The sequence below is a fragment of the Aethina tumida genome, chromosome 1, assembly GCF_024364675.1.
Source record: "Aethina tumida isolate Nest 87 chromosome 1, icAetTumi1.1, whole genome shotgun sequence".
Classification (NCBI taxonomy): Eukaryota; Metazoa; Arthropoda; class Insecta; order Coleoptera; family Nitidulidae; genus Aethina; species Aethina tumida.
The window spans coordinates 59,156,970-59,301,148 of record NC_065435.1 but is presented as its reverse complement, the minus strand read 5'-3'; the positions used below and the strand labels follow the sequence as shown (position 1 = coordinate 59,301,148).

At 28.1% G+C, this 144,179-nt stretch overlaps 4 protein-coding genes across 8 annotated transcripts; 1 reads left to right on the top strand and 3 right to left on the bottom strand.

The window, feature by feature from the left end:
• The first annotated feature begins 25,949 nt into the window (after positions 1 to 25,949).
• LOC109608467 (A disintegrin and metalloproteinase with thrombospondin motifs 16) lies at positions 25,950 to 110,497 on the top strand. 4 transcript variants are annotated; one of them, XM_049970724.1, is made up of 16 exons: positions 25,950 to 26,439; positions 44,637 to 44,705; positions 62,804 to 62,867; positions 69,669 to 69,952; positions 92,369 to 92,455; positions 103,209 to 103,449; positions 103,502 to 103,770; positions 104,969 to 105,111; positions 106,042 to 106,097; positions 107,100 to 107,226; positions 107,279 to 107,443; positions 107,498 to 107,624; positions 107,711 to 107,815; positions 107,889 to 107,992; positions 108,856 to 109,440; positions 110,113 to 110,497. In XM_049970724.1, the coding sequence occupies exons 2-15, from the start codon at positions 44,643 to 44,645 to the stop codon at positions 109,424 to 109,426; spliced, it is 2,406 nt and encodes an 801-aa protein (XP_049826681.1). In that variant the 5' UTR covers positions 25,950 to 26,439; positions 44,637 to 44,642; the 3' UTR covers positions 109,427 to 109,440; positions 110,113 to 110,497. The 4 variants fall into 4 exon arrangements, with proteins under 4 accessions (XP_049826681.1, XP_049826682.1, XP_049826684.1 ...); XM_049970725.1 differs by lacking the exon at positions 106,042 to 106,097 and adding an exon at positions 105,545 to 105,597; XM_049970727.1 differs by lacking the exon at positions 108,856 to 109,440.
• LOC109608517 (uncharacterized) lies at positions 104,263 to 106,180 on the bottom strand. 2 transcript variants are annotated; one of them, XM_020024955.2, is made up of 3 exons: positions 105,758 to 106,180; positions 104,803 to 104,931; positions 104,263 to 104,752 (listed from the first exon to the last, which is right to left on the bottom strand). In XM_020024955.2, exons 2-3 carry the CDS (start codon positions 104,921 to 104,923, stop codon positions 104,451 to 104,453), a joined length of 423 nt encoding a protein of 140 aa, XP_019880514.1. In that variant the 5' UTR covers positions 104,924 to 104,931; positions 105,758 to 106,180; the 3' UTR covers positions 104,263 to 104,450. The 2 variants fall into 2 exon arrangements, with proteins under 2 accessions (XP_019880514.1, XP_049826691.1); XM_049970734.1 differs by lacking the exon at positions 105,758 to 106,180 and adding an exon at positions 105,409 to 105,494.
• Positions 110,498 to 112,626: 2,129 nt separating the features above from the next.
• On the bottom strand, positions 112,627 to 113,439 carry LOC109608493 (transmembrane protein 14C). The gene is made up of 2 exons (XM_020024935.2): positions 113,181 to 113,439; positions 112,627 to 113,102 (listed from the first exon to the last, which is right to left on the bottom strand). The coding sequence occupies exons 1-2, from the start codon at positions 113,254 to 113,256 to the stop codon at positions 112,843 to 112,845; spliced, it is 336 nt and encodes a 111-aa protein (XP_019880494.1). The 5' UTR covers positions 113,257 to 113,439; the 3' UTR covers positions 112,627 to 112,842.
• Positions 113,440 to 114,477: 1,038 nt separating this feature from the next.
• On the bottom strand, positions 114,478 to 117,329 carry LOC109608483 (glutamate--cysteine ligase regulatory subunit). Its single transcript, XM_020024924.2, has 4 exons — positions 117,024 to 117,329; positions 115,279 to 115,486; positions 114,903 to 115,220; positions 114,478 to 114,847 (listed from the first exon to the last, which is right to left on the bottom strand). Exons 1-4 carry the CDS (start codon positions 117,126 to 117,128, stop codon positions 114,708 to 114,710), a joined length of 771 nt encoding a protein of 256 aa, XP_019880483.2. The 5' UTR covers positions 117,129 to 117,329; the 3' UTR covers positions 114,478 to 114,707.
• Positions 117,330 to 144,179: the final 26,850 nt, after the last annotated feature.

The following is a 144,179-nucleotide window of genomic DNA, read 5'->3' as shown; positions in this document are numbered from 1 at the left end:
ATAAAAGATCCTTCTCGAAAGTTATTTCTCTGTTCTAACTATTCCAGAGAAAAGAATTAAGAGTTAGGTCTAAGTGCTATCTGATGCTACAGAACGATATTAAATGATTGGATTTTTAATTCCGTTATCACCTGAGAAACTGCCATTCAGATTATCTGACCTATGAAATGAGTCATTAATATTATTCGTCGTAAAAATCATGTTACTCTCTAAAACATGGGAAAAAATAAACTGAATCATAAATAATAAAAGGACTGATATAATCAGCGATTCCTATTAAATCCATCATTAAATATGAACAAGAGCTTGTATCGTTTAAGTTTTTGTATTAAGTTCGTGTTTGTTGTATTTTCGCAAAATGCCCTCCCCCACTGTGTAAAATATTGTTTCGCTGTTAAACTAGTACCGTCATCAATTTTGACATGATCAAAAAATATTTTGTTTACATTTTTATGGAAATACACAGTAAAACCATCATAATTAAAGGATTTTCCCACTTTAAAAATAATCTGGTCTACCAGTTATTTTGTTTTTAAGTCAATTCGCATAATGATCACGGCTCTTGTTTACAAGGTGTTGCAGAAAAATCTTTTTTTGTGGACACCAAAATCCTTTACTGCGTGATTCATGTCAAAAGAGTCATAAAAAGTAATTTGATCTCGTAGTAAAAGTTTTTTCCCATATATTGTTATCGTTCATTTAAAAAAAATGGCGATTATCATAAACATTTATAACGATTGGAAATATTAGAATATTACCATTAATTAACAGGAGAGCATTTTGTGTGAGATCGCAGTGATAAGGCAAGGATCAAGGTAGCCACAGGTGTACACGAGTCTGAGCTTAAAAGTGACATAAATCACGGCAACCCGGTCAAACCTCGTCCACCCAGGTGATTTGATGATATTTTCTTGTAATTCGTTTTATGGGTCCACATTTCAGGCGACAACATCGATTTATAGTATTACCAGATAGACCACAGGAATTAAAATTTATTAAAAAAAAATTACGAAGTGGCCAGCAGAAGGTCATGGTCAATTTAGATTGTGCTACGCCGATTCTAGCCAACTGGGCACCGGGACACATGCGACACCTGTGCGAAAATAAACTGTCACCTGTACGATTTATTCGTTTTTTATTTTTCAAAATTCTTCCGTGTTTAATTGATTGAAATACATTAGCCATTTACGTAATTTGTGGTTTTGAACCTTTTTTTTACTTAACGTATACATATATTTTTTAAATTTATGAACGTCTCCAGCATGAAGGATAGTACATATTTTTTTAAATGGGAATAAAACAAAAATATATAATCTAAATAATTAATCTAAGGCACCTCTCAAGCCTTACGACTATAATCAATTATAAAGAAACTAACACCTTAAGAATGGACGATCCAAGGACTCATTGAATTTTGAGACCTTTAATTTTGAAATGTCATCTGTTACACTTAGTCAGTTCTTAACTAAACACATTTAACCATATCAAATTTAAAAGTTGGTCTACAACTGGTCAAATCGACTAAGGCGCCCGAGGTTACAATTCGGTGAATATGTATCATAACAATAAAAATATGTAAAATGAGAAAATTCAAGTAGTTTTAAGAAAGAAATAAAAAACTATTATCTAACTTTAAAAGTCAAAGTGCTTATGTGAATTTTGCAAACTGAAGGACTTGATGAAAATTGTTCTAGAGAATGAAATAAAGCAATTTAAGTTAAGTACCAGATGATCAAATAATAGAGGTTTGGGTCTTTTCTCAGGAAGTAGCTTTAGAAAAATAATATTATCACTAAAAGTGGCCCTGACAAATATATTTTTAAGTTTTTAAGGTGACCGCTAAGAGGCATACGACCACTGGCAGAAAAATATTTTTTTCAAAATGAGGAATTAAAGGTAATGTTAATGTTGTTTTATAAAGTATTATAAAAAGTATTACTATATATTTCTTATAAAATGTTACAAATATTTTTTTGAATTGAGCTGGATATAAATATATCAATCTTAATTTTGAATGAAATTTTTAATGACTAAATCTGTTATTTAATTTAAAATTAACATTTTGTATATATTTTTCTCGTAAGGCTGCGGTCAAACAAACCCCCATCCACTACTCACAGTCCTTGAACTAATTTCAGCGAGTCTCTTTTCCTCTAGATTAGCTTTCATTTCAGTAGATGATAATTGGATTGTTTTTTGAAATTCAAACTATTCAGTCATCGATTTTCTTACAAGTTTTTCGAATTCAAACAAATTTTTTCGTAGATACTTGGGCTGTTTCGTATTTTTTTCCAATAATAATAATAATAACTATTGACTTATTTAGTCCTAACTTCTTAGCCGCCTTCTCTCGGTCTTGGTAAAGCTGAATTGTAATTTTTCTGATTGTTTCAATAAAACAAATGTAGAATCTAAACATAATATAATCCCTCATACATATACACACAACCACACTTCACCTTGTTGACTATAGATAAAATCATTAAAATAAATTTTATTTACAGCAAATAACAAAAATGTGAATTTCTCAGAAAATGTACTTTACGATGAATTAGATTTTAAGAAAAATAAAAATTCACACATTTTTTCGTGTATACTTGGGCTGTTTCTCATTTTTTTTATAATAATAATTATTGACTTATTTAGTCCGAACTTCTTAGCCACCACTTCTTGTTTCTCTCGCTCTTGGTAACGTTGAATTGTAATTTTTCTGATTGCTCCATTTCGACAAATGATTAAATAATTATTAAGCAAAATACTGCTACACAGCTACAGATTGTGCAGTTTTCCTCTACGACATGCCTTGTTGTGATAGATCAATCATTCTTCTTTACTTTTGGACTTCCGATAACATCGCATAAGACATTTTAAATGAAATAAGTAAACTTCATAACTACAATACATGAATAGAATTGACACTGCAGGAACAAATTTTACCACATTTACATTTTTTATCAAAAAAATATTCGCTTTTTATTTGGTTGTGTGTATAATCACACAGTAAATCCTAAGAAATTCTAAGAAAACTAAAAATAAACTTAAGAATATAATGGAAAATCCAAGCCGATTGAATTTAGAGACCTTTGACTTCAAAATGTCAGGTCTCTAACACTCGGTCAGTTTTTAACTAAACAAATTTAATAATTCCATGAATATATACTATAACAATAAAAATATATTAAATGATAAAATTCAAGTAGTTTTATGAAATCAAAATAAATTAATAATAACATAAATAAAATATTTGTAAATGTTAAATCTTAATTACATGCTGAAATTTCCATCAATGAGGCACATTCGTGCAATACCGTGAATATTAACTTGGTGATTAATCACGTTTTTTTTCTATAGCAATTTTGGCATAACAGTAATTGCAAATTCGCATCCATTAGAAAGTGAATCCAATTATTACGGGAATTATGACAATTCGATTAACATTTTAGGTCCACATTTTCTTATGTAACGTATCACCACAAAATTAAATATCCTCCTCAAAATAACGCGCATAAATAAATAAATGCATATCTCCAAGAGACGGTTGTGCAAAGGTCTCGTTAGTTTTCTTCACAATCTCATGCAGTAATTACACCATTTCATTAACAATTTTAATTCAATTACGACAAATGTCAATAAACACTGCATAAGGCAAGAGAAAGTATATCAGATCCATCTTCTCATGATCTCCAAATTACGCAACCGTACACTTTTTCTCTCGGATCATCCGCTAATTCGCACTTTGTGACATATCAACACAATATTGAAATCCAGGAACATAAAATCCCACGTGAGTAAACAATAAATCTTTTGTATATTTATGAGAACATTAAGCATTGCAAAATAGTGATTTATTTGTTTGTTTGAATAGATAAATAAATAATATGGGACGCATCTTGAACATATTTTACTGCGACATTTGATTTCTGCAACAAACAGGTATCTTTTTTTTGTTAAATTTGTGTTTTAGATTAGGATTAAGACATTTTCCTTTAGTGCTGGTGTATAATTTATGTAATTCCTACACTTCAAAATTTATATTCCGTGCTTCCAGAATTTGGATCTTCAAATTTACATGTTTCTGTAATTAATTTGGGCGTTATCTTTAATTTATTTATTGTGCATCGCAGATTATTCTAATTTAATGTAAGTTTGCCAAATTTATTCCTTTATAATGACCAATAATGTATTTTTTTATTCTGATAAAATATTCGTCCGTAGGTTAATACCACCAAATCTAAAATTATTTTTTTAAATACCGAATATTTTCAAAAAAACAAACACAACTAATTCAAACAAACTTATTCAACTATTAATTTTAATACATGCAGTGTATCGTTGGTATTTATGAAATTTGAGGGACGAATATAGAAAATCAATTTGTTAATAGCCTATAAAAATAATTTATTACCTTAAATTTACATAGACTAGACAAATTACTTACATGCAGAGGTGCTAAATAACACCTTAGAAGTAAAAAAACAATTTAAATTAGACTTCTAACGTTTTAATTTATTTTATACATTGAAACACATGTTAACACACATTTATCAGATGAAAGCCTCTAAACAAACAAATTTATCCGGTTTTTTGTCTATTGATAGATTTAACTCCTTGACTCTGTGGTCCAACGCCTACTCTCTATAAATAATAAAACTATTAAGCATCAATCAGAAGTGAGTTCGACAAATAAATTTTGTCATTGCCAAACGTCTGGTTTCAAATAACAGAGGTGGGTAGAGTCCAACTTACCGTTTTTAATTTACATACTATTGATTGTTATAAATTGACATTAATATTGTTTGTTCGGTATTTCTAGATCATTTATGAAAAATAAACTACGAAAACTCAGATATGTAAATGGCAGAATATTGTTGTAAATCACGTTTAAACGAGTTTGTTCGACAAGTACCATCTGGTGGAAGTTCGGGACGTTCCTCTTGTTTTTGTAATTGACAACGACATGCTGTCTTCTGTTCGGCGATTATTCATACGATTTTAAACAAGTCGGGTTTAATTAATACAAGTTTATCGCATACATTTACATATTAATATTTTTGGAAAAGCACTTTGTTAATATTCCCCATTAATATCATTTGTCTGCCTCGTCTTGATCTTGGTTTTTTATTTTTGATATAGGTTTAAATGATGATGTTTTTCGAAGAACCATTTCAATTTGAAATGTCTTATAATAAATGTTAATTAAATGGTTGATTTTGATGATATGTTAATCGCATTTTCTAGATCGGATCTGGTGTGATTTATTATGGAAAAACACAGCTTCTTGATACAGTAACAACATTAAAATTTTATGCATATGTTTAACCAAATCGAACCTTTGAAGAAATTTTTCTACTTGGTTAAACATCGTAAAATAATAATAATCTGTGGATTCCTAAGCAGTAGTATTAGTCGATTTGAGTAGGTAAGTTTGAATTTAAATTTCTTGACTCACGATTATAAAAAACTGTGACCGAAATATTGTATTGATAAAAATACTATGGTATCAATTTTATTAATTTAATATTATTATTCTTATAGTAACAAATTGTTTGGAATTTTTGGGGGTCAACGCGAGAGATTTAGTTTTTGGGATCAGCCAGAAATTTAGATTAGTTTTATTCTTGACATATTTTCTAACAGACACGAACTAGCGATGATTTTCCATATTAGTAAGATAATATGTAATTTGCTGTTGTAAAGTCTTCCAGGTATGTTTTTCCACTCCATTTATATCAAATGTATCTTCTACATTCTTGCATCAATGTTTCATTTATTCTAGCCTCCGATGGTCAGAACAAAAGTGAGCTCATTTTGGCCTCAGGGATTTTGCCTTAGCACCAATATAATAAATATAAATAAATTAAACTTGTTACTTGTACAAAATAGGAAACTAAATGAACTTTCATTTTAATATTATATTTTGAAATTTAAATCTAGTATACTAATAATTATCATAACTAAAAGGAAATCAGAAAAAAATACACATATTTCATTGAAATTTGAAACAAATTCATTTTTTTATTTTTGTTACATCTCTAATGTTCAAAATACCTCTTCTCCATAACTGTGTTAAACTTTTTCATATTAAAATAGATTCAATGTTTTATAATTGTGATCCCTTCAAATACAATAGAGTATAATAATTTTTAATTCACATATAATTTTATATTTTTGATTCAATCACACAATAATAGTGATATTTTAAATATAAAAATATATTCAAATATTCTGAAACAATTTAAATTAATTATTATTATTAACTACTGTGTTTATTAATTGTTGTCTTTATATTCTTTAAATTTTGTTCAATTGTTGACATTTTGTTGAAAAATTTAAAATATTCTTGATGTTGTCTGGTACATTCTTTATTATAACACTTATATTGTTGGGGAAATCCAGCGGTCTTCTTAAATCTGCATTTATTTTACGACATGGCTTTTCTTATACATGTTGCATCTTGTGTGCCTCCTTCCTAGAAGCAGGTAGGAATATATACATTATTAATCTTGTTATTATGATAATTCCCCATCTACGTAAATACATGGACAAATTCCACTAATTAATATTTTAAACATTTTTAGCTTTTATTCATTTTTGTGCCAATTGTGTCGCCACTCCTCAAACATTTTCCTTCGATTCATAATCTCTTTGAAGATCTCTCCCCCGCTCACTGCCCTCTATTCTCCCATGACTAGGGGTCCACATCAAAGTAATATTTTTATTTCTAATAAAAAAATGTCTACATAGCAGAAAACCAGAATATCATAAAATTCAAACCAAAGCTCCATTTTGCTTGAGCTGACTGATAGATGCCAACACTGCTATCAGGTTTTAGTACTTTTGAGCCATTGGCTAAGAAGTGAAATAGTGAATTATATGAAAACTCTTGTCTATATATAACATTTGATTGCTCATTATGTTGCAGACTTGTAACTAATGTTGGTCATATCATGTTAAGAATGGTCACTGTTTCCACTGTTGTTATTCCTGTTAGACACACAAAGCAACGTTAACGTAAGGTTTTGGTCTAATATTCCATTTTTAAACAAAATAAAATGATTTGAATGATCTGGTTGGGATTTTATTCCAACATCTATATTAGGGTAGCTCAAAAGAATCAACCATTTTTATTTAACTTCCGACATCTTTAAAAAATTCTCTCCAATGAGCTCTTAATTTTAATAGGAAGGTCCCCTCATCTCAGTTTTCCATTTTTTTTTTTCACTCCCATATGCCATATCTCGTCACTACTACTTATATTTTTTATAGAAAATTGAACGGTCTACAAAAAACGTATGTTACAATTTTTTCATAATTCTTACATTATACTTCCTATTTTATAACTCATAGAATACTAAATATTATAAAATGCCATTTTTTCTGTGTCGGAAGGTAAAAAAATAGTGGATTTTTTTGACCATCCTAATCTATATAGAGTGGAAAATAGCATACACAATATTTAAAACTAAAAAGATGTATCGCAAAAAAATTTAATTCAAATTTTGTCCAGTCAAGATTAAAAATATATTTTGTTATTCTATACCTTTTTTACCTTAAGATATCGTAATGGAATGTTTAGAAGGTGGTCAATATTTCTGTAAGGTTTCCAATATTACTTCCATTTATATTTTTGACGTTGAAATAAAAGTGAATAAATTTAGAAGAAATGAGGTTTTTTTAAACATCGTAGCCTTCAGTGTGTCTGGATGGGTAAAAACAAATATTTATCTGAAGACTTAAAAAAAACGAATTGCAAATTTTCCTAACGAAGGACCGAATCAATATCAAATTTCTCAAAATTTAGGAATTAGTAAAGGTACTGTTTCAAAAAAATTGAGTATAAATGTAGGGCAATGTGAAAATACATATAAAGATGAGGTATCATCGTAAAGGAAATCCAAATGTTGATAAACGCATGAGACTGATATCGGTAAACATTCTAACAAAATCATCAAGGCAAATTAATTTGAAACTATCCCAAGATTTCGGTGCAAACATCATCGTATGGAGATGTTTTTCGGCATTTGGTACTGGTATCTTAGTATGAATTAAAAACAAAATGGATCATTTGCGGAAAATAATTTGCCTGCAGTTTGGAAATTCCAACAAAATAACAATCCAAATATCCAGGCTAGCAAAACATTGAATGGTGAATGTTCTCTCTAACAGAGCGTGCAGCATCTGGAATTAAAAATCGGAAAAAAATATCACCAAATTTGCGGCAAGTTATACAAGAAGAATGGGCAAATATTTCTATGGAAATGTGTCGCAATCTTGTCGGCTCAATGAACAGGCGGTTATACTACCAAATATTAAATAACGAATTCAAAATTTATTTCGCATCTGTGATATTATCCATACTCACGTCCATGACCATTTTTTTTTATTTAAATGTATTTAAAAAAAATTAAGGAAATTAATTAAAATTAATTTCATACTTTTCCATACACGACTGTATAAAAATAATATTATAATTATATATTATAATACTTCAATTTTTTATTATTTTATTAATATTAATTAAGTGCATATAAAAATTACCTTCTCATTAAAAATATTTCAAAACTTGGATTTAAAAATTAAACTATTGTCTGTATGAGACTATTCTTACATAATTGCTACAATTAACGCAAAATTGTTTATTAATTATGAGAACATTTATCAGTAATTAATTAACCAAGGGATTAAAAATTATAATTATTATATACCATAAACATTCGCAAAGAAAATCAACACTTGAGTGGCACGTAATAATAATCGTTACGTGTTGTTATTCCTGTATGTACAGACCCACTTTTGCCTTTAATTAGATTTCCGATCATGTTCACCAATTTTATACTTACTAAATTAAACACGACTAGACAATATACCGTTAGACAGATAAAATATTTCATCATTTCGTAACGAGAATTGCGTAATTGAACATCTTCTACTATAAAGAAGTGGATAGATACATCTTCATATGGTTTTATTCTGACTCGCCCTTGAACCTTCGCAAACTGTTGCAAGTGATCCGGAGGCATATTCGTTTAATTTAAATAATACATGACAGCCTTTTGATGCGGGAATCCCGTTTTAAAATTTATTATTTAAATCCTTATGTTAATGTCTTGTTGTAATATGTCACCGGTTCTTGTATTTTTGATGTTACCGATACAAGAGAATCATCAGCGATTATTCTTCCAGAACGGAATAAAAATTAGGAATCGGTAGATAAGGTTTAGTTTGAGTCTGAAATGTTGAAGAAAAAATAAGTTTGAGTGTTTAAAAGAAAACAATAAGGCGTTGGGTGTTCATTAATTACAATATTCACATATATCAAGCTAAAACCAGTTAATTATTAAACATGGAAACTCCAGAAAAAAAAAACTGTAGGCTTTAGTAAAATCCAAAGTTGGAAGTACTATTAATTAAGTTTTTTGCCGTGGAATATTCAGATATGTGTGCGGTTTTGTATAAATAACAAAACAAACCGATTTTAACGTTCGAATGATCATATATTATAGGTGATTTTTTGTAGGACTCGCAGCAGGTGTTTAATAACTTCGGTGTGATACACGGGACTTTTAATTGGAGATGACAATATAATTTTTTGGTTTGGGTCAATAAAAATGGTTCGAACATCTTGAGAGCACGCCGATCACATTAATTCACGGGGGTACTGAGGTTAAATCGTAAAACATAGATTGATGTTATCTGCAACACGTCAGATATTTTGTCTGGTCATAATTCACAGTAACGATGGGCTAGTCGACGTTTATATGTCGCCAAAAAACAAAAAGCAAAACATCGATTTAATCCTCATTTAGACATGTAAATCCTTTAATTCACATGCAAAGCTTGTAACACAAATAATTATATAACATGTTATCACAAAAAATCGTTGGTTAATGTTAACTCCATCTCAGCAACTAAAGACACAAACGTTGTGCAACCAAATATTTACTAATTTCTTCCTATACATACTCACGCGAAAGGTTAACTAAGCTTAATGTTTTTAATGTGCTTTCTGACGGAGATGCATAAATACAAATAAAATTTTAATTATCCGAGGTTTGAAGTATCTGCTAACTTGAAAATACCACCACTTTTTTATGCTTCGATGTAAATGGACGATTATGTAAACAGACCATTACGACTTTTGTTCCCGTGGAAACACAAACAATTGAATCGATTAAATAATAATTAATTATGTAAAATTCGGAAATATAACCTTTCATGTTGAAATGTTATGAACTTAATTTCTTTTTTGGATAATCAGATGAATTAGAAATTCATGTTAAAAAGTTACGTATATTGGAAAAAGTATAAAAAAAACGAGTTGTTTCTGACTTTTGTTATTTTATTCCTTGAAATGTTTTAATTATAAGTAACTTTTATTTTGTCTATGTTCGAAAAACTCGAAAAAGAAAACCGACAACTTAATAATTGGAAGATCAAAAGACAAAGTAATCTTATCGTCAACTGAAATTAAAGCCGCCCTGGAGAATATGGGACTGGCTGAAATTAATTCAAGGACTGTGAGAAGATGGTTAGTGGGTTAGTAAGATCCCAGACCCTGGTTTCTACTAAAAATCAATGAAATGACTTGCCAATGGTCATATTCACTGCACCAAAGAACAGTGGGGACGAGTAGGTTTTAGTGACGAGTTTAAATTTAATTTTTAAAAAATTATGGTTCTGCTTATGCTGAACATTCTACAAGGTTAAAACTGCAGAAAAAATTTGTTATATCCACAGTGAAAAACGGTGGCGGGTCACTTATGCTATGGGGATGCTTCAATTCTTCTGGAGTAGATCTTAAACAACAATTTGCTTCTATAAATTGAATGATGCTCTTAATAAATGTGTTTCAACATGAAAACGATCAAAAACGCAAATCCAAAATTATGATGGATTTGTTAGAAGATCAAAACATCGATGTCGATTCAATGTCCAAATATCAACCCTATAAAAAACATGGGGGATCATGTTTAAAACCAAATTCGGCATAAAAATTTTATAAATTTAAAGAATTTCTCACAACAATTCAAGAAGCTTGAACAATGTCCGTATGTTCGGAAAATGATAAAGTCTATGCTATGGAGATGGGCCAATGTTATGTGTAGTCTCCACAAAGTGTTAATGTTAAATTATATAACACAGACTTAATTCTTAAAAAGCCCTTTCAAAATTTGTTGTCTTCTTTACGTCACACGTAGACCTTCTGGTCATTGAATTACTCTTCAGCACCTCTTCGTACAAGAACTCAAGACCCTTCTATTTTGTGATCACTGAGGATAGTAGCGGCCAACAAGCTCCTTTAGTGGTAGTTTTGAACTAGAACTCGCTTTGCTATATTTAAGTCCAGTTTAATTTAGTAATAAAATCTATGTAACATTTTGGAGAATAAGAATATAGATTTTTTATAAAAAATTTCATAAAAATTAATAAAATTAATCACATATATACAATCAAGTTCAATTAAATTGAACCTATTTTAATTTATATAAGTTTAATAGTCTTAACTTTTGAACATAAGTTAATTTTTAAAGCTTTCACCAATTATTGTAACAAAAATATTGATTAGAATAAATTGGAAAAATACTAATAACTTAAAAACACAAGTGAAAATTTATAGGGTTTTCCGCAACATATAATTTCTTTTTTCGAAGATATGTTTATATAGTTTAATAACCTTAACTTTTGAACATAAGTTAATTTTAAAGGCTTTCACCAATTATTGTAATAAAAATATTGATTGGAATAAATTGGAAAAATATTAATAACTGAAAAAAGGCACTAGTGGAAATTTATAGGGTTTTCCGCAACATATAATTTCTTTTTTCGAAGATATGTTTATATTTTTAACATTTTGTGATTCTAAATAGATAGATTTAACAATCTATTAAATAAAAAAAATAAACATTACAAGAATAGTTGGGTTATTTATAATTTATTTTTTTAAATATTCATATGACACCAGCTTGGTTATTGAGAAATGTGTATTATAAAAACTAGACAACAACACAAAATCTTCTATAAAAATAAAACGAAGCAGGTCTATTAAACTTTATGACTTTATTATAGTTATTAAATTTATGGTGAAATAATTTAGAAGTATAAAAATTGTGTTTTTAGCAACTGCTGATTTATGTTCTATTAAACGCGCCCGCAAGAAATTAATTTACATTTTTACGCTGGTAGGATTTTCGATGAAATTTACGATTTTTTAAATGACACACTCAGCCCATAAAGATCCATTTCATGCTTAGAATAAAACCATTTTACGTGGTTCAGATGTAACTGATGGCCATGGAGTTACAGCCTGATAATTCCAAACCATTTCCATATGTCACCGACTAAAATCAACATCATTATTTTATGAAACAAATTAAATTATAAATCGCCGAGAATTTGGCCTTCGAATTTCATTTTGGTAAATTCACACGCATTCCTCCCTAACAAGTCATTTTAAAACTTGGGAAAAAAAAATAGGTATTTAAATCCATTTTTCTACTAATTTGATTTCGCATTATGGTAAATTGATTATTATTGTTTTCGCTCTTTATAGCCCGGCAGTTAGAGACGTGGGAAAAATAAACGTCTAGACACAATCAAAACTTTATGTATATTTTTCTGCTAATATGATTTCATATGATGGTAAATTAATCATGCTAATGCTAGGATCGTATTTCATTGATCAACGAACAGTTTATTTCATTATTTATTGATTTAATTATTGTCAGAAGAAAATAATTGTTACGTTGAACTTTACAAATTACAGATGATTGATGATTGGAAAATACATAATTTATAGATCGACATTTATTTTAAGAGCACGTTAAATTTTGGAAGACCACTACGAGTGTGTGTTAAATCCGTTGACATGTAGTAATTATAAGTTTCATTAACGTTTTTTGACCAGATAAAAAAGTTTTAATTAAAATCGTGTGTTTTTATAGGCAATAATTTATAGGATGATATTCAAAATTTAGTCTTTAAGTTACTGTTACTTCCTTATTATTTTTGCACGTCTCATAACTTTTTGACGTTATTTAGTGATTTTTTTGCATACAAAATTAGAATTTTTAATTTATAATTTATATTAATATATAAACTACGTGTATAAAAAATATAATACAAATAATAAACAAAATATGAAGGAGATTTAAAAGAAAATAATACCTGACTGTAAAAAGAGTTCCGTTAAACTTAATGAGTTAAAAGATAATACAAAAAATTTAAATACTAAGTAAATGAACCTAGTTATTATTTAGACCACGTTTGAATAAATTAATTTTATAATATTCTAAGGATTACTAATGTCGTTAAATACGTTTAAAAGTTAGGAACATTAAAATTTTACAAATTAAAATGTCCTCTTTAATTGTACTTGATTGATTATTTTATTTATATTATTAATTTTTATGAAATTCGACACAAAAAGATAAAGAAGACATGTTTAATGAAGCCAATACAATGTGCATTTAGTTGACTCAAACAGTGGTTGCAAAGGAATTTGTCCAAATTGGTTCGGATAATTATGCTTAGATGTAAAATTAACTTTAAATGAGAGAGGTAGAGGAAATGGAATGTTTAAATCTGAATTCAATAAAATCGAAACAGAAACAGTAGAGGATTCTACAGTTAGGAATTGCTACATATTGCTCCAGTTACGATACAGAGAAGCTTGGCAAATGCCTGTTTTCGTCCATGGTTGCAAACATTTTATAGATGAAAATAGAATTGGGATGTATAGTGATGAGTGTCGCATCTGGTCCAGACGAAGTGTTCCACGAAATCGTTGAATTCGTCCAAAATTTTTCCCATTTTAAGAAGGTTCCATTATGGTATGGAGCACAAGCACTTCACTTTTGTTGATGACACATCACTCAAGAATTGTGATGACACTGTCTGAATCGCTACGTCTTAAGAACTTCTCCCGAGGTCACCATCATGCATGGTACACAACGTACAAACTCTCATAAAATAAAAACAAAAACTAATATCAACATAACATTTTTATAGAATGAAAATTCCAGTTTTTTTCCCATCCTGCAAAAATGTTCAACAATGTTTTCCTCTACTTTTAACACAGCATTGATTACAATTTCTCAGTCTGGTGCAAATAGCGATCAAACTAATTTGTATCTACTTGTTGAAACATGCCTGTAAATCAAGTTTATGATTTTGATAGAGTAAGGATAATCACCCTACATCAACACTTACAAATCACTAATTTCAACGACACGGATCATACTTAGATCATCCGTGATCAGAATAGTGCAATTATTCCGAGAGAGTGCATAGAGGACCAGCTGCCGGACGTCCAAGAGTAACAAATCGTAATGTTACTGTCCCTACTTAGAAGAACCTACGGTAGATTAATTTCTGCACTTACAATCCAAAGTCGACTTGCTAATGCTAATTTAAGATCCAAACAACCATTAAAAGTGCCTAGACTTACTAGACAACATACAGCCATTCGCCTAGAATGACCTCAAAAGCACATAAATTGGCTTTTATCGCAGTCCTTTTTTCAGACGAGTCCAGGTATGGTTTGACCAATGACTGCCGACATCTGAAGGTTTGGAGGGTACAAGGACTGGCTTTTCCCAGAGAAGTACTCCCATTGGAATGTTTTGGGGTGGTATTATGCATGGCCGACAGACACGACTAATTCATATATCACAAAATAACATAACAGGGAATATCTACCTCCAAAATGTTATCAGACCAATTATTCAGCAATAAGGCAATAACCGGGAAAAAATTCCCATTTTTATGGACGATAATACTCGAAAAATCCAAAATGCGTTAATTGACTTAACCAACGAACCCACCAGATATAAATCCGATCACCCACAATTGTAATTGTAGCTAAAGAAGAAATACGGAGTATTAGGTTATCTACGTGTTTCTTTAAAGTACCTTATTACATTTAATTTACAAATTTCAATAAACCACTTTTTTGAGTCTAGTTTCTTTCTACCAGTTTTACATGAAACCAAACAAATAAATATGCTAAAAACCTTTGTAATAAAGCAGCAAATTATGTACAATTAAATTTTATATTTTATTCTTTTTTATTCTCAAAAATATTAAGGTGTCCAAAAGTTTTGACGGTGTATGTACTATAACTTTACTTTCGAACCACCTTCCGAGCTTCGAGTTTTGACTTCGCCAAAATGAGCCAATGTACCCCAAGAAGAAATGAATAACATCAGAGAAGGTGTGCATAGGATGTGTCAAATAGTCAGCCACACCTACAGAGGACATACAATGTACTAAATTTTATGTATGTATAAATTTGATAAAAAGGATTACTAATTTTTGACAAAGTTTAATTTAAATTTTACTAAAAAAAAAAAAGTTAAATAACGAAAATTTAATGACAATCCGGTTTTTATATACATACTTCTTTTAACATCCATAATTTTTGAACATGACTTCAGTTAAATTCAAAAATGTTTCTTAAGAACACTATTAGTCGAGACATTATTGGGGTTTTCTTAATAAGCGTGTTGGGACGACAGAAATCAGCTCTGAATTACGGAAACAACGGATAAACCGAGGAATTTGCTCTCGGAATCTCCTTGGATATTTACCTATGCAGCTATGTATAATCTAATGAATCGGAGGTTGGCTTTAATTTCAGTTAGCATGACATTTGAATTATCTAGTTATCAATTTTTTTAAGTTTTCCAAACTCAGACAAAATTTTTTACTTGACCGGATTCTCTAAATTTTTTAATAATAGGAGTCGTAAACTTTGGTTTCTTGTTTTTTTGGTCTTGGTGAGTCTGGATTATAATTTTCCTTGGCAGACACAATCATATCAGAAAAAATAATTAACATTATAGGTATTGACATTCAATTCAAGTAGTACATCTCATATTTTTAATATATTTTAATAAGTTGGTATAATTAGGGCCACCGTATGCCACTATTGCATGCACCAATTACACTGAAGATACTACCTAAAGACAAAGATGTTGTCCGGGAGAATACAGTGAGAATAGTAAGTTAGTTCCAGAAGCACAAGAAACATTACAGAATAACTAGAAAACTGGAAATACACTTCCGTTTCAAAGTAGAATTTCTTGTTTTTAAAACCATTTTGTGAGAAGAATGGGGAACCACATTGTTATTGGAATATTTACATTTCATTTGAAGAAATATGCATAATAAAATAGTAGAAGCATCATCATGAAATATAAATTAAATTTTTTAGTCTTCAATGCCAAAAAAGAATTACATCACGTCAAACGTCTTCTAATAAAGATCCTCTGATTAGCGAAAATTATGTCAACCTGCTAATATGCAACAAAACCATTGTCCAAATTTGGGTTAATTTCATTTACGAATGCAATTAAATCAACGTATTTCACAAAAACCACGCATCCCATATTAGGCAAATGCAATTTCCTTGTGACAAAACCGACCATCTATTTGGCTATAATGACAGGATACTTTGTAGAGCATGACCATAACTACTGATTTATGATGGAGTGTCATCTTGGTGATTGCCCAAATCATTCATTTTGTGTGTGAGTTTAGGTCAGAGAACTTTTGGCAATACGCAGAATAATAACATTAATATGTATTATAATGTTTCAGATTACAATCTGGTTAGATGTTATAAATGAATTAATATCGTGGACTATTTAATCAAATTTTATTTAGTCATGTTTAGACATGAATAAGGATTTGAAATAGGTAAATTAATAAGTTTCTCCTCTTAATATTTATGTGGTCTACAGACCCTGACACATAAATTAAAAAACGTTTAGCACCATGACTGCCATTATCCACTTATTAACAAACAATCTGTTTAACGAGATAATTATATTGTTTCAAAAGTAATTGTTCTTTGTAAAAAATGTAATTTTAAAAACTGTATTAGTTGCCCTTGCTCTGCAACGGTTTATGCTTTACATTATATGCAGGAAATTATTTTTTTAAGTATCATTTTTCGTAACTTTTTTGTGAAAAATGGGTAATTAAAAAGCACAGTTAAGAAAGGTTTTTTATACTTGACATAATCGCAGTGTCGCGATAATATCTCCATTTTTATGATTGACTGAGTATCAAATAATCCGACGACCTTCGAATAAGAAAAAGCTCATTGTCACAGGTATTATAAATATAAATTATATAAAAAACCGCAATTGTCCTGTTGAATTACCGAAATCCTTGACTTTAGATTCCCAATCTGTGAAGACTGTAAGCGCCACACCCGAAATATCATTTCACCTCACGCAGATCTGCATCTGTAAAACAATAGTTTTATTGTGAACCCACAGAAAAAAACCTTGTGCGGTCCGTAATAAATTATCGATAATTAAAATTGAAATTTTATGTTCGACCACAGATAAAATTTATTTTTGCATGGCGTCTCATGTTTAGATAGTAATTCACATTCGGCTGACGGTCATAAATTTCAAATTCAGCGAAATTGGGTTTCTGTAGATTGCGGTTTCGGACGACACTGACCTAAAGTCCATTTAGAACATAAATGTCATAGGCCAAAAATGATTATACCTATATTTTCGATGAGGACATTTTTTCAGTTTGTCAATAAAATTCATGAATGAAATTTTCACTGAAATATAATGAAATCCACATTTCGACAACACAAGTGCATTTGTTTTAACTTCCTAACAATTGACTTTTTTTTTTGTTAAAATCCGTGTGACAATGAAATTTTCTAGATTTAGTGAGTTTACAGTACTGGTCACTACTATAGTAACTATAAATATTTTAGCCATAATTCTTTTATTTAATGTAAATTGTTAAAATATTATTAATATACTATTATTGTTTTATACAGTTTGTGAATTGAGGATAGAATAGCAACTTTAATTTTGAAAGAGATTTTTGACATTGACATTTTATATATATCCTTTTCACTTTATAATTTTCGTTCCTTTTCGTGGTCTATCAACCGATTTCCGAATATCTTTTTATTAAAAATATATGCAAATAGAATGTTGTCTAGACACTATATTTTTGTCAAATAGTGTACTTTATAACTTAATATCACACTTAAATATAATCCGTTTTTATAAAGTTTTTATGAATTTATTTATTTATTGAACAGTCAAAAATAAAGCAACACCGTTATAAATCATTTAATTTTAGTTTGTCTTTAGTAATTTATGCATACGATGGTTAGTTAATACAAAGTAAATAAAGTTAGGTCAAAACGCTTGTAGGACGAGTCTTTGTTGAAAGATCTTAAAAATTTTATAGTATCCAAGTACAGATCAGGACTTAATTGCGTCGCAATTAAATTTAAATCGAAGTATTGTGTCAAGAACATTTCGAGATTATAAACCAGAGGAACTGCAGCAGCACTTCCTAATCCTGGACGACCGAGGAAAACAAAGGATTGTAAGAGCATCCAAAAGTGACTCTAATAAAACTGCCGAAGATTAAATATTCACATTTAGGGGTGTTTTTCAGTACCTAGGCTAAGGCAAAATAATTTACTTGGAAGAAGACCCGCTAAAAACCCTTAATTTCTAGAAAAAATATAACCCATATCTAATATGGAAACAATGGTCATGAAAGCCTTAATATAAGAAATAGAGGTGCCAAAATTCAGTTTGCACAGGAGCATTTATACTGGTCTGAAAAAAAACAAAGAAAAACCCTATTGTTTTTTGATTAAACCAATTTAATTTATTTTCATCAGATAGAATTCGATGGATTAGATGTCCAGTCAACAAAATATTTGCCCCTAAGTACACCTGGGGAACAACTAAGCATCGGAGTGAAGGAATAACGGTGTGGGGCTCATTTTCTGGATTTAGAATGAAATTATTAGTAAAAATAATGGGACATGATAAACCTTAAAATAGAAAAGCTCACTCAAGCTATTAATATTATTTGGAATTCTGTTTCTTCCATGAAAAGAAAATTAATGGATATGCTACTAAATATTAATAAAAAATATTAAAAACTTAGATATTTTATTTTATTGCTTTACTTTTTACTCCTTATTTTATTTTAGAATATTACAGTTCTCACTCATTTCATTTTAAATCAATTATATATAGCTGATAAAAGGTAAGTGTAAATATTGTTTTTAATTTCATGTACTAATTTAAATTTAAAAATAAATTTGTTGTTGGTATTGTATATTCCTTCTTGAATTGCTGTGATGAGTCTATTTAAAGTAAATTTTTATTTCGAATTTTGTTACAAATGTGATCCCCCATGCTTTCTATAGGATTGATGGTAAAATATTAGGACAATCTGGACAAATAATCGATGCTTTGGTGAATCCGACTTAATTTTGGATTTGTGTTTGGGGTCGTTTCATATTGAAACATGAATAGCATCATTTCTTCAATATATGAAAGCAAATTGTTCAGTCTAATCAATCTAAGGGGCCTTCGCCAGAAGAACTGAAGCATCTCCATGACATAAATGAACGACCATCTTCCACTGTAGATATAATAAACTTTTTGTAAAGTAGGATACTTAACATAAGCTTACTTAAGACATAAGACATACATTAACATAAGATAACTTATTTTTTTATAAATTAAATTTAGACTTGTTCTGTGGTCCAGTAACTGTGATTCTAAGTAAGTAAAAATTGGACTTTTACAATTTTAGTAGAAACCAGGATTCTTGTAGGTCAAACGAACCCCCATCCACCAACCCTCTTCGTATAGTCCTTGAAATAAATTCAGCAAGTTCCATTTCCTTCGAGTTGGTTTTAATGTCAGTTGACAATAAGATTGTCATTCGAATTATCTATCCAGTTATAGAATTCAGACATTTTTTTCATTTCTACCATTTGGGCACTTTCTCTAAATTTTTTAATAATACAGAAAACAATTGACTTATTTAGCCATCTCTTCTTGTCTTTGACCAATGATTAAATAATTATAATAAGCATAATAGTCGGTAAATAATCGATTAGAATGCACAGAGAGCATTTATCATAAAGTAAAAAGTTGCTTTGTCAGTCAGAAAAATATAAAAGTACGCATTTTTGAAAGAATTAAATTGACCAGTTGCATAGTAGACATAACAATAACAGAAAAAACAATAAACATTACTAGCATACAATTCAATTAGTGCAATTCATATTTTTAATATATTTTAATAAGTTGCTCCCCAGGATGGACCCATGGATGGCAATGGGGAGCTAATGGATCTAACACCGCAAGTTCAATCCATCTCCAGGAAGATCTCTGATCTTCCTCATATTGGTCTTGCTCTTCCGAATCCAGTTGACCCATATATGCAAATATACGTCCTGTTTCACCATATATGAGACATTACAGTTATGATCTTCGGATCGGTGACCGGAGAGGGGTTTTTAGACTTTCCCTTCTTCTAAGTTGCTATCCTCAGGATGGATCCACCTTGGCCTGGTCCTAGGGCTTCTTACCACTCCTCAAACCAGGAGCAGTAGGAAGCTAACGGATCCAACCGCAATTCCAATCCATTCCCAGGAAGATCTCCGTTCTTCCTCGATTGGTCTTATTCTTTCCGAACCCAGTTCCTTCCTTGCGTCTTCTGGTTCAGTTAACCCATGTATGCCTCGCATATATGTCTGTCATCCCTACATGAATTTTCATATATGTCCGATATTTGGTCATAATCTTCGGATCGGTTCCCGGAGAGGGGTTTTTGGACGGTGGGAATCCGACACTGCCTCCGAATTCCATCAGGAGTGCGTCTTTTATAAGATTTTCCCATCTTTATTAAAAAAAAGTTGCTATAATTATAATAGTGGTCATGATTATAATTATAATAATCATGACCACCACTTTTGTAAAAAAAAATCATAAAAAGATTTAATTCAAAATTTGTAAAGTAAGACATATTTTGTTTGAGTTTATGGTACCTTTTTACAGTTATTCTTCTTCTTAGACTTTTTTAAATGCAATATTCTGTATCTGCTATCTTTTTATTTTGTATCTCAATCTTTTTTCCAACTATTAATAATGAGGCAGATATTTACGGTGTTTTTGTTTTAAAACCGTTTATTTATACGATAAACTAAATCTGCCCTAAAATTGAACTTTGGGGAACCGAAATTTAGCTGCCCAATTGAAATATTTTCATTAGTAGAGACATATTGACATCCTATTGTCAAAGAATAATTGTAATAGTAGATTGGAAAATTGGTCCTGTAAAATCATAAAAACCCAAATTTTTTAAAAATTCATCAGGCAGGACGACGATGACTTTGATAGCAAGGAGATGTAATATGACTATGTCGTATTGAAACAATTATTTAAAAAATGACTCAATGATTCGACGAGAAAAAGTACGTGATTAACAAAAACAAATGTTAATAACCATGATTTTGAATAAAATATAAAGTGTCGTGATTAATATGTTGTACAATGTGTGAAACAGCACCTATTAATTACAAAAAATCAACAAGACAATATGAGTCCTCTCTCAAGGAATAACCGTCAATAACCTAAATTTAACAGGTCCTCTAGACTTTGATTAATAGTGATTAATGAACAACGTCGATGACTAATTTAAATCAACAATAGCCGAACATTAGAACTTAATTGATAATTCTGAATGAGCTCCTTGACGAGTTAATCATTATTAAAAAACAAAAGAGCTGTTTATATTTCTGTTTGCCAGTTATGATTTCAGATACATCAATAAACTTTTGTTCATCTGATTTGTGCACTTGACCACATTAGAAACAACGGTGAGGTCAAAGTTGCAATTGAGCCTTGACTTGAATTTCGCACCATGGGTCTAATTAATCAAATCATGCTAACAGGAAACGATGGATTATAAAAATTATATAATAGAGAAGGTTTTTGGATACACTGTTGATTTTAAACGTTATTTAATAACGATTCTAAAATTAAACTTTTTTGTTTACTGATTGCTAATTCAGGAGATCATCTGTCTCTCTCGTTCGACTTTTTCAAAGTTTGTATGTAACACCATCAAATATTGTTCCTCAACAAACAAAAAAATATCTTGTAACAATAAAATATTTAAGATCCTGTTTCACAATGCTATTTGAAAAATTCAGATAAATCAGTATATTAGCATTGAATTTGCGCTTTTGCATCCTCTAAAAAGAAACTACAAAATACTTGATATTTAAAGTGCATTTTGCATATCTAGATAACAGCTGTTAATTTATTAGTAATATTTTAAAGGATAATCCATTTAGTTGGTTACACGTGGAATTAATTAAAATATTTATTTTACACCTGTTTTATAATAATTAAATACTTTGTAACAATAGATATTTTTGAACAATTCGTCATTAAGCAATGTACAGAACACATGTTGTAAACATTTCCTATGATATTTCGCGTTTTAATTAAACTTTCGACAGACCTATACACATGTGATTGCTTCTGCAATTATCCGAATTACGTTACTAATACGATGGAATAATGTTTAGTGGAAAAATGCATATTTATATGTATATTTAGTTTTTTGGGGATTTCTTAATTTGGGTGCACATAAATGGTTTCGAACATTGGCCAATTGTCAATTTTGTAAATTAAGTAATCGAAATGATATAACGCAAAATTATTGAAGTTTGACAGAGGTTTGCTTAGAGATTTTGTAAGATATTGTAATAAATGAATAATCAATTAGATAATAGTTATTATATGAATAAATAAAATTTTAAAATTTAACATCAAACTTACAATAAATATGAAACAAAGTTTTAAATATTTTTATATAATACTGACACAATTTTTACTCAAAAACAAATTTTTAAATAATTTCAAAAAATTTGGTTAAAATTTATCACATAATTAAACATTTGTTTTATAATAAAAGATCATTTATTGAGTATATTTAATAACACATTGTAATTATAATAATAATACTTAAGATACTAATAGTTTTTAATATATTTGTTATAAATTGTGGACTCCATGGTAGCAACAAATTAAAGGTTTGTTAATAAACATTTAAATAATGAAACAATGGATCGATCTTTTATGGTTATGCTGTTTTATTAAATGATGAATTAGTCAAAAATCTAATTATTTAAGAAACTATTGCTATATTCTCGTTTCGTAACGATAATGATTTAGTGTTGCAAAAAAATTTGTAAGCAATTCTTAAACAACTAGAGACTAATTAACTGGTTTAAAAGCATAACATTGTTCTAAAAATTAATTATTAAAATGTCTTAGAATGTGTTTTACATTGATTACTAAAATTTATTCAACGTACTATATACTCAGTAATTATGATTTAGTGACTTTATTACATTTATTTATTTTAACAAAAATTTCAGTTACAAATGATTATGAAAATTATTCGAATTGATTATATGTAAATGTTTTTATGTTAATTAACACAATTTTTAATTTTAAAAAATTAAATGAACCTACTTAATAAATATTAATAAATCATTTGTTAATATTTTTTCCAAATATTATATTTTATACATAAAATTGCAGTTTTTAGATATTTAAATTATTAAAACTACTTTAAAGTAACATTCAACAAAAATAACAAAAACCCTCTATAAAATTTGGGACTACTAAAAATGACTCGTTAAATGATGGCCTTTGATGTCAAAATTAATATATCAGCATCAAAATTGATGGTTTTACAGACATTTCAGTTACACCATCAATCTGTCAAAATTTTTGGAAAAAGCCTTAAAATTTTTTTCAGATTGATGGATGGATTGGAAAAAACCTCAAACATTTTTGGGTATAAATAGAGGACATAGGTATAGCCATTTTATTACAATAATATGTAGAATAACATGTAGAATTTAAAAATCCAAAAATATACAAGGTGTTCCAATGAAAATAACAAAGTTGATGAAACTGAAACTCTGTTCAAAATAAATCATAAAAGTAGTTATATAAACAGTTGTATAAACAAAATTGCAAAATTTTAAACATTTTTTTAATAGAGGTTAAAAATTATAATTAATTTTTTACTTATTTAATTATTAATAACGATTTTTTATTTCGTTTCTATAATTTTAACGAATTAATAAGTTTAGATTCATTTAAGGATAGTGGTAAACATATAGTAATTATTTTTTTTCACATAACACATGTCAAATACCAAGTATATTAATAACATAAAAAATTATTATATTATTAATATATGTAAATTTTTTGATTTTTTAAATATGGGAAGATTAAAATGATTCAAAGTACCATATTTACAATAGAAATAATATAAAAAAGTAGTTAATAATCGACGGAGTATATTAAATTAAATGCGATATAAAATTACGATTATTATTATATACTTTATAATATAATTTTATTTACATAATCTTAAATTGCTGTGATGAGTTTTTTTATGTCGAATTATAAAAGTCATCCCCCATGTTTTTTTATGGTTAATGTCTGGACAAGACAAAACATCGATGCTTTTTTGGTTTTTATCAATTCGACACAATTTTGAATTTTTGTTTGGGATCGTTTCCATGTTGAAACACATTTATTATGAGCATCATTTCTTCATTATGTGGAAGTGTTATTGTTTGATACATCCCTGTACATAAATCTACAGGTCTAAGGAGCCTACGCCAGAAAAATTCAAATATCCCCATAGCATAATTGAATTTGTAAGATGTTTCACTGTTTAACTGTGGTTATAACAAACTTTTGTGTAGTTTTGTCCTTGTAGGATGTTTAACATAACATTATCTTAAGTCATAATAGGACTTTTCTCGTAGGTCTGGAGTCAAACGAATCCTCATCCACTAACCGCCTTCCTACAGCACTTGAATTAATTTTGGCAAATTTATTTCCTCCAAGTTGACTAATTTCAGTTGATAATAAAATTGGATTGCTTTTTGACATTTGAATTATCCAGTTATCAATTTTTTTTAAGCTTTTCATAACTACTACTTGGCCAGTTTCTCTAATTTTTTTAATATTTATTGATTGACTTATTTACCCGTAAACTCTCAGCCATCTCTTCTTCTTTCTCTCAATGATAAAATATGTATTTATAATAAGCAAAAGACCGCTAGTAAATAATCATTTTAAATTCACAGAGAGCAACGAAAGAAGTAAAGAGTTTCTAAGAACAAAATTAGTTTGTCCTATTGCTTAGTAAATACAACAATAACAGAAAAAACACTAAATATTATAGGTACCAGCTCCCAATTCAAGAGTACAACCTTAATTTTGTAGTATGATAAATTATATTTGCCTAGGATGTAATGATGTTTCTGGTGATTTTGAGATATTTTGAGATAAATAATTTTGTTGCCTATGAAATAAAGAAGGCGTAAGTGCCAATTTATTTTATTTTTAAAAACCTAATTTTATATTCAGACACACTCACGCAAAAATTGTGAATTAATTACTAATTTTTAAACAATTATCAATGGCTAAGATATGTTAATAATACTTTTGCCAAATATCACATTTGGTATATAGTCATGTAATTTAATATATCACGAATTACTTTATGGTTTTGGAAAGTTTGTTTTAAAAGAAGGCTCATTTATGATTTCCATTTGAATCAAGATGTTCCAATACAGGGGTGTAAAGAAGTATCTGAAGAGAGTTTTTAGTTTGTCAAATAAATAAGTTAGTACACGTTTTGGAAAACTATCATACGTTATTTTTCGTAGATATTTCCAAACTGGTTACAGATATCAAAATGTGGTTTGCAACAATCTTGTTTTTTCCTGTGTGGTATATACGCAACAGCCAAACTCAACCAATCTGGGACACCCCGTACAACGAAAAAACTGTTCTACATAACGCAGTCGTATTGCTCAAGTGTCGCGATTATCGCTACCGTTTTATTATCATTTTTTTTTGTTAAGACAATGCAATCACACCGACTGACAAAATAATCGTCCCCACCACCCCGCGGACGCGGCGGTGCGACGGCGGGCCGACAGATGTCGCCGGACGGGGCCCATCCGGGGCCGGACGCCGCACCGGCCAATCGGTCCCAACATTTATAACTTTCAATCTGGCCGATATCTGTTACAGAAACGGGCGGATAACGCACGAGCAGGACCGCCACCGCGCCGAGATCTCGACCTCTACTTCCTTTCACTTCACTTTCCCTCTCTGTAATTCGCACACGGGCACACCGGACCGGCCGGAGAGACCCCCGGAGAACGCGGCACACAGTTGAGCTCGGCCTGCGTGCGCAACGTGCGACATCCAAACCGCAGTTCCGATCGCGACACCCAATTGCCAATCGGTCGCGGCACCACTTCGACTGATTTTCGCGTTTTCGGATCACCGTGCGGCGGACGCATCAATCCCAAAGGAAACCCGGGCCCGTTTTTGTGCACCAGTGAAAATGACCATTGACCAATAATATATATTTTTGTAGTGCGATCCATTTATTATTATTATTTTTTTGATTTTTTTTTCGTAAACGCGTCTAAAGTGCAGTGTTCTGTGATATTTTTATAGATTTTTTTCCTTCCTCGATTTGGTAGATTTATCGAAACAACAGTGGTTTTAATCGAAGGTATTGTTGTATTCACATTTATTTTAAGTACAGTTTTATTAAAAATACGCATGCATATATTTTATAACAATGGCATTATAAATTATGTGCTGTTATGTTTTTATTAATATTAAACTTAATCACATTTATTTATGTTAAGTGTTGAAAGTGCATTCAAAGAACTAGAAACAACAATAATAATGTTTTTGTAATTCTAATTCTAATTTAAAGTTTTATTAATAAATAATTGAATAGTGTTAAATTATTAACTATAAAATATTTTTGTGCATTAATGAGTGTTTTAATTAATATTAAATCATATACACATATAATATCTCAAAAGAGTTTTACCAAATGTTAGGCACATAAAAAAGGGACACACATAATAATAAAATATAATTAAATTGTTTAAAATTAAATGCATATTTTACTATTTACACATTCATACTTATGTAACAAATACATAAAAATATATTTAATTTAGTATGTAATAATAAATAGGAATATAAAAATACATATGTATTCAAAAAATTTATATTAAAAATATATTATTTTTATAATTAATTATTATTTATTTATTATTTAATTTAAAATTTTAATTTTTTTAAACAAAGAATATAATTATAGTAAATAAATTTATATTGACAAAATGTAATATGCATTTTTAAATAATACTTAATGAATTCAAATTATCAATTAATTTTAATATTATGTATATATTTTGCATATATATACATATATATGTGTATTTGTATGTGTATTTTTACAAATATTTTCTGCATTAACAATAATATGGTTTTATCAAATTAAAATAATATATTTATGATTTTTATTACCTAATGTATTAATAAAAAGTTATAGATTTTTTATATATTTTTAAATATGTATAATAGATTGAACATAAATAATTTTTAAATGACAAAAAAATAAAAATAATGTTTATAAATTTTGTTATATTTTATAACATACGTCATATTGTAGAACAGGGGTGGCCAATGTTTCACGAGCCGGAATTAAATATGCATTTAAAAGATTTGCAAAAGAGGATTTAAAAAAATTTGTTTACAGAAATTATATTTATTGAAGACATATGAATAAAAGTACAAAATATGTGTATTGCATTTAAATATTAAAAATTAAACACATTTATTTTACTTCTCTTGATAATTCTGGAATGAAAAGGAACTCGGGTACATTTATCGAAAGCCACAAATAATCTTTCAAAGAGACGCAGGTTGGCCACCCTTGTTATAGAATACAATTATTTATCATGTTTTTGAATAATTAAAAATATTTATTTTTTAAATTTTATTTTATATTTAGGTGTATAAAAAATTCATAATATTAAGTATATTTAACTATATATTTTTTATATCTTTTAATAATTTTATATTTGTTAATTTTATTATAATTTGTTTCTTATTTCATATTACTATATTTACTATATATTTATTAGATATATAAAAAATAATACTTTTCTTACTATTTTCTCTGGTTTAAAGACATTCATTAATTTTGTTCAGTCAAAATTCAGTATATTTAACAATATATTTTAATATGTGTTTCCTTACATTTTTACTAACTTAATGAAATTTGTTAATTTTGAAATATTTTATTTTTTATTTGATTATATCATTATATAACAAATATTTTTTAAATATATTTTTTTATACATATTTATTTTTTAATCTACTTTTATACATTTAGATATATCGTAACTATTCAGAATATTTAATAACATTTTCATTACATATCTCTTAATTTAAAAAAATTTGTTGATTTTCTTATATTTTGTTTTTTGTATTCTGTATATTTAATAATATATTTTAATATTTTCATAACTGTCTTCTAATTTTAAGAAATTAATTTAATTAGTTTTGTTATATATATTGTTTTTATATTTTTAAATATATAAAAATTATTAAAATTCAATTTATTTAACAATATATATTTTAAAATTTTAATTCTTATTTAAAAATATTTGATAATTCTGTTATATTTTGTTTTTTATTTCACATTACTATTTGTATTTTTGTTCTGTTGTTATGCATATAGACGTATAAAAAGTCATAATTATTCAGGATTCTTAACAATAATATATTTTGTCATTCTTCTGATATAAAGAAATTCGTTATTCGTATAATCAAAAAATATAAATGTTTAGTATATTTTACAAAACGTTTTTCATATATTTTAATACTTTTATTACATTTCTTCTGATTAAAAAAAAATAGAAAACAGTCAAAATATTTTTGTCTTATTTTTGTATTAGTTCATTAAGAAAATATTTTCTGGTATTTTGTGCACGATTAATTGTAAATTCTAAATTAAACATTAAAACTCTTAATGACAGAATTTCAAATAATTATAAGAAACATTTATATAGATGTGTCAATAATTCTTAGAGAGTCAATACAAAAAAAATATCCGAAACTTTCACAAAACACTAAATAAATTAACTACAAATAAAACATGATTTATGACTTTTTATCACAATCAAATATTTGAGTATTGACCAACGTAATGTCTGTTATATGCAACGATATTTTAACTAATAGCGATATAAGAGCAGCACAAGAAGGAAATTGGCATCGAATGAATTCCTTTATTATTTTGATAGATACACTTTCCCTTTCCGTTTGCACCGCGAGTTGAACGTGTTCGCGTGAACAACCGATGTTTAGCTTTGTGTTCAGTTCCTACTGCGATAGTGAAAATGTGGGATTCGATTTTTATTTAAATTACTACTACATATTTAATTCATTGCAACATAAAACAATATTTCTATCTTTAAATAATTTTGGCGCCAAATAAATTGTGTACGTCTGATTATTGTTGTGTTTGGTCATCTTCACAGATTGACTGATTGACAACGAATGAAGGAGGAATAGTTAACCTGCGTGAACTGTGACTGTTGCTGTCAAACAGTTTAAACACCATATTTCAAACAAAATTGCCAACGAAATAATTGTTAACATCAAAGTCGTAAAAACCGTACCGGTGCGGTTGACTTATAGAATTCGAAAGTAACTTGTTCAGTGAAAGGGAAATTTAAGGCATTGAAGTTGCTGTGTTTGCTTAATTATTACAATTAATTTTTAATACTGCATCTGAACGTGGCACTCTTCTTGGTGCTGGCTCGTATCATTGAAAAAGGAAACGGAAACTCGTAGGAAAGTGTCGGGTAAAATTACTGGCACTGTTCGGTGGTGTTGAAAAGATTATGAAAACTCATTCCACCCTGAATGGATGAATGAAGTTGGTCTTTACTAATAATATTACGTATTTATTCATATAATATTTAGTGTTTTATGTTCACCATAAACATCAAAAATTAAAATTAGTGTGTAATTAGTTTGTCATAACTAATTCGTTTAATGAACGAATTATTCATGATTTTCATCTAAACTGACCGTCTCTCATTAACTGAATAGTAATAGTTTTTAACGACTTGACAAATACAAACTACTAAATTAGGGAATAAAATTAATGTATGCATAAAATTATTGACAATAAAAAAAATTAATATGAATTTTTTCTATAAATATTTACATATTGTAATATGTTTAGTACATAAATAATTAAAAAATTACAATAGAATCTTATTAATTACATTTTACAAAGTACATAAAATGTAAAAAAAATACAGGATATTACAGGATGACTTCATTATTTTGTTCTTGTTCTAGTTAATTATAGGAAATAACCTTTATACTATTGGATTTTTGTTAAATTTTTAGAATTATTTTTCATACTTGGAATTTTTTATTTATCAGTTTTAATTTCAATTAATTTGGCTGCTTGGATTTTGTGAATTATTTCAAATAATTTGAATATCTATAAATATTTTATTTAGATCTTTATCTCTCTGGTATTTAAAAATATGAGGTTTGGAAGTCAATTTATTTTTCTTCCACAAAACTATTTAATTATAACAAGTGTTAAATAAATTAATACATTTTTTTTATTTAAATTTTATTATAATATAATGATCACAATAAGGAATTTAAACCTTTTTAATATTTTTACTTTTTATAAATTCCATTTATTATTAATTAGTTTATTGATATTCTTTATTTGTATTATTTTATTTATTTAATTTTAAATACGATTTCTTAGAATAAATTAATTATATATTCTTCTCAATTTTTTATAGCTTTTAATTAATTAGAATTATTTTATTTTTCTTTATTATTTTTATTTCTTCAAGATTAACAAATGCGTTCCAGAATTTTATCACATTTATGTGTTTCTTTCAACCTTTCAATGATTAATTTTTTTTTATTTTTTGTAATTATAATAAAATATTTATTTACTTTATCATTTTTAAGATGCACAATTAGTAGGTAAATAAATTAACTAACTTAATATTTTGTATTAAAAGAATTTATATAATCAAAAATTTCTAAAAATATGTTTTATATACTCATTGTATTATTTTTTAACTGTTTATATATTTTTGTTCTACATTCTTCAATTCAACTATTCAATTTCTTTTACGAATATTGAATTTCTATATTTTCTGTATTTAACATAATGTTTTTTTTTATTATTTATAAGTATATATATATATATATATATATATATATATATATATATATATATATATATATATATATGTATATATATATATGTATAATTTTTTTATTTCTTAGATTATAGAGAATTTTTTTAGATTCTATATTATTTTTTAAATTTTTAATACAATAAGTATTTATTTTCAATAATAGATTTTTATAAAAATTGAGCTTTTATAATTTTTAAAGACACTAACTATTCAATTAGTAATTTAAGATTTAAACTAAACTAAACTAAACTAAACTAAATGTCGAGTTTTGTTCATTTATTGTTCACTATATTAAATATAAATAAGTAATTATAATAATCACATGATAATTTAGTGTGATGTAACGAGGCTTTCTGGACGATAAGTAATAGATTTAACATAGATAACCATTATAAAACCGTCGTTCGCAACAATTCCATAAGTAACGAAAATTGAAGTGTGGCAATATTTCTAATTAATTTGTTCTCGCCGTTGTGAAACCGAAAACAACCATATCATAATTACGGCAATTACCGGTAGAAAATGTCCGTGTTTGTTTCTAAGGTTCGTGAGCCGCTAACTGTTACAGTTTTATATGAATTGCACAGAACGATACTCGTATTATAATGAATCGGATTACAAAACTGACGGGCGAACAACCGTTCTTGTATGAACAACACAAAATTCCGCTTCGGATCGACCTACCTTGGTCGTATGACAAGGGAACAAATTGCCTACATACCATGGATTCTTGGTCGATATTGCACAATCGGACATATTTGAATTCTTTGCTCTGCCCACATGAAATTAAAACCGTTGTTTTATATTGTAAATACCAATTCAGTTTTATGAATTTCAAAATTCAGACTAAGATTCAAATTACACCGTTTTGATGTGTTGTTCAATTATCGCTCGAGGAATCTAATCTATTTTACAATTAGTCAACCCAAGCAAAGTTGTTACAAATCAACAAGGTCCGATTATAATTGGTATACTCCACTTAAGCATGACATTTTGTAACTCTAAATCCAATTCAACACGTCAAATATATTGTTGTAACATGAGTTTATTAATAGGGTCACATTAAATGAATTTATTTAATTAATCACAAGGATTATGAAATACGCACTGATATACATATTCAACTTTTTATGCACTTTTTTATAACTGTATTTCTATTAGTTTACAATGCAAATTAGAATGTTCTACGTAAGAACATTTTTTTCATTTCAAGAACGGTTATTGGCTACACGCCCAATTTGTTATTATTAATTCTTAGTTATTGTTTTATATATGTAGCAACAAATCAACGCTTAATAAGGCACATGATTGATTCACCACTCGCCAAAAACTGATTTTAAAATTGCAAATGACACATACAGTTCTCGTGTACCGGATGAAGATATATAAACAACAATTTTTCGTGTATTTTCGATGATCAAATGGAAAGTTAGGGTGGCATGTGTATGAGTCAAATAACGACAGCTGTGGAAGAAAACAATTAGAAGTTCGGAACGTACGCACGTCGAAAGTGACCGAGGCACAATCATTTTTTAAACAATTGCGAAACGTATTGATTGTAATGACACGGTTAATTTACAATTTTACTCATCGACGAGCTGACGGCGGACCACTTCGGAAGTGGAATACGAAATGATTTTGAAAATTTCCAAAATTCCATTAGTCGGACAGATCTTCAATCAATCCAGTAATGATATTTAATTAGTTCGAATAATCAATTAGGAATGCTTAATTTGTTTAAAATATAAATATTTTTTTGAGTACTTTTGATTATTATTAATTTTATGCTTTCATTTTGTTAAAAATGTTCTGAATTTTAGATTATTCTTAGTTTTAATTCAGCGTTAAAAGTCTTAAGTACTTACTTGATATTCTTGATTTTTCTTATTTAATAATTTTTAAATTATATTATAATATTAGTATCAAAAGTTTAATTATCTAGAAACCTATATTTGTAGATTTAACTACTTAAATAGTTTATGTTGTGCAATAATGCAATTCTGTAGACACTTAAAATCTGTTTTCTTTAAATTATCAGAATTGAATGAAGTCGAATGACTTTTTAATTTTTTGCATTGTGATTACAATTATTGTACTTCCAATGTATACTTTATTTAATACTATATTTTTATTACATTATATTGTAATATAGTATTATAATTATTTTATTTTTATTAATATAGTATACTAATTTTTAAATGTGAATTGCAAGGTTCTTTACACTTTACACTTTTTAAAAATACACAAAGGTTTAGTTAGGTTTATTGAGGTTCGACTATTCTGTACAATAATTGAGATTTGGTAATTTGTATCTACATTTTAATATTTCTCTGTGTGATTGTTAAAAATTTAGAATATTTAGTGCTGTTTAAAATTTCATATTATTTAGATATTTAGATATTGTTTATTGCTGATTATTTATAGATATATATTATTTTTATAATATTTAATTATTATATAATTTCTTTTTATAAAATTTTAAATTAAATAAATAACTATTTTTTAAACTAAAAACATGTTTTTTTCAAATTTTCAATTTTTTTATGTTTTCAGACTTTTTATGTCGTAATTAATAATGTACCCAATGATATTTATCTAAAAATTAGTAATTATATTACGATTTTTACGTGTATATTTTTAACTTAAAAAAAACGTATATAAAATAAATTTTTAGCTGATTTTTGTAAATACTTTAGCTAAAAATAATTTATTACATTACAAATTATATATTTTTACTAAACTAAGATCGTTTCCAACATTTTGTAAGTCCTTTTGCAACAAAAAATGTTACTTTATTATGTTAAAGAGATTTTTATATATATATTTTTTGGAAAGGTTAATATTTTTTCACATTTTAAAGGCAAATTCAATTATAGTTTCCCTAAAGAACAAAAAAATTGTATGTATTACCTCCAAATTTTAAGGAAATATATTTTTCATATATAAGTTTCTTATATTCCAATATCATCCAATTTGGATCACAATGGATACATTAAAAAAACTTAAAAATTAAATTTAAATGTGAATACGAGTAATATAAAAAAGGAAATGAAAAATTCACATAATTAGAAAATTTCAAATAACATAAATAGTTTTAAAAACAAAAATTAAGAAAAAAATATGCATTTATATTTTGTTATTAAAAAAACTGAATAAATTGCAAAAAATGATTAAATGCGAAATATATTTGACAAGTATTATTAATGCACCTTTCCCATTAACATGTATTTAAAAATTAGTAATTATATTAGAATTTTTACATCTTGTCTTTTGTTCCCTTTGAAACAAAAAAATTCATATCAGTGTTTTAAAGAGATTTTTTGAAATAAGTTTCTTATACAGCATGAAAAGTAACTTACATTACCTTGTGTCAAAAAGTAAACTTTTTTTATATCATTTACATTTTTATCTTTTATTCGTTTTCCTTTTAATTTTACTAGTTATTGTTTTCGATTTAATAATTTTTAACTTATTTTTAGGTACTATAAGCATTTTTGATATTTACATGTTTTCACCATTAGATTTAAAATTTAAATTACTTGTTGTCAGAGAGATTTATAAACTACTTTTGCTGTTTGTTAATGTTTTATATCAATTTTCTTTTCTTTGTTAAAATTTTCAACTATTTTACTATTTTACAATTTTAATTTTTATATATTTTTTATAATAATTTATGTTCTGTTGTATTAATGTCTAAACTATTGTATTTACAATTAGTCTGTTTATGTATTACACATTAAATTACACCGAAATTTTTATCCGGCACAAATGTTAAATAGATAATTGCTGGTGAAACTGAAACAATGCAAAACAAATCGCACACAACCCACAACGGAAACCCATCGACACGCGTTCCAAACTGCCCAAACAACGAACAAAAGCGAACGCATTCAAAATTTGGCTTTTGTATTTAAATCATTAGCTTTTTAGGTTTCACTTTCCACGACCGTGTTCGTTACACGTTCCGCCGCCAACAATGAATAAACGAGAGTAACAACAAACACGTAACATTCCCAGACAGTTTCGGTCGATTGTTCGGGTTTCGTATAATTGTTTAAATATAATTAGATGAATGCAAATAAAGGCGTCCGGAGTTTCGCCGCAATTAATTCCCCGATCGGATCACCGGCGGTTAGTTACCGTTAATTGGGGAGGAAATGGTTTCTAAATGTGGTCAGATAATGTGAAAATGATAGAATATTGTGTTTTTAGCGATAAGCAATACAGATTTACTTAATGTATTCCGTTGGTAGTGAGGTATCATCGAAGAAAGTTAAAATATGTGACTTAGTTTCAGTAAACAAGTGAAATTTATGTTACTAAATAGGCAATATATGTATGTGTGTTCTTAGCTAACGATTTTCTTCTTCTGTAACAGTCTGGGCGATCGAAGAAAGCAACGGACGACAAAACGGAAAACGTCCAGTCTATTAATATTTATCGTTTTGAGGAAAAATTTGCATTATTACATAAATAAATATGTCAATATGTGCCTTTTTTCTATTATATATGACAATATAATAACGGGATTTAGTCACGTTATAAAATTATGTGATTCTAATAATCAATTATGGTAAACGGTAATAAAATGTTTTTTCTTGGTACGCAATTTATTGCCGGACTTTTCTATTTGGGTCATAAATTCATGGACATTAAACGTTTAACCTTTAAGGGATGCTTTCGCCATTTTTTCAAAAATCTTGGACACCGCTTATGGAATTATAAAGCTCAAATTGTCGCTGGTTATAAATAATCCGTGTTATATAAGACTTGTGTTTACATTTACACGTCTAGATGTATAGTTAATTAAATAGCAATAACCTACGCTATTGACGGTGTCACACCGTAGATTTAACACCCACATTCGCTGTGTTTAAAATCCTGAATGCAGTACAATATTGTTCAACAATAATCGGAGTGTTATTACGATTGGTATTATATAATAGCTGTAACTATACATTGTCGATTGCAAAAAATATAACGGTAACGTAAAAGGGAAAGGATAATGGAGCAGTACTTATTATGAATGGTTCAGGAATTTTAACCATGCCTTTCCACTGGCAAATAAACTAGACGACAAAAATAAAACTTCAAACTTATGTTCTGCATAGTCAAACTGATTAGATTCAAACAATGGTATTTATATCGGAACGTTTCTTTAGCGCTACGCTAAAATTAAAGTTCTAGCCAGATCCTTGAAACCTTGAACGACGTTTTGCGGTTTATAAATTTAATTTTCACGCATAAATTAATAAATTCGGCACATGCGATGGCGATGTTGTAATAGGTCAGAAATGCTCTTAAAATAAATGGAGTGTGCACGGCGGGCATTGTATGTAAAATGTCCAATTAAATTGCAAAAACGACACACACAGCACACAAACCAATTGTGTTGACACAGACAAGTTCATTTCAAATCGACGTCACGTGCTGCGGTGAATGGCAAACAAATAATTAGTAGTTTTGTATCATTTATAATAAAAATGGTTTAACGATCTGAATACGGTTAATTTTCCGCCTTCCACTTTACGCCTAGATAACAAAGTGATATTGGAAATTATCTTGCCATTCGAACTGTCCTTAATTATAACTATAATACTAACACTTCATTTATCGTTTAGCTGACGATGGCGTAAAACTTGACAATTTGCGAACATCTAATTTATTTTTCGAATACTTTAGTTTAAATTCATTTTTTCCTATAAATTATTTGTGCTTTTGGTTTCAATTTGATTTTTTATTTGGAATTTCAAATATTATTTAATAATTTTTAATTGCCACACTATTCAAGCTTTACCAATTTTTATTTACGGATATATAAAAATCTAAGAAATAATAACAATGCAAGCTCAATCAATAGGGTAAATAATTAAAATAAATATTTTTTACAAAACTAAAAATACTTAAATTTAATTATATTTTTTAAATAAAACAAATTTATTAAATTTATTTTATTTTTTATAATGTAGTTCTACAATTATTTAGAATATTTATCATAACATTTATTTCTTGTTCATTTATTTTATTTCATAAAAATTTGTATGTATATATAATTTTTATTTATTATTTTTTTCTTTTTAAAAAATATTTCTATATTTAAAAATATTTAATATCAAATTAATTGAAATTGATTCGTTTATTTATTCATGGAATATTGTTATACAATTACAAAGATTATATTTTTCTCATTTTAATTGAACACAGTAATTCGTTTTTTATATGTTCATAATATTTTTTGGACTATACAAATTCATGAAACACATTGCTATAAATACTAAAAAAATCAATAGCACTCGTAAAAAAATACATTTTTATTAAATATTTCATATATTTTAATTAGTAATCAAGTTTAAGTAATTTTATTAATTTTATAGTAATATCGTAATACATCTTTTGTTAGTCAATTAGTTGTTCATTCAATCACTTACTCTTAAGTAATTATATTACAGAACTTTACATTGGCTCAGTTATTATATAACTATGTTTTTTTTTTTCATAGCATTTTATATTTTATTATCAACATTTAATTTTTAGTATTTACATTATAATACCTTTAACAAAAAAATTATATTTTTCTAGATCATTTTTCATATTTATTTGAACAACAATTTAATTTTTTATATTTTCTAGATATTTTTTGGATCATACGGATTCCTTACGTTTATTTTCTACAATTACTACAAATACTAAAAAAAAATAATTATTAATAGCATTTGTACAAAAATAAAAACAATAAATTTTTACCAAATATTTCATATATTTCATAAAATTAATTTTTAAATTTTTATTTATTTATTATTTATATCGTTATAATTTTTTGTTAGTTAGTTATTCATTCTTCTTTTACTTATTTTTAAATATTCGCGTTACATAACTTTTTACATTTGCCCATTTATCATTCATATGTATATGTTTTTTCTTCATGGTATTTTATATTTTATTGTCAACATATAATTTTTAGTGTTTATTTTATTATACAACTTTTTTATCACAAAGATTATATTTTTCTGAATCATTTTTCATATTTAAATAAGCAACATATTTTTTATATTTTCATGACATTTTTTAATTCATGAAATTTATTTCCTTCAATAGTAAAAATATTAATTATCCATAGAACAGTACAAAAATAAAAAACACATATATTACATGTTTTATTATAATTATTAGCCAATTTACTCACTGTATAAAAAAATTTAATATTGTAAAAATGTACACTTAAAGTTTAATTAGAATTTGCAACAATTCGACAATTGTAACAGTTAATAATAAATAAAATCACAATATATTCTTCATTAAATTGTTATTTTATCAACAATATAACAATAATTGTAATCAACAAATCAATAAGCACATAAGCTTATTTATTTGTCTGTGTATTACTAACTAACTATGAATGAAATTTAATCTCCCCGCAAATCGTTCGCTACCGAAACAATTTGCTCAGGCTATATTAAATTGCTTTAATTTATTACAACAAATAATTTGATTTATTGCCATCAAGTTGTATAATTATTTCACAACAGCATTTTTTGCATAATTTTGACCATTTTATTAATGCTTATTAACGATTTAAATCTTAACCAGGATGTGGCATTTTCGGAGATGGTTAAATCAAGTGCAACGTGTTCCACAACCAGACTAATATGCTAACTACTTCCTTAACAATATACACTTTTTTGCATTTTCAAAATGTACAGGGTGCAGTAACACAAATCGGCCCTGATTTCTTGTTGGCAATGAATCAACAATTCGCTCATTTCACAGCGATTAAACGACAATTGAGTAAACAAACACGAAAGAAATGCCACTGATTACTTTTTACCTTACTTTAAGCTAAGTTTCCTGGAATTAGCACCTTTCCATTGCGGCACTGGTTGCAAATTAAATTATTGGAATTAATATGTAGGTGTTGCGTAATCGAGTATTGTTCTTGATATGGCTCCGTTAATGATTTGCTCATTTTTTTCCATTGTTTAAGCAAACACAACGATCACACCCTCGGGTCTGCGAATTATTTTAATAAAACCTTGTAAACGGGGAAGCGTTGCATAATATTATTGTTTTGAATGTTCACGATAAAACTTAAAAATTGGAAAGTGGTGATACACGACGTTGTAAAAATTTTATTGTAAGGTTTAATGTTCTGTCATTATTAACCAACCCACGGCATTTTGGCGTTTGAATTTCTTTTTCTTTTTTCGGTCGCATACAAATAAATCAATAAATGAATCGGCACAAATGGTAAATTTATTCGATGAAGATGGATTTGTAAAACAATGTTTTTTTCATGCGTTGTATTATGCATGTGTATCCTATAAATAACTGCTATCCTCCAGCTAAGTTCTAATTACTTTCGGTTTTTAACATACTTTGTTATTATCTATGATATAATACGAAATTTATGAATATACGTATTGGCAAGGAGAAAGTTAACATTGCTTTGAATTCTGTTTTCAATAAAAAATTCTTGAACTGGTAATAGAGACAGATCATTTATAATATAGATATGTCGTAACAGCACTTGTCTTTTTGGTTTTTGTTTAAAAGGAAGTAATACACTATAAAATTGACAATATGGTGAATCACTTGTGTGTATGGAATGGAAGTTATAAATGATAAAACTACATATTATTGATTCTTATTATGCTACGACGAAAATATTTTCTGATAAAAAATAATAATTTCCAATAAGTACAATTTTATGAGTTAGCATTAACTAATTTTTTAAAGTATTTTTAATTACCATTTAATTTTTTAACCTTTTACTTTTTAATATCATTCAAATTATTAATATATTCGTCGAATTGATTTGAAAACCTCTAAACTTTCCAATGCAACAATTTATTTAAAATGAATTTTCTTAATATACTTATAATTTCTCGGAAACTATTTTAAATATTTTAAAATAAACATTCCCATTTAAAATTGGAAAAATTTAGTTCACAAATTCAGGCGTTAACCTGATTTTTAATAAATAATTACTATAACTAATTATTCAGTCAAAAAGATGCTTTTAATGAGTTTTAGGAAACTATTAATATTGCAATATTTTTATTTTCATTTTATAAACTCGAATGTTTTTTTTTTAATTTTTAGTTATATAATATATTTAATATGCACTAATGACAGTTTCCTTGATATAATAATGTTATAACATTTATTACTTAATCAATTTAGCATTTGTCTTATATTTATTTTATTATTTTTTGATATTTAATTTAAACATTTATTAAATCACATTTATTCAATTACACAATTTACAATTAAAAAAATGTAAACCAATTTTTCACAAAAGAAAATGTTCCTTTTTTCAGTATCAGAATATCAGAATAGAATTTTAGAAAATATTTTGGTATTTTTTTAATAGATAAATTAAAATAGATTAATACTAATAATAATAATAATACTATTAATAATAAAAAAATATATTCCTTAAATTTAGTACAAAAATACAAAATTCCATTATAAACAAGTAAAACAATAAAAAAGTAAAATAAATAAGACAATATTTTTAATATCTTGGTCAATAAATGAATTTTATTAGTGGCAATTTTATGTTTTTTTTTTTTTTTTCTTATAAAACAGGCTGTTTACGACCAAATCATTTAACGTTTGATATACGTTAGGCTTTATTAAACAGGACTCATCTCCAGATAATCATTTCAAAATTTGGAAAATTTTTCCTATTTTTACATCTATCTTCGAGAACACTATATGAAAATATTTATTATTTTATGAATTTAATAATTTTGAGATATCTTATATTTATCAAAAACAGTTTTCATATTATTGTTATTTCTAAAATATTATCGATTTCATTAATGTAATGTCATCTATATTGAGGATGAAATATGATAGAATGAAGTAGACAACGGGTCCAGACTTTCACATATTAACAGTTATGAAAACATGGAGAAGGTGATTCTGGTCTTACTAAAATTACTCAAGGACGTGACAAACGCCGTCTTTGGTCTGTAGAAGAAATAGAAATATTCTAAAAATATGTGCTAGTTTTGTTACAGTTACAGACATAACTGAATGTAAGATGATAAGTAATTGTTGTCCCTAATAAGAATGCACACTTATCAACCTTTTTAGGTGCTTCCTCTTACCGGACAACACAAGACCCATCGGAGATGGTGTCAAAGAGTAACATAGAAGGACATCACTTCTAAGAATTATGATTTAGTCTTTATATGTTTAGGAAGTGATAATATTTTTCAGAAGTTGATTATTAATTATTAATTAGTAGCCCGTTAGTCACTCAGTGATATTCCACATACTATTGTATTTGTACAAAATCACGCACATCAATTTTTCCAACCGGATAATACCAGATTTCAAATAGGCCGCCAAACATATTAGTTTTTGAATGAGTCACACACAGATTTATCACCGATAAAACATGTAAGGGATATCATTGGTCGAATTACATCAGGGGCCTGCAACAATAGCTAAAAGTCTTTGTGTAATATGCCTGAGAACCTTGCTAAGGAACACACAGACCACCTGATTCGAATGCACTGAATGCAACTCAGAGGTATTTCTTTTAGATTGTAATGTCATGAATTTGTCTTCACTACATTACATGGTCAGGCTGTATATTATAACTACAAAATAAATCTAATAAGTACTCTTTTGAAGGCGTTGTATTTATCCACATTTTTAATTTACAAATAATAATTGTTGAATTAATTCATTCATTGCTTTGCTATTACAAATGTGAAATAATTAATAATTTTTTGGAAGGAATAAACAATTATTATTTATATTATTGTTAGATTAAATAATATGATTATTTCAAGTAGTAACGTAACTCTTCTCATATCTTAATTACCCGAAACCACTCGGTATATATGCGTGACACGGCTTACGTATATGTGATACATGGAGTCGATACATAAATATTAATTAAGCTAATGAAAAACTCGTGCTCCCATAACATAATGATGATTCAATAGTGAATTTCATAATATATAACAGACATTTTGTAGGTTAGCTACGTGTGCGTCCGGAGATTAAGAATAAAGCCCGGAGCCACGTTAGAACAACACGATTCATCATTTCATAGTTATGCATTTCCCGTCGGGAGTAAAATAAGATGAGCCGGTCTTTAGACACTGCTTATATCACAGCAATTTTACTTTCACATGTTAAAAACTTGACCATTAACAATGAAAGTTTATGGAGAGTTGATGATGATTATTCAACGGATTGATGTTATGAAATTCAATCCGTTCCGTGCGATTCTAATCGTGGGACTTATTGATTCATCTTCTCAAATAGGGACGGAGAAAATTTACTTATCTACCGCAGACACATTTAGATGCAGTTATATTACATTAACATTGTACAGTAACCATGGGTTCGAATTTTAAGTCCTTTATGGCGTTCATTCGATAGTGGTATTGCATAAATGGCGTTAATTAATCGATTTACCAATCACTTCATCGGCAAGTAAATCTGAGGCGGGTCTGAACCAATTAACCATAGAACTGGAAATTATGGTGTGTTTTATTTAGAAACGCCACTTCATTGTTTGCCTAATGTCGGTGCATGAAAAACTGGGTCAAGATTAGATTTCTGTCGAATATATTTTTTAAACAAGTCCTTGTAAGACACGATTCGTTAATTCCATAATTTGTCATAAAATGGTCCGTTAAAACAGCATCGATTTATTGTCCATTGTGATAATAATTGGAAATGATCGTATCTGAAGAATTTAGGATGTATTCCAAGATAACGGTTATAACATCCGTTAGAAATTAGTCTTGCTTCAGAGGAACACAATGGTGCGATGTAAAAGGGTGTTAGAGTTGTAAATTCGCGTAAACACAATCGGGTATTATCTCAAAGATGGTTCAGATTGTGACCTTCTGCGGAAATATGCCGATGTTACAAAAGTAATAAAATTGAATTCAATTTTTTTCTGCTCATCTTGGACCAACCGCAGATGGTAAAATTTTAATAAACCATTAATATGCGTTAAATGGTAAAAATAATCTTATTAACACACGCAAATCGAATACATTAAGATAAGACGGGTGTAAAATAAAATAAATCAATAGATTTACATAAATAAATAACGTTTATTTGATACTGACGCAACGAAATTTGTCATGTTCAAGCATGAAATGGTTATTATGTGGTAATTATATTAGGTGAAGGTATCAAAAATTATTTATAAATTAAAAAGAAACTTGTTTTGTAATTATTTTTAGATTGTCGAATGATAAGAATTTTAAATTTATCGGTTTGTTGTTTAACATTGAATTGAATTATGATTCGAGTTCAACAAACTGTAAAATTCAATCAATGGTATTTTTTTAAATAAATTACACGAAAAAACAATCAAGAATATAGATAAAATAAAAATTTTTAATTCGCAAATTTAACATTTAACAAACTGTTAATACTAATAAATTTTAATTAATAAAATGTTTTTTTTTAATTCGGATGTATAATACAAACGTATGTGTGTTAATTTAATAAATAATTGATAAAACTTTCGCATTTAATATAAATAAATATAAAATAGCCAATATTTTTGTCAAATTTTAAATAAATCACAAAAATATTTTAATAATTGTTCATATTTAGATTTAATAAAATATAGTTACGCTTAAACAAAAATATGATAAAATTATAATTAAAATTAACTTGAATGAATAAAAAATATAAATTTATTGTAAATATTTAGGAATATATCGAAACTTGATAAACTGACTTTTAATCAAAATAAATTTAAAATTACCCTATATTTTTATAAAATGAGAAACATGAACAATTATAAAAATGATCGAATTTTTTCATTTAATAAAAATACAAAAAAGTGTAGATTTAAATAAATTTAATTTACCTTAAATAAAAATTTGACAAAACCATTCTCATTTTGTTATTTATTAAATATTATTTTTGTAAAATTTCAAATAATATGTAAATAATAAATATTTCAATAAAAATTGACTATATGTAGATTTAATTCAATATAATTGAATGAAAATTAGTAATAATGAAACAATAATAATGAACAAATATAAAAATTTATTAAAATTTTCGTGTTTATTCAAAATAAATATGAAATTAAACATTATTTCTAATATTTGTAAAAGAAAACAATTGATTATTATTAGTATTAAAATGTTATATATACAATAAATAAAAATTTGATTAGAGAATGATTGAATTTTTTCATTCAGTCAAAATAAACATTTTTTAATTACAATAGCTGCAATGAATAAATAAATTAATGAAAATGAAAATTTGCCGCATATATTTATGTATAATTATTTTTAATTTCTTAAAATAAATAATAAATTTTTAAATGAAAATAATTGTATAAATAAATAAAATTACTGTTTAATATATACTTAGCTTACTCTCATGGAACTAGCTCCCTTTTTAATCAATCTTCATCAAAATATTTAAATTACCAAAAATGAGAACAAATATTTCAAACAAAAAATACATTAAAACCATTATAATTCTGTTATATTTCAAATATCACCTGTTGACATAACTAATTTTTATATATCTATGATTTGATAATTAATTGTCAGTGTACATTGTTAAATTTGAGTCATCCTTGCGTGAGTGTTAACTTGTATTGTGCTCATGGCTTAAGTTTATATTTGTATTTTTGTTCCAGCACAACATGGGCAAATATTTAGCGATCCTCGTCACGTCTTGGATGTTCTGCATCTGCGCTTGTTCCGAGGTAAGTCTTATCACCTGAGCAAATCCGTCGAGCAAAAAAAAAATGAACAACGAAAGTAAATGCAAAACACTTCGACAATCAGTTAAACAGTCCACGTTCGCAGACGCATTCGTGACGAAGATGTGACAGTGCCACACGACTTGGGGGAAGGATTAGAGAAACGGCATACATTAATACCATTAGATGAATTGGTATTCCTCGGAATGTGCCGCAGGTTTTCTCGTGGCACTCGGTGCGCCAAAAAATTTGGAATTTTTTCTACATAAAAACGTAGTTAACGTTGAATTTTATTACGGACGGAATCTGGTTTTTTTGCTTTTCGGCAGTTTGGAAGATGCGCGTCGCACATATAAAATGATAATGAGGCTGGTCGGGCACGGCATTATTATTCTATAAAATGTTTACATATGATACAGAAGTCTTTGTTTAACATAACTGAGTCGTAAAGACCGTCAGGTATCTGTGTTGAAATCTAAATATGCATTTTGAGAAATAGACCAAATTGGGGATCACCAACCTTTTATCTCACTTTTCCATTCCGTTTAATTGTATTACATTTTAGTCAACAACTTAATTTTCATTGATTTATTTTTAGCTGTTAACTTTGGGAAAGTTCACTAAATTAATGTAGATACACCAAATTTTGTATCTGTTTATATAATTAGCTTTTTCGAACACTGTTTAACAATACAAATTTAAGTTTCTTTAATCTGATTTAAACAGACGGTGAAAGTGTGAATATTTTTCTATTCATCAGAGTTTTTTTTTTATTGTTACTCACAACGTATAACCATTTAGTTTACAAAATAAGCGAATTTACACGAAATTAAGATGGTATTAATTGTTTTGGTACATCTTAATTAGCGGTTATGTCCAACTCCTTGCCTATAAACAACATACATCTTGACTTTGACTTTAAGAGTATTTTATAAAGGGTCAAAAAATATTTGTTCATATAGTGAGTTATGTTTATTTACATTTAGTCATCTACTTGTTTTTAATTATTTGTTATAATAATTTTAGAGATAATTTGGCTAAGCTACTAAATATTGCATAAAACATTATTTGATGGTTTTGTTAAATATACAGACCCTCATAACAAATGAGTCACAGTTAAATACTATATTTATGGCTTAAATATATTAGGATTTAAATAAACTTGCCATATTCACATAAATAATAGATACAGGTAGTCAATTTTAAATTTTAGTTTCGATTTTTATTAAATATCTTCTATTTAAACCAATATTTTTAAGCAAAATCAAGTGAAAGGGATTTTTTAGTTTAATTAATTATTTTTTTTTTTTTTTTTTGTAAATTAAAAGGATGTTAAAACTTGTTTAGATATCTGTATAACGTAACTCATTATAAAATAGCTGTTTGTCCAAAAACTTTTATAGAGTTGAAGTTAATAAACCTCTCCAAGTGATTTCGAGATGTAAAGTTAAAAATATTCAATTTTTCAGACATAAGTAACTATGCTCCAGTAGTTATGGAACAACTATATAGTCAATTTTCAGGTCTATAATTAACAGATAATTATAATACTATTAATTAAGTCACAATTTAAAACATATCTTAATTAATGGTAAATACATTAATGAATATACCAATGAGTTTTTTATCGCTAATAAATTAATCAGTATCACACTGGGTTTGTATATTTATTATGTTAGATTTAGGTGCCTTTACACCTCCTCTCCTTTAATTTTTATAAAATTTTTGGAATAAGTGAGTCACAAGGTTTAGTTGTGTTGTTCTATATCAATCAATTTTAATAATACATTGTATTACAAGGGTAGTCTGCAAATATTTTTATAAACCATTAAATTTTGTTCCACGTTTCCATATTATAAATAACGAAATTTAATGTATATCAACATAATTTTGAGGTATTTGAATCCATTTTATATGCATACATTTAAATATATTCCTCATTTGGGTAGAAATTATGCTTTGAAGTATGTCCTACATATGCTCCATCGGATTTAAGTCTGGCGTTTGCGAAGGCCATGGTGAAACCTCAATTCCTTCTTTGACCATCCACTTTCATCCACAGCAAATGGAAGGATAATTAGTTACAGACTATTTAAATATTTCTATGCCCCTAAAAATCCATTTGTTTTTACAGCCAACAATGATATCACTCCAAACCATTATTCTGGTACCTCTGCATGTAAAAGCTTCCTAGACATGCCTAAGACGTTCTACAATATATTTCCGAACTTTCATTCAACGAGAATCTGGGTAAACCAAAAAGAGATTCCTGGGTGAATAAAAGAGTCATCCAATTATTTTTAACCCAATTTTGAAAATCTTCACATCACTCCCGTCTTTACTAATGATTGTCTCTAATGAGAGGTGTATTGGTCTCCTTAATGTAGAATGGTTTTATGTAATCTGTTTCTTACATTTTTCCGACTAAAGATCATATTATATGCTTGCAGTAATTCCGTTGTGTTGTAAGAAGAGGGTGTCTTCGAGCAGTTAATGGCAATTATCTAGGTTTTTATTAAGGCATTTATTCAATTATTTATTTATAAAAATAACATTGTATGACTAAAATACTTTTTATATTAGTAAGGAAACAGGCATGTATGACGCGCAGTCCATACGACTATTTTTGATGTCTTTACATATGTAAGTGTATCGAAAATTTAAAAATTGAATATAATTTCAAAACTTATATAAAGATAAAACACATATAATTAAATTGTAATTCTGGTATTGATATAATTCTCTTCTAAACATAATAAATATTAATAAAATGTAATATTATTTCTTGGTTACAATCTTTACAAAATCGTGGAATAACCATTTGATTATTACTCGATACGGGGACACACCCAAAGCAATATACACAGTAAATGGTAAATTATATTTGCTCAAGTGACCGTCCTTGATTTTGTTAACAGACCAACATGAGAGTTGTTAGACCTTCGTTCATTACGACAATTTAACAACAAAATACACAAATTACAGTTACGATACAGATCGTTTCCATAATAAATCCATTTGAAGTTACTTTCCTAAACAAATGTGACTGGTCACAATCAATTTCAACGTTACAATTAAAAACTAACAAGTTTTAAATTCGAAATTAATGTATGCATAATTTTTTAAAGTATTTATCAATTATGTTTTGTATAATTTGCAAATAATTCATATTTGTTTAATCGAACTTTTTTAAACTGAATCCATTAGACGTTTATATATTAAATTATTAATATTGTTGTTTTTTACATTTTTTCCATTTAGCAGTCGATTTAGATTTCATTAATGTAAATGTCATCCCAACAATTTATTTAAACACCATCAACATAAATATTCTTCTTTTTGTTTTCAGATTATTGTCTTCGATATAAACATCTTATTTTATACAATTTGTGAAATAACAGGTGTTTCTAGTAATAATTTAAGATTTAAGATAACAAAACGGATGTGGGTTTCGTTGATGGGATTAAAACAATAAATTACAAATTAATACTTGAAATATTGTGTTTTGTTTTATTTCGTATTATATCTCAATAAAAACATTCCAATACTTGTTTTCCCATCATAAAAAGCTTTCTGAAGGTCTTCGACAACGAAAATTGGTGCAGTTTTTTTCCTAACAAATTCCTTTAGATTGGACACCGATTCGTTTTTCGTCTCGATTTCACGATAGCCTTGTGGCAGTCACCACGGTTTATCTAAACCATGTCCAACAACATCTTGCCCCCAATCAAAAACATAAATCTTCACCTTCATGTTTCATTATCTGTGAAGGTTGGCTTGCGTTAATAAAAAAATGTGTAAAACCAACAATGCGTCGCAACGACAAGTTAATACAAGAGGACGTGGAGGATTTCCGTGGAAAAAGGTGGCGGAAAAAATTTCAACAATGAACTTGAGTCCTTCGTACGTTACCAATGCCAATTATGTTGTGTCTTCGCGGGCACCTACATCTAGTCAATTTTTTTTATCCACCAACACCCATTAGGTCTGGTGAGTCTTGTGATATATTTCAAGACACGCTAAATGACTGTACAAATATAAATAGCAGGTTGTTAAACCGCAAAACAAATATGGAGACCATTCAGGTCTGCCACCGCCGATATTTGCCACTTCAATTTATGCCTAATTAATTCTATATATGCTCAAGGTGTCTTCAATTCTGGCCAGGTTTATAAATGTATACGCGATTATTCATAGCTGTTTTTTCCCAGTTTGGTGATTAAAACTGGTGTCCGTTTATTTTTGGGATTCTCTTTTGTGAAGATCACATAAATAATGTCGAATGACGGTGGTTTTAATTGAGTAGATTAGCAGAAAAAAATATTTGTCTCCAAAACACATGTCAACTGTACAAAGTAAGTGATTTGGTATTTATTTGGGTATATTTTAATTTGCTTTTATAACCTTTAAGCCAATCTTTTTCAATTCAAGGTATTACTTTTTGATGATTATTTTGTTGCAAATGAAAAGGAATACTTCATACTTATAAATTAATATTTGCCTAGCAAATTTTTTATTAGAAATCGAATTTATGAAAATATTGCATCAATGTATGTAAATATAAATATTTTAAAGACAAACATCTCGAAAATGGTCAGTGAGTGAAATAGTTCTAAGCCAACCAAGAAGTAAAAAAGTTATAACGATTTTAAGACACTATTTATCTTATATCAGCTCATCAAAATTTGCTTAAAAAGGTGGGTTTAAATAGATGTTACTTGATAAAATCAAACCTTGTCATATTAAAAAAATATTAATAAACGGTTAAATTTAAATTTTCATTTAAATATATATTATATAAGCCAATTTGCTACACATTCATACGATATCTAGGGTACTAGAAACTGTTGTAACTACTTGTTCTTCTTTATAAAATATCGTTTTTCAAACTTCATTTGTAGAGCCGCAGCTAATAAATATCTCTCCAAGTGATAGTTTTCGAGATGTTGATTTGATATGTATTTTTATTACATAAGTACAGCTGATCCAGAAGTTATGGGGCAACTGTAGAGTTAATTATTCATTAGCTAAAATGTTCAGGTCTATAATTAACAGATAATTCAGTTATTGTTTTATTACAGTCATAATTTCAAACATGTTTCAAATAATGGTAAATATACCTTAATGAATATACCAATGAGTTTTTTGTCTTAAAATAAATTAATCAGTATCACACTGGATTTGTATATTTAATGTGTTGGATTTAGGTGCCTTTACATATCTCCTTCTCAATTTTTTGTAATATATTTGAATTAAATGACACAAATTTTAGATGTTTTCATAATACTTGTGTTAATCTAATGCAAATCTTTTGAACATTTACTTGTTTTACATCTTTTTATAATGAGCTAATTTTAATAAACACACATATAAAAGAGTCTAAATATATTTTTGTAAAATATTGAATTTTATTTTACACATTAATTTGTACAAAAAAATAAATTTAATATTATATATTTCCTTATTTAAACCATATTAAACTAAAAAATATTTGTTAAAATATAAATATAACAAAGATAATTCACCCATCATTATTTTTTGGTATAACATGAAATGTTTAAATTTACCAAAAATAATTTTTGAGATATTTTAGTTAAAAATAGTCAATTTGTTATTTTGATTCGTCGCAATAGTTTTGAAACTTAAGTATAGCTTTTAACAATGACCCATTAGTTTTAGACTAATGGACTCTGAACTTTGGAAATTATTCATAAGTTAAAATTTTCAGGGATATAATTAACAGAAGGTTAATAGTTATAGTTTTAATACAATTAATTAGCAATAAATCATAATTTAAAACATATCTTAATTAATGGTAAGTATAACTTAATTAATATACCATGGGTTTCTTATCCTTAAATAAATTAATCAGTATCACATTGAATTTGTATATTTAATATGTTGGGTAGTAATTAATTTTCGTGATTGAGGTAAATAATACACAAATTTCAGCGAGATGGTTCTAAAATATTATATATCCTTAAGATTTACTAAGAAGTACAAAAGATTTTAAAGTACTCCAGGTGTTGTAGTGCTTCCTTCAATCTACACTAATGATAATGAGCAATATCTAATTTATTAAGTTAAAAATCTCATCGAAATTCGATTCAACATTTAAGTAGTTGTTTAATACAATGAAAAACCAAATTTGGATTTCACCTATTCACCATCTATTCAAAGAAATAGGTAATCTAAAAATTACTAAGGGTATTTTGAAATATTGACAGTGGACAAAATACCAAGTGCATATACAAATATATAAAAAAAAAAAATTAAAAAATTTAACATGGTTCCCTATTACATGAATTTTAAGTATAGTATGTTCAAAATAAATAAATGTCTTTGATTGTCAAGCGATTTAGGTGTGTTTCAGCCTTGTGATCGGTGCACGTAATCGCTGTGATAACTTTTAAAAAAATCTGTTAAACAAATAACATCTCATGTTTTAGTAATCCTTATCTCACTATTTTTGGACGGCACCGATCGACCGGAATACAAATTACTGTTTAGAATTTTTAATTCGGCAAATTTTTATTAGACATTACCAATTCAAATGTACGGAATCAAACGGTGTCCAGTTAATTTATTGGCCGCGGAGATGCCATGAATGAAATGAATATTTTGATTATATTAATTTTAATATTCGTCTGTGGTTTATTAATTACGTAAGCGTTTAGAAAACTTGTGTGTTTTATCGGGGTTTATCCGGTGTTTTCCAGCAACCATTTACTGGATCACTGTCATTGACGTGTTCCATTGCACACACCAAATCCAATATTTTCATACTAAATAACACTTGTTGATGGTCAGCTAATTAATTGTTTATTTAAGCATGTTTTCACACTTCACACAAACGGTGATTTAGTTGTGTTGCGTTTAACTGTATTCAAATATTTTTTGTTTCATCGATAGAACATAAAAATGTTTTTACACAAGAGAAAGTCTGACAAGCTTCTCTACTAACTTAAATAATCTATTACATCAACAAAAGTGTTTTTTGCATATTCGATTAGTAGTCGATTAATATTAATATTCATCAATAGGATTTTGCATATGTAAACTTACATTTACAACGTCAATGAAGTTGTATCGAAAACTTCTAAAATGTAATACTTGTTTTAGTTTTTATTCGTCATTGAATCGAAAATATGCAATCGGTTTGATATATTGTCACCGGTCCACCTTTGCCAGATATTCGACTTATACGGTCGTGATATTTAGGTTTATTTTCGTCTCGAAGGATGTAGAGAAAATGTTCGGCAATAAAAATGTACGGTGCTTTGCAATTTAACGTTCACAATGTACAATAAATACGTTGGCGTTTATAATTGAAAGTCATGGTATTTCAGAAATTTATTATTGTGAATCAAAGTGCTTACTTGAAACTCTTATGGTGGTCAGTGTTTTAAACTAGTCTATTCACAGTTCCTATTGTATTTTAATTTTTGATTTAACATAAAGAATTACATTTTGTAATATTTCATTACGTTTTAATTACATATTTTACTTAAAATTATACTTATTAAATGTACACTAAACTTAAAATCTGGAATTTTAATTTAAAAATGTTAATGAATAAAAAAATAATTAATTTAAGTTGGCAGCTAATTTTTATGTTTGTTAATCGCTGTTAATGCTTATTCTAATGAAGTTAATTTATTATTTAAATAGTTATAATAAATAAAAGTGTTGAAAATTAAAATGTTACAACATGGATATTAATAATGTTCGTTTAAACAATTGAACAAGTAAAAATGTGACCTAAAAATATATTAATAATTAAGATTTTCTTATGTGAAAGAAATATCACATCTAATAGATAGTAAAATTGATTAAATTCGTTTGGTATTTTAATTTTTAATAGTAAGTAACAAATTTTGTAATAAAAAAGACCAAATTGTTGTCAAACATTTTTTAAGCAATTATAATCAAATGGCGTTATTTATTTCCTTATTGGAACTATGTATTTATTTACATTTACTTTTATTTTTTCCAACACAAATATAAAAGAAGATAATTACGACATGTTAGAATGATTAACGTAGAAAGCATGTTTAAGAAATCAGATTTCAATTACGTCTTTTTATTCTATCCTTCATTAAATTAATGATCGATGGCCTATGATCAACGTAATTCTTAAGCCATTTATTAGCATAAATAACATAATTATATGCGTAATAATTACCCAGCTTTTATTCGAGCAATTTATGAAAAAAGCTGCTGGCAGTCACAATGAGTACAATTTCTAATAAATTATTACATTATCTCACAGGTATTAAATTTGGTTAGTTTTACAATAATTGTTGGAAAGATTTTGTAACATTAAAATTGAGATAATTGAACAATATCGTGACAGCAGAATTTTAGGAGACACTGAAGTTGATTATCTCCGCCTTTTATTTCTCATACTTTCACCAAACAATAATATATCAAATAATTTAAGAACAAACTTTTATTTTTATGACGAATTATATACTACCGTAAATTAAAATTTGTGGAATAATTAATATAGACATGCACCAACAATTATTGTTGTGTCTCAACACACTTGTGCTTTTAAAATAAACAAACACTCTGTTTTCGTAAAACTATGAACTACTGTTGAACACGGTCCAATAAATAATGTTGCTGCAACACTAGTATCGTTTTAAAACAAAGGAAACGATGTGTGGCATATAAACCTCGCCCATTTTAAATTGGTCCACGAAATCAATTATAGTTTCATAAAAAAAGTTAATTGAATTTCAGATATGCTTGTATGTATATGAACCGAGAGGAAATGTTCAAATCGGTGACATTGTGTAAGAAAACGGAAGTGTGTGACTACTTACAAACAAAATTTGTCACTGATTATAAAATATTATCACATTTACATATAAAATTAATTCATCAATTAATCAAATAAAGCACATGACATGAGAATCCCTATAACTATATCCAAAATTAATCCAACAGACATTTTCATATTTCACATTTTTTGTCTGAATCTATTTGAATAATACAGCCATAATTCATTATAACCGAAGATTTACTGGGACGTAAATCTTTGTAACAACTGTAATTTTTTCCTCGTCAATGACTTTGTACATTAAGTCTGATGTTCGAACGTCCAAAGACGATCAAAAAATATGTGTAATCCGACAGAAAAAAATCACACGCCCAGTTGTATCTCTCACACAATCAAAGGTTACGCATTGTATAAAATTTTTCAATTTACTTTTTATAGGCGTTGATGTCGACAAAATGGTGATACATAAAAAATAACCGGCAATTCTTTGCGAAAACTAATAAGGAAGTCATTAACGAACTATTCTATTCTAATATCGCTAATTATGAAAGACAGAGCTTCTCAAAAAATTAATTATTAATATTCATGCACGGAGTTCTAGATGCTAATCTCCGAGTATCAATGACGAACGGGATGTTTTTACGGGATTGTTTCGGTGCGACGATGGATGCAGATGTGAGTTTTTTATTTTAAATGTGATTCCGCCGTTCAATGAAGGAGCTGGAGCCGAAATGCTTGTGCGACAATCGTGTAGAAATATATTTTAACGGTATTAGATATGACCTTTAATACGGGTTCAACCAGTTTTCGAACAAACCGCACATGTTCTAAGCAGTTAATAAATTATCAAATAATGTTTTAATAACTGCCAAAATATCGCTTCTTTGCTTTAAAATATACTCATAGCTTGTAAATTAATTATAATTAATTGCCCGGTGGTTTGCTGCCATTCGAAATTGCTGAAACAAAAATTAATACATATTAATTCTTCTGATTTAAAAGTCACATAAGATCGCGCTTCGGTAAATTACGCAATATGTGTTAGTAGGAAAAGTGAATGAACTATAATCGGTGAAAAATTTTAACCGTAGAATAATACTATTCACCGACATTCGGGTGTTTTCAAATTACACTATTTAACTGTAGATTTGGACGATTGTTTAACAAAATATCTTTTGTTTAGAGGGAAGCCTCAGAACTTTTCGGTTACTTTTTTAAGGTAACGCTCTGTGTAGTATTTCAAAATTTTAAATAGCAAATTTAGTTTCTGCACATGGAAATACCTACTGATACCAAATTTCAAGAAGTTTCAGCAATCCGATAAAAAGCAATAAATTAATGATTAAACAATTTGTCATCTGAAGCTTGTACCGGATGGAGCATTTAGTCGATCCGGCCGGAACCGAATACCTTGGGATCCGGTCCGGTCAGTGTAGGACGTCTATGATATTTTAGCCTGTATATTCAAAATATATCAAATTTCCAACAATATGCATTTGGAGCTATAAAAATATGAGTCTCAGAGATTTTCTGTTTACAAATATTTATAAAATGTCCCTTTTTATAAGTAGCTTGAAGTTTATAATAAAAATTATTGTCATTCAAAATTAAATATGATTTTTACAATATTTTTTTATAAGGGACAATGTTTAGCTATCCAAAAGATTTCAAAATTTTTCTTTTTTACAACATTTCAATTTCTTAAGGGTAGTTAATTTTTAATTATAATAGCTGAAGTGTAGAGTAAAAATTGTTTCTATATTAAATTAAATATATTTTCAATATTTTCTTAAAATAAAGAAGTTTTCTTTTCACAAATATTTATAAAATGTCGTTTTTCTATTAGTTTTTATCGGTTTCCTTATATTGATAAACTTGTGTAGCTTGAAGTTTATTGTAAAAATTATTGTCATTCAAAATTAAATATAATTTTTACAATATTTTCTTATAAGGGACAACAATATCCAAAATATTTGAAAATTTTTATTTTTTAATAAATTTTAGTTTCTTAATGTTGGAAAATGTTTAATTAGTTTTAGTGTAAAGTAAAACTTGTTTCCATATTAAATTAAATATATTTTCACTATTTTCTTAAAATATTTTCTATTAGTTTTTAGGTTACTATGTTGATAAACTTGTGTAACTTGTTGTTTTACAAATTATTGTCATTCAAAATTAAATATAATTTTTACAATATTTTCTTATAAGGGACAACGTTTAGTTATCCAAAAGATTTGAAAACGTTTCTCTTTTTCTACATTTCAGCATACCAAACTTTTAATTAGTTGGAGTGTAAAGTAAAAATTGTTTCCATATTAAATTAAATGTTATTTCCAAAATTTCCTTAAAATAAAAAAGAATTTCTGTTCACAAATATTTACAAAATTTCCCTTTTTTTAATAGTTTTTTCAGTTTCCATATGTTGATGAACTTGTGGTAGCTTGAAGTTTATAGTAAAAATTATTGTCAATCAAAATTAAACATGATTTTAACAATATTTTCTTCTTAAGGGACATTGTTTAGTTTCCCAAAAGATTTACAAATTTTTCTTTTTTACTACAATTCTTTAAAGTTGGCAAGTTTTTAATTAGTATGGATTAAAATTATATATATTTTCTTATAATAAAAAAAATTCTGTTCACAAATATTTATAAAATATCGGTTTTATCGGTTTCCATGTGTTGATGAACTTGCGTAGTTTGAAGTTTCCAATAAAAATTATTGTCATTCACAATTAAATATGATTTTTAGATCATATTAGATACCAAATATAAAATTGAAGTTTACAATAAAAATTATTGTCATTCACAATTAAATATGATTTTTAGATCATATTAGATACCAAATATAAAATTAATACCTTTTTTCATGGAATGTAATGTGTTTAAGTTATATTTTGAAACAAAATCATAGTAATTCATAAAGATAACACCAAAGAGTTTAAAATGCTAGAAGATGAGATTTACAGAGATGTTAGTTTTTTTTAACTAGTTGTCTTTTATGAGGGTGTCTACTTTCAAATGGGCCACATTATATATAGATGTGCCTCCGAAATTAACAATGATTTTGATCATCTATTAAAAATTAATCTTTTAAGACTTTTCTCAATTTTTAACGCCCAAAGCTGTGTTTTAACTTTGGGGCTCATCTCTATCTTTTAGATGTTTTTTAACTGTATCTAAGTTTGACAATGCGCCGTTTTGAATAAACATAAAAATAGTCACGTTAGATGTAGACAATGCGTTTAGTTTAAATTTCTATTTTTTTGTAATTGGAAAGTGGCCAATTCACATGTTAACAATTATGCATCTCAACGCTATATGAAAGACGGTAATTGGCCGTTTAATTTTCTTCCGTTTAAAATATTTTCTTCGAGGTATTGTTCAGCACTTAACGTTCTTCGCACGCACAACCATCGCGCTTAATGGACCGGCTGGATTAAGTGATTTGTATGTTTACCGCGTCTCTGGAATGCATTCCGAAATAATTCCGTTCATTTCAAGGTGCCAACGCGGAAAATCACTACCACTTAAAAAAAGCAAACTAATTTTATGTCTCTTAAACATCCAATATACATAAGTAATTACAAGTTCGAAACTTCAGATCGCGGCTACATAAAAATGTTCTCTCGCCGCAAACCAGTTTCGAGCTGAAAGAAGAACGTTTGTTGTCGTTACGTAAGACGGGCTTCTTCGTTGTATATTTGCATAATTAGATTTGTAATAAATTAGTGCAATAAAACAGGCAATTACCCATGGATCGGCGTATCCACGAGGCACGGCCGAACGAAAGATTAATCGTTGATTCGAACGTTCGTTAATCGAATGGAAACTGTAGAAATGCAGACGGAACAATTCGAGCTAAATCAGGTGTAATTGTTTGAATTAACGTGTGCACGCGGATTAAGTAAAGAAAGCAACGTCCCACGCGCTCAATTGCGATCGGGTTACATTGTCTACGGGCACCGGCATAAACTGTTACTTAATTTGTTTGAGAAACGTACGCCGGAGCCGCCCCCCTCGTGCTTGAGATAGTGATTTTATTACTTAACGTGTGTTTTATGTTTTCTGAGTCGTTTTCTGCGTTGTTTTGTGCTGTTAAAGGTGGACGTGGACGACACTATTAATTACATTCCAGTGACAATTTTTTGTACCTCAATCTCTTAATCACTTTACTACTTACTTTTATTATATGTTATATAATTTATAGCAACTAGTACTACGAGTCTACTATGCAACTGATCAATCTAATTATATTCTTTAAAACTTTTTAATTTTTCAATGGACAAAATAATAGTAATTTTTCACTTTATGATCTTTGATTGCTCTCTGCCAATTTAAATTTATTACTTACTAGCATTTTGCTTATTATAGTTATTTAATCGTTGATCAAAGTGAAACTGTAAGAAAAATTATAATACAGGGTTACCAAGACCGAGAGAAACAAGAAGAAACGGCTAAGCGTTTAAGTCAATCATTTCACGTAATATTAAATGGCTCAATTCAAAGAAAATTAATCATTAAAATGTCAAAAAACAATTCAATCTTATTTAAAGTCAAACTGGAAAAATTGAGACTTGCTAAAATTAATTCAAGGACTGTGGATGGGGGTTTGTTTGATAGCAGACCTACAAGTAATACCCTGGATTATATTTATGTAGTATTGTCGTATATTCAGAAAATGGTTGAATCAATGCCACGGAGGTGGCCCAAAATTATAAAAAAAATGTATGTATATAAAATGTGTTAATGTTAAGTTGAATAATACAGATTTAATAATTAACAATACCACAATAATTTGATATATTCATGTCTGGATAACTCATTTCAAAAAAATATATGCAACATTTTATAGAATAAAAATATAAACATAGTTTTTTTTATTCTGTATAAAACAACAATAGTAAATTAATATTATTTTAACAGTCACATTAAATAAAAGTGTTATGGCTAAAATATTTAACAATGGATCCACCAGTGAGGGAAGTTCAATTTTGTACAAAAAAAAAAAATAAAATGAAAGCAATGAAAAGTAGTATTCCATTTTTATTCTATATTATTCAATAATAAAAGTAAATTTCTATTTTTTGAGACTGTGAAACAACTTTCCTACAGGTTGATATGACCCAGTATCAATCACATTCCAATCATCAAGTATGACAGTGGTGGGATCATGTCAAATTATTCCTTATTAGATACATGATTATTATATTTACACCATTTTTCATTTAATAAATTAAGTGAAAAATATAAATATAGTTTTTTATTTTTTTAAAATTACTCTTTATTTCTTATTGTACTTCTAGTTAATCTGTTATTTTTTATAAAATCAAACACATTCAAAATAAACAATATTTTTTTGTTCTTCCTTTGTTCTAAGTTTCAAAAATTTTTTATTATGTAATTATTACACGGTTTACTGAATCGTTCTGCAATTTTGAAAGAGAGGATATTTCCTAGTACATAAGAATTATTTATTAGGCTCTGTGCCTAAAAACGTAAAACTTGGTTATTGTTTGGTCTAAATAAAATAATAAGATTATTTATTTATCATAAACGTTTAAAAGTGATATATTGTACCAAATATTTGAATAACTTTATGTTATTCACTTTACTAAACAGTAAAACATATCTCTCCATATACTTAAAATATATTTTACAATATATCTAACACATCTAATTCAATTTGGGAGATCATCAAAAAAAAACAAGATCTCATAATCAAATACAACGATAAAGACAGCGAAACAAACCATTTCCGGCCCGCAGGTTGCGCAACACGCCAACTTAATTAACACTTAATTAGTCGAGCGTCAGAAGGCCGATCTGAACGAGTTCTTTTCGACCGTTTGACCACTGGCCGAGTCGGGCGTTGCGTGTGCCGCGGGATTCTGCATTTTTCTGATTTCACTTTCACCGTGGTCGAACGATAGGTAATGCGAGCCAAAACGCAGCGAGTTAAGTAATGGTTTCGAACGATAACCGATTGACTTGGCGAAGGGGGGATGTTTAATTTAATAAAAAATAAACGGTTTTTGTTTGTGTGGGTGGCTTGGTTTGTGGCATTTCTGGAATTGATAATGGCGTTGTTAGAAAGTGGTTCGCGAATGAACCGCTGCCGACAATTTGAATGGTATTTGTATTGAATATTAACAATTTAACAGTCTAGTAATTTTATAATTTTTTTCAAAATCCGTGACATGACAGAGACAATTTTCTGAAATGGTGGAATTTGGATATAAAATAGATAAATAAAATATCCTGCACAGACTTTTATAATTAGGCAACTTTAAAAGCATGAAAATGACATAGATATATATTTTTCTGATGTGAAAAACAATAATTTTATGGTTAAAATAGCAATCTCATAAATACTCGAAAACCATTTTTTTTTTAAATTCTTTTCTCGCAAGGACGAAAACATTTTACAATTAAATCAACTCCATAATATAATAGTATTGATCATGAATCCGAAAATTGCAATTGATAATTTAACATTAGATTCTTCTAGATATTTTTCTTTTCATACTTCTAAAGAAGATTACACAGTTCACAAAAATAAAATTTATAATTATAACAGTAATTAACTAAAAAAACAAATGATAGTATTAAAATATTAAACTAAAATATTTTATCTTGTGACTTTCGACGCAATTTTTTCATAAACACCATGACTGTTATTGATTAATAGTCAAGACCTAATATGGTTAAACACAGTTATTAAAAAGACAGAAAATTAGTTTCGGTTTGTGTAGGCGGCAAATTTTATGTCATTTTTGGAATTACTAATGAACTTGTTAGAAAGTGGTTTGCGACTAATTTGTCGTAAGTAATTAAAATGTGTTAAATTAATAAAGCAATAATAATTTAATTTATTTTTTACACCCTTATTTTTCACTCATGTTCATTATCAGATATTCAAGTAATTCCTTACTCTATATGTGTTTATACTTATTTTTTTACATTTTTAATATTGGTTTTTGTTCGAATCTCTCCAATGCAATTTTCTTTAAATGTTGCAGCTGATTTTCTTAAACGTTTTAGGAATAATATCTATGTGTGTTTTACATTTTATGCTTATTTGTAAGGACATATTTATAACTCCAAAACATTTATATTTCGGTAACGGTTCTTTTAATTGAGATGCATGGCTGTGACTAGTTCACATGTCGAGACTATAAATATTATTTTTTGCATTCCAAAATCATGTAGATATGATTATTTTTGAACATACGTTGACTTAATATATGTATTGTTGTGTTCATATAAGCCAAAATGAGACAATACAAGTCCAAAAACATATTCAAAATGTACAATTGCCTACAAGCATCAAATAAACATTCATCTTTTGAATATAATAATATATACAGATCAATTTTCATTTTGAAAGGGGTTTTTAATGATTAAATGTGTATCATTTAATTTAATATTAATAGTTTATATAATATCTTTTTTGTTTTATATTTTTGGTCCATCTCATGGACATAATGTCGACCATTTTCCGAATATATTACAAGTATATATTCCTTCTTGGATTACTGTGATAAATTCGTTTAAATTTGTAAAATTTTTATCCCGAATTTGGTTATAAATGTGAACTATGATGTTTTTATAGAGTTTTTGACTGGAGCTTGACAAAACAAAACATCGATGCTTTGGTTTTTTAACCAATTTGTCACAATTTTTGATTAATGTTTGTGATAGTTTTTATGTTTAAACACATTTATTAAGAGCATCATTCAATATATGGAAGCAAATTGATGTTTAATACCCTGTACATAAATCAATCTAAGAGGATCTTCGCCTGGAGAATTGCAGCATCCCCATAGCATAATTGAACCTCATCATCATTTTTTATTAAATTCAAACTTATCATACAAATCTACTTGTCCCCATTATTCTATGGATCAGTGAATATAATCCTAAGTAAGTCAAAATTAGACTTAGACGATTTTAGTAGAAATCAATGTACTTAAACTAATTTCAGTAAGTTCCATTTTCACCACCTTGGTTTTAATTTCATTTGAAATTCAGACAAATTTTTCGAAAGTACCAGTTTCGCCAGTTTCCCTATATTTTTTAATAATATGGAAAAAGATCGACTTATTTAGCCGTAAACTCTTGGCCATTTCTTCTTGTTTCTCTTGGTCTGCTTAACGCAAAATTATATTTTTTCTTACTGTTTTACTTCGACCAATAATTAAATTATTATAATAAGCAGACTGCTCATCAATAAATTCACAGAGAGCATTAAAAGACCATAAAGTAAAAAGTTGCTATAATTTTATCCATTGAAAAATAAAATAGTAATTCACCAAAAGCATCAAAGAAATAATCCAAGTCATCTTCCGAAAACGTCCTAATATAGAGATCAGAATTTCTGAAATTACCCAAACCTGGTTATTTTGTCATAAAACTTCTTACATAAGCTATTTAACGATAGCCAATTAACAAATTGAAAAATTACATAAAACGACTTAACAAAAACCTGTAGTAGTAGTACTATACGCGTCTAACAAGGTGTGTTTGTGTTTTCTACAAATCAGATGGTTCGATATTATTAGTCGTCGACAGACAAGTTTTTTTATATACTTTCGTTTTAATTGACTATCTGCATTAGACGAAATATATCATTCTGCTGTTCGCAGATTTGGATGGACTTCACGTCGTGAACGAGGAAGTAAACGAAAGCATTTCTTCCTGTTTGAAATCTTTTCTTTGGGAACAAGTTAAAAAGTAGATTTTATTAGGCTGTCACAACCATAAATGGCGGCATGAAATGATCCTGTAACATTATAACACGTTTCTTTGCCAATAATTTCAATAATCGTCGCAGCGACGTGCATTATTGTACGGTGCCTCCTGTAAGGCCAATACTGGCACCGGCATCCCGTAATAAAACGCATTTTCTTATGAAAATAATACTTTTACTGAGTTATGTAATTGCGATTGTGCAATAATTGAAATTAATCCATAAAACAGTACGGAATTGTGCGAGAGCACGTACAATTTAATGTTTTAATCCGAGGAAAAGTTCAAGGAGCGTCTATTAAATAATGTGCATCTTCGCTTATGCTAATTGATTTGCATAATCCAGATTGGCTAAAGATCAATACTGTCAATAAATGTTAATCAATATAAATATCAACCAATTTCTGAAAACGATTTGAATTGTTTTTTTTTTTTGTGACATAACACAACCAGAAATGCAAACAATGCGGAATCACTTCGTTTGTACATTCGTGTAGGAAATCGATTCGATAAAAATATGTTAATTTAATGCACTGGGCTAATTTATTGTCATTTTTTTGCAGATTCACAAACACATGACAATAGAAGAAATAAAAAGCACATTCCATGTGGATCATCACGATTTAGGTAAGTTCAAACATAATATGGTAATTTAGATAATATATTGAATTGAGTGGTTCTTTAAAAGGATCGACTGCAAAATTTAAGAGCTGGTAATGTGGCTAATTTTTATCGTATCTAATAATTATTTTATTCTTACATAAAACTGAATATAGTATTTATTGAATTATTATCTTGCTTATATAATTTATTTCTGTTGGTCTGAATCAAGATTGATATTGAACATTTCTTAAATTAATCTTGTGTTACGCGCAGTCCAATAAATAACGATAAATTGGACATTAAACGTCGAATTTAACGCCAAATCAGGCGCTGAAACGCCATTAAGACCCGACAGGCTACACAAGACCATTACATAAAGCGGGAACCGCCATTAAAATAGCACTTTATGCAAATATATTTATGTATTCTCCATGCGTGTAATATTCCATATAAAACACAACAATAAAAAATGTTACAAGCGCTTATTGTCGGAAAAATATTTATGTGCCAGCGATTCTGATGTTAACTCATCTTTTTTTATAAACACGGGACTAATAAAAATTGGAAATAAATCGTGACGGATTTGTGACAGTCTTGTAGGCAAGTGTTATGCAACAGTCGAACAATAAAATAAGTATCAAGACAGTGGTGATAAATTTTATTATAGTTGTTGTTACTTAAATACTAAATTTGTAAACAATAAAATTAATGAAGTAGATAAGTTTTAATATAATAATAAAGTTGGAATTCTTAATAAAATATGAATTTAATGAGACAAAAAAAGGCAAACTGTGTTACTTACATAATTATTTGAAAGGTATATAACATATATTAAAAATTATATTTAAAATTGTATATATACTATACTAACATTAAACACATACAGGGTAGAAAAATCAAATTTTAACGACGCAGATCCCTTTCAAAATTGGGCATTAATTTCATATATAATTGGCCCTGGAAGTGCTTTCTTTCAATGATATATAGTGTCAAAATATACAATGGCATTTCATTTTTAAAAAATAAAAAAATTAAAAAAAAAATAATTCAAAAAATGCTATAAAACTTTTTTAACTAAAGGTCCAAAGTATTCTTAAGTTATAAAAGATACTTTTGACAACGAAAACAAAACAAACAGTTATCATCCTTTTATCTTTAGTCTTTACATTTATTCATATCTTTGCAATTTTCATTATGATTGTTTTAAAATTTTTGAGACAAAGAATATTTAAAATTATACGTTTAATTAACGTTATTATTAAATTTGAAAATATATACGTATAAATATTTTTAAATAGTTGTAATAAATTTTGATTGAGTAAAAAAATTTTTAAATTACTTTTTATATACAGTCTAATAAATATAATATATATATATATATATATATATATATATATATATATATATATATATATATATATATATATATATATATATATATAATTAATTCTATGAGTCGATATAGAATTTGAGTCAGTTTAATATATTTTCCTTTTTAATGAAGTTCTCAAAACCGGATTTTCAATTTGTAAAAACATAAATAATTTTATATCCACAATTAAATAAATTATATAATAGTTGAAACAGTAAAATGCCACTTTATAATTGTTATTTAATTTCATCAATGAAATATTTTACAACTATTATTTTTTCTACTTTAAACAACAATAGATAACAATAGGATTTTACAGCTTATTAATTACTTATGTTAATTTATCTACTTTTAAAAACTATTAGTGGTATATTTATATTTTATATACGAATATGAAAAGGAAATATGATTATTATTAATTACATTTCTTTAACAGTCAATTGTGTATCTATAATTTAAATTACACATAAATTTCTGAATGGAGTATAAACTTTTACAATTCTTTGTCGTATTGAAGGTTTTTAAATTACAATAATAATTAAGTTCTTTTTTAAATAGAAAGTTAAAATTATTTTTCATTATTATTTGAAAATACTGAATATCAAATCTTTTAAAAATCTAAAAATTAATAAAGAAATTTCGAATTACATTACAAATAAATTAATTACTAATTAAATAAAATACTGATACTAGTAGTAAATAACTTACCATTTAGTTGATCAAAAAAAAGTATTTTAAACAAAAATGTTATCAACATATATTTATGATTGTATTTATGTCCACCTTGTTTTGTCAATTATTTTTAATAATTTTACATATTTTAACATTTTTAGTTTAGTTTTTAGGTGTCTGAAGAAAAAAATTCTCCGGTTTAAAAGCTTAAAAATCAAAGTTATAGACAAAATATTTTACAATTAAATAAATATAAATATTTCCATATTTTGTTTAATTTCCTACAATAATTTTAGGTTTTACAGAATACATATGTTGTTTTTCCTTCGGCGTATTCCACGTGCATTACTTAAAGTTATTGCGTATCATGCCGAGCACATCCGTCGTGTAATTAAAGAGTTTAACATAACCTTCAGACGGTATTGTATTTCGTAGACATCGTAAGAAACAACGGCATTAGAACCCGACAATAACAATGCTGCAATTTCATCATGTCACTCCTCGGAACTGCGGTGCCAATGACTGCGTCCAGTACATTTATCCACCGTTCCATCGATTTGTGTCGATTTGAAATTTGTAAATATTATAAAATTATTCGTAATTGCTTGTTTACTTTTTCGCGTTACAATCAGGTTGGTGAGCGTTGTTGGTTAACAATTTCAGTGTGTACCGTTTAATTTTCATGGCCTTTCCACAAGAAAAATACGCCGCACACATTACGAAACGTTACGTTATGAAATTAATAAGTCGTGATTATCTACTGTTTAAATTATTGCACTTTTTATAAAAGGTTACCCAGTAGTATTTGCATCACAAAAACAAAACGAATGAAAATTCTAATGCACCGCCATTACGTTTGATAAAGAGCGATGTGCAACAACACAATTTTTATTAATCGACAGCAAGGCGTTCTCGGTCGTTAAGTAATTTTTATATTTAACGTTGTGCAACTCGTGCGTCCGACATGATTCTGTTACGGGTTACACTTTGCGGTCGAAAACAATTAGCATTTACGACGAAAATTAACCCGAAATAGAAACTTCCACGACAATTACGCTACACCTATGTCATCACACAGAAGCGGTTTGCGTAAGTGCCCTTGAAAAAATTGAAAACAATTAAAACGGCTATCGTAATTGTCGTCGCCGCCGACCGAAAATTTGCCCAATGGCGGCCCGTTCCGCCACTCACGCCGCAATGTTTACAAACTGTCAGTCAAATTGCACAATGGGGGACACGCTCAAATCACAATTTGTCGTCTCGCCATTTGATTCGATTATGAACGTGATTTTAACCTTACCTGACTCAACCGAAAATTAATCGATCGGCTTTTTTTCTAACCCTATTCGAATTCAAATCGATTGTTGTGTTGGTCGTGATTGAGTTTTCTTTTGCGGTTTTTGCCGTCAAATTACGTGTTGCAAGATTTGCATGCGAGGCAAAAAAATGGATCAATGAAAATATGTTTACGACGTCACATAACAACAATTTTGGGCAATGTCACGGACGTTATTTTAAATGTAAATTAAAACTTATATAATTTTTGCAACAATAAAAATATAATTGTAATCGATTACATGTGGAGAATTTATTTTGTGTTTTTAGTGTAAAAAACCACCGCACCAAATTAAAAGCAAGGGTAAAGTCATTAGACCAACCATAATAAACATATTTCAGCAATCCTTAATGCTCCGTGACACTAATTTTGTAACTATTAATACACATTTATTTTCTAAACATAATTTAGCAAGTCATTACTTAATGTTGAAGTAAAACACAGCCAATTCATTAAAATAGCAACAGGTTTAATTTTGTAATAACCACACCGAAAACAGTTTCACGTGTTTATTAGTGGAGTTTATTATCATTTGTTATGTTTATTTATAAAAAAACAGAAAATAATGTGAGTTACCATCCGGAATCACTTTCACCTTAATACTAATGCAACAAGAAACATGTAAGGAAATAATTATTTGCTTTTATTTACTGGTCGAAGCGAACAGATGCTATTTTCGGCAGCTTAATTATATTTTCAATAAAACAAGAAATGGCCGATTATAAATGTATAAAAAATGTTTGTTAAAGGGAAACAATATCGTTTCGTATTCATTTTCGGCGTAGATTTTATAGTTTTTGTGTCATCTCGATCTCTAGGTTTGTCTCTTAACTGGTTATTGAAGTCTCCAATTACATTAAGATGTAAACATAATTATGGATTTCATCTTATTGACAAGATATTGTTGAATTTCTTATGTTTGTTGATTCGTTATTTTCTTAAAAATTGTTGTTTTTTGAATAATATATACAGTGATGATCATAACAACAATTTTGAAGACTTGTAACTGGAATTCACCCAACCATTTTCTCACAATCCTCGAACTATTTTCAGTCCCATTTCCTCCAGGTTGGCTTTAATTTCAGTTGACAATAAGATTGGATTTTGTTTTGACATTCCAATTATTCAGTTATCGAGTTTTTCGAACTCAAATTTTTTTGTGGTTACCAGTCAGTTTCTCTATTTTTCTAATAATACGGGAAACGATTGACTCTTAGTCATCTCTTCCTGTTTTTCTGGGTCTTAGTCTTGGTAACGCTGAATTATACTTTTTTTACAAATTCACTTCGACCAATGATAATAAATAATTATAATAAGTAAGAGACCGCTTGTACTAATTGATTTACATTCATAGAGAGAAATGAAAGACTATGAAGTAAAAAGATGCTATAATTTTATCCACTGAAGAATAGAAAATATCGCTATTTTTTAAAGAATAAAATTAGATTAATTAGTTGTGTTGTAAACACAGCAATAACAGAAAAAACACCGTAGGTACATCCATCTAATTCGAGTAGTGCAAGTCATGCTTTTCATATATTTTAATAAGTTGTTATAATTATGTCCACTACTATATATATATTCAATTAACTTTCAAACATTTATTTAATTGTTTAATTTTAAAATACAGCTGGTATAATATTACAAACATATATTACTATGTTTGACAGCTTGATTTAAGAAAATAAGAAATACTCAATAATAAATATTATTTCATCTGAATATTCAAGTTCGTCTCGTAACTGACTGTCGAAATCTCCAATCACGTTAGATTGTAAATGAATATTTTTATGAATTTTTACCTGAATGACAAAATATTTTTGAATTTTTAGATTTATTGAAAGCTGATTATCGTTTAAACATTTATTCAAATCTGTAATATCCAACTTATATTATTATAAACATTTATTTTAATTTATCATAAATACAATATATTTGTAAATATTTTTTTAGAAAATTACAATCGGACTGAAGTGATCTGAAGAATTTTTAATTTCAAACAGTGTCAATAATCTCGTGTGACATATTTTAGAAAATCTAGATTAAAAATTTTTGAGAACAACTTTGGTTGAATATATTAATTTATGATTTTTTTGACATGTTCATGGTCATATTTGTTCTAAATTGAACTTTAAAATTCTTTAGTTATTTTGTACTTTTTATGATTATTGTTTAGGATTTTTACGTTTTTCTAAGCTTTATAGAAACCAACTATTATTTTTATTTAGTAGTCTACATGATTGATTTCTTCCAAACACCGATAATCGTTTTTAGCATTTTATATCGACTTTCTACAGTAACATCGAGTATTACTTGAACTTGTTAATGAAAATGAAAGAGGTTCACTGTTCTATGGTTGATTAAAATCTTCAACTACGTCTTTAGAATTTATATAAAGAATGTTATGTACAATCAATTAAGTATGTTTAAAATTTTTGTTTATTTATATATGGTCTATAATTAACATGTACTAACAATGTACCTCCAGTATTACAATTTATTACTTGAAACTTACATTTTATGTGAATTGCTTAATAGTTAGACAGTAATTGTGGTTACTAGGCGTTACATCTACAGGATACATGTTTTTTCACATTTATACAATATTAATTTAATTGTTGTGGTAAATGCAATCATTAATTACTTCATTAAACATTTATGCGTTAATGTATCCAGACCTATTAATACCGCAAATCACAATAAACCTTGAATCAAGTGCGTGAAGTCATCCTATTTAATTAATTAATTTCCATGCAACTAAAATATTTTACAATTTATAATTTTAAAATTCGTGTGTTCCAATCATTTTTGAAAAGGAACAGCTCGTAATTATTCTGTCAGAGATATACATTTCATATTTATAACCGCCATAACTTGTACACGTGCCGAATTTTATATGCGTATGCTCATCCGAGAAACGCTCTATTACATAAGTTCAGAATATGTGAATTCCAAAAATACTTCTTAGAATTCCACTTATCCTGTCTAAATTAAGACACCACTAAATATTCGCATATGTTAAATCACCAGGAAATTTACAAATTCGATTATCGTGCTCGATACTGCTGTTGCATAAATGCTAATTAATATTTAATTTTATTTAACCCAACACATGAAACTGCAGACATTTAATAAAATTACTGCTGTTCATACCGGCACTTATATAATCGGGACTTTCTCGTGCTAGACAATGGTTTATTTTGCATTGTATTTCACCCTTTACAAATGAAACGGTCTTAAACTCTATTTATTGTTATGTTAAATACATTACATTGTTGGGTGCCTAAATGTTATTTAGCGAACACATTTATCATTAATTATTATCTCACGATGTTATTATGAAGAAACAAAACACGTAATATTAGTGCCAGCTCTTCTTCAATTACCTGCTAACATACACAAGATCATGGAAGAATTCATTTTAAAACAATTCCTTTTTTTCCAGTGCCTGAATACGAAATAGTACCAATCCAGCATGTACGAAAAAGAAGTCTGCCTTACAACGAAACTGAGAATCTGATCGACACCGATGACGTGATAAAGGACAAGAAACTGTTGAAGAAGCAACCCAACACCAAGACCCATCTGAAATTGGAAGCGTTCGGCAAACCGTTCAACTTAAGTTTGGTGCCCACCGAAGGCCTGTACAAGAAGGGCAAACTCAAGATTTGGACCATCGAACCCAACGCGACCGCTCAACATGGCGTCGAATACATCGAGCTACCAGAGGTATTTATTTTGCTTTAAATTACACTGAGGAACAAACTTCAACTCTCTTTTGTTTACTGATAATAATAATACAAAATAAAACTATATATATAAATATTCATTTGCGCTTCTTAGCTTGTCTTTTAAAAGCGGCATAGTGGACCACCATTAGTCGACTAACATCTCACAGTTCCACTTTCCATGATACCTTCTTTCCATCTATTATACCCAAGCAAAATTTCTCACCTGATTTGTTCACCCCTTACAGCATCGCAATACCGAAAATTAATCCAGATGAAAGTTAAATAATGAATATTATTGAGTGACATATTAGTGTTTGTGTAACATAAAAGAAGCTGAGCAAATAGATCTTTATAGTTTTCTACTTTCTGTGCTGTTATGCAAAAATTTTCAAGACATTTCAAGTGTCTATTTCCTTTTCATCAAGTATGGAATCGAATTACAAATCACCCAAAAGTCTCTTAATCTGGAGGTCCACAAATATGCCTTTTTTAATTTTATATTATATTCTGGATGGAGGCAACGATAACTAGTTGCTCTACTTTTAAAAGACTCCCGGTGGCCACATTTTCATTCTGTAATTATTTAATCTTGTGCGATTGTCTCATTCCTAAATAAAGAAACAGTATTTCGTACAACCTAACAGTATTCCAAACAAACTCGCCACAATTTTTTAATACCCACGATGTTGCCATTCATATCTTTCATATTATATGCTTCCAACCCCAACTTCAACATTACAACCAAACTACGAATGGTAAGTCTTTGCTGAAAGACTAAGAAGGTAAAAATAAGTAAGACTATGCTACTTTTGTGTCGGAAACATGTTCGCTGTTTCCCAGTGTTATAACTATTATCAAATATGTCTCTATTTTCGTATGTACTGACCACGTACGTTGGAAAGAAAGTTGAGCAATCGTGTATTTGCGCAACATCCTGTATGACATTTAAGGCATATAATTTAGCCGTTTTTAGTTTTGCAAAAGCGGCCGCGATCATAAGCCGAATAAAAGAATAGCCACAAATTAATTGCCGGCCTTAGTGGTTAAAATATGCGCGTGTGGCAATACACATCGGGCAGTTATAGTGATTACCGGTTAATTGGTATTTTACGATTCGAAATGCAGGTGGTTGCGCTCGCGCGGAATTCTGAAATGCAGTTTCAGGCGGTCTTTTTGCACGAACGTATTAATTGTTTTGAAAATTATTTCGCGCATGCACCGTATATTTGGTTATGGAAAATAAATGTCAATATTACACATGTGGACTTTCGAGAAATGTAAAACAAATAATTAATAATTTGCAGTTTGTTTTCATTTGATAATTAACAATTCGTTAATTATGAAATTATACAGTATAATTAATTTATTTTTATGTATTTGCTTCAGCGAAATAGTTTCAATGTTTAACATTCTAGAATTTTCTAATTTTATACATTTCTTTTTTTTTTAATAAAATTTGAAATAATTAACCACGAGTTTTAAAATATTCAGATTTTAAAATGTAACATTTATAAAATATTTTATATAGTTTCGTATATTCGAATACTTACTTACTTAGCAATGACAGTTTATTTAAAAAATACACTTTTTAAAGATTTGTTATTCATCGATTTTTTTTAATTAGTTAGTTATAACTGGTGAATTGTATTTTTTTACTGAAATAATAATTAAGTTGATTTATTGTATATAAATAATTATTTACTTTTAAGATCATTATATATAAAACTATAATAAAAAATATGTCTGTTATACAATAAATATTTTTAAATAATTATAAATAAACAAGGTGTACTAAATTGGTCCATGTTACGAATATTTTTAGAACAGATAGAGAAAAACTGAAATAACCATAAAAACTGAGAATTAAGAGATTTCAAAAGAGTGTAATAGGACCTTTTAATTAAATTTAAAACTTTTGACACATTTTGTTTTGTTTACATCAAATTGAAAGTTCAATTTATTTTAAATGGAAACTATAATTGAATTTACCTTTAAAATGTCGAAAATAAAGATTTCCAAAAATATATAATTTATGGTATGGTATCAGTTAAATTATAAATACATTTTTGGTAAAGATTCCAAAAACGTAATTATTAATTTTCTAAATTGCCAGTAATATTATTTTATTATTATATTTACCATTTCACACATATATCCTATTATGAAATTTTTCATAAACATATTATTATTATCATCATATTATATTTTTAATTTGCCTAATTTTATAATTGTACCTATTAAAATATAATTTTATTGATTTAAATTTTTTTCATATAATGCATATAAAATTTATTCCACTTTAGACAATGATTCTTGAATTTATTTTTTTAAATAAACATTTTTATTTTTTAGTTATAATTTATATATTTTTTGTGTAAGTTAAAATTGTTAATTAAAAAATGTCAAGCTACATTTATTTCCGTTTTTAAAAACAATACAATTAAAAATAAAACAAGTAAATTTAAAAATATATAAAAAGATAATACCTACTAAGTAAAAATATATTTATTGAAGAAATATTTTGATACCTTTTAATAATTTAGTAACATTTTTTCATATAAGTTATTCCAATTTAGAGAATAATTTTTGAATTGATATTTTTTTTTTGTTTTTTAGTTAACATTTGTGTATTTTATTATTATTATTATTATTATTATTATTATTATTATTATTATTATTATTATTATTTGAGTACATTAAAACTTAATTACATACATTTTTTAAACAAAACAATTAAAAATAAAACAGGTATAGACTTATAGATTTTTTCTTTTTTAGTTATAATTTGTGTATTTTATTATTTTATATTTATTTATTTTTTTAATAAATTAAAATTGTTAATTAAAAAAGGTAAATGTATGTTTATATTTATTTCCATTTTTAAAAACAATACAGTTAAAAATAAAAAGTAGATTTATTGAAAAAATATTTTGATACCTTTTAATAATTTAATTCGAATAAATTATATAAAAAGTAATTTATTTTATCATTTAAAAATGGTCGATTTTATTTTATAATAGGTATAATAATTTGAAATATTGGTCATTACAATTTTTTGTTTCAGGTTTTTACCATTAAAAGATAATTTCAGTAATTATTTAAAAAAGAGAAGTTCTTAAAAGATTTTATATTGTTTTTAGCTTCGATATTGCAAAACAAAACTATATGTATATTGTTTCTTTATTATTTGAAATTGTTGCTTAAACAAATTGTGTAATCCAAGACCTTAAATAAATAAATCATATTTTACCTATGGTAATTATAGTATTTTTTCTTAAAAGATAGAAGGGCAAAATGAAAAATGTTTTTAAGGAATTATATACCGTTTAAATCTTAAATATATTATATTATTTTAAACTACAAAATAGGTTGTAACAATTTCTCATTTAAATTTATTAAAATTGGAATTTTTTTTCTCTGCCTGAAAGTGAACTAGTTATAACAAGCTCAAAGAATAACGATACAAACGAATATTCACAACCAATTTCACCATTATTAAATAAAAGGAAAATTTAGATAAATTGGTGGCACGTGATGAGAATACGCTCATCATCTTGACCGTAGTAAGTTTGTCCGTAAGTGTGTGGGTCGTGTGTGCACACAAAGTAAATTGCGGCAATAAAAATTGCGCAAACGGGAAACCGAAAGAAGGGCAATGTCAATGTTAAGTCGCCAGTAAATAAACCGTAACGATTTACCAACACACCGGTGGCTTTTGCAACAAACAACCAAAAGCACTATTGACATGTGTATGACCTACTACAAATATGTCAGTTTTTGTGAAACGATGTAAATTTATTGGGTAAAGTTGAAATAAATCCAAGAGGCTTTTGATGCGGTTGCCAATCGTCGGTTTTGCAACTTCAACATGGGAATTGGTGCAAAATTATTAGTGGCGTGTTCGATCTGCGACACCTGAAGAATACCGTTCGGATGTAAAGGAATTGCCCAACCAGTTTTGGCAGCAATATCAATACCATAAAAATTTAGTTAAACTTCAGTTTATTTCCTGTCAGTTCCACTCACATTTGGCGTCCGCTAATTAACACATGCAAAAATAATGAAAACAAATAAATTCATCCTTTCAATGTTTTCTATTGACGCAATTTATTATTTCCAAAGGCATGCAAATAAAAAGTTATTTTGCACTTAATATTTGCGAAATAGGATTTCAGGAACGTCATTTGAATCATCAAAACATTTGATTTATGTATTTTCCATTAAGCCATAATTCGTCTGTTTTTCCAACTGTTTTTACGTCGTTCTTCATGGGCAAATATTTATGTTATTGTCTGCCGCAAAATCATAAACACTGTCGTTTAGGTGCGAAACACGTGTGTTTTCGGAATTCTTCCTTTTCTCATTTCTCCTCGAATCTATTGTTTACTATTTACAAACACTGACGCACTTCGCACTTAATCACAACCAGGAAAAAAAATATCTACAACCGCAAATTGAAAAAAATATATAAGAGAATCGTAAAACCGCTTGACTAACTTTTTAGCTGTAACCGTTACTGAATGCGGTTTGTCTACATAACATTGGTCGGGCCGTTAAATAACACATTAGAAAATACTGAAAATTATACGGTGACGCAATTGTTCTTTTCAAGATCGTTTCATTTGACAAAGCTCATAACCTGAATCACTGTTAATTACGGAGGATTCTAGAAATGGATTATATCAATGTTAGTATAGTATTTGGTCAATGTTTGATTGTGATTATACATAATGCTTTGGAGATTATTTTGTAGTATAAAGACTATTAGTAAAATATCAAAATAATATTTGAGAAACGGTCATATTAAAAAGTTTTAATTAGAAAAATAATTATAATACATGGTAATATTCAAAAAATTAAACATTATTATTTATAAATTGTTGTTTAAAGATTCTTATCCTTGTAATGATTGAACAATATCAATAGTGTCATTTTGGATAATTTTGATTACATACTTATTATATTAATATAATATTATTATATCTTTATACCTTCCTTAATATAAATGCTTTACCACATTACCACAAATTAATTATTACATATTTCCCAAACTTGTTGATTTCAACTATTGCGAGTATTTCCAGACTAGATTGACACAACCTGATATAAGTATCCAGCTCATGTTTTTGTGAAATGTTAATTGCAGCAAACAACGTTTAAATATCTTTGAATGTTTAAAAAAAATGAGAAAACTAACATTTGCCAGATTCGGAAAAAATCGAAAAGGTGTATTTCTCTTACTCTTTAGGGGCTCTTATATACATATTATGATATTTATTTCCCTTAAAATTTTTACATAATTCATGTAACACTTTTATTTCAAATAAAAACCATTGCTTTAAAATGTCAGAACGATGGATATAACAATATACAATATGTTTGGTCCAATAATGAAGAAAATTTAAAACAAATGTGTTTCTAAAGTTCCTTCTGAAAAAGAAATAGACTCAAATTTAATTTTCAAAAAATTTTCTTTTTTTCTCATATTTCCGTAACTTTTTCCCAATTTTATATAATCATACAATAGCGTAGATTTTAAGGGATCTCCTCTTTTTATCGCACAATTTACTACGCCACTGAATAATATTTTTAAAATTATTAATCTTTTCCTATTCTTTGCACGATTTAGAATAAGTAAGTTTCATACAACACAATCATCTCAAGATCATACCTACCTAATTTTTTATTGTATGGAAATCACTTAAATTGTTTCAAACATTATAATTGAAATGTCTCAAAAAACGGTTGTGATATTCAAAATTAATCAAGTACTCTAGATTTCTAAATCGTGCATAGAGTATGGAAAACTTAAAATCTTTAAAAATTATTCTGTGACATAGAACATTGGAAAAAAGTTTCGTAAATTAAATTTTAGATATGTATTTTCAGACAATACACATCAAATTTAAACACGATTGAACCAAAGGTTACGAAAATATGAGAAAAAAGCAATTTTTGAAATTTAAATTTGAGGGACTACATTCTAGAAACCTATTTTAGAAACAGCTTGTACAGTTTGTACAGTACATACCATTTTCCTTAGTTAATATATAACGATATTTCTATAAATTTTTGACATAATTAATATTGTAGTCTGAGTTTTTCAAACAAATATATTAATGTTTAAACGTCACGTTTGATAGGTTTCTATATTTTATAGATCACATTATTAAATATTTAGAAATTTACCAGAAACAGCTTGTACAGTGTGAGATATATTAGATTATCTCTAGTTAAAATATAACGATATTTGTGTCAATTTTGAGATAATTAATATTGTAATCCAAGAAACATAGAAGGCGTAAGTCATAATTTATTTTATTTAATAATTATTATTTTCCAAACAAATTTATCAATGTTCAAATGTCATGTTTGGTAGTTTTAACATAGTGACCTATAAAAAATAATATTTTTTATGTTTTATAGACAATATTAAATATTGAAATTTATCATATCATATTTCATCTAAACTGAAGATAATTTAATATATCATCAGATATTTCAAAATAAATTAATTTGAAATGAAAAGCTGCACATACTATCTCGAAATTTTTTAAGATTGTTTTGATCTGAACATACTCATAATACCCTATACTAGTCGTTAAATTATTTTCTTGTAACCATTTAGTACTGGTTATGGTAATTATTAAATACACCTAATTTTCTTTTTACACGAATTATTTTGTTGTAACACGATTTTCAATATTCTATGAATTTTTCTTTAATCCTATATTATTATATTATTTTCCTTTTTTCAAAGAATAATTTATTTTTTAAATATATTTAATGAATTAAAAGATGTAAGCACGAAATAAATTCTTAAGTGAACTCTAACAAAAAAATTTTAATATTGTTACCCAATTTTCTTTTTGCACATTTAAGCATATTTTAGATATGTTTACAGATAATATTTTTTATCTAATTTAATATGAACCCAACTTCTACTTGACTCGAAACTTCACACCAAACGACCAACAAACACCATTCAAATTGATCCTGAGTCGATTTGAAATCGGATTATGTAAATTTCAACCCGGTTAACTCGATTCAACAAATATCTAAGTTAGGCCCATGTCTACTACGATCTAATGGTTTAATATTTTCATCCATGCCCGTAACTTTGTATGCGTAGATTGTGCCAGTTACTCCATGCCTTCGGAAAACTTAATTGAAAATTTCGTCAGTGCAATTTTATAGCCTATTATGTTGTTAAAAATCTTACACAAATGATTCGTGCCTCATTAGCATTGCAAAAACTAGATTTTGCCGGACGGACAGGAATTTACGATTGGCCTAAAACAAACGTCGTCATTGTCCTTTACCATTTTCTTATTTTCACGACAAAAGGAAAAAATTAATTTTCGCAGTGCGCGATATTAATTAATGATAATTTTGACGTGCATCCATTGCCGGCAATTAGTCGTGAATTGAATCTGCAAGCTCATACCGTAAACAGTTTTTTAATTGGCCAGTTCTTCCGCATACTCGTACCAACAATACCACTTTCATTTTTCGCTTTCCTATGAATAATACCTATTTTTGTTATAATTTGACGAATTTCACGATTCGTGCAGTTTCTGTTGGATAATTTTCTTCGAAGAGGACAGTTTGTTGGAAACCTTGGCGGTGTTTGGCCATGTAGATAGATAATTTTTCTTTCGTACAAAATGGGGGAATTTATCTTTATTCGTACTTAAGCATGTGTGTTGAAAAGGTCACGGATTTTTTCAATAACCTTTACTGCACTTCTTTGCTTATTGAAAGCGTTGTTATTAATCAATAATTATAATAATTAGGTTCAAATTATTTATTCACAGTCGGGATTCATGCAAGGTGACGTTCGATTGTTATCTGCGCACTTTTGAGGAATGAATATTAATTGCTTTTTTTGTATAATTTTAATGGACTGGTTTTTTTCGACTCCAGTAATAATCGGCGAAAATATACACGAACAATGCACAAATCTGCGAATATAAGTGACATTAAAAATTCGCATAATAAAAACGATTGTTGTTAACATTAAAATAAAAATTTACTTCCTCAATTACCTCTCAATGATAAATTCGTCCTGTTGTTTATCCGTTGACCTTTATAAACATTCTTCGTTTGTAATAAACATTTGTTTGACCGTCTCGCACCTCGATCGTTTCAGGGATCGATTTCAAAAAAGTGATCATCTTTTGTGGTCTAGACCAATTAATAATTTACTTGCACAATTCAATTCCGTTTGCTACTATGTGGTTTTATTATTGTCCGGAGCGTCTCGATTATATGTTATTTAGACGTTTCGAAAGGTTTATTTGACGGACCATCAATCACCATTACTGCGGCACTTAAATAAGTAATGAATTGCCGGTGACGAAATAAAATTAGTACCTACGCTTCGTTGCGAATACATAGTAGTGCAGGTCAAGGTACGAATCGTCCACATAAATGCACCTGACCATTTACGGAATACATGTAATGACACTTTATTACATTGTACTCCACTAAAAACCGAACGGAGTCTTACTAGCAACGACAAATAATCACGTCAAGCGTGCATTTACATACCTGTTTAATAACAATTAATTAAAAGGATTTTTTTCATATGGGCCGATTACAATAATAAAAGGAAATAATTGTTTAGGTCTATGAGATCAGGAAATAATAAAGCAAAGCGGGGTTAACGCGTTGCACTCGACGGATAAATCGTGAAAGTGCTCATGTAATCGGATAGGATTTTTGCAAGTTGGGTTATGCGTATGAGATGTGGACTGTGTACTACTATGGTATAAGGAAATATGGTAACCACCCACATTGAGTTATGGGTATAATTAATATAACTGGGTCAATTTACTGTTTATCAACATTTCTTATTTTGCTTATTCTTGTTAAAGGTATGTGCCATTTGTATTATTAAGGGACGCACCTAGTGTGAAATTTTTTAAAATTCAATTGAATTTGAAAAAAAATTCACCATTTTTTAGGCCATCATTCTAGGGTGTGCCCCTTAATAGTCTGAAGAACGATTATAAAATTTTGCTGCATAATAAACATAAAATCAATTTCATATTGTATAATCATTTTGTTTATCAACATTTTGCTTGTTAAAGGTGTGTGCCACTTTGATTATTAATAGTTTCCAAAACATTTATAAAATTTTCCAAATATAATAAATATAAAAATATTGTATAATCAATTTACATAACAAAATTATGATTAAATTTGATTATTTAAAAAATACTACATTTTATCATTTAACTAAAATTAGGTAGAAATTTGAAATCTTACATGATATTTAAGGTTATTAATCTAATTTAGAAAATAATATAATGTTTAATATTTAAATAATAAGTAATGAGACTAATTTGATTAATTATTTTAATAAATTTGATACGTGTAAAATTAATTTATACGTCATAAATTAATAACCACACAGGCTGTCAAAAATTGGTTGGTTGTGGCTGTTATAAATTTCTCACAAAAACCGACTTAAGTTTCCAAAGCTTATTTTTTTAAATCATTGATTGCCACAAGCCACATTTTTGATATCTCTGATCGTTTCTTAGAAAACTTCTAGTTGATTTTTTATTTATTATTTTTTTTTTCAATTGTACAAACTTTCTAAAACACATTTCGATATTCCCAATCGTTTTTGAGAAAAAAATTAATTATAGCAAAATAATGATAAATAAATATTAAATGCCCAATATAATATGAACAAATTCCTACAATATAATACGTCAGAAACATTGAAAAATGTAAATTTTACACATTTTGAAAACGATATATTAAAGGAACATTATATAATAGGATCAATGGAAACCAAAATTGTTAAAAAAATAATAATATAATAATAATAGTAAAGAGGAGGGAAAGACAAAGAAGCATTATTACTTTTATAAACAAAATAAATTGTGGGTCATAAATGGAACTTAAAACTGCAGAATCAAACTATGGTAGTTGGGACAAAGCCAGCTTAATACATATGCTTATTACATATTACATATGCATATATAATATTTTTATTTATATAGTAGCTAATGTTTATTCACTCTCGTCCTCACTAGCAACCCTACAGTTACCACTAACTTCCAATATTTTGAACTCTTTGATGTTACCTTAAATATTTTCTATAATTTTGCTCACAAATTCTTTTTATATCGTAGAACATTGCTTAAAAAAAGATGTTGGATATATGGTATCTAATATTACTTACAGAGTAACTTAGCTCTTAAACTTCTCCCTTTCTTTCAAAGCTCCATCATAGAGTGGTTGTTGGAAATAATGAAATAGTCGACTATGTGTTGTTCAATAATTTTGCATGGATTATAAATGTTATATTTTCCCTAAATTTCCGTGTCTGGTACGCCGGATTTCACTTCTGACTGGATCGGTACAACCTTAAAATTTGACTATATGTATAAATGAAGTATAAATAATAATAGCATTTATATTATCCTTATATTAATATTTAGATATTTAAAACAGAGTCTGTAGCTGGAATGTTTTATAGTGTGATAATTGATGTAGTCATACATTATACAGTTACAATTTTTAGCATACATTATTTATTGTTCCGGCTAATTATCTTATTAACACTGAAGGCAACATTAATCTTGAAGTAAAGAGACAATTCGAAACGGGCATTTAAAACTGGATTAACTTATGTAACGGCACATACATATGCATTGTTAATTGAATTAAAAGTGCTACGATTTACTTAACGTACGTGGTCTATTGTTGTTTCAAGGTGACTAATAGAAATCCCAAGAAAATATCGTTATTGTTAATGTTTCTAATTGTTGCTTACTTCACGCCCAATGTCGAAAAAGTGAAAACTAATTATTTCTGATTATTTGTTTGATGTATTGCGAATGTAAATAACTCGGACCGATTAACAACAACCGTATCTTTGAGTTTATCTTTAAAACACGTTTTATCAAATTATCATCCGAGCCAGGATCGTTTGCAATATACATCCATAAATTGCGGTTAACTAATTATTTTTACAAATGAGAACGCCAACAGTTTCATCATCGTATTATATTTTCCTCTTAGAATGACATGCAGATTGTTATTGCAAAACGAAAATAAATTAATCCAGAACAGCAACAAAACAAATTATCGTGGCAATCATTTACCATAATAACGAGCCTGAAAAACTTAGCTGCTCGACTATTGTGACGCGATATTATTCCACACTAATTTATCGTCTACTTGAATTTATTGCGATTATAATTCTCTCACATGAAATTCACTGGAACTGTTTACTTTCACAAAACCACACAACAATAGATCACCCATACATCCATTCAGAAAATCACAGTTCATAAATTAAGGTTACAAACAAGTGAATGCAAATTCATTTTACGTGAATATTGCTTCTTTTGGGTCGGGATGAACTTGAGAGTTGAAGCGTAAACGATTCGGGTATAAATTATGGTTGCCCAATTCGTATTAGCGATAATATCTAAATTACTTGTATAACAGTTCAAATAATCAATAAATAACAGTTATTAAGATAAGTCCTCAGGCTAATTATTGATTTATCATCAGATTTGGCAACGTATTTCATTTGCCGTGCTGTAATCTTACTGAATTAATGAATTATATAATAATTTAAAGCATTGTCCACTTTTGTCCCCGGCCGATCCAAAATTTACATTATTTACAAAATTCGTACCCTTTAAATTTTGTGCAACATTCGTCGTGCTGATAATGATATTGCCGCCGTCCTGAATAAAAATGATCAATCGCTGAATAAATCACCCGGCTCGTTTACCGAACTTAAATCGTGCGTGAAACAGAAAAAATCTGTCCACAAGGCGTTACAAAAAAATCGCCACAATCACGTAACAATGACTTTCAATTAAGTTTTGCAAGAAAATCGCCCCGAAGGTGTGAATTGAGTATTGTAAAAAGATTTGGCTTGATAATGGACATGTAATGAAAAATTATACGGATTATTAGAAAGTGAGCTTCTTAAAAAAAATGTTGGTCAAATTTGTTGATATATTTGTTATGATTCTAAATGACAATTGAATAGAGTAAAAGTAATTTCAATGGCATTCAAATAAATTTTTTATATAGAATTAAATAAAAATAATCTGAATAGTTGAGTTTAAACAGTAAGTAATGATGCAAGTATATTTAAGACAATAAATGGTAAACGAATTCACACATTTATATTAGGTAGATAATTTTGTAAAAATTAAATATTTTATAATTAATGCACAGAATTTATGTACATTATAATCCAAATATGTATATACTAAAATATAAATATGTATTGTCTTGAATGGTATTCATATTTGTGTGGTACCTCTATTTGGAGTTAAAAAAGCACTTCCCTTCTGTTATTTAATTTTATTTCAAAACTTTTTATGTTTCACCTTATATGTCATCATCAGGGGCTCCACAATAATGAAATGTTACAGATTATAATTTAAAAACAAAATATTGACTAAATTATACACACGTCGAATATTAAAAAGGAATTTTCTGGTTAAAATACACAAGTTTTAATTAACAGCACACAATTGAATAATAAATATCACCGAAGAAGTATGAGTCATTTACTATTATTTTTTAAATGTTAAAAGACAATTTTTATTATATGAAATTAAATTTAAGAATTATTAAAATTTTAATACCTCAAAATGAGGAAATAATAATAGATATCTAAAATTAGACACCTTTTAAAAATTTTTCTTAGAATTAAGTAAATAATAAAATATAATTTTTTTCAATACCTGGAAATTTACACAAATTAATACATCATTCAATAGGAAAAGAATAAATTACTCAAAATACTTTCGTTATTCATTCGTAACGTTATCAGAGATACAAGTTATTTAGTCATAATACTAATAATTTAGTTGTATCTATAAAAATTGAATGTAAAAATTATTAGTCATTAAATAAATAATAAAATAGAAATAATTAATTGAATGGTAAAATGGTAAAGTTTAAATTAGTTATTTATTCATCATCTCGTAATAAGATTATCAGATACAAATTATTCAGTCATAACAATAATAATTTAGTTGTATGTTTATAAAAATTGAATATAAAATGTCAATATCTCGAATTAAAGAAAAAATCTCCGATTTATTATTATTTTTTTTTAACTATGTTTGTAATTAAATAAATAAAATAGAAATTGAATATATTTATATACTACAATTTACATAAACTAATAATTAATTGAATAGCAAAAGAATAAAGGTCATATTACTCAAAATATATTAATCTCGTAATAAGGTTGTCAGAGGTAAAAGTTATTTTGCTGAACAATGATTATTTAATTGTATGTTTATAAAAAATTAAATACAAATAATTTAAAAAAGTTATGTTTAAATATGTTCAGTGTATAATTTGTATCTATTACTGACAATTGTATAAAGTAAAAGTGAGATCAATGGAGATCAAATTAATTAAAATCGGATCGAAGACTAATAATCTAAAACGTGATTGACTTTAAATTGTTATTGGTATTGTAAAGTTTATTGCCAACTACATTCGGCACAATAATTACTTGAAATTGCTCAATATGCCATGCACTTTCAGGATTAGCGTAAAATCGGAATTTTTATTTTATTGATTGACATTTTTAACCGCTAACCTTATTGTCACAACTTTGTAGTTTATATTGAAAAGTAAAATATAAACTAAGTCTTGCGTCAGTCTGTAAATGATGAATTAAAGCAGTATCGCTTCAATAAACGTAAAAATGTCACCCATTAACTAATGCAATTCATTTACGAATAATCTTTCTTCACGAGGAAGGTTTGTCACATAGACAGATTGCTCAAAGATTGAACATTCATCACAGTACTAGTAAAAGGACCATACAACCCCCGTCCGTAGAAACTAGCCCCCAAAGAAGACATCTCAGGATGGCAACTGCCAGACAAAAGAGGGACATTGCTATGAAAAATAGATGGTTAACTGTTAGAAACCTTATGAGTCATTATCCAGGTACTACTGGTATTAGTCGATTACGATTTAGATGACTTTTAAAAGTACTTGGACATAGAACATCAAGGTTGAAATGGGCCCATGTTCATCAAAATTGACTTTTACCTCAACGGTCTATCTTTTTTCGGTCGAAAAATGAATAGGATTAGTCAGTAATGACCACCGAATTCTAGTCTGGAGAGAAAGAAGTGCTTAGCAACGACTCGCTTTTATAATTTAAGTGGTTCCATAAATGTCATGTTTTGGGGTCAATACGAGTGGAGATGAGTCCCAATTTCGTATTTCTATATGACAATGCTCGCCCACATCAAACTTAAGAGTTCTTGGATGTCCTTACAGAAGGTGAAACTGAAAGAATGGAGTGATCACCACTTTCCCCGGATATGAATCCAACTGAACATTTATGGGGTTACTTATCCAATTCGGCACTGTTTAAATACTCTTGTGAGTATTCCCTACAAGGGGCTGCAGTTGAAAAATGGAATCATATCCTTCAAAGATTTCATTGATAATCTAATAATAAGTATAGTATTTGTTTTTAAGTGACAATGAACAATAAGAAACTCTTATGTATGTTCCTGACTGAAAATACTTCCTATTTGATCTAACAATACCTCCAATAATGTTTACGATGAACCAAGTACAAGGATCGTGTGCTATACCAACAAATTTCTTTCTATAGACAATTCAGCCTTCATTGTATAATTGTGGCAATAAAACAGCACCTAAGCAAAATAACGGGTAATTATACACTACAAACAGTATTATTGTCGAACCACGAACAAAATTAATTTGTCACAGTTTGATAACCGTGAACTTTGGCTCACTGGCAATTTGTTTGCAATAACTCCGGGAAAATCACATTAATTGACAGGATAATGAATTGGGTTAATAGAAATATAGATCAAGGTCGGAAATCAACAGTACACCTCATTACAACTTTTCCGAAACTAATTACGTAAATCAATAAACAATAAATAAATCAACGTGTCACAACTATAAATGCCAATTTATGTACGTTATCAGTTAACCAAGAGATAATTACTGAATTCGTGTGCAAAAAGTCAACGCAACAAGTTTCAAAGCGGCAAAACCGTACACGAACACTTTCAAGTGTTGCAAATGGCACTTGCGGCAGGATAATACCAAAGGTTTTAGATGGTACTTCATCATTTTACCATGCCCGACACATGAGCGTTCATTAGTTTGGGTTTTTTCTTACAGACATAATGCCATATTCGTAAATCAGTCGATTTTGCGAAAGAGATTGGGAAATTCAAATACGATAATAAACGACACGCTTTCAAATATTCAAATTCCCCATCGAATTTTAACCCTTTCATAACCAGCTTGTACAACGGAACGGGCACAGAAAACTAGAAGAATCGATCGGCATTGTCTCGGACGTGACCAAAAAGCGAACGTTTTATTATTTAACAGGCCGACCGCGGTTATCCAACGGAAGCCTTTTAATGTAGGTTATTGATCTTCAAAGTTAGAGATCAGAGTGAAAAGGATACACTTTCGCTTTCTTTCTTAGCCAAAGGCCGGTCGTTGCTCAATAGCGTTCAAAACGTATACGGTTAAGTAGTGCCAGTGTCACTGCCAAACTGTTAAATTAATGCATCTGGGTGATATTATTTAACTTAAATTGACAGTAATTGCTATTGGACATTGCTAATGGTGTTCGTTGTTTTTATATTTTTATGGTGACGCTTTACGGATTGTAAATTAATCGTAACTATTTACAATCTATCAATGGAATCTTATTACCTTTGATTTAAGGGATGAGAGGAAAAGAGTGTCTGCAAAACGCACTAATTATTCCCAAATATTTTATAGTATATACAAAATAATGTCTAATGAAATTATAGTATTTTAAGAAAATGGTTTCATATTTAATGAATTAATGAATCTTCTGGGATTAATAAATATACAGGTGTTTGTGTCTTCTAAAAATGTATGTTTATATACAAAACTGGAAACGAAAAATGAAAATATAGTTCTTACCCTGCTTGTAATTGTATGTTATGTTAGTGACTATTTGGAAACTATAAAGGTTTACTATAAATTGACAAAATGAGCTTTATAGTACTCTTATGGAAGAAAATGAAAGGGAAAATTGGGTTTTCGAAGCATTACACTCTTTGAACTTCTCATCCAGTTAAATATTATTATTCTCATTATAAAAGTAACCTTTAAATATTATTAAGCTTTAACCAAAAGAAGATTTAAGTTTTATTTCTTGGTAATATATACTAATTTTTTTAAAAATATTATTTGTGCAACCTTTTTGATGGATAAAAAACACGCAATAAACATTTCTTCTATTGATTGTTTTGGACATTCGACTTTCTAACAAACTTATTAGTTTTCTAAAAAGTAATAACATTTCGCCATTTATATAATAAACCTCTACTAAACATATTTTTATATTTAAAATATTATGGTTAAAAAAACAAAAACATTTACAGAGACCACTATTTTCTCAAGACGTTCCTGAAAAACTTTTCTTAAATGAGTCACGAGATTACGATTGATGTTTGGTAATTTATTGTGAATTTTTACCAATTGTGACTAATCGACCTTTTCATTTTCGGCGAGTGCACGTTTCCATAATCACTTTCGTTTTCTCATCACCCGTCTAATTCCCACCCGAACACCAAACCGACGATAATGTCAACATAAATAAAATTTACTACGTGTGACATTTTAGGTTTCACCGCACAAAAAATTCAGTGGACTTTCTTTTTCTTTGGTTTTGCGGCATAACAATCGTCATTTTAATGTCATTATTTACATAATTTATGATCGGATAACGGATTGTGGTGAAGACGGGTTGAAAACGGAAGAAAACACATTAAACACAGAGAGCTAACCATAATCGATTTCGATTCAGCAGTTCCACGTGAAAATCCATGGTGGATAAAGTTGTAAAAAGCTGGACATGTTTTTTATGGTATATTTTTTTATTGACTGCAACAACTATATTCATTTCCAAAGGAGCAACACAAACAAGTTGTTTTTTAATCAAACGCTTCTCCAAAAAACCACTTCAGGTTATGGAAAAATGCGTGTTATATGTTGTGGCAATTTAAAGAATAATTTCATTGATTCTTGTGTTATTTGAGGTCAGTAATCGACGACGAGATGTAAGCGTTGAAAATGAAAACATAGTGAAAGTCTCGCAATCAGCTGACTCCGATGGATAACCCAATTCGATTTGCCTTTGGTATTCGTGATGTGGCGCTTAAGATTAGATAATTTATTTTACTCCGTAATATTGACAAAATACCAATAAAAATAATAGTAAAATTTTATGTTTTTTTTTTTGGTCACTTGCTTTAAGAAAATGTGCCAGAAGCTATAGGGTCATCTTTAACACCTATCATGTTCAAAACTTTTGAGGTTCTTCTCCAATTTTCTTTTTTGGTCACAATAAAATACAGAAAATTCGTCATGCCTTTGGTTGGGTTGGTCTTTATAATAAATGAGCGCAGAAAATAATATTACAAGTAATTTAATAATCCATTATGCAGAATAAAAACATCAGTAGAAAAAAGTAAATTAAATAATATATTATGTAGAACATTTTGGTAAAAGTGACAGTTTGTAACATTGTGATGTAGTAGAGGTTAAAATATTTTTCCCAATTACAAAATACACCATTTTACACACATTACACACACCACATACACACATTTTATATATATTTTTTTATGTTCATCGTATTATCTAAGAAAATATACAGAAATGGTCATTATTATGACAACTTTAAAATGTTGAATATTTTGTTGTTTTATACAGTATTACAAAAAATATTATATTCTATAAAATGTTACATAAATTTTTCTGAATTGAGATGGAACTTTGAACGGAATTTTTAATTATTAAACCTGTGTTATTTAATTTTACATTAACTCATTGTATTGTTTTATAATTTTGGACCATCTCCGTGTCACATACTCGGTTATGTTCTAAATATATGACAAGTCTGTATTCCTTCAAGTTTCTTGAATTGCTGTGATGAGTTAGTTAATTTAAATTTGTAAAATTATCGAATTTGATTATAAACGTGATACCCCATGTGTTTCTATAGGGTCTTCTGAAGATTGAGATGGATAAGAAACACATCGATGCTTTGGCTTTTTAACCAATCCTTCTCGATTTTGGATTTCTGTTTTGATTTGTTTTCATATTGAAACACATTTATTATAAACCACCACCATGTTTCATGGTGTGTTCATAGTGGAATTTTCATCCACTGACCATCTCCTCAGTCCTTGAACTAATTTATTTAATTTAATTTATTTATACAGTTATCGACTTTCTTTCAAGTTATTTCGTAGCTTGGCCAGTTTCTCTAATTTTTTTAATAAGAGTGGAAGTGATTGGCTTATTTAGCTATAAACTCTTAACAATCTCTTCTCGTTTCTATCGATCTGCGTAAAGATGAATTTTTTTCACTGTTGCACTTCGACCAATGATTAAATAATTATAATAAGCAAAAGACCGCTAGTAAATAGTCGATTTAAATTCACTGAAAGCAATGCAAAACCATAAAATAGAAGGTTGTTATAATTTTGTCCATAGAAAATTAAAAGTAGGTAATTTCTTAAAGAATAAAATTAGATTGACCAGTTTTATAGCGGGTACAATAATTACAGAAAAAAACATTATACAACCAACTTAAGTAGTACAGCCCATATTTTTAATATATTTTTTTAACAGTTGTTATAATTATGTCAATAATGTTGGCAAGCCAATAAGTAAGTGGGTTTCTTTCGTTCAATATCTCTCTAACTCATGTTAAAGAATAATATTAACGCGCATATAATGGCCTTACAAAAGGACTTTGTTTTACTTACTGTGATATTGTTCACTTAACTCCCTCATAAATTAATCAAATTTATATGATAAAAATACAAAAATAAAATGCAAGGTAGAAAATTTTAATTTATTATTTATTTTAATAAACTTCTGTATAAATCTGCAGAAGAAATCTCATAAATTTGTAAAATAGGTTATTAAATTTTAAAATTTATAATAAAACTGGAAAGAATTTTTATATTTTCTATACAAAGATTTTTTTGTGAAAGACATAAAGATATTTGACGTATTTATTAATAGAAAATAGCGATTATCGACATTATAAAGCACTGTTAAATTTGTAGTTTCTGTCATGTTAGGACATAAACACTCTCGAGCTGTGACATTCATAAATAACTATTACATAATGCGCATAAACTCGTTTAAAGCTCGAAGTGTACACATATTAGTATCTATATCAGTTTTTTCATGTCACGTGGGTCGAGTGTCATTATTTATAACACAATTAAGATAAAGCGCTGGCACAGAATGCATTAACAATTACAAATACAAATCGAAAACGTTTTCGTAAACGACCCACGCAAATAGAAAGCCCCCCAAAAACATTCACAAGGAAGTGTAAACTGATTTGTTTGACAAGGATAAAACGTACTGGCTAACGCTAAATTAGTACATGCTTCTGAAAATGCAAAATGCAATTATCGCAATCTTTCAGGTCTCGGGTCCGATCTTACGCCGTATTTTGCCAAGCAATTAAGACTAAGCTCGTCATGCGTGCACGTTATCCCTGTAACAAATGCATAATGAAGAAATATTGTTTGTATTATTAATAATAATAAAAAAACGACTTGCGCAACGTATTTTAGGACGTGCATTTAAGGATGGTTCGCTAATAAATTTTCTAACGTTGCAAAATATTTACAGAAGTAATTTTAATTGCGCTCTTGAGGTTTATGTGTCGGGAAATTTCTTTTCATTATGCTCAAGGATCCAGCGACTGCACCACTTACAGTGGCCAACCGAATCGTTTCCATTTTAACATTAGTATATAAAAATTAACAACGTACGTACATAATGACGATTACAGAATCCAATAAAATACAACGAGGTCGGATTGTTTCAAAACCACGATGATCCGTCGATCTCGTGATTTAATCAGATTAAAACAAAACGACCGGTGTGCACTTTATCGCCCCAAAACCAATTAGAATGGATTAGATTGCAACACTTTATATTTAATTCAATAGAAACCGTCGATCCGAACCGAATAAAATCGTTAAATTCAATATTTCAAATGAACTGAAAGCATGCAATTAATACGTGTGTTACGGCATCGTATTTAATTTCTTGGACCATTAATTAGTGCCCGGATTTTGAGCTGAATGCACCACGTCTTGATTGACGTAATGTCCGATTTACGGTGGCCGGTGCACGTGCATATTGAAAACGGTATGGGTATTTATGGAAATCGATGTCGGCATTAATAGGCCGCGTAATGGACTCGGTCTCATTGTCGAACGAATGACAGGGGTTTAATTTGAATTTATTTGTGTTTCTTGTCGGTTGTGATTTTAATCGATTTTGTTTCGAGGAAGTGAAACCATTCTAACTTCTAATGTATGACAATGTTACGGACTGCCGCTTGGACTAAAAGGTTCGACATAATATATATTTTAATTTACGATTTTCTGAATCCATTTGTAATGATTCCACAAAAATACATTATCAGCCTTCCGGATTTGATTATAATCAAAAAGAAATTTATGAAGAATCCCGAAAGCTTTAAAACTGTTCTCGATAAGTTTTATAGATAGCTGTGTAATTGTAAGCACATTAGTGTAACTATGTTTGTATTTGTCTAAGTTCGAAAACAATCCAATCTCAACTGAAATTAAAACCAACTTGGAGGAAATGGGACTTGCTGAAATTAGTTCAAGGACTGTAAGAAGATGATTAGTTCACTGAACCACAGAACAATAGGGACGAGTAGTTTTTACTGACGACTCTAAACTTAATCTACAAAAAAATTACGTTTCTAAGCAAAAAGTTTTTATTCTCACAATGACACATGGAGGCGGTTCAATTATGCTGTGGCGATGCTACAATTCTTCTGGCTTGGGCGCCCTTAAAATGATTTATGTACAGGGATATATTAAACAACCATATATTGAAGAAATGATGCTCTTAATAAATGTCACACAAAATCAAAGGTGTGGCGGATTGGTTAAAAGAACAAAGCATCGATATTTTGTCTTGGACGTCCCAACCTCTAAATATTAACCCTATAGAAAACATGGGGGTTGAACATTTATAATCAAATTCGACATAAAAATTTTATAAATTTAAATCACAACAATTCAATGTCACAGAGATGAGCCAAAATTAATTAACACAGATTTAAACATTAAAAATCCATTTCAAAATTAGTTGCTATATGTATGCCTAGTCCAATTCAGAAAAATATATTTAACATTTGGTACATTATAGGGAGATAATAATAACAACAATAGTAAATTGTTATTGTTATTTTCAGTTCATATTAAAATATTTTCAAAAGTTGCTAATGACTACTACAGTATGTTCACATGTTACCACAATCATTAATAAAAAAATTGGCAATATAGAATCAATATTTAAAAAATAATATAAATATATAAATAAATTTGAACCTTCTATAATTTGACGTTGAAATTGCATCAGATGTTTGCAACATTAGAAAAATATTGCAAAAGTATCTTATAACATGCACGTACGAAAAGTTAAATGTACAATAAATAAATGACACAAATATGCCAAACATCCAATTATAAGTTGAAGACTATTAAAAATAATAATAACTATTCATGCAATCTAACATTCTAAATATCTAAACAATACTTCTTCTCATATCACTTTCATTTGATGCAGAAAGTGTAGACTTATTTCATAACATAGTCACAATATTAATTAATCCCATTTATCTCAATACACAGAAAGGTGTGAAAGGTTTAAGAGAACTACAGAACACTGACTAGTGTATTCACGCCTATCTGATAATCCAGTTACCATTTATATTAATATGTAATACTTTCAATCAAAATCCAAAGTACCAATCATATATATCTTATAATATCTAAATTAATAAATATTACACCCTAGACTGGTCGTTAAACATTTCTTACGACGCTACGTAAAGGCCTTCCTTTTGATAAGAAAACATTGGGATTTTTTTTACATCACATCAACACGTGCCTCAAAATAAAATTTATATAAATATATATTACCATTGCTATTACGAACTGTAGAACGGTCTTACCAATTAGAACATGATACTGAACTGTTTGTTTATTGCATTTGAATTGAAGAAAAGGTGTATCTCGACTACTAAAAGATATTAGTTATTATTGAAAGTTATTATTGTTAGTTATCAATGACGACTTATAGTGACAAGATAAAGTACCTTGTAGACTACATTATTTGCATAAATAATAAATAAATATGCTCATAATATATAAAAATATGTTGTTAAGTTACATTAGTCACAATTAGATCATTATAATTAATGTAATTGTATTTATCATAAAACCAACGTGCAATTTAAAAATCTTGTTAATAATATACGCATTTTTATATTTTCCAGACAAACGAAGAAATCGGAGAAATATACCAAGACGAAGAAAACCAAGCTGCGGTGCTGCTCCGAAACGAAGGCGACGACGTCATTGTGGTAAGTCACGATCGTCTCATTATTCATTATTTTCAATTTTAAAACAATACAACACCAGAACAATAAAAATAATTCGAGTGTCTCGGAGCGGACGGAACGTCGAACGTCCCACAATTGAGACGGCGTTAAATGTTTCGCCAAACAATCGCGGTCCGTAATAAGTGAGATTTAAGGTCAGATGTTGCAAATTAGACAATACACCTTACATTTCAATTACGTGTGCCACGTTTTCGTGTGATAATTTGGTCAAGGCGATGCCGCGGTGCGTTTTTACGGCTAACGCACACAAACATTAATTCCGAACGAGTGCAACGATGAAAATTAGCCGCAATATTGCGTTAATATTTTGCATCTAACAATGGAGGAAAAGCCGAGACCTTCGGGTGGAACTGCCGTGACTTTTGCGGCAAAAAATTATTACTCGGACTCTCGAAGGAGTTCAAGACTAATGACGCAATCGCTGTTTGTGTTGTTGTCCTTTTTTTTAAATTCAATAATGAGCATAATGCTCGTGCTGAAAAACCCGTAACTGTGCAACAGTGGGAAACCGTCTGAATGTGGGACGAGGAAACTGCGACCGACCAATGCCAAAACTAATTGTTGGTATTTGTGGTTTTATTTTTGTGAAAATGTTGTTTCTAATCATCATTGTTAGTTGATGAAGAAATTTCAGGAGCACCAAGCTGCTAATGTCCCGTGAAGAAAACGAAATGTGATTAACGTTAGTAACATTTTGAATGTCTGATTTATTAGCCAGCATCTGGTGTTTCACTAATTTGACTAATTGATTTTATTATATATTTATTTCCTTAAATACCTGAAAAAGATTTGCTGGTGAAAGTCTCGAAAATAGACATCAGCATTTCAACATTTAGATAATGTAATAATGTGATTAAGGTGATTTTGATTAATTAAATTAATCGGTGAAGGTATTGAATATTAAAATTTTGATTTTATTTTGATACAGCAATGCAGCAACAAGTTTCCCTAAACGATTAAATATATTTCCTTGAACAAATGAAATAGATCTACTGCCGAAGGTTAATTATATTCAGGTTATTTAATCTCTCATGAATGCAGTTCTGTAAACGTGATTAACTTTTCAAAACACACTTATACATAAATTCCTTGAACAATTTCTTTGTCCTTTCCAACACCAAAACGATTGTGTGGTGCCGGAGTACCAAAGCCAAGTACAGGTGCAATTTACGAAGTTTGTTCAAGAACACTGATTAATACCGCTAGAGTGATTCGCACTCAATGACATAACGCAACACTTCCTTCCATATTTTGAAATATCAAAATGTAACGTAACAATACAAAACCGCAACGATATTGAAAGTTTTTCTGGTGCGTACGTTTTACGGATCTCTGGCTAATAGGCTTGCGTTGTTTTTCGGATTTGGAAAGTTGTGTTTGACAGAAAAAAATGAGTTTGACTAATTTTGCAAGTGTATAAACATCGTTTACGTAATTTTATTGCTGTGTTAAAATTTGATTAGAGCATTTAGCAAAGAACAGGCCAGACGAATGTGTGATAATTTTAGGAGCACCCAAATTGTTAAAATTGTAGGTAGTATTCATTAAGCAGTGTTAGGAAATTGTTTACAGTTTCCTTAAAGATAAAATTTAAATGATAAGCTAACAGATAAATAAAAACGATTGAGATACGATAATAATTCAGTCAGCATTTTGGTCGTAGATTAAGTGTGGCCCATGTAACATTCCTGAATTTTTTTATTTATGTTTGTGTAGTTTTAATCAATTATGACCCAAAATTATTTTTGTCCATTAGTGGATGTCTTTTATAACGGTTTCATACAAGAAAAATAATTGAATTTTGTATTTTTCATTATGAATGTAGGCCAAATTTCAAAAATAGAAATTAAACATAAGTTTAAGGGAGAATTATAAATCATATTTTTTTAATGAAACCAGAATATCAAATAGTAATTTAAAACACAGTTTACAAATAATTTTTATTTATTAATTCTGTCACGCCAATATTAATGTTTATAGAATTTTTAACTCCTAACCTTTTGAGTAGTTGTTCACAAAAATCCAGTGGTGAATAATAAAGTTTCAAATGCATTGGACCACACTGCAAAAACATTTAATTAATTAGTAAATTGGTTATAAATAAATATCAACGAATTCTCACACCATACATAGAAAAGTTTTTTAAAAGTAACGATTTCTTAACAATTTGTTGAATAAATAAACCTGATTATAACGCTTAAATTAATAGAAAGACACAAAATTAAAATTTTACTTTCACTGAGTATCATTGGGAGTATTACCTCGAGCGTACGGTGTGTCATTACGATTTCAAGAATGAAGAACGCAACTGAATTGAAAAAAATGCGTGTCTTGGAGCGAAATGGCCGGTAATGACAAAATAATAATCGAAAAGCGACCTTTCAATCGTGCTTGTGTCATATACTACGGGTTTTTGTCTCGGTACGGTAATTAAGTGGTTTGTTGTGGTTTTAACGTTTTGCCTCGTGGCGTGTGACCATTTCACATGCTATACTGTGTACATTTATATAATGGTTTTATATAATTTTTAGTTTGGATTTTTTTTTTTTTCAATAAATATTTATTTACAGCAAGTTTTGTCAGATTTCCTTTAATTCTGTTTTTTTTCTATTATTGTATCTATTATGTAACTGATCATTCTAATATTATTTTTTTAAAAATTGCATAGTTTTTATTTTTTAATGTTGGAAATTATAGCAACTTTATACGTTTATATAATGATTTATATAATTTTTAGTTTGAACTTTTTTAAGTAAATATTTATTTGTACCAACTTCTGTCAGATTTACTTTTATTTCAACATTTTTGTTTTATTTTATTTTTTAATTTTAAAAATGTGTACTGTTAAAATTGATTTGATATATTACAATTATGTGTTTAAAAGAAAAAATTTTGAAAATCTGTTTGAAAATGTTTAAAATCTCTATAAATAATTGATTTTTGTAAAAAGAATTACATTAATGTAATCGAACAGAGTATTATTATCAAAACAACAAAAAATTCTATTTATTTATTTCGTTTTAGTTATTTTATTTAAAAATAAATTAAATGTAAAACTCTTGAAATTTTAAAAACTGTAAATTTCCAAAATTTCAAAACCTATTGTTTAATATATCATTAATTCATTTAATTCTATATCAGTTATGGAAAAAATACATCAGTACCATCTAATATTTTGTTTTAATTATGAAAAATGTGTGAAAATTTAATTAATATATTACAAATTAATAATTATTAATGCAGTCTTCAATCAATATTATTATTTTAAAATATATATTTTTAGATATGTTTACATTTAAATTTATTTATTAAATTACAAAGTATTTATAATATCTAGATCAATATTCAAAAAATATACAGTAGTGGCCATAATTAGTAACATATTAAAATTTATTAAAAATATGTACCGTATTACTTGAACTAGATGTCAGTACCTAAAATAATAAAAAAAAATTTGAAAGAAAATCGATAACTAGATAATTCAAATGTCAAAAGACAATCCAATCTTATCATCAAGTGAAATTAAAGCCAACTTGGAGGAAATGGGACTTGCTAAAATTATTTCAAGGACTGAAGATAATTATATAAATTATTTTATCCCAGATCTATAAAAAACAATTACAAAAAGGACAATTTTGACTTGTTTAGAATTACATTCAGTGGACCACAGAACAGTGGCCACTATAGTAGCTTTTACTATAGTAGTTTAGAGTTTAATTTAGAAAAAATGCTTATTCTGCTTATGTTAAACATCCTACATTGACAAAACTACTCAAAAAGTTTGGTATACATATCATAAAACATGGTGATGATTCAATTATGCTATGGCGTAGGTTAGATTTATTTATATACAGAAATATATTCAACAACAATTTGCTTCCATATATTAAAGAAATAAGGCTCTTACTAAATGTGTTTCAGCATGAAAAGGATCCTAAACACAAATCCATAATTATAACGGATTGATTAAAAAACCATAGCATCGATGTTTCGTCTTGTCCATCCCACTCTTCCTCATCCAACCTACATAAAACATGAGGAATCACGTTATAACCAAATTTGACATAAATGTTTTATAATAATAATAATAATTTTATAAATAACTCATCACAACAATTCAAGAAGCTTGAAGGAATATAGACTTATCGTATATTTGGAATATGCTCAAGTCTATGGTAGATAGAAAATTATACAATGTGTTATTGTTAAATTAAATAACATAGAGTTAGTCCTGAAAAATCCATATACTCACTTCTGTATATTTTATACATCTTCAAGCATTTAACATTTTTTTAAAGGAACTGCTCATAAATTTTAAAATGTCAAAATTGATTTTGATTATTTTTTATTTTTTATTATTAATACAGTTTTTACATTCTAAATCATTTATAAAAACATATTTTGGAAAACATATATGGTACAACAAACTAAAAATAAAACAAGAATTAATTTATTTTGTATTAATATGTAATTTAAAAAATTCTTACTATTACAATTAATTTATTCTATTACAAAGTACCATTTGCAAATAGTTCAACATTAATAGTTTTCAATAGTTAATAGTGTAAGTCATGAAAATAAATATAATAAAATAAATTTTAATAATAAAAATAGAAATACTTTTTTTAAACTTTTACCATTGTGTTTTATAGTCACAAATATTTCTCCATGACTTTTATACATTAATGAAGTTTATTACCTGTTGTTTTTATAATTTATTATCAATTATTACAGGTGAAACAAAAATGTGAGCATTTACATACAGAAAAACTTTATTACTTACTTGAATAATAATTAAGTTGATTATTCACCTCTTTTAGGAAATTATTACCGCGTACATATAAGGAAACCATAAGGAAATATTGTATAACAATAATTAAAACATTAAAAGTTATTTGACACGGCTTTCCTATAATTAAAACATTTTTACAACGCATATCGAGTGAATCAGGTTCGTCGCTTATTCTCTTATCGGAGTCCCCGCAAAGAGCCCGTCGACTTTGACGAAAACTCAAGGATGCAGTTCCATGTAAATGGTCCGAGTACAAACAAAAGTCCAATAAACGATTATGTAACTTCCTGTAGTACCAAACCGAACCGAAGTTTGTTCACCTGCCGCCTTTAAAATATTTTTATCTCCCGCGACCATCTTGAATTTTGATTGAACCGTAATTACGTGGAAACTTACACACGATGCGTAAATTAATTAAGAATCAGATGTTATCTGGTCGCCCATATACACGAAAAGTAAACAAACAAATAATTATATTTTTATTTATACGAATGACAAATTTGATTGAGCACACCATAAATCCTGCGTGTTAACCTTTTATCCGTGTCCTAATGACAAACGAAAAAACTAATTTTCGTATTTTAATAACTTTATTAGAGTCGTGTAAATCATAATATCGCTTGCCGATCGGAATAATTATTCATAAATCGACGTGATGTATGGCTCCTAATTGCTAATGACATTTAGTGAGTAAGTCCGATTAAATTTTTAGCGAGTTCATTAATACACGTCGCGTTTTAAGTGTGAATCTATTATATTTGCTCGCACCTTGGATCTTTGACCTTCGATCGATTTTTGTAAAAATGATATATACTCACCAATTAACGGTGATTATAAACTAATAAACTATGACATCAGTATCGGAAACATTCTGGTATACGTACGCACACCGTGCCATTCTCTATGTTATCATTAGCCGTTGAATAAGCCGAAAGCGAACGAAGGCTGGGCACATTTCCCTGTGACAAAATTTTATCGGCAAAACGAATGTGTTTATCTGTCCCGTAATACCACGACAATATTACGGTACGTAAATGTCTCTAATAAGTGTTATCAATTAAAAATGATCTAAAGTTTCATAACAATTTTACGGTCAGCGGGTACAAAACTCTCACTAACTACTGGTTCCATAACAGTCTGTAAAACATTTGACTTTCTATAAAATTGTACTTTAATGCACTTTAATCGGACGCCGTTGGTTTCACGATTTTTCGGCCAAACGATTTTGATCGATTAAATTCGATTTTGACGTGTACGTTAATTCGGTCTTCGGAAATTGATGCATAATTGCCGAAAGTTTGATTTTATTTTTAAACGTTTTTGCTCTCCGGTGTTACATAATTCACCCATTTAGCAATTCAATAAGGCACCGCAACGTTATTTGCACCTTGTAAAGTAAAAAAAATAGTTATCCTGTTGTGTATAAATAAATATGTGGATTGTTGAATGGAAGGTCGTGAACGGATATCGGCTAATTAGTTCTTGTTATTCAGTTTGCTGATTTACGTTAGACGGATTCAGGAAATGAAAATCATTTTTTTGGATTCCATCCAACGATTGTTATCGAGTTTTGTTAATTACTTGGACAAGCAAATATGTTCGGCGTCAATACAATAGGAATATTTAAATATACACGTGCTCATTAGTAACAGGAAATGAAACAATGAATTTAAATTGAAATTAAAAAATGTATTTTGAAAATATGAATTGCCAATTAGAAAATGTCAGTTCTGTCAGCATATGCATTTTTATGTGATAATTTTTGTTTCTTTATTGTCTTAATAATTATAAAAAATTATGACATTAACAAACTAAAATTAAATAGAAATTGAATTAGAATTACAAAAAAATGTAAATCAATAGAATGTCAAGAAATAATATAAATTCTATCACAATTTACATAATTTAATTAGCAAATTTGAATTAGCAAATAATACATATTTTATGGTCTCTATAAATATAACTAAACAAATAATATAATTGAAATATAAGAAATAATTGGGAAAATATTTAAAAACAATATTTGTAAAATAAAATCCAACAAAACATTTCCTAATGAGAAATAGTTTTAAAAAATATAATATATAATATTTTCTGTTATCTATTATCTTTAATAGAATATTATCTTAAATAAATATTCAAATATATTTTTTAAATTCTGAAAAAAACAAATTTCAGATATTTTAACAAATTGAAATTACTAAAAAATGTAAATCACTGGAATAACATAAATAATATCAATAATATCACAATTTGCATAATTTAATTAGAAAATTCGAATTTGCAAATATAAATATTATTATGAGAATACAGTATTTACACATATTAAATTTAAATGTATTAAAAAATATAGAATTAATGCTATTTTCCATATTATTTTAAATACATTCAAACGTGTTTTTTATATTAGAAATATCTTTGAATTAAGTATTTTTATATAAACGTATAATAAATTCTGCTTAATTGTAGTTAAGTAAAACGAAACTAAACTTTACAATATCAATTCGAAAGAGTAAAATTGAAAAAAGTAATGTGTAACATAAATTATCATAATAAGTATCATAATAAAGAAAATTATTATCTTTATTATAAAACAAATATTATAGCTAATATAAGAATTATTAGATTAATTAAATTAAAATTAAAATTTAAAATAAAACAATAAAACTGAAAAAAATATATATTTATTTCAGATTTTGAATCAAAATTTATACAAATCATGGAATAACATAAATAATATCGAATTTGCAAATATAAATATTATTATGATAATATAATTGTTTAATATATATTTAATATTATGAGAATATAATATTAATACATATTAAATTTAAATATAATAAAAAATGTATTTTTTAAATTAGGAATATTTTTGAATTAAATATTTTATATACACATATAATAAATTCTAAATTGTAGTTAAGTAAAATGAAACTAAACTTTATATCAATCTAAGTTTAAAATTGAAATTACATAAAATATAAAAATCATACTAAACAAAAATCTTTAAAATAAAACAATAAAACTGAAAATATATATGTATATATTTAATTTTAATTTTCCAATTTCAAATCAGTGTAAAAAATTATTTATTCTTAAAAAGTATTAATTAATAGTAAGTATTAATCATTTTTATATATTTTTATATTACTTTTTTTAAGAAATGCCAATAAATTAATGTAAAACTGAAAAGAAAAAAATATTTAAAAATATGCGACACATTTAATAAAATATATAAACGCATTCCAACATTTTTAAAAACTTTTCGACTTAATTATAAATGTTGATTGCCATGAATGTGAAAATGTTAACATAACATCGAATGTGTTCCTGCTTGCAAATGCTTGATCATTTTTTGACATTCACTTTATTTTTTATGTTAATCTAGATCTTTTCTACACACATAAAACTCGGACAAACAAAATTAATAACAGTCGTGGGATTAGTTAAAAGTCACTGGAAAACTAACTAAATTTTCAACATTCTCTGATGCTTTCATCGAATCAACAACTAGGCAATTTTAAAATTTAATGAAGATACTTTACCTTACAATGACCAATTGACATGCAGACACGTGCATTTCACAATTGAACGTCCAATCAAACAAATAAAAGGCCTTTGAATCCTGCACAGCCTTGGCGGTGTCTCCGTCAATGAAGCCTTTGATAGTCCGATAAATTTAATTTAATTAATGCAACAATGACAAAGATTTAAGATTAAACGAAAAAATAACCCGAAGACAGCCCACCATTATTATATGACTTTCAGTTCCGAACGCTAAACGAAATGTTGCCGGGGGCTGTTCCGGGACAGAAACCACACAGTGACCTACACAAGAATGCATTTCGTGCTTTTAATGGTCTTAATCAACCTTAGGTTATTTCAAATTTGAAATGTATTTATTAAATGTGATATGTTGTTGGCTATTGTTCCAGGAAATGTCACAATGATTTTAATTAATTGGCAGTAATTGCTGTTTGTTCGGGTACTTAAATATTGTTTGAAAGAAAATTTGACCTAGAATGTCTAAATTAATTGCTAGGTACAAATTTAAACAGAGGTTTGTTTCAGTTCTAGTTTATGTTTTACCTTAAAATAAACTATGCTTTCCAAAGATGTTGAAATAGGAAAGTTTATCATTCGAAATTTTATATATTATTTATTTATTATCAAGGCGTGCTTAACTTGATAGAGCATAGTGAATCACGACCAGCATTACCATTTAAGATTTGATTAAGTAAATTAACCGATTCTGCAATTGGGAACCAACCGATTACCTCGACACAACATGATAAATCGGGCGAAAAAGCGATTGCATTAGCGCTTCTAAAAAGCAGGTTGAAGTCGTGGCTGCAATAACATCTCAGTTTAAATAATTGAAATTGATCGTTTAGTAGAATTCGCAAAATTCGTGAGAGTATTTCGTTCTTGTTGATTATCTAGTAGAGCCGTAAATAGCAGATCTGACGGTATCGTAAAATAGAACGTTAGATGCCAGCACCTTGCACTATTGGTCATAGGCAGCCCCAATTACTTATAATCAAAAGGCCCTGTTGAGAGATGATTAATACAAACCACGTTTCTAGTTAACAACACGATTAATGTCATTACAAAAATCTTGATTCTTATTGCTAATTGGTTCTATCGCAATAACTTTTTTACGACGATTAATCACAATTAACATTATCCTCTTTAACAAGATTAATAATAGTGCAAATAAACGAGCGGTTGATAAATGATGGAATTGCTGGTCGGACAATGCCGAAATAAGCGCGAAAACATTCGATAATATCGCTGAATTCAAGGATAAGACGAATAAGAAGTATATCGAGTTGCACAAACGCATTATTAGTCTTCCCACGCGACGTAAAATACTGACCCATTGTTTTCATTTCGCACTGGCTGTAAAGGACCATGTTCGTGATTTATTTCAGTTCTGACCTACATTCGGGGCAAATTTTAATCCGCGTTTAAAACACTGTATTTATTAAGTCGATCCATTATTACGATTGAATTGGAAAATAAAACAAATAAAACGTGTAAATCGCATTATAAAAAAATGGAATAACAAGTGAGTGTAAATATCAAATTAATAACACTAAAATTATTTTTACGATTCCACTTTTTTCTGATAATCTTTTATCTTACAAGCTAATTGGCCTTTCATCAAACTAACATTGACATTTAGCATTTGATAACATCTCCATTTGTTGTTATAAAAACTGAAAGATTTATTAATATTAATTCGCATATGATCTTAAAACAAACGAGATAACCAGAAGGAGAAGAATGCGTCGTAAACATATTTTAGATTCGCTTTTAAAATATTAATATTAATTCTTTAACATACATGCATTAATTAAGTTAATGGATTTGGATTTGCCTGATTCAATTAATTTACAACGGTAAATTTTGCCCCTTGTATTCCAGACTTATCTAACGGCAGTTTCAATGTTAAATAACACAAGTGTAACAGATCTAATTTAAATGCCTGCAGTGTCGTAATTAAACACACAATGAACATGTATAGTATGTGGACTTTCTAATGTAACTAATATACCCACGCATAATGAACTGATTGAGTTTCAGGAAGGAAATTTTAGTTTTGGCTGTTGCTATACGCTTCAGTTGTCGCGTTTAATTCCTTAAATTTAAATAATTATAATAAATAAATTTGAATTGGTTATAGTAGAATGTATCCCAACTACTATCTAATAAAAAAGTTAATACGTTGTAATGTAGAGGGTGCTTCTTTTCATAGTGCTACAATAGGCAATCACAATACATAAAACGTATTGTTGGTTGCTTGACACATATAAAAAATTGTTACGTGTATTAATAATTTATTCCCAGTTATTTTTATTATTCAAAACCATTATTAAATAATTATTAATTATACTCACATAAATGTTGTTGTTGCAGGAAGGAAGCATCGGTTCCCACCTAGTGATCAGGCCAATCCCTTCAAGGCTCCGACCCGTGGTTAAAAAATCTGGCAAGGGCAAAGATTCTAGTTACGATGATGAGATGTTCTTGGACGCAGATGGAGAACTTAGTTCGGAAGTCGCTATCGATACAGGCTTGCCTATAAACAGAAATAAACGCGTGCATCACATCGTTTACAAAAAGAAGCCTGTTGAAGACGACAGCATGAGTGATTATGGTTAGTTTTAGAGAATTTTCATAGATTCTGATTATTAAACGGGTTTTTGTAGCGTTCATGGAACCTGATCACATATCCAAACGCTATAAAAGAAATGCCGAGAATGCTGCGAAGAAGTCTAGAAGTAAAAGAGAAGCACCTTATACAATTTATCCAGAAATTTTAGTAATTGTTGATTATGACGGGTATAGATTACACGGCGGGGATAATTTGCAAATTAAAAGATACTTTGTATCATTCTGGAACGGTGTCGATCTTAGATACAAATTGCTCAAGGGTCCAAAAGTTAGAATATCCATTGCAGGAATAATTATTAGTAGGGTAAGTGTACTTATATATTGTATATTTTTGAGTAACTAGTTTTAAATTGCGTTTATTACACCCAGCCTAAATGTTAGTTATCATTTTTAATTCAATTTTTCCAAAAATACGTAGATAAGTAATATCCGTAAATGATATTTACTAAACATTATGAATATAATCCAAAATTAATCATTTCCGATGTTACGATAAATAGAAAACACTACTAGTGACAGATGTTTCTTAACAATTAGATTAATCATTCACTTCCTTCCTTGCTCTCTAATCAGATTTGCAGAATTTGTTCATTTGTACACGATAAAAAAATCTAATTATTTGTATTTTATATAAAAACAGTAGTGAAAGTTGTACAATATGAAATGTGACAGATGACACTTAACCATCGATTGCGTAACACACAAGAATATACAAAGCCCAACTATAGAAAACAATATGACACATTGATATATGAATTAAAATAATTTTTGGAGTATCAGTACTTCAATAAAAGAATTTTTTGCTCTGTAATGGCGTTTATTCGGGTAAGTAATTAGAATCTACATTAAAATTTTTAACGAACAAGATGCTTATAACTTTTTATATCTTAATCTTATATCATAATGGTTTTATTATTAGGTTACGTAAAAAAATTTACATCTTTTTTTATTTTTGTAAGGTGAAATTCGCATCTTCATTAATTTCTAATCCAACGTCTCCTCTAGAGAATCCTCCAAGGTGGGATCTTTCTCCCCATCTTGATTGCATTCGTCATATGGTTCAGGCAACTCTTCAACTTTAACCTTCTTCCTGGGATATATCAGTTCCATATCGTGAAATGGACTTTCTCTGATCATAGTTTTCATGTAACTCTTCACGATTTTTTTAATATCCTTTTCGAGTTTCTTCAAATTGCTAGCTCCTGGTAATTCGGCTTCAGAAAGAAGCATATTGTCTGTTGCTCCTTGTTCAGACGGATCCGGACTCTGTTCTTCCACAGTGTCATCTGTAAAATGTCATGTTTTATAAAATACACTTTACCTTAAGATTTCTTACCGAGGCCTTCTTCGGATACAGAATCGTCACCATGGGCTATTTCGTATTTCTGCTCCAACTCATTATCGGAGCACGGTTCTTGCTCCGCATTGAGAATATTCTGGTCTCTTTCAGCTTCCATTTTAATCCCTATAAAAATATATAAATTGTTAAATCACAATTTTAGGGAAGAGATGCTACACCATATTTAGAGAGAAATAGAGTGGGAAGGGACGCGATAGATTCTGCAGCAGCATTAACAGACATGGGAAAATATTTATTCAGAGAAAGAAGACTGCCCGTTTACGATATTGCCGTAGCTATTACCAAGTAAGTATCTCCTAACTGCACAACAAAAATGAATAACAAGAGAAATTTAAGGGACTTTTGTTATTTAGTTTTGTTGTATTTGTTTAATGTGCGTTTTTATTTCAGCCAGCATGGACTTCAACTTTGTAAATTGTATCAGTTTCATCAATTTATTTTCACTTCTACCGAGGACTATATTTCAATTTGTAATATACTTTAAATTACAAGAACTAACTACACTAAATTAAGACGACAGGACCGAAATCACGACCAACACAGTTAAATGCCATAACTCATATAGTTGTTCCCCTAAATTACCTTTAAAATTAATGAAATATTCACCAAGTTAAATCCTTTTGTTAGACACGGACAAGACACATGACGTTTCTATCTGATTTTCTTTTAATTTTACCTCTTTTCTAATACACCATCTTTTTATTAATCCATTTTATAGATACGACATGTGCCGCCGTAGAAAAGGTGGACGCTGCACAAAGGGAACAGCCGGTAATGCCCTGCCCTACATAATTTTTTTTTACCTAATTAATCCTAAGCCTGTACATAATCCAGCTAGTTACTAATTCGCGCAACGAATACTAAGCGTTTACTAAGGCAAGAACTACTAAACTTATTCTAACATAGCAATAAATCTAGAATTTGAACTCACCTAGTCAGGAACGATGTTTCTTGTATGGATAGAAGTACCTAAATGAAATACCTAAAACGTTTGTTAATAAAGTAAACTTTCGTTACCATAGATTCAACATCAATTGTTTTACACAACTTCAAATTCTAGATAGCAACCGAATTCATCGCAGAGCCCGCGTATCAACAAACCATCAACACCACCCACAGATCACACAGATTTTTTTATTTATGTTTATTTTTTTTATTGGGTTGAGACACCCTTTATGGGAATCCACAATGACAGGGGTGTGTTATTTTTTACAGACTAGACATGTGCAGAAGATCTTACCCCAATGACGTATGCAATAGGGGCACTGCAGGTATTGAAATCACGACAATTGAACAGCACGTTTCTTCCGAACTACAAGTCCTATTTCTATTTCTACACTATTATTGTAGTTGTTGGCCCATTACATATGTATCTATTAGTTTGATAGTTCAGCACGTTTCACGAGAAAGTCGAATATTATAAACGCCCTGGGTACACAAAATTTATCAATCACACCTTCGTTCGGAAGTCCAGTACCAAATTACATGACACATTCACACATTATAATATTCGATTTTGCCTATGTTGTAAAAAGAACTGCACATTCGAACCTTAATTTGATATACTTCCAATATACTGCGTACACTCTCTACTATACTCGATGCATGCGGGACAACTAACACCCCTTGGATCGACGAAATAATATAATTTGTAGTTCTACACAACTAATGTCAATGGTAAAACATATATTAAATATCAATAACTTGGAGGACGATTTTAAAATATCTAATATAAATTATTGTCTTGCATGTTTAACGAATTAAACCAACACATATCATGTAATTAAGCTAAATATGCATTAATATATTAATTCAGTGTTAAATTAACATTTTAACTCATCATAAAAAAATAACATTGAAATGATAATGATTCTACAGAAATGGTAATTGAACTGAAACAGTTCTTATTTATACTTCGATGAATTTCTTTAAATTTAAGACAAACTTTAATATTTTTTAATTTCTGATCAGACAGAATACATGCTACATGCTCTTTTAAAGCTACAAAGAATAATAGCTACAAATAAGTCTATTTCTGTAGGAACATTTTAAGCTAAAAGGACAGTAAGCAGATGTGAACAATGAAATTGACAAAAACAATCAGTTTCACATCTATTTCCTTATCTATGGCACACGAGCATTAAACCTGCTAGTTATCAAATCGTGCACGATTCTTTGACCCTCTCGGTGATGGGTGATAAAACGCTTTTATAGGTGAAGGGGGAAAAACCGCTGTTTGTACATAATTAGACAACACATAAATGTTGCCTTAGGATTTGCGTATGTTGGCGGTGCCTGTGTGGTCAACAAGAGATTAGAAAAGGTAAACTCAGTCGCCATCATTGAAGACACTGGCGGTTTCAGCGGTATCATTGTAGCTGCTCACGAAGTTGGTCACTTGTAAGCTAATTTAACGGTAGTGTTTTATTGAAAACTAACTTGAATCTTCTAGATTGGGTGCTGTTCATGACGGAAGTCCTCCACCATCTTACTTAGGCGGACCAGGAGCGGAAAAGTGCCAATGGACCGACGGGTTTATCATGTCTGATTTGAGGCACACCGAGAGGGGTTTCAGATGGTCATCTTGTAGTATTGCCAGCTTCCATCACTTCTTAAAGTAACCCTTCGATAACACCATAAAAACATGTTAAATAATACATATATTTTATAGCGGGGATACTGCCACGTGTCTATTCAACTCTCCACACGAAGACGAAAGCTTGCCCAGAGTGTTGCCAGGAAAACTGCTCAGTTTAGATGCTCAGTGCAGACGAGATCGAGGAACGAGCGCTTGCTTCGTAAGTAAAATTCACTAAATTCATTAATATGTTATTGAACATTAGAAAACAATGTTATTAACATTATCATTATTTGGTAATTTTAGAAAGACGATAGAGTTTGTGCCCAACTCTTCTGTTTCGACGCAGGTAGTGGCTACTGTGTAGCCTACAGACCTGCAGCTGAAGGATCGCCTTGTGGAGATGGACAAGTACGTAAAATAATATTGTGTTAATACAATTTTGTTGTAACAGTTACTTATGCATTTCTTTCTTCCATTCTAGTATTGTTTAAATGGCAGATGTGTAGCAGAACACGAGAATATTATCCCAGATTACACGCAGAATACTCCTACATACATAAGAAATGGAAACCAAGGACGGCCACTGTAAGTTCAACTTTTAATATGAGTTACATTTATTGTATTTTAAACATACACTCCACAGCATTATGCCAATTACAATTTGATTTAGTTGGTTTTGAACAGGAGACATAATTAAACAAGGCTTCCAGGACAGTCTTGTACATGTAACAGTAGAATTTGGATTTTTACGTTTGGAATGTGTTTGTTTTAGGTTTTTCGGAAGCAATGATGATTATTATACGTCATTTACATTCCCGACTTTTTATGGACACGGCTTTTTCTAACTAAATTTGCATTTTATAAATGTGCTTTACTGAAAATTATATTATAATAATACTTGTGCGAAAACGTAAATTTAGGCATTTTAACAATTAGCAAAGTTAGAATACAAAAGTCAAATGTTGGAACTTAAATAATACAACAAGATAACCTGTCCACGATGTACCTGAATTACTTTAACAATTAGGCTCTTGTTGTTTCTTATTGAATGAATACTAAATTGTAGGTTTAATACAATAACTACCTCGAATAGTATAATATAAACTAAACTTTCATTTAGAAAAGGAATTTTTGATACTAACAACACCAATTTATATATAAAAACTGCATAGTATAATTAACTGCCATATTCTAACTTTGCAATTTTTAATAAAATAACAATTATTTTAAATAACATTTGTAGTTGCTTATAACAATACATTGCTTTAAAGAACATGAATATGCCGTTTTCTTTCAGCCTAAAAACTCGCTCATTGCGTTTGATCAATGAGGGAAACTCTGTTTTAAAACCAACTAATCAAATTCATAATCCACAATACTTATTTGTGTACCAAATATGTTAGTTTAATGCAGAAAACATACATTAATCAAAATTACACTTTGAACAGGTTCCACGATGAAGACGAAGAAATTACACCTGAAGCACCAAAATATTACAATAATTATCAAGACTACAGCACACAAAGTCCCTACAACCCTTACAATTACAATCAATACAATCAAAACGATAATCCTTATTACAGCCAAGACTATTACTCCACCACTACCACTACAACAACCACCACTCAAAATCCTTACTACACGACAAAGTCTTACACCTTCAAGCCGTTCAATTACTTTTCAATTTCAACCACCAAGTCCCCCTATGACTTCCACAACTTTGGTAAAGAATACACAACACAAAAACCGTACACAAACAACTATTACACCACCCAAAATCCTTATTCGCCCACTCAATCAACGTCCAATCCTTATGTAGGCAATTACTTTAATGTGCGAAGACAGACGACGAAAAGCCCTTACGATTTTGCCGATTTCGGCAAGCAAACCACCAAAAACCCCTATAGTTTAAATTACAACGATAACATAAACAATAACTACCTCAAAAGATCCTATAATGCAGCGAGCTATTATAGCGACAGTAGCAATGTAAGAAATGTTACCGTAGGAAGACTTTGAACAAAACCAATAGGGTAAGACGAACGATGATGATCACAAAATCGAAGCATGACTCTTCTGTCAATGTAGTTTTGTACTAAAAACATTCTTGACATCTAAACAAGCCGATTCTCTTCACATCGAGTAGTTAACGATTCTTCCAAGCAATATGAGACATACTGACCAATCTCATATTTATAAAACTATACTCAACGTTTTACTAAATTTATTTCCATGAAGTATTTACATTTGCATGATAATTGAGATTATAAATACTTTTTGGGAACATATTTGTTATCTCTACTTTTCCCGTAATCGTGATTTTCTTCTTCCACCATGTTGTCGTTTGTTCCTACTATAGGTATAAGCGATCGTCCAAGATGCATGTCCCATTTGAATGTTATGACTTTTTACTACCAGACCCATCAAACTACCACTTACTCTATACATAACCACTCGTATACATACAACATTCCTCTACGCCTTCCCTACTTATTCTACATACATTTTGATGCAATTTGAGAATTTGCTCTTCAAATAAGTTACGTAAAAGTAAATTTTCAAATTGCGTTTAGTATTTATATTATCTATAACACATGTTAAAAAATATTACATATTTTCAGGCATACTCTTCCACTCAACATTCTTCACATTTATCTGATATTGTTAAACGTATTCAAAAAATTAACTGATCTTTATTTTTACAGCTGAATAATCATCACCGCACTTAGGAGTAGACTTGCTCTTCATTTTAATCATTTTAAGGAGTTAGAGCCGTATGCATCAACGAATGATCGGTTGTGATTTAGTTTGGGGGTGCCACTGGTGCCTTCGATGAAAGACTACTTAAGTGAATGGACAATCGTAGTGATAATCGTGAATCTGGACAGTAATTTTTTTAGATACACGCAGATATTATGTAATATGTTTTGTGTTGTCAAATTTAAAGCTGCCATGACAAATACACGCATAACTTCATCTTGCATAATAGCTAGGTTACTACATCTGTACATACGTAAGGTTATTAAAAACTGCCAAGAATGTAACAATATTTAGACAAATATAAATGAATTTATTTTTATAGAAATGATAGATAGATTTTTTATTTAAAAACACACGTGCAATTAGCGATTACAATCAACAAAACGCCCGGTAATATTAGTTAAGTTCCTAAACCTACGAAGTAAACTAAGTGGAATGTATTTTGTAATAGGTAGTGTAAAATTTTGTAAAGAAAAATTGTACTTTGAATGCATTAAAAGACACATTTTATGATTTTTATTTTATAAGAAATGTTCTGGCAACATTTCCAAACTGCTGTGGCACTTTTTTACTTTTAATAGATTCGATACTTGTGACTTATTATCCACGAGGTAATATGTTATGTTTATTGTTTAAAAGTTCTGTAGCAGTTTGAATTATATTTTAGAAATATTATTGTAACTTAAAATCTTTTAAAAATTATAGAAATGTGATAGTACTTTTAAATGATGTTTTGTGTAAAATACAGATCATTTGCAATCTACTGTAAGAATGAATAACATTAATTTTTTAATGTTCAAGTTTATATTTACGTAATATTAATAAAGATAAATACATAAATGTATTGTTGCCTTATTTATTCTCTCTGTACATTTCACATTGGAACTAGGATTTGAGCGAGTCTAAAGGATATAGGTTATTTAGAGGTTCTGAAAAATAAAGATTGTTCCCATAAATATTCTAAATATAAGCCGATGGTGCAAATAATGGAATATTTATGACTTTCGGTATCTATATCCAAATAATGTCTACAAAATATTAAACTAGGTTCAAATAAAAAGCTGTTTTAATATTTATATGTTCAAAATTCCTTCCTCAACTTACAAAAAATAAACAAACTTCAGTCTTACAAAAGAGTATTCTTTTCATTCAGCCCTATATAGATTTCTCCATGTTTTCAAATCATCTTGTACAAGACGAATTTTGCAGAACTTCTTACAAATTATAAAAAATTGTATATTATATATAAATTATAATAAATATAAATTTAATTATAATTATATTAAAAAAATTTAAAAACTCAAAAAGACTGTGAAAGACATTATTAATTTATACTATAATAATTTATAATATGTTCATTATTCAGTTCAGAAATGTTCAACAAAATTGAAAATATAAAAAATATAAAATTATTACATTTTTTTCAATTTTGATAGTCATAACACAAACAATTTTTGTATAGGTATAATGATAATTTAAGCCTTCTTTTAATAGATAAATTCAAATTCATTTTTCTTCCCCGTTTTTCTAACTAAGTCATGTCTGCAAATTTTCGACCATTACTTCAGTTGAATACATTTAAACATTAATTAAGTAATTATAATTACTAATTTACGAACAACCAATATTACTAATAATAAAGCACAGAATATTATGTAAGATGTGGGTAGAATGGCTAAGTACTGCTACTGGAATCTTATGTGTCTTTGTATATTTCATTATTTATGCAAACATTTATACAAAACATAGTATTTTAAGCGTCCACGAATGGAATTATGTGGGGCTTCCATCATATATAAGAAAAAGACAGTATAATTTAATATTGATTAAATTTTTACTATATATAATAAGGTTATTTAAACACTTATGAACGTGCTGCGAGTGATTCAACTTCAAATCACAATATTGATCCATTCAGGACGTTTTCAGTATATCGTCTATTAATAACCTTATTATATCCAACTATGAGAAACAATATCAGACTAAGAATTTCCTAATTATTAAGTTTTTATATTGAAAATATTAACTATACCTATCTATATACAAAAAATAAAATAAATAAGTTAAATATACACACAAAAATATTACTATAATATATATGGTACGTAAAAATGTCTGAATAACATGAATGTAAATATTAATGTGTTAATGTACATTTAAATATTATTACTCCAATGTATTTTGCGAAGAACCACAATCCTATAAGATTTCTTGTTCAATGTTACATCATTATTATGTGGTAATGTAATAAATTGTTTATATTAATTAGCTAAAAAATATTAAGATTTAATTGCTATATTCATTAGTAAATTGATCAGATCAAGTATAAATAAGAAATCATAAGAATAAAATAAGCAAGATAATAAAATTATAAATAGTATCAGTATAAAAACAATCTAAAGAAACATAAATAAATACAATTTCATAATTAATTTATCAAAGGATATAGAAACAATTCATAAAACTATATGTTTTATTTATACATTTTAATTAACAATGAACAATATACAATACAGATGTATAATCAATAATACAAATGATATTAATACCATTAACCAATAAAAAGCCTTAAACAAGGAAGACTACAAAAAGAAGACAGAGTACATATTTCTCAGGTCATGCAGCATGTTAAAACAACATTTGGCAACTTTGTACTTATATTCTTCAAGATGTGCCTATGTACTGGTTACTTTGGAACCAGTCAAACCTGCAGCTTTAACACCTATCCTGGCAATCATTGCAACTGAGAGCAAGCAAACAACACCAGCAGGCATTATCTTGCCTGAGTTGTAGAAGCGATAGCCCATGACACCGGCCAAGATTGAACTTGTTGCGAGCTGCATGGAATAATTGGAGGGATCCTGTGATACTTGGTAGGCACCATAAGCCAAAGCACTGCCGAACAGTAGACCTGCTGCCAGTGAAGGAATTGAGCCTAAAATTTTAATGAGTGACATGTCAGGAAACCCATGTCGAAGTAGTATTTTGCCTCAGCTAAATATTTATAACTTACCTGCTCTATAATAACCTAATATTCCTCCAGCAGCTACAGCCCCAGCGTAAATAAATCCAGGCACATCTACAGTCATTTTAGTTTTAATTAGAAAATTCGTATGAAAGGTTTGAGTGTTATCGTGAGATTTGCGGTTTGACAGCTTGTTAATGGGGTAATAACATAACCGTGCGTAATATAAATATGCAGTTTTTATCGGAAATGACTAAGCACTATTGTTCGTTAGTTAATGACTAATAAATTAAGTCATTTATTCACTCATGCATCGGTTTGATAAATTTATATTGCTAAAAATATATTCAAATTTAATCTGTTTGTCAGTTGGTACTAAAAATACAGTTGGTAATGCATTATACTATACGAGTGGTTAAGGAAATTCACTAGCCTACGAGGGGATGTTAAATGGTTGGTTTTTTATATTGTTCTAATTTAATTATTTGTCCATTTAATTATATGTTATTAGAATAAAAAATGTTTAACACCTAAAAGTGTTGTAAAAGAAATAGACAGAGATTTTCACTTGAAAGTTTGATGACCATCAGCTTTTTTTTTAAAATACCATTTTAATTTTTTTATTTTATTTATTCCAATATAGGGTATTTCAAGAAGTTCTAGACAGTATTCATCATATAAATTATTATATTACACCAAGTATTTCAAATTTTTTTAAAGAAAAATCGATTTTTGGCAATCTGCTCATACCTCGTATAATTGTACTACATATTATTTAAACTACTTTTTAGTTCACAAACGCAAGATATTAGAATTAAATAAGAAATAAAAATCAAATATATAATATTCTCCAAGAAATGTATGCACTATATTAGTTCTAAAAGCAAAATGTAGACTCATCCATAAAGAGAATCTGATCAGGGTTATAAATTATCTTCCCCAAAACATTGTAGAATTGATTCAATACTTATTCGAACCTCCTACGTTTTCCAACTACAAGTCTAACATTCTTGTGGTTTAACTGTCATCTTCAAATTTAAAAAAAAGATCTTGGACAGGAGCTGTAACACGATGTCTGCCCTATTCTAGTCTTTTGATGTGATCACCAGTTTCCACATACTATTGTAAATTTTGCAAAATTGATGTACGAGACTCCAAATCTTTCGATTTTCCTGCGGGAATCACTAACAAAACAAAAGTTTGAAAACTCATCACGTTTTAAAATACTATAAATATAGTTTGTTATTTACTTTGATAAAACTTTTTATTTTAGAAATAATAGATAGTGCATTAATTTCTTGCATCTGCATATTTAAAGAAAAATCATGAAATAAAACACATCAACTTAATAATGTATAAATAAGTGTGTATTTGTGTTAAATATAAAATTTTCTAAACACTAACACCAACTGATGTATAAATAATCCGTGTAAAACTATAAATATGTACATGTGTAAAACAATTTTGATGAATTATCATTTACAAAGCACTTCGGAATGTACCTTAGTTAAAAAAATACATAAATGTACCCAATACTGATTGAACAATAAAAACAATCTTGACGCAGTTAAAACATTAGTCAACGTCCAAATTTAGGAGGTAACCCTTTGTTGTTAAGACTCCTCTGCATTTAATATGAGTCAAGAATCTCAAGGCCCATTTTAAAACTAATGGCTTTCCAAAGATTCCTTCAATTGATGGCACAGGGAGAATATCTGTAAAATATATATAATATAATGGTCATATTAAGAAAAAAAAACATTTACTTACCACTTGGATCACTGTGGGTCAAAAGCTTCACCTCTTTATCCTTACAAAAAGCCTGCAATGAAGGAGGTACAACGCAACAAGTGGCAAGATTAATCTGAATGATGCTGGGTTTGATGTTGGCCCAGTCATATATAGCTCTGAAAGTAGCCTCCTCCACATCTGCAATACCGATGTGCTTAATTTTCTCGTTTTTGATGTAGTTCTCCAAAATGGTCCAAACAGTTTTAATTTGATCTAAATCATCTCTGGTGACGTCGTTTGCGCGCTTGAACGATACTATCACGTCATCAACACTGGCGACATTCAAGATTATCAATGCTGAAGAAAATTGATTGTTATTATCAATATTTAATTTTCGTACAAATATCAAACTTACCCTTTTCAATTGCCTGAACAGTTAGTTGCTGGTTATTGTTGGTAACGAAGATTTTAAGTCCGATTTTCAGATCTGAAATGTCATGTTCGCCCATTTTTATAGACAGATCATCGTTGGGTCTAGAGATTACCATTAAATGATCAGGGTTGGGTTTTAGTGGGGAACCATTCTGGTATTCCTTTATAGTAATGTTTATGGCTTCCACCAGCTATAAAAAGGTATATTTAAGTTTTTATATGTTAAATATGTGTTATTTTATGTTTTGTTTTAGTCATTTTAATTTTTTTTTCATTACACCTCAAAAATATGTTCATATCTTGGAATAAACAAATTTCATCAATTTGTTTTTCTACTGATAACATTAACGCGTACCACTAAGCAACTGAACTGGTTTTTCGTTTATTTATTTATTTTTGTTAATATATTTCAATAAGAATATTCAAATAATGTGTGAATTATTTGAATGTTAATACTGATAAATTAATGGAATATACGAGAAATTATGTGTTATTTAATTATCTCTAATATTTGATACAAAATAGATATTTAGCTTCTTGAATGTTATTATGTTATTATTATTATTATTAACATTATTATAATTATTAACTCTATTAACAATTTTTATAGTTATCTCAGGAACAATAAACATCTTACACAATAAAATTCTTTTTTAACTTATTTATAAGTTTAGCATAATATAATATAAAAAATGGAATTAACAATTTTTGTTTGTTTTAGTGTCTCGGAGATACGTATCAACCTTATCCGAAAAACTCCATAATTGGCAATTTATTTTTAATAATATAAACATGGGGTTAATATGAAATAAATAACCCTCTAAGGTGTATTAAAAATGTAAAATTATTGTTTTAATTTTAAATTTTTCCTTAAAATCTCAAGAACATTTTAAAAAGTACATAAAAATATAAAAGTAATCTGCCTAACAATGTTTATAAACCACTTATGTACATATTCAATGTTATTAACGTGCAGATAAATGATTGATAAAAACCATTTTTTTAACTAGATAAAAATGGAGTATTGTAACGTATGTGGCCTTTTATCTTGATTGATTATTGAAATGAGCAATTCATTACTGCATATTCATACAAATAAATAATTTATTTTGGATTTCAAGATTTCTTGGTATCATCTTGGTTTAGAATATTCAAAATACAATTTTATCAAGTGGAAGGAAACTAACCGCAGTAAACAAGCTGGAATAAATTTGTAGTATAAACACACACCTTATAATATAAGGTATATATAATCTTTGGTTGTATAAATAATTTGTTGCGAGTCTAATAAGAAATGGTTACTAATGACTGTTTATTAATCTGATTATTTAGGCAATTCTTTTAATAATGTACTAATTAGTGGGAAATTATGAATGGTAATATAAATATTAAAGGGGAATAGAAACTTTTGTCCAAGTAAAAATAATGAAATCTAAAATCATTTCAAGATTACTTGAAAACATGTGTTTAATTACATATTTATGATATAATACATAGGCATAATTAATCCATTTGTAAATAAAGTAATAATTAATATTAACACGTAAATTACTGGCAAATCACTCATATTAAAATATGAATTTAAAACTTGTTAAACAATATACTCTTTGGCAGTGTCAACATTTTTTTAGTTTACCATTAACTATTGATTTTGGAAATAAGAACAAACAACAAACGTCAGTCAGGCACATATTTCATAATATTATACAAATAATAATAATAACGTACCTCTTCAGTTGGATTTTGACCGGATTTTTTGGTAATGTCGTTCAAAGATAAAATATTTCCAGTGCTAATGATAACCTTCTCAATGTCCAAATTTGTGCCTGCCATTTTTTTACAATCTGATTAAAGTCACTGTACACAGAATCCCTTTTAGTAAATGATAGTATAACCGACTTGCATAACCTTAAATATGATCCGGTACACTGTCGGTAATCGTCGTTTAATATCAAGGCCACGCGTTTGAAGTCACCAGTTTTCCGTTCGTGTGCGTTTAATAAGTCATTTAGACATTTCTCATTGTTAATAATGTCGATATTAATTATTACATGATTACATAAAATAATGTTTGTTGGTTATGTGATATGCAATGACTTGTCACTCTTGATAACGTGGTTGCATAATATTGCACCACGATTATCGACTATTTATAGTGGAGCTATTTACGGGACGATTCTAGGAATCGTGATATATAGTTTTTGAGTACTAAATTTGGACGTTTAAACGGTTAACACACTGCATTGACAATGTTCAATTTACATAATATAATTCAAATCAAACGACTGCGGGGTTTTAAAAAGTTTTCCTTGAAAAAGTTGCCATTGAATGTTGAAAAAATTAGTGGAAAAGTATAAAAAATAAAATAAAGTAAAAGAAAAAGAACAACAAATATACAATTAAATTTTGTTCACGTTTTTTAAATTATATAAATATTTTGATTTTAATCCTTAAATAATTAACTAATAATATTTTTTTTATATATTTTCAAATTAAAAAAAAAATATTTGCTTAGGTTAAAAATTTAAAACAATAATAGTAAAATTTGTGTTTCTGAAAATATATATATTTTTGAAAACTATTAAACTTTGTCATCATTTTTAAATCATATATTTTTATATAAATATTTTGATTTAATTTTCAATCTTTAAATCTTAAAACTTATAATATTTAAATAATTATTTTCAAAAATAATTTTGTTATTTGAAAAAATATTTACAGATTTCAACTAAAAATAAAAAATATATTTGCTTATGTTTAAAAATTAAAACTATAATGTAAAATAGAAAATATTAACACTGCAATAATTTGGAAATAATTTATAAATGTAATTTAACTTTAATCAATCATTACTTTTAGTTTAGCAGTTAAGTAGTAACAATTCGAGAACATAAGAATAGTATTTTTTAATTTTAATGAAAACATACTCGTGTTTCTTCATACATATCTTTATTAAATATTGTACACATGTTTAAATAATACTTTACATAAATATTTTATTTAAATTTTTAATCATTAAATAATTAATTAATTATATTTAAATAATACATTTTCAAAAATAATGTCGTTAGTTGAAAAAATTGCAGCTATAAATAAAAAATATATTTTATTATAATTTAAAATAATAATGTAAAATGGAAAATATTAACTCTGCAATAATTTGTAAATTATTTATAAAATTAATTTAACTTGTTTATATTAACTTTGGTCAAACAATACTTTTATAGTAGTAATTAATTTTTCGTAGTTAAGTAGTAAAAATTTAAGAACATAAGAACAGCACTTTTTGAAATTTAATGTAGGCATATTGGTATTTCTGAAAATATATATTTATTAAATTACACATTTTTAAATCATATTTTATATAAATATTTTGGTTAAAATTTTAAATAATAATAATTAACTAACAATATTTTTAAGATAATAAATTTCCATAAATAATTTTGTTAGTAGTAAAAATAATTATTAATTTAAATAAAAAGATGTTTGAAGTTTAAAACAAGAATAGTAAAATGGAAAATAATATTTACACTATAAATTATTTATAAAATTAAAAACTTATATTATAAAACGCAAAAAGTACTCGTTAACTTAGTAGTAAGTTTTTCGTAGTAAGAATATCCAAAAATATTGAGAATAAGAATACTATTTTTTAAAATTTAATGTGGCATATTCGTATTTTTGAAAATATGTCGTTTTTTGGACACTTTTATTAAATTTTATTTTTAATTTTATGTCTTTTTTATTAGAAATTATTGTAAAAATAAATCTATATTTTTATGGGAAAAAATCTTTAATATTTACCTTAATAATAGTAAACTAAATTTATTACAGAAATAGCTGGAATCATTAAAAGATTAAAAAAATAGTCAAATTGTTTATTATTTTACAACAACGATTAGCCAAGTGTAATTGATATTGTAAAACACCTTTCTTATTTTGCAATAAGTTAGAATGTCACCTATAAACCGTAAATTTCTAGTGGCTACTAAGACCAGATATGTAGATTGCTTCTCAGCTCCAAAAATATTTAATAATTGCCTGTCGACATTGCATAACTTGGATATATACTGAAAAAAAATTGTATGTTAAATAAATTAAATAAGCAGTTATTTTTTGAAGTTCAACCTTATTATTTTTATCACTTAACTAAATTAGTGAGCTGCTCTATGTTACGGGTTTTTCACATTAAAAAATTCACTCACATTAATATTAAAGAAGAGAATGAATTTTCCTTTTTTCAGTATATTCATAAAAGAATAATGATTATAAGATTACTACTAAGTATTTAACAATAGTTAGACTGTTAAACTGTTGACTTTCTTAAGCGTCTTACTCTACTTATCATTTAATGAAGTCTATCCAGAATTTTGAAAAGCACTTATTTAACTACATGTTTTCTGTTCGATTTATTTTTTTCTATATTGTATTTTGCGATTGGAGAAGATCCTGTAAGTGATGAAGTGACATTATTTTAGTTTCGTTGATTTAACAGTGGCAATGACTGCATATAAGTCGAACAACGTCAATGTCGTCCCGTAACATCGAAGAAATTAAGCAATATCTCGTGCAAAATCCTCATGCAATATGTTTTGAAATAGACCAGTCATTAAACTGCGATGAATCAACTCTCAGAAAGAGGCTTTATCAAAATCTTGGATAAATGAATTCCCTATAATTGTGACAACGCAATTGAGCCTTACATTGATTGTATTGTTATTTATAACAAAATATGGGTTGATTACAACTAGACAAAAAATATGAAGCTAATAAATCTGGGAGAACAGTACTTGAATTAACCCAACAAAGATTTCAGTGAATGTGTGGTGGACTGCGGGTGGAATTTTACATATTGGCTACCTACTAAAAGGCCAAATGATCAATGCTGTCTACTACTAACAAATTGAAGTTCATGAAAAACTTATTCAAAGACGAGCTTTTTAATTCAACAGAATATACAATCAGCTTCTTCATAACAACAAGACCACCTATCTCATTAGATTCAACGTTATAAAATTTATATTTTATCCGATTTTGACTTTTTTTTCAATTGCATGAAGCATGAAAATATGTACTTATATATAAAAGCTTGTTTTTTGGCTCAAAACCATAACCTACAGGGTAACTTTTTAGACATAAAATTGAATAAATTATACTAGTACATTTTTAAAGAAACTCTAAGTAAACCACTGAACACCTCCTAAAATGGATATATACCTAATTTCAAAAAAAATCATGCATGTTTGTAGAAAAATTAAATATCATTATTTATATGAATTTATTTTTTTAATCTATGGAATAAAATTAAATTTGTTAAAATCGGACAAAACATAAAAATTTTATGAAGTTGTTCAGTTTTAATGGACCCCACTGTATACAGGGTGTTTAGCAACTTATCCGACAAATTTTAACCACATACTAACTGTTACATAAGAAGTCCATTTTTCCGGTGTCTAATAGTTTTGTCAAGATTGCCATCATTACGATCAAATTGGAAATAAGTGCGCATTTCTAATACATATCTCGCTACTGTTGGCCGGACATACAGAATGTAAATCCGTCGAGGTGGCGGATCGCTGGCAAGGCAAAGCCCCTCTCTTGCGCTAACCAGAAGGGACAGCAGCAGGACAGCAGGACAGCGGCACACACAGGACAGGCGTAGATAGTGGATAGTGGTGCTGGCAGCACGTGACAGGCATAAGTTAGACGGGCGGCCGCGGCATTCCGCAGCGCTGCCTGTCACCCGGCCCTTTGTGGGGCCACGCCGATGCGGCCCTCGCCCTTCCGTACACACCGCGCGTCCCCCCCGTTTTCGTACCGGGGTCCGCGGATAGATCGTACCGTACGGCCGCCGTGTGTAACTCAATGCCGCCCGATCCGGAACGCTTGTTTATAATCTTGCCGGAGTACGACCTGGGAACATGTGCGATCGCGGTCGCGGTTTTTATATTTCGGAATCGAAAAGTCCGGTCGTTAAAATTACTGGGCTCGTCATATCTGTGAAAACCCAGGCGATTGCGAGAAGAGCAATTAAAAGTTTATCTCTATCAGTTTATTTTTAAAACGTTCGTATTTATTGACAATAGCATTAATCAGACTTTATGCTACATATACCTCTATGTAAAGGGGAGAGAAATTGATAAAAAGTTCAAGAAAAAGGTACAAAATGTACTAATTTAAATAAATCTTTGAAATTATTAAATTTGTGAGGTAGTGGTTTATTCTTGAATTCTTCAGGACAAAATCTACAAAAAATATTTTGCTTAGGAATTTTATTTTCATTGCAATTTTTCTTAAAATTAAAAATCAGTATTGAGAATAGTATGAGGTACCTAAAACAGTCACAAAAAAATACAATTTTTTAATTTTAAAAAAAATTGTAATGTATTATTACAATAAGAAATAGTCAACAACTGTAAGTTAAGAATTGGAGAAATATTAAGACTTAGATAGATTATTACCACAAAAAATTAATAATTTCAAAAATAATATTGCTTAGTTCAAATGTAATCATTTTTATATGGATAGTGAATCTGAAAATACCTCCACAATTTTTCAATGAGTAAGATAAAAAAATAAAATAAAAAAAGCCAGAATTTTTTGTAATGCTAATGCCCAAAACGGTCTAAATATAAAAGTTGTAGAATGTTTATTTATCTTTAATGTGAATGCTTGTTTAGCCACATCTGTCAATTAGATCCAGAGTTATATTCAAAAATGTTCTAATAAATAAATAAATAAATAAAATTAAAAATTGTAAGTTGGTGATTTCATTATCATAGAGACTTTTAACGTACATACTTGTTATCTTTGGAGGTATTGGTCATTAAAATTGAAAAGAGATAAAAAAATTGGGAGAGCCATTTTAAAAGATCTACACTATATAATACACTGATCATAAGAGATTTTTGCTGATAAAATACCATATTTATTATAAAAAAGTTTATGATTAATAAGAATAGAATTAGTATATTTTTCTTTGTTTCTTCTTCCTTTCTACATTATTTAAGAATATCAAATATTAATGAAATTTCGTGATAGTGCTGAATCTTATCAAATTTTTATGTTTAGTATTTGTTTAATCACGACCACTTAAATATTTTATTGATTACTTATTTAGAATTGCAACGTAAAATACATAAAAAAAGATACTCATGTTAAAAATTTCATAGTTTTCATGAAAACTGCAATTTAATGTTTTGATGAAAAGGTTAAGGATTTTGTGACCATTGTTTGGATATAGATATTTATTGTTTTGTTTTGATTTTAAAATTTTCTAATTTATATTGTACATATATTTCTTTCAGTCAAAAAGGAGAATACCTAAAACTTTTTTATCTTAAAAGATAGATTATTTCCTTTGTAAACTTGATACGTATTCATTCTCAAAATTAGTTTGTTGTTTGTTGTCAATTACTTAACTAATTATAAAAATGTTAAATCAGTAACTGATATTCTTGGTTACATTCTATTATTTAGTTAGTTTAGTTTATCAAAAGACATAATTTAAGTAACGTGATTTTTATTTTATGTCACAGCCTTATTAATATGGGACGTTTTCCCAAATATTTGGTGCGTAATCGTTTCAAAGTTTTAGAATGTTTCAGAATTAAATTATGAAATTACATATCTTCGGAAGTCTATCTATTATATCAACTTTCATCAAGGGTACCTTTTTGTGTATGAAGTTAGGTTGATAAATTAATAAAAAATGGTAAATAAATGATGATTGTAAATTGAGTGAAAATTGTGTGATTATTATGTATTTATAGAATTCATTCAATAAAACTATAAAACACCCTCTTTTTCGACTATTATAAATTTTTCATATAAACTAAAATTTAAACTGTATGAAATTGAGGAATCCCCCATCACAGTAAGTAAAAAGTAATTAATGATTCTAGTGTGAAACGTAAGCAAGTAGCAGTTGGTAATTAATACAATAAAATTTTTCAATTAATTGTAATCAAAATTAACTAAACCAGAACTGCTTCCTATTAAAGATCTATAAATTATAAATTAGTATTTTTTCTAACAGTCGCCCTCAACAATCGTGACACAAGAATTCATTGAACCGTTCGCAGTCCCAAAAATTCAAAAAATTGTTTTCCATTCAGGATCGATCGTTTTTTGTGAAAAAAAAAGAAAATAGGAAAGAATGGAGGCAAAATATTATGCAAAACCTCGTTTTGCAGGTAGGATGTGCTCCAGCGAGACCGGCGGCTCTCGATATCGCGTCGGAACGCAGCGAAACGGCAGTAAACAGTAGCCCAGCATTTTCTTAATATCGAATTAACATCTAGCGGCATCCGTGCTCTTTTAGAACAGCATCGGTCGATACCTACAATTGTTAATTAATTGTTTTAATAGTATTACACTGGCACGGCGAACAGATCTCGCTTTTTCAGCCAAGGCTTTAATGCTTATTTGTTCTCTTATCGCACCGCAGACGATTAATTAAGTCTATAATAAATTGCTGTTTGATGCTAATTAAAAGGGAATTTTGGATTTGTAATTCCTAGGTTTTTCTAAAAAAAATGTTTCTCGTTCACCCTTTAATAAATTATTAGATTATAATAATTAATGTTTTTGGTGTTTTATCTTTTATGAAATAGATTTCAATTATTTGATTATCGATTAAACGAGGAAGTTTGTACGTCGCTTAGATAATTTTAAAGCCGTTGTAACTTTTTTTTATACTTTAGCATATCTTATTCCTAGAAAATATTGTTCTAATAAAAGAAAATAAAATTGATTATTTTATTATCATTCGTACGACACTAGAGTATTTTAAAACTGTTGTAACTTTTTTATTTTTGAGCATATCTTATTTCTTATAAAAAAAATATTGCTTGCTCAAGCTTTTTAGTAAAAGAAAACGGATTTTGATCGTTTTATGGTCAATTAAGAGCGGAAGTTCGTACAGCTTCTACAGTATTTTAAAACAGTTGTAACTTTTTTATTTCTAGCATATCTTATTTCTTATAAAAAATATTGTTTGTTCAAGTTTTCCAATAAAAGAAAATAGATGTTTATTATTCTATTGTCGATTAAGGGGTGAGTTAGTACCATACCTAAAATATTTTAAAATTGTTGTAATTTTCTTATTTTTAGGCATATCTTATTTATTATAAAAAATATTGTTTGTTTAAGCTTTTTAGTAAAAGAAAATAGATTATTTTATTGATCATTAATTGTAGAAGTTCGTACGGCACCTAGAGTATTATAAAACCATTGTAACTTTTTTAATTTTTGGTATAACTGATTTTTTATAAAAAATATATTCATTGTTCAAGCTTTCTAGTAAAAGAAGATAGGTTTTGCTTATTTTATTGTCGATTAAGGGGCGAGTTCGAAAGTATTTTAAAATTGTTGTAATTATTTATTTTTTGGCATACGTTATTTCTTATAAATTGTATTGTTCGTTCAAGCTTTTTGGTAAAAGAAAATAGATTTTGATTATTATATTGACATTAATGGGGGAATTTCGTACCGTTGAAACATTTTTATTTCTTGGCATATCTCATTTTTATAAAAACCATAGAAAAAAATAAATTTTAATAATTACTTTATTATCGATTAGAGAGTATGAGATCTGGAGTACTCTAAAAATTCCGTAACAATTTTAATTTTATTTAAAAATATTATTTGTTAAAGTTTATTAGTAGTAGTATTATCCAAGTAACCGTTTACGAGATATTTGTGTAAAATATTAGTTTTGTTATTTTAAAATCTAACTTTCTAACAACAAATTTGATAGGCAAAATTTTCAACAAAGAAAAATATTAAAGTCACTGCTTTACTTGTGACAAACCTGGATGGTATGGTCACTACATTACTATAGTTATTGAACATATTTAATTATGACTCATTAGATATGGAACAAACTGTATAATATCCTAATATTTAATTTAATTAACAATTACAAAATCGTTGAGAATATTTGTGAATAATATTTGAATACACAATATATTGGGTTGTTCGGAAAGTCATTTCGTTTTTTCCCGACAGAAGATTTAATTGCATTTTTTTGCACCCAACTTCACACTTAAGCCGTATAATTTTTATATACATTGAGAGTTCATATAGCAAAACTTGTGTGTGAAAAATTCCAATTAATTCTACGCAGTACTTTTTGGTTGGTGCCCTTTTAAATATGGAGAGAGATAAGCAGCATTTTCGACATATCTTACTGTTTTACTACAGAAAGGGTAGATCTGCTGTTCAAGCCAGAAAGAAATTGACCGATGTGTATGGGGAAAGTGTGTTGACAGTATGCCAGTGCCAGAATTGATTCGCAAAATTTCGATCCGGCAATTTTGATGTCGAAGATGCACCACGTTCGGGAAGGCCGGTTGAAGCTGATGAAGACGCGATAAAGGCATTAGTTGTTGCGAACAGGCAAATAACAACATGTGAGATCGGATTGAGGTTAAATTTATCAAATTCAACAGTTTATGACCACTTGAAAGGCCTGGGATTATCCTCGAAGCTCTGACAGACAGGAAAAAAAAACGAAATTACTTTCCGAACAACCCAATAGCAGAAAATACGAAATTGTATGATTCTTAAGTTGAAAATTTTAGTTTGCTAGTTCTATCCGTTTTATTATTTACAAAAAAGAACCACTGACACACTAATTAGTTATTTTAAGAGAAATAAGATGTAATATTTTAATATATATTATAAAAATATGTAACATATTTATTTATCTACAACAGCTAAATTAAGACTGAAGGCAAGACTTTTAGTTTTTCTGTTTTTCCTTTTAGGAACACATTTTGTATTACGTCTGGTGCATGGAGAAAGATCTTGTAACATTTGACCTTTTTTCACAATCGTAAAAATGTTCCAATAAATAAGTGCGTCTAATACGGTATTAAAAATAAAGGACGTCACATTCAGGGTCTCGCATTTGCTCATTAATGACAATGTTTAATTACTCAGGCAATTAATATCAAAGCATAAGGAGGTGCAGTAACGTATGGCATGCGGACATGTGTAAAGAATAAATAAATAACGTGTGCTTTACATTTGAAAATTTATTTTATTTGTCGTGGCGGCTGGATTTAATAGGAAAAAAAAACGCCTTATAATATGCGAATTATACCAATAAATCGTATCTGTTCTTCGTACGGTTTATTTACTTCGACGGCTTGTGTTCCATGAAACTTGCATTGAATACCACTATTTTTCAGTACGTGCAATAAAATATATCTAGTGCTTTCTATCAGTTAACTGTATGTAAAATTGTTGTGTTTTGAAGGATTTGATGTTCCATTTGTCGTCATTACATTATGTACGTGTTGTGTTATTTGTGTTGCACTTAACTATGAGTAATGTCTGATTTCTTAAGAGAGTTGTTTAACATTAATTAAGTTGAATAAAATACTGGTTCCGGTCGTCCAAAGATGAACAAAAATTATGCCCATAATATACTACTATATGACATTCATCAGAAACTTTTTGTCTTTATAACTTTTCAATAGTATTTGAATAATAGTTTATATAAGTTAGCAAGGGTTAAGAAAAGTTGATTTATAGGAAATTATATTTTTTTGTGGTAAGGCAAAATTGAAAATTTTAATAAATTCAATATTGTCGTATCCCAATATGCCAGAACATCAATATGTTTTATATAGATATTTGCCAAAATATCGTTACTAAGGTGTCGCTCCCATCGTCGTTGTATATTTTCACTTTATTTAATTTTGCGAAAAGGAAATAAAGCTCCCAATATTTTATTAAAATAAATATGTAAGTCCATAAATATGTATAAAAATTACAAATGACTTCCTTTAGCCTTTTATCTCGTAAGTTTCTGTCTGCCTCTTATAATTGAATGAAACTATATGAAAATTTTATTTAAATTTCATATTGTTCTTCTTAAAATATTGGTTCAGGAAAAATTCAAACTTTTGTTCTTTCTTGTATGTTAAACAACGGGTTTAAGTATAAAGATTAGGAATGGTCACACAACATATTCTGTATCAAAGTTTCGGTATTTTATAATTAAACACCATTAGTATACTAACACTCTTATAGATAATATTTATATGTTGTTCTTGTAACTAAATATATAAATATTCTCGAAAAGTGTTATTCAAATACGTGGTAAATGATTCGTTCACGTTTTAATTAAAATAAATATTTTATAATAATATAAAAATCCTTCAAAATGGTCTTCAAAAAATACACTTTTTAAAGTGCTTTAATAAATTTTAGAGATTCGAGGTAACAATTTAAAATTAATTAAAAGTTTTCTTTTAGTCTATGACTGAGAGATAAGTCCATATTTCTTAATTGAACAACAGAAATCAACTAAAATCCTTAAATCCCAATAACCCAGATAAGTTCAAGCTCTATTTTGTTCCCTTTATGAAAATTATACATAAATTTAAACTTACTCTCTTTAATATAGCCAAGTATGTTATGTATGTTTAGTAATAATAAAAAATTAATTGAAATTCAAGGTTCTTGATTAATAAATTAAACAATAAAAAATTGATGAAATGCTTTACATATAACATATAACTGTATAATAGTATTTTAATTAAAGATTTTTTAAAGCAATTTATTCTGGTTAACCTCCATTTTTTGCTTTTGATTTTAAAATTTAAGATAAAATAAATAAAGATTATTGCAAATAATGAAGAATATTTTTTATAGTCTTTATTACATTTTATTTAATTAATTAACATCATAAACTTATACTTTTTCAGTATTTCAATAATATTGATGTGTCTTCAAAACTTTTCTTTTTATTTTTTAGCTGTTAAGAAAAATATTTGTCACTAAGTAAGCATAAGAAATGGAAAAGCCATATGCATTTAGTATATATTAGTAGAACACTTGTAAAAGGCTTCTGAAAAGCCTTCAGAATATTATTTAAAGGGAACTCAAGGTTCAATTTAAAGCTGCTGATGATTTTAATCAGTGTCTTAAAAAATTAATTATTTGCTGTTGGGCCTTTGATAATTTATACAAACAACATATATGTATGTTGTATGTGAATGCCCACTATTTGTAGGCTTGTAGATATAAGACAGAATAGAAAACTGAGTACTTTGTAGTTTAAGTATTTTTAGAGTTTAGCACTGACATAAACTGAAAACAAAATTTATTAAGTAAAATTTTATTTTAATAAATAATACCATAGTAAAATAATCACAGGAAATCGGTGTGCATAGTTTTAAAGGAAAAGCAATCTAGCCAAAGAAAAGCTGACATAAAATTTTATTGGAATGAAAGTTTCTAATAATAAAGTAGTAGTTTAGAAATAGATAAGCATCATAATAAAATTAACAATAAAATAAGAATGAATATGTGAGTAGCTAATAAATAGATGTATGTGGATAATAGTAATTTGTATAATGGTCCATTAAAACGGGGATCGTTAATATCACGGTGGCGATCGTCAATCAGATTGCATTAATTTGGCAAATGAAATTGCGATAAAATGAATTTGAAGCAAAACAAAAGCCACTTAATTGTGGAAGGATGCGATGCGCATTTGATAAAATCAGGCGATATCGGGGCGAACGTGGCCACTAAATCTCGGAATGAGCCGGTGCGGCGGCGGCGGCGGGATCGGCGGAGACGCGGGACGCGAACTCATTAAATAATCTCGGGAGGGAAAAAAACTGACGGTCGGCTCCCGCTACCTAAATCACTTCCTCTGTTCGATGTGTGTGCTTTGGATAACGCGAGAGAGAGGGCCGGCAGTCCGCAATCCGCAATCCGCAATCCGCAATCCGCAACCCGCAAACCGAACAGACATCAATAATTCAGGGCGTACAAGCAAAAATCCCGGGGACAAAAACGCATCGCGGAGCGACACAAAAAAGCCCAGGCAGCTCGCTACAAACGAGGGATATAAACAATTGTCGGGGTAACCATGGTAACGTGCAGGCACCGGCATCTTTGATTCCGGATTTGCATAGCAGGCTCCGATATGGAAATGCTGCCCGTGTTCGTTGCTGCAGTGCTCTTGGGCCCGACTGTACGGCCGACCGACCGACCGACGGACGGACGGGGCGCACAGAGAGTGGACAGTGGTTTCTTGCGGTAGCCGTCCGACTCTCCAAGCAGACCGCTTTTCGGCATACACTAACTTATGTCAACTGATTTTTGCAATTCTCCGATGCTCGGGGACATTATTCCTGTCCGCCGTGCCGCCCGGTCAGCGGTTCTCAACATTCTAACGACCGTTCCTACTCCACTTTCTACTTCTACGAAGTTCTACTTTGGCACGGTTCACTTTCATAATTTTCCGAAGACAATTTTAAGAGGTACCGGCCGCTTAATAAAAACAGGGCAATCAACAATTGTACTTCGCATTTTCAAAATCTCCTGTACATTCCTTAGTTCTAATTTGTAGCCCTGTAGAGGCATATATGAACGAAAAGGTTTATTTTTATAAGTTCCTAGTTATTTCCCATCTTTATCTCTTCTTTCGAATTCGTTCTATATAATTTTTTACAAAAAATCTCCCAAAAGTATTTAAAACACCCAGTGTCTTGGCTATAAACTTTCAGACTAAGGCAAGTAAATTCGGCTAAATTCTTAATCTGACCTGGCCTGACCTAAATACGTGGTATGATTTCCCGATAACTCTCTGCATCCAAAGGCTAAGTTCAAGAATATTGAAGGAACCAAATTTATCCCATAGTGACTGTACTAGATGAAAATAATGTAAATTTTAATTTAGACTTAATCTATAATTCTATTTTTGTACATTTCAAAATAAAAAAAGAGGATTGAGTAATAAAAATATATTTGTGTAAATTTGATAAATCTAACAAGTAAGTTTGCTTTATTTTTTAAATTTTTTTTAAATTTTGAATCTATTCTTTTTATACTTGTAATTAAACAATTACATGTTAGTTTTGAATCTTATCTAGATTAAAAGCAGTCCCATTCACCATTTTTTAAAATAATAATTGAATCATTATTCAACAGAAATAATTATTCTGCTTTTTTCTTTTATTAAGTATATAAATGCAAAATATTTTATATTAATTGTTATCATATAATATTTATTAAACATTTACATTTTAACGAAGTCCTTTAGTAAAATAATAATTCGGTTTTCTTCAAATACCTTTGGTGAAACCATAGGTGACATAATTCTTGTAGAATAGTTCAATACCACAGCATAATAAATCCACCGGAGTGACCAATCGACGTTCAATGATCCCCTGATCCTATCAGCCCGTTAAGAAGCCGAAGCGGGGCTGTTGCATTTTCGTTTGTCCCATCGAAATCCGCCGGCAATAAGAAATTGAGAGTAGTTATTTCAACGCGAGCGCACACACAACAACAACAAACAGTAAAACGGTTTAAAAATAAAGAGTCGGGGTAAAGCAGGAGCGGGCACCGGAGAATCCGACAAACAGAGATCTGTATAGTAACGTTTTGTTTTTGTTTATATCAACTGATGCCCTTACCGATATCCATTGCTCAGTTATTTAGCCGCTGGACCTGAGCCACAAACGGCATAAGGCCAGAACCTCTATAGCAGCGCTTGTCAAACGAATTAAATTATTTGATAGTTAAATATATATTTTTTTATTGTAACCTAAGAGAATACACGATTGAGGATTAGATAAATCAGTAGATAAACGTAAAATATATATGATGTTAAACTAAAAAGTGGAAATTAATTTAATTTTGTAATGCATTTTAATTTTAATATTATAGTTAAAATATTTAAAATTAAAAAGTGTATGAATTATACATTTAATTAAGTTTCAATATTAGACATATTTTAATAGATATATTGAGGTTACAGTGAGAAAAAAATTGTTCATGGTATCCAAAAACATCTCAACATACAGATAATGGTATAATTCCAATGCTATGAAAACCTCCTTAACTGCCTCCATCCATCTACAGATTATTGACAATAATATATACGGAGTATCTCTGTTGTTGATTCCACGGTGAAGCGTTGCATAATATGGCTCTGACAAACAAGTTTTAAGTCAACTTAATTAGAATATCTTTGGGGACGTCAAAACGACAAAACGATGGTTTGTAAGTAATGGGAAACACGGCAAAAAGCCAAGATATATCTGGCATTAATGGATGTTAAACATCAAATTATTAATGAGATTGCGCAAAAACATGATGAAATAATGATTAAGTGGCAGGACTCATGAACAGGATGGAATGCTGCAACGAGCGAAACGGCAAAAATAAATAAATTTATTGAAGAAATGCCGAGTTCCACGACGTAATCACCGCGTGTTTATTTAGTGACAGGGTGGGCTAATATTAATTCTTTCTATTATTTACCGGTTTGGAACAATAGAAAATTTTCATATTATATAAACTCTTAATACGATCAAACGTTATTAATACCGACATACGGCTAGCTCAATAACACTGCCCAAATGTCGACCTACTCAATTTCGTGCTAATCCCTGAAACGTTACAGAAACCTCACTAATCACTGAAAGAAAACAGGAACAACAAGACAAAAAAATGTATAATTAGTCAAAAATCGAATTACTTTTACGAGAATTTCATGTTGCAGTAGTCGTGTTTTAAGATTTTAGTAGGGTTCTAACGTGTTAGGAATGTAATTAAAAGCTGGCTGCCTGTCCTCCGAAATATTCTTTCAGGGAATTGGCTTTATTTACAAGATAAACGACAAAAACTGGACAGACCAATAAATCTGGCGGTACGTCGCAGAAATATTTGATGAATTTTAAAAAGAAAAAATTACTATTCATAATAAATGGCTTGGGCTCTGCGTTCGATCCGATATCGGTTAACGATTAAATAAATTTATACGAGGGGGCCCAAAAAATAATTACCCTTCCTATACTAATTCTTGGTTTAATAAGGAATGGATAATGAGAAGGTAATAAAATGAAGCAACAATGTTTTCAAGTATTATGAGGTGCAACATTAGTTTTTCCGCCGGCTATAAATAGAAGGATAACGGTGTTAACTATAAAAGTTCACCAAATGTATGATAAATCCTTTTTAATATTGCCAGGAAACCATATAAAATAAATTGGAGAAATCAATTACCATTTTATGTTTCCAGTTTCTTTCGTTTAAAATTGTTATTGAGATGTAACATTCGAAGTTTGTTTTCATCTTTGAAAATTATTAAATTTTACTCTGAAACTATATTTCAGAATCGTCTCTATTGAAATATTCTCTGTTACAAATTCATCTGTTTCTTATTATTATGAAGATAAATAATATTAATATTATTTTGAGACGTTTAAATTACACAATTTATATTCCAGTATAGTTTATAGTTTCTTGGCTTAAAAATTTTTGAATACTATTATCTAATAAATATACCACTAAAATATTTCTTATTTTTAATGTGTAATAATATGAAATACTTAAATCATTTCTCAATTTACATGTTTATTGAATGTATAATATTATTATTGTATTTTTATACTTGTTATGTTATTGTTGATTGGTTTATAATGGAGAGTTTAAATAAAACTAAATTTATATAAAAAATAATAGTATTAATTTAATAATACATTTCAAAGATTGATAAAATCGATTGAGAACGAATTTTTCTTGGTTCATACGTAAAAGGACAGGTGAAAAAAGTGGAAATAATGGTTTATTTTTAAGGATATAAGGCCACTCTAAAAATAACAGTACAATAAATCATGAAACACAAAGTTCGCTCTAATTTTGATTTTTTGTTACATATTTATTTTTTAGCCCAATTTTAGTATTTTGTATATAAGTATATATTATTAGGAAGAGATGATATTTCCTTTGCTTATTAATTAATCCTTGCATTTCAATTTAATTCCTTAATTATTCTTTGTGATTTATTCTATTTTCTGTTCTATTCTCGACTTAGTATCAGTGGTAAATAATTATTTGCATTGATTTTAAGTTACATATTTGAAATTCATCTTTAGAATTATATATTCCTTTTTTTATGCCTTCCTAATTCAGTTTCAGCAATTCCAAATTCGGTAAACCGTCAGGGGAATTCGTGAGAAAATCGTTCGGCTTGAGGTTCGAAAAAGGACCGTACGTTAATTTAATTTGTTAAAATGCATTAAATAACACTAGTTGGAGTAAAAAAGGCCTCGGCTGGCAGAGCTGCCAGTTGGTTTAGTTTATTGGAGGCAGCGTGCTCAATATATGGCCTTGCTCGGTCTGTTGTGCCGACTAAATATATACGGCCCCTGGTTTAGATAATAACGTTCGAGAAGTACGGCCTGCCGAGCCAATGGCAAAGATATCGCGGACTCTGTAGAAGGAAGCGGTAGCTCTGTATCCTTACCAGACCTCCGACCAAGATAATCTTGCAATCATTAACTCTATTTCAGCCGGCGACAAAAGCCAAATGCTAAAGTGCCTTCTAGGGTTGACGGACTCGCGGGGTGAACTATTATATTAGAGCCGCGAATGCGCGGATAAAGGACGTGTGGCTTGAATGAACAAACGACACATTGATATTGTCGACCCGACCGGTCAATGCCGGGAAATTCTATCGAAATTTTATTTCCGTGCTTTTAACCTCTTTTTATCGTCTTCATTTTATGGTCATATATCTGATAAACTAACACAGCATTTTTAATATTCAATTATAATCACAGTCTTACCTTGTAACGTTTGTGATCTGACCGTTGCAGTCATTCAGTGCTCTGCAGTTTTATTTTTGATAACATTAATTGTCTCTTTAATATTTGGTTATTTTTTTTCAAATACGTACATACAACTATTCATATATATTGAATATTATAACGATATATTATAACGATATATAGAGAGAAATTGACATTTATCAAATTATTATTTTCCAAAAAAAAGTTTTGATTTTAAAACATAAATTTATGTCAAAAAATATAATAGGTAAGAACCAATTTATAATGTGTTAATATGTTTTATCCCATAAAAAACTCATTTCTGGGGATTAATTTAATTCAATTAATTTTTCGATAATGAATAAGTTTAATGAGAAATATACCTTAAAAATTATTAATATTTTCACATTACTACTAAATGGTAGTAACTTACCTGATTAATTTAATGTTTAATTAGTGCTTTACGATTTTGTGTAGAGTATATGTGATATTTTTTATCTTTAACATTATTTTTCTCTCTTATTTGTTCTTTCGTCCTATATATAAATAAATAATTAATTAATAATAATTGTTTGTTTATAATTTTTTGAGGGAAAATTAATTATTAATAGATTAACATTAATATATTATATTATTTATAATAGTAAATTAATATTTACAAATTATAATTTAATATGAATTATTTATTATAACGGCATGTAGAATCATTTAGATTTATTTTTTGTTTAACTTACAGTTCAGTCAATTATTAGTAAAAATTATCACACATTATGAAGGACACATTTAATAAAAAACTATTTTCTAGAAAGAGTGTGAATTTTTAAATTGATACTGTATGTAATTACATACTTACTTAAGTAATTGATGTTTTATTACAATTCCTTTACGATTTTGTTTAATGAGTTTTATTTTTAACATTAACATTATTTTATCACTGGATTAAGTACCCCCTGAAATGGGTATATACCAAATTGGTTTTAGTTTATGTAATAGTATTATTAATATAATGTTTCAATATTGTTGAAAAATAAGATAATTTGTCCTATTTTTGTCATTTTATTTCATAGTTCACTTGATTACAAAAATGAATGAATAAATTAGAGCGACTATTTTAAATATTAAATAAAATATTTAAAAATTAAATTATAAAATATTTATGTATGCCCGCTACTTTATTTCTCTTAGTTCATTTATGTCCCACACATTTTTCCCGTAAAGTAAGAGAGAAACTGTTTTTATTCAATTATTTGGAAATAATGTACGCCAAATAACCAAAAAAATAAAAAATGTACGCGACAAAATTAAAGCGACTCGAGTATTATTCAGTCGTATTTATCTTTCATACAAGAACATTGTGTTTACATTAAGAACAATGTCTCGTGGTCAACATTTGTCGACGGATTTAAAAAATAAAATTATTGTGGCCTATAATTTAGAAAGATAATCAAAAATTATAGGCGAACAGTTTCTTGTGTCGAAACAAGTGGTATTAAAAACAATTAAAAGATTTCGAGTTCATGGAAGTGTAGAAAATAGAAAACGAGGTGGGCGAAACAGAAAAACATCCAGATCATTAGATCGTCGCATAAAAATGCTTCTTAAAAATAATTCAAGGATGTCTGCAACTCAAATTTTAAGAGATTTAGAGGATAAATCAATTAGTTCGAAGATAATTCAGCGTCGGCTAATGGAAGAAGGACTGGTAGGAAGATCCAGCAAAAAAATCTGTTTTTTTTTTTTAAAGAATCTAGAAGCAAGACTTCTTTTAGCTCAGTATCTTGAATTGACCAGCTCAATCTTTCGACATTAATCTAATGGAAAACTTGTGGGAGATTATGGATAAGAAGATTATGAAGAGTGGTTCTAATTTTGTTGCGATAAAAATTGTTAATTTTTGGCTTTATTTTTTATACCATCGTGAATGTAACATGTTCCTTCAATAAATAACATAATTTATATATGTGTGTTTTATTATTTAACGGAACAAAAATAAATCGTAAGTACATATTGTATTTAAACAATTTAAATTTTTTTTTATGAAATTTGGTATATACCCATTTAATGGGGTATTTAATTCAGTTATATAGATTTTCACGTCTAATAAATTATCCAGTAGGTTTTGGTTTTAGGTCAAAAATTTTATAAAAATATAAAAAAGGTTTTCAATATCGGACAAATAATATAAATTTTAAAGTCTCACCGATATAATAATTTTTATTTCAGTTTAACATTAGTTTTTTATTTTTTCAATTTTAGTTTTTATAATTTTTATGGTTCCCATATTTAGTTTTAGTTTAATATCACATTTTTTATTAAATATTAATTGATTAATTTACATATTTAAAATAAAATAAACTGTAGAAAACAGATCATTTTGTATATTTTTCAATTTTTTCCTAAATTTATTTAATATATTTCCGCATAATTTTTTAACAGTTTTATTAATGTTAAGTTGAACCTCATAAAAAGTCATAGAAATAATTATTTATTCATTATTAAAAAATAATTTCCTTTGTGTTTGTCTTTTTGTGTCTGTCCACAAAACGAAAACAATAATATTAGAGTCAATTCCGGTCAAGTCCCAAGTTTATAGGTATAGTTCGTCCATCATGTAAATACGTAATTTCCACGAATTAATTAATTAAACACAGACCAAAAAAAGCGGAGACAAAAAGAAAAGTAAAAAGCCCCGCCGATAAATTATTCATCGGCTCGCTTCTGTGGAAAACAATTGTCGCCCAGGTGGTACTGGTACGATTTCAGCCACACGCGTCAATCGAAATAAAAAAAATCTTCAAGTTTAGTCAAGTAATACTGGAACAAGCGCCCAATGGGCCTATTTATTTGGAATACGTAATTCAATCGCTTTATTAACAAAGAAAAGTGAACCACCTTTTTACAACATCTCGTCGAGGTGTCCACTTAAGAATAAATTACAATTAACACGACATTGTTCGCCGCGCCACGTGTTAACTCATTTAACTTAAGAATAAAATCTAATGGAAACAATGTGTGTATTTATTTTTTTTTTTTTTATTTCGGCTGGTACGTGTCGTATGCATGGCTTGTGCTACGGATTTAGAAAAAATAATATGTAATGTACTGGATTTACACTCATTACATACGAAAGTAGCTGCGACACTTGTGCGCATACTAATTGTTAGTAGTAAAAGAACTGTTAGAAGTGGACGTGGAAGTTACATGATTGAAATCGATTATCAACCGGGCAAGTTGTGCACCCAAATAATATTATTGTGGAAACGACTTGACTGTTCTTTTGATCAGCTTGTATTTATAGACTTTAACGTTGGGACAGAAGACGAACCTTTTTTCAGTAACTTATTTCTAAATTTGTAAGAACATGGTAGTTGAGTCAGTCACTAATAAAAGTATTTCTATTATTTTCAACATATTTCTATTATTTAAACCATTATAATGTATAAAATAAATAGAAGAGCATTGATTTCAGTATTTTAATATTTATTTTTTTGAGTTTTAGTTTTTCTTATTCGTGTATGTGTTAGTCGATTTTTGAAATTAAATTTACTTGTTATATTTATTATTTTTTTCATTTAATTAATAATAAATAACCTGCCGAAAAGTTTCTTACAAATTTTCTTTCTATTTTCATTTGCCTATTCGTATATTAGTGTTTAATTCTATTCATTCTAAATTAATGATGGTTAATAATACCTTTTCATTTAATAAAATTTATAGGAAAAATTAATATTTGTAGACATTTTTAATTGCATTTTACGACTTTTTTAATGTTTCATTTATTAAAAACTTCTTACATTTTTATTAAAGTAATCAGTTTACTCATTTATAACACATTATTAATTTAATTTTACTGTTTGTAAGTAAACTTCTTTTATTTATATTTGAACATTATATTTTTGTTAACAGTACAATATATTTCTTATAAATCTTGAAAGGAAAACATATAGGAGGATAATGATTTTTATACGAAATTTTTATTATAATTTATATTTTATTGAATATGTATATGATTGTTTTAAAGGGTGGTATGATATTTAACATTATTTAAATATATTTTTCTCTTATATATTTATTCGTATATTATAAGAAATTTATGTTTAATTTTTGTACATAATATTTAATTTAATGCTCAATAAAAAGTTAAGTGATATTTTTTTTAATTTGTAAATATGTACTATTTTTGTCAAATGTAGTTCGTAACTTTAATATTTATATTCATATTCTCAAACTTTTTTCTTATTAGATGAGACAATATATTTTTCAGTTTATATAAATGTTTTTCAGAATATTATCTCATTTAATAAAAATATATAAATATAAATTTATGAGGCAGACTATACATATGTATATTTTATTAATTGCTTTTCATGATTATTAATTTAATTTAATAAAACCTTTTGTGTTTTATTATAAAATAATGAAAAGAAAATGTGTATTCAACCATATAAAATTGCATACATATTTACGTAATTTAAATATTGATACCTAATTCTAATTAAATTTACAATTTAAGTTTGTTAATTAGCGTTTATTTAAAATAATTTATATTTATAAACTTTACATTTTAATAAATCTCTTTTACTTTTTTTTTCAGCTTAATAAAAAATTTTTAGTTTATTTCAATTTTTATTTAAATTAATTTATGATTAATTTATTTCTCATGAAAAAAGTTTAGAATCATTCTGATATCGACGACAATTTGGCGATTGTCTACCTTAACATAATTTTAATTACAGTAATGACCATAATTTGAGCAATTTATTAAAAATATATTAAAAATATTTAATCGTATTTAGATGTAAAACTGTAAGAAAAAATATATGGTGACTAAGATTTTATGGCCAACTAAATCAATCGTTTCCCGTATTATTAGGTTAAATAATTTAGAGAAATCAGCCAAGTAATACCTCCGAAAAATTTTGGCCGAGTTCGAAAAACTTGAAATAAAATAGATAACTAGATAGTTCGAGCTGTGTGTCAAAATATAATCCAAAACTTACTTAGAGACACATTCACTGGATCACAGAACAGTTGGGTCGAGTACTTTTTAGTGAGGAATTTAAATTTAATTTATAAAAAATATATGTTTTTTATTATGATAGTTATCCTAAAGGAAAAAGACTAAACAAAAAATGGTTTATACCCACAGTGAAACATGGTGCCCGTCTCAATCTCCTAACAACCCTATTGAAAACATTTATAACCAAATTCGACATAAAAATTTTACAAATTTAAATGAACTCTTCACAGCAATTCAAGAAACTTGTAGGAATATAGACTTATCGTATATTTGGAAATTAGTCGAGTTTATATCACGGAGTTGGGTCAATATTATAAAACAAAAAGGATAATATACAAAGTGTTAATGTTAATTTAAATAAAACAGATTTAATAAAAAAAATTAAAGTTGCTATATTTACTTAGTTTCAGTTGAGAAAAATATAATAGTTCATATAATATTTATTATAACATTATATTAAAGAAGCATGACTAAAATATTTAACATTTTAAAAAGTTGCTATAATAATGACCACTACTGTATATTTTTATATTTAAACCAAAATAATATTAAATATACTATTTATAACTAAATATATTTTAGTTTTATATGTTTCTTAACTTTTTCATCATCAGTATACCTTTACTTTTTATTTATTGATGGTATTTTCTTATTTTATTAAACACGCTGTGTTATTTTCATGCTATTATTCATATTCATATTTTGAGCAGATTTATTAGCATCACAATTCAATTTATTTATTCAATAGTTTTAATAAATTTGAATATTGATGTTGCTATTTGCTTATTAATTAGTTTAATCAATAATAATATAAGCATTGGCAAACCATAATAGAGACAATGTTGGACAAAAAGTTGTCGGACAAAAATATTATTTGAGTTCAGAACAATTATTATTCCGAATGGAAAATCAATAATTGTCAATATAGCGTGATTTCGCCCTATTAGAAACGACATATGCAGAAAAGGTGGCAATGTTGCGTTATAATTTCACCCACGCCTGCTTTCATTAGTTTTTCGTCTTGGCTCTCGCTTTTATCGGCCCCATAAAACAGTTTCGTTTAATTTAAATAAAATTACACATACATCGGTATCTAAACATCGGCGGCAAAAATCATATAGGTAGTCTATACCTATGCGAAATGTCATACTGGTTTATTTCTTGTGTCTCGTAAACTACCAGTCTAGTATATCTGATAAATTATAAACGAATTTATTTGTGTGTGTGTGCGGCAACACACCGCAAACAACGCTTTAAATTTAATGTAATATTATTGCAAAAGTATTTCTAGATAATTGTGTACCGATAAACTGGAGGCCGTTCATTTTGCGTTATTATCTTTGTGGTTTGTTTAGATGTGGTTGTTCTTGTGGGATATGGATCGGTTTGCATGCAGACTTTTCAGAATCCGTTTAATAAACATACAAGTTATCGTGAAACGCTATGATGAGAATATTGTGACTTAAGTAAATTTATAATTACGACATATAAATGATTTATATATTAATTTTATTTATTAATAAATTGTCTGTTGTTGTCTCACAATAATTTATATGACTCATATCTACTGAGTAAACTTCAACTGCAATCAAATAGGTACAAACATAATTAATTGTGTAACAACCATAAATATTTCTAAATATCTAAAATTTTCTAAATGTGTATTACATTTTCTATTTATCTTCTTGGCTTTTTGACAATGAAGTTTCTTGCTTTACCTAGCATTCAAATTTCTCTTTGTACGATACGTTTGAATAAAATCACGTAGTCATATTTTGTTTATTTTTTAAATATGCATTTATACATTCGAATTTGTAAATACCATGTTTGATAAAAGGGGGTAAATTTTCTAAATATTGGTATAAAATAATGACATATATAATATATATATATATATATATATATATATATATATATATGCTATTCTAGAATAAATTTTCTTAAAAGTCTCCTCTAAGGACATATTAGCTCCTAACACACGTTGCCAATAAACAGTTAATCTTGAATAACTTGTTATATATTATAGTTATTGAAAAAATTTTGTGGCTTTAGTATAGTTTGTGAATAAGTGAAATATGAATATAAAAGATTTAATATCTATTATATCATATTAAAAAATATTATATTATACCAAATGCTTTATGTTAAGTTATGCAAGGAGAAACTATTTTTCTCAACGTATAAATACAAATAATCTTACAATATGTTAAAGCTATAGACACACAGTTAAAGTTATATAAAAACTGTTACTTAGTCGATTATAGTCTGCAAACCAGGAAACACTCAATATTTTTTTATTGATTTTCTATTATTTTTTATATTCTTGGCTTCTGTTTATAAATTTTTTACCGTATGTAAAATAAAGTACATATATAGCTAGCTGCTAGTGACTGAGGTTTCTACATTATCAAGCATTTAAATTTCCCATATTGGAACTGTTTTACATCTCTATTTGTATAGTTTGAACTTATCAATATCATATTTGATAATAGATGTGTAATTTACAAAATTTTATTTCAAAATAGTGATAGTTTTGTATGATATACAAGATATTCCAGAATATGTAGGCCATATTTAGAATTGATTTAGAATGCATTTTCTTGAGTAACTTTCAAAGCATCTGTTATAATTGCCAATTATAAAAAACTATATTTTATTTATTTGTTATGTTATATTATTTTATTTTATAAAATAAAATTAAAAATATATTTGTAAATAAATATTAAAAAATATATTTTACCAAATGCTTTAAAAGTTATTTAAGGGACACATATTTTTGTCGACGAATTTTGAGGGCTCATATCTCGTTTTGGGACTTTCATGCATTCTAAATGAATTTGGAAGATTTACTACATGTTCTGATAAACCCTGTATAACACACACTTTTACTATTTTTATTTTATTGTTGTTACAGATATGTACACAGTTAAAGTTTTTTTATTCTTGGCTTCTGGTTTTAAGTTGTCTAACTGTAATATATATTTGAAGATGAGATTTTTTCATTATCAACCATTCAAATTTCTCTATATACACTACCACATCTTGCAATAAAATCGGGGAAGCACATTTTGTACTTGTTTTACATTAGTAAAACAGTATGAATTTTTTAATACCATTTTTGATAAAAGATGTCTAATTTACTAAATATTAATTCAAAATAATAATAGTTTATAACGTATATAGAAAGATTCCAGAACATGTGGGTAAGAATTCATTGGATTGATGAGAAGTTTCTCTAAGGCACATTACCAATAAATGGTTATTCTTAACTAACTATTATGTATTCCAGTTACAAGAAAAATATATTTATAACTAATATGTTTCTAAACAAATATTAAATAAGATTATACCGTTCCAACTGTCAGACTGTACCATTGAAAACTATAGGAACTTTTGTTATTTTGATGGATTCTGAATTAATCCGGAAGATTGACCACATATTCCAAGACAATTTCTATAACAAATAATGTCACAATTTAATAAATTTACAGTTACACAGTTAAAGTTGTATAACAACTGTTACTTAGTCGATTATAATCGATTTTACTGCAAGCATGAAAATATTCAACAAATTTTTATCTATTTTTTATTGTAATTTTTATATCCTTGGCTTCTGTTTTTAAATTTGTTACTTGATGTAAAATACATTATGGTACTAGCTACTTGAAAATAAAGTCTCTTGCTTTATCAATCATTCAAATTTCTCTTTGTAAATACATACTATGTTTTTATTGATCCTTTGAACTAAACTTGAAATTGATTGTTTCATTAATCAATAATGTACAATATCAGTTTGTAGATAACGTAAATAAAACGTATAATTTTAAATTATTCTTAGTAGTAACAGAGATGCAAAATTGGATAACTGTATTCAAACACCAGCCATCGAGATCGGACACGCACAGCCAACAAACCTATTTAAATAACACATTTCGGTTTGGCGATTACTGAACTTTAGATAAATTAGAACAATTATTTGTCTGACATATTCGAAATTTGACAAATCCAGTAGACATTGATGCGATTAGCAGATAAAAACTGTCACTTACCACCTACTGGTTGACTAATGAAAAATTTTAGGCGACGCTATACGGTCTTTTTAGCCTGTGGGAAAGTGCCTTACCAGCAAGCGAGGCAGTTTTAAGACCTACAAGAAGCTTTACTAATGATAATGCCCCGTTCGACAAGTGTGAAATGGAAATGAGACAAAACGTAAAGACGATCGGCAAATGATACAATCATTAATTAACCCATTCTCTTAAACGGAATAGAAACCGGTGGTAATCCGCTTAAGAGAAAAACAGAAATTGTTACACGTAGGGAGGCTCATTATCTGTAGGATTATTTTTAGAACGTCTTCATTGCAATTAATAAATTATTCATCGTGAATTCTCATCTCGTTCAAAACCGCCTTATCCTTTTTGTCCTCGCCATTAAAATTGCTGTATGTCTGTGAATAATTTTCGCGACCGAGCCGTTTTGCATCCAATTAAGTTTACGAGCTCAACTCGCATTACATTTATAATTATATGGGACCGAAAGCTCTCTCGATCCCCGCCTAAAATTCCGTGAGACAATTACGGTTTAAGTTGTCCATCACCCACGTCACAATCAGATATTATTATAGTTTTATACCGAAATCGGTTTCTTAAGCGGATATCAATGTGAAATTATTGAGTCATTGGACCTACCTGGCTGTTGTTTGTCTTTGATCATTCATGGTCGATGACTGTTTTGAAAATATTAAAACGCCGATGAGGGCTGGGCACCAACCGCACAACACACTTTTGTTCTGCAGCACGCGCCAGACGCGCCACACTCACGGAATATTTTCTTCTGTCGATGTGCCACTTTGCATTTTAATTGAACCGATGATAATAATAATAATTCCGAAAATCCATTCTAAATTCGTCGCAAATATTTGTGTCACTATTTAAAATTAAATCATCGAACAACCAAATTACAAATTTATACGGCATCAATTTAAACATCCTTTTATTTTTAACAATTATAATACAATGTGTAAGTATTGAGTTATGTATTTTTTAGTTTAATAATGTTTCTGTTTGTTTATAATTAGTACAGTTCTGTGTTATATTTTGTTTATATTTCAGTTTGCGATTGAGTTCAAATTTTATATATTTTTATTATGTTTTTTTATCAGTGTTGTTTATTTGCTACCAATAGATTTACAGTAATTACTATTTGTGTCAAAAATATATATTTCATTTATCAAATATTGTTTTAGATTAGAAGCTCAAAAATATAATATAT

Coding starts and splice junctions, on each gene's coding strand:
- LOC109608467 (XM_049970724.1), top strand. CDS start 44,643: ATGGGCAAATATTTAGCGATCCTCGTCACGTCTTGGATGTTCTGCATC. Junction 62,868..69,668: donor TGTGGATCATCACGATTTAG/GTAAGTTCAAAC, acceptor CTTTTTTTCCAG/TGCCTGAATACGAAATAGTA. Junction 103,771..104,968: donor CAGGAATAATTATTAGTAGG/GTAAGTGTACTT, acceptor TCACAATTTTAG/GGAAGAGATGCTACACCATA.
- LOC109608517 (XM_020024955.2), bottom strand. CDS start 104,923: ATGGAAGCTGAAAGAGACCAGAATATTCTCAATGCGGAGCAAGAACCG. Junction 104,753..104,802: donor TGTATCCGAAGAAGGCCTCG/GTAAGAAATCTT, acceptor GACATTTTACAG/ATGACACTGTGGAAGAACAG.
- LOC109608493 (XM_020024935.2), bottom strand. CDS start 113,256: ATGACTGTAGATGTGCCTGGATTTATTTACGCTGGGGCTGTAGCTGCT. Junction 113,103..113,180: donor ATTAGGTTATTATAGAGCAG/GTAAGTTATAAA, acceptor TTAAAATTTTAG/GCTCAATTCCTTCACTGGCA.
- LOC109608483 (XM_020024924.2), bottom strand. CDS start 117,128: ATGGCAGGCACAAATTTGGACATTGAGAAGGTTATCATTAGCACTGGA. Junction 115,221..115,278: donor TGTTCAGGCAATTGAAAAGG/GTAAGTTTGATA, acceptor AATTTTCTTCAG/CATTGATAATCTTGAATGTC. Junction 114,848..114,902: donor GACCCACAGTGATCCAAGTG/GTAAGTAAATGT, acceptor TATATTTTACAG/ATATTCTCCCTGTGCCATCA.